Source organism: Pongo abelii, chromosome 9 (assembly GCF_028885655.2).
Source record: "Pongo abelii isolate AG06213 chromosome 9, NHGRI_mPonAbe1-v2.0_pri, whole genome shotgun sequence".
In the NCBI taxonomy this organism is placed as follows: domain Eukaryota; kingdom Metazoa; phylum Chordata; class Mammalia; order Primates; family Hominidae; genus Pongo; species Pongo abelii.
This window is the reverse complement of record NC_071994.2, coordinates 13,971,041-14,092,525: the sequence shown is the minus strand read 5'-3', so window position 1 is coordinate 14,092,525 and position 121,485 is coordinate 13,971,041. Positions and strand designations below refer to the sequence as shown.

At 49.5% G+C, this 121,485-nt stretch overlaps 3 protein-coding genes across 5 annotated transcripts in view; 2 read left to right on the top strand and 1 right to left on the bottom strand.

Annotated features, from left to right (window-relative positions):
- The first annotated feature begins 16,279 nt into the window (after positions 1 to 16,279).
- CD5 (CD5 molecule) lies at positions 16,280 to 43,608 on the top strand. The gene is made up of 11 exons (XM_024255229.3): positions 16,280 to 16,415; positions 29,366 to 29,404; positions 33,363 to 33,668; positions 34,102 to 34,164; positions 34,421 to 34,762; positions 36,789 to 37,082; positions 38,694 to 38,819; positions 39,671 to 39,724; positions 40,802 to 40,921; positions 41,521 to 41,611; positions 42,054 to 43,608. The coding sequence occupies exons 1-10, from the start codon at positions 16,361 to 16,363 to the stop codon at positions 41,607 to 41,609; spliced, it is 1,488 nt and encodes a 495-aa protein (XP_024110997.2). The 5' UTR covers positions 16,280 to 16,360; the 3' UTR covers positions 41,610 to 41,611; positions 42,054 to 43,608.
- A 2,427-nt stretch (positions 43,609 to 46,035) lies between these two features.
- On the bottom strand, positions 46,036 to 76,610 carry VPS37C (VPS37C subunit of ESCRT-I). 3 transcript variants are annotated; one of them, NM_001132398.1, is given in 5 exon segments: positions 46,036 to 48,316; positions 49,020 to 49,102; positions 49,813 to 49,984; positions 54,513 to 54,611; positions 76,550 to 76,610. In NM_001132398.1, coding segments are annotated over 4 exon segments (1,068 nt in total). In that variant the 5' UTR covers positions 54,606 to 54,611; positions 76,550 to 76,610; the 3' UTR covers positions 46,036 to 47,596.
- A 39,648-nt stretch (positions 76,611 to 116,258) lies between these two features.
- LOC112131841 (pepsin A-4) overlaps positions 116,259 to 121,485 on the top strand; it is a 9,831-nt gene continuing 4,604 nt past the window's right edge. Inside the window, exons 1-4 of the mRNA XM_054524287.1 lie at positions 116,259 to 116,841; positions 117,330 to 117,492; positions 119,746 to 119,863; positions 120,720 to 120,838. Of these exons, the coding sequence (XP_054380262.1) occupies positions 116,786 to 116,841; positions 117,330 to 117,492; positions 119,746 to 119,863; positions 120,720 to 120,838 (456 nt within the window). The 5' untranslated portion in view covers positions 116,259 to 116,785. The remainder of the gene's footprint in view (positions 116,842 to 117,329; positions 117,493 to 119,745; positions 119,864 to 120,719; positions 120,839 to 121,485) is intronic.

The following is a 121,485-nucleotide window of genomic DNA, read 5'->3' as shown; positions in this document are numbered from 1 at the left end:
GCAGGCACTGAAAGTGGCCTCCTGGAGGGCAGGATCCAGCCCCCGCAGAAACACACAGCCCAGTAAAGGGGCTCCCCTGCAGCCCGCTCCCTGCCGGGCAAGCCCACAGGCAGGGTGTGGCTTGTATGCCACGGGGCACGGTTTACTTTCCAGCCTGGTACACACGCGGCAGAGTGGTCTTGGTACAGAATCAAAGGGACGACACTCCAAGGTCTCAGATAACCCGGCTTGTGCCATCTGCTTCTAACAGTTGGATTGCGTTTTTCACAGTTACAAATCACGTCCCTTCAGGAATATCGGGAGGGGACCTGTGTTCGTAGGCACACACCCATCCCAAGCTGCCCTCCTTGGCAGACCATGGGGGGAAGCGGGTGAGTAGTGAATGTTCCTGCCAGATGCTGGCCTCTGCTCTACCTACCTCACGCCATTTAATCTTCATGACAATCCGATGAGGCAGGCACTAGTGTTATTCCCACCTTTCAGAGGAGCTTGCACAGCTGGTGATTGACAGAGACAAAAAGGGGGCTCTAGAAACCCATTTTAACCCCCTGTCCCTGCCAGGGAGGCTGCCCCAAGAACCAGTCTGTCCTGGGACCCCCTGCTGACCCTCATCACCCAGTCTCCCTGCCATCCCACCCTGTCCTGCAGAGAAGTTAGGATGCAGGAGCTGTGGGTTCCCACCAGCCCAACCCTTCTTGCTGAGCATCCTGGGGAAGCCCCCTAATGTTGCTGGACCTCCATGCCCCTGTGTGCAGGGCCTCACGGCCTCAGAGTGGGGTATGTCCTAACAGAAGGCCTCCCGTAGAGGACAACACCTGATCGAGCGGAGGGTATCCTCTCAGCGGGAGAATCAGGAGCCCTGGGTCCCTGTTGGTTCCTTAACTTGCTGTGTGATCATGGGCAGGGTGCTTCACCTCTCTGAAAGATGGGGCAAATGTCATCTTCGCTGTCTTCCTCCTCGGGTTGTTATGAAGATCAGGTCGATCTCGGTGATGAATGTGAAAGTGCCACGCTCAGTGAAGATGACTCGAGGCAGACACAGGCAGGGGTTGTTACTGACAATGGTGACCACAACCCTTGCCCTGCCCGGGAGCAGGGACCCTCCCCTGCTTTGCAGATGAAGTATAGTGAGGCTCTAGGGAAGGCAGGTTTCCACTCCAAAAACATCAGAGACTTGTTTTGCCTTTAAATCCTTCACAGAGGGGGACTCCAATCCCAGACTACAAGTTCCCTGCAAGGGGACAGAAAGGATCTCCAGGACCTCAGATCTCCCCTGGATTTACCAGGCAACTGGAACGAGGTATAAACAGCCAAGGACTTAGTATCCGGAGATGTAAGTGCAGGCTCTGCCTCTGTTTCTGTTTCACTGGGGGTGTCGTAGTCAGTTTCCTCGTTGATTGCGTGGGGACAGGGCACCTCCCTGCTTGACAGGGCTGTCAGGGACATGAAGTGCGATGCTTCTGTGCAAATGCTTTGTAAAGTGCAGTGCTCCAAGAGAGGCATTAAGAATGTCCAAACCATACACCACCCAGGCCACCTCGAGGCCACTCTACAATTGGGAAAGCACCTGCCTCTGTAATTGTGGCTTTGAGTGTTTCACACCCTCCTTGGTCTCCAGCTCTCTGAGAAAAAGTCCTGTTTACTCTGTGATATGCAGGTATCTGCGGGTGGCAGCAGAGCTTCAAGGTTAAAAGATGTAGACTTTGTATGACCAAATGCCTGTCGTGGTTGAATGTGCAAATAAATGGTGGTACAGTCACACAACAGAATACTATACAGCAATGAAAAAGAACAAGCTCCTATACACAATAACATGGATGAATCGTCCAAGTATAATGAGTGAAAAAAATTGAAACACAAAAGGTATAAACTTTGTGATACATTTAAAGTTCAAAGAAAAGGGCCAGGCACGGTGGCTCACACCTGTAATCCCAGCACTTTGGGAGGCTGAGGCAGATGGAGCACTTGAGGCCAGGAGTTCAAGACCGGCTTAGCCAATAAGACGAAACCCCGTCTCTACTAAAAAAATAAAAATTAGCCAGACGTGGTGGTGCACACCTGTAATCCCAGCTGCTCGGGAGGCTGATGCAGGAGACTCATTTGAACCTGGCAGGCAGAGGCTGCAGTGAGCCAAGATGGCACCACTGCACTCCAGCCTGGGTGACAGACCCTTGTCTCAAAAACATAAATAAATAAAATAAAGTTCAAAGAAAAGGCAAAGCCAATCTATGATGACAGAAGTCAGAACAGTGGATACCTGGGTAGGGAGCAGTGCGGGGCAGTGGGGAGCCTCCCAGGTGCTGGTTACACAAGCACGTGCAGTGTGTGAAGTTACATTTATAACACACTGCATGCACTGTGCTGTGTGCATCCTATATTTAAGTAAAAAGTTGTTGTTGTTTTAAATTAAGCATCTGGGTTCCAGCCCAGCTTTATCACCTGGATGGTGTATAATCTCAGGCTAATTAAACTCTCTGAGTATCTACTCACTCCTCTGCAAAACAGAATAAAAATGATATCTGCCCCAAATGCTTCCAATGTCAATGATTCAAAATTTCCGTTCACGTTTACCTTATCCAAGTACCAAGTATTATTTTTACTTAATATTTTTCCTTTAAATCAACTCACTAGTTAAGCTAAAAATGAAACGTATAAACCATGAATCTGGTGAGCTAGTTACCTATTTTCAGTATACAAATTAATATAAAGTAAAACAAACACATTATTAAGATAAAAATGTTCATCTGTGAGCCACCTCAAGTCATCCTCCATATCAGTGAAGGTGGTATGTATATATTCACTCTGTCACCCAGGTTGGAGTGCAGTGGCACGATCACAGCTCACTGCAGCCTCAACCTCCTGGGCTCAAGCAATCCTCCCATCTCTGCCTCCCAAGTGGCTGGGACTACAGGCACACAGCACCACGCCTGGCTAATTTTTTTAAAATTTTTTTTAAATTTTTTTATACAGACAGGGTTTCGCCATGTTGCCCAGGCTGGTCTTTAACTCCTGGGCTCAAGTGATCCTCCTGCCTTGGCCTCCCAAAGTGCTGGGATTACAGGCATGAGCCACTACGCCCGGCCAAGGTGGCATACTCACTCTGGGGAAAAAAAACAAGATAATGTAATTACATAGAGTCCCTAGCACTGTGTAAGCCCTGAGTAAATGGTAGCTATTATCACCATCATCATCATCATCATCATCATCATCATCATCACCACAATCTTCATCATCACCATCATCATCATTACTGCCATTATCATCATTCTCATCGACACGATCATCACTATCATCATTATCACCATGTATAACACCAATAAGTATTTGTTTCCAGATCATCCCACAGGGTCAACCCAGCATGGCCCTGGCCTCAGAAGAGCTTACAGAATTAGGAACATATAACCCATACTGAAGTGTTGGGGCTTGCTAGGACACATATCGAGGTGAGCGCTCCACACGGGTGTGGATGGGGTAGAAGTTGTTGAGCTATGCCCTCCCACCCTCCACACCAGACCAGAACCGACTCTCCCCAGATTGCCTTGGGGACCTGCCTCTTGCAGCAGGCCAAGGCTGACTGCACCTGGACCCATCCCCTCATCTCTCAGAACTTCAGTCTCCTCATCTCTGAAACAAGGCTGGTGACCTCGGCTCCTCCAAACCTCCCAGCAATGGGCAGAGGGAAGGACCCGCCATCAAAGACAAACAGAAGTCACTAGAGGAATGTCCTGGACATTCAGTAAATGATCACAAACATGTCTTACTCTTATATCAAATTTGTCCCCCAAGGTGGAGTCCTAGACACTCACTAATGATCACAAACACGTCTTATTCTTATATCAAATTTGTCCCCCGAGGTGGGCCTGGACCTCTTCCACACTGACGGTCACAGGGCACCTAGAGTGCCCATCATGGAACAGAAAAATCCTGATCCCTAAAGTAGTTATAAACCTACTCAAGTGTGTCCCTCTTTAAGTAAACTCAGCCAGTCAGTATTCAGATCTACTAGAACTAGGTTGGGATGGAGGTAACTAATTCAATTTTTATAGTGTGCTTTTAGTATTTAAAATGGTCCATAATCCTTGATTCAAATAATTCTAATTAAAAGAAATAAGGATATGATTGTGCAAAAATATTTATCACAGTTATTTTTAATAGCAAAAAAAAAAAAATGAGGAGCTGGGCAAAGTGGCTGACGCCTGTAATCCCAGCACTTTGTGGGGCTGAGGCAGGAGAATCGATTGAGCCTAGGAGTTTGAGACCAGCCTGAGCAACACAGTGAGACCCTATCTCTACAAAAAAATTTGTTTTTAAAAATTAACCAAGCGTGGTAGCTCATGCCTGTAGTCCCAGCTAAGGCCGAGGAAGGAGGGTCGCTTGAGCCCAGGAAGTCAAAGTAGCAGTGAGCTGTGATCGCACCACTGCACTCCAGCCTGTGCAACAGAGATACTGTCTCAAAAAAATAAAAACAAACAAAAAAAGAGTAAACAACACAAATGTCCAATAATAGGGATTGGTTAAGTAAACATCAGAACTTTTATTAGCTATTGTAGACCCATTTTTAAAAACCATGTTGGCCGGGCTCGGCGGCTCACGCCTGTAATCCCAGCACTTTGGGAGGCCGAGGTGGGCGGATCACGAGGTCAGGAGATCGAGACCATCCTGGCTAACATGGTGAAACCCCGTCTCTACTAAAAATACAAAAAAATTAGCCGGGCGTGGTGGCGGGCGCTTGTAGTCCCAGCTACTTGGGAGGCTGAGGCAGGAGAATGGCGTGAACCCGGGGAGGCAGAGCTCGCAGTGAGCTGAGATCGCGCCACTGGACTCCAGCCTGGGCGACAGAGCAAAACTCCGTCTCAAAAAAAAAAAAAAACCGTGTTATACAAGTCTATGACATGGCACGACACTCAAGATATCTTTAAGAAAAAAAGCAGGATACAAAGATATCTCTCTATATATATCTACATATAGATATCTTTGTGTATGTATATATCTTTTTAAGTATATTTATAAAAGATATATAATTTACATAAAATATATATACCTCATACATATAAACATGTATATCACAAATACATGATACTAATTTTGAAACAGTAGATTATCATAATTATAAATTGAAAAGAATAAAATATATAACATTAACAGTGGTCATAATGAATTGTAGGATTGTGAGTGGTTTTATTTTTCTTTATATTCTATAGTTTTGCTAATTTTTCACAAAAACATGCATTATTTTTATTATTAAAAATCATGTTATAAAAATGTTATATGTTATATATAATTATACAAACAAATACCAGGACTTTTTTCTTTAAAAGATTTTCTGCAGACCCCTTTTATGTGCATACAATAAAATCCCTACCCAACCTCACGCTACCATCTTGATCGAATCTCACCCCCACAATTAATTTCTGTAAATGTAGAAACTATTCAACTCATTCATATTTTTATTTTATGAAAATAAGATTGCAATATATAAATTGTTCTGAAATTTAATGTTTTCACTGAGCAAAAATATCGTGGACATTTCTCTGTGTCAGGATACGGGGATCTATGAGCCCTTTCTTGATGGCTGTATTCTCGACTATTCCAGAGTGTAGCTGGTTTGGAACTTATTTGCCCTTTGCCCTATCTTTCCGTGTTTTATTATCCATTGGTGGCTTCAGCACCCCTGTTCGTACTGCCTTGCACCCTGGTGAATATAGGCGGCTTCTCTAAAGGTAATAGTGTATATGAGATTTTTATTTTAAATGTGGCTTTTGACATTTTGTCCCTTAAAAATGGCTGTATCGATTTTCCAGCTTCTGGTAACTGATATTCTTCAAATGAGATTCCAAGCTTCAACTCACAGATTGAGGAATCTGGCAGACCATCTGGCGCAGCGCCTTTATTTCACAGATAAACTGAGACCCGGGGGAGAGACTCCACCCTAGGCACGGAGCCAGTGAGGGGCTGAGCCAGGATGCTGCCCACAGCGTCCCACTTCTGGACCCATCTAGAAGCCACTACTCTAGCAGGACTCAGAAGTCATTGTCCTCATGGTTCCCTCAGCCTGGAAAATTGATCCACCACCAAGCTGGAAAATCACTCATCCTTTGGGTCTTCATCTAGACGTCACCCCCTCCAGGAAGCCTTCCCTGATTTTCCCAGAGGCTGGATTGGACACGCGTCCCCATCTGTGCTCCCTCAGGCCTGGCCTTTCCATGCTGTATCCCAGTTGCCTGTCAGGTAGCCTCCCCACTGGGCTGGAAGCTCAGAGCGGTGGTGGGGGGTGCGGGGAGCAGAGTGTGCTTGTCAGTCTGTTTCATGTGTGCCTGCTGAAAGCTTCTCTGTCAATCATTCATTTGTTCAAGAAATAGCTTTGTGCCGGGTGCTAGGTGCGGGGGAGAGAAGGCAGGAGCGCTCCTGACCAGTGTCGGGCCTTCAGGAACGCTAAGCACTGCTCTAAGAAGCTGAGAGCCATGCTGAAGCTCTGCATGGTGACCGCCACGTGAGCCTTTTCCACAGGTGCGCCCGGCCAGCCTCCCAACATCCCTTCAAGGCAGGCTGTGTTCCACCCGTTTTACAGATGGGATCTGAGGCTCCAAGAGCCAAGGCTGCCACACCGAGGACACACAGTTGGGTCAGCCAGCCTCCTAGGCCCCCAAGATCTCTACTGTGATACAGCGAAACCCCTAAATGGCCAGGGGAAGCACCAGCCTGAGATGAGAGAGAGGCTGCGCCAGGGAAAGGGGTGCCTGTGGAAGAGGAGGCCTGGCAGTCCAGTCCAAAGCTCACTGTTGGTTATCTGTGCACCTTGGAGAATTCGCATAACCCCTCTGATCCTCAATTATTTCACGTGAACAACAGCCTTCATTAACACCTGTCGTACACTACTAGGAGGCCTTATTTTCTCAACCAAAGCCTATGGCTTATGGTCGAACAAGTCTAATCTCACAGTAGCAGCAGAAGAGTGAACATGAATGCTGAGTCCTCAGGGCCTCAGGCTGTGGGATGTGTGACTGGCACCCCAGGCTGTGCGCAGGCCTATAGCAGGCCTGGGTCGGGGGGCAGGTAGCAATGGAAAGGGGCTCCAGGAACACAGCCCCAGTGAGGGGAACTTGAGGAGGGCCCAGCAGAGGCGGGGGCGAATGCACCCTGAGCCAACCAGCCCGCCCACTCCAGGGTATCACTGATCACAGACCTTCCAGAAGCCACAGGTGGCTGTCTAGTGTTGTCCGTGAGGGGCTAGGAAAGTAGGGGGTCAGTGGGGGAGCCTTATCTGTCCCTCCAGGCAAGACGGCCTCCTCCCCAGCTACTCGACTCGCACCTGGACTTGGGGAAAGTACACACACTGAGACACCTTCCCAAGCCAGCGGGACCCTGTTCAGGCCACTTGGAATCCTCAGTCTTCTGCCCCTCCCCAAAGCCCTGACACTCACTCAACACTCAGCGCCCTCTCACACTAGCGAAAGAGGTAAACCTCCAGGCCCCACACAGAGAAATCCCCCACCTCCGACTGGACTCGGCACGCCAGTCGAACACTTTCATGCTGGGTTCCTAGGACAAGAGAGCTGGGCCTAGGGACCATCCAATCTCCGCATTTTACAGATGAGCCAACCTCGGCTCAGAGCATGACAGGGACTTGACTGGAAAGGTGACAAAGGTGGGAATCAAATGCAGGTGCCACCAGGCCAGCGTGTCTCCACCACACTGCACGCCACATGCGTGTCCAGACCTGGATCCTAGATCCTCCTTCTCCCCCTCCCCACCCCCCACCAACAGCCAAACTGGGTAGGAACGAAGCTGGGGGAGGAGAGCCACTTCCTGAGCTGGCGGGGAGGGGAGTGTTGCGAAGTCAGCTCCCTGGGTGCCCCCACCCCCACAGCAAAACAGAGGTTTCCAAGGATCCAGGTCACCGAGTCATCCACACACACTTGCAGGCCTCTTCCGCCCTTCTCATCTGGCCACCAGGCCATCCATTATCTTTGGGAATCATTCCATAGATTTCTTCCTTCGTTCATTCAACAAACCCTGAGGTCCTACTATGCACCGGTCACATTCCTCAGCCTCCTTCCCCTCCTCCCTCCCACCCTCAGCTCCTCCCCTTTCCCCACATCTTAGTGCCCCTTTGCCCCGGTGAAGAGGGCACACCTGGGGGCACTGAGGAGTCACCGAGTCCAGAGGGGTGACAGACACAGGCACACCCCACCCCAGGTTACCTGGTGTGGCCCAGGGCAGCACCGGCAGGCACCTCTCCGGTAGAGGCTGAGGAGGTTCTGACACCCGGCCCTGGGGGCTCAGCAACCCCTTCCGCCACCTTCAGCCTCTACTGGGCCGCGCTGCCTGGAAAACCCAGCCTGGGCTCAGCTGACTTCCTCTTGTGTCATGGAAAGTGCAGTGATAGGGACAGGAAACTCCCACCAGGGATCTGGGGTCTGAGCGGGGACAGGGGCCCAGAGGTTTCTGGACCTAGAGGCCCGGAGGGGTGAAAGGGGCAGGGGTAACTTATGGGGGTGGGCAGCAGGGAGGGAGCCTATAGGGCAGTGTTCTTAGAGGGCAGCGACCCCCTCCACTAGGGTCAAGGCAGTGCCAAGCCCTGGGTGCCTGGAAGACAGCAACCCGAGGCCCTGAGCTACTTTCAGTTTTCGAAAACCAAACTAACACACAAAAAGAGTAGAAATTGTACCGAGATGAAGACTCTGAGATCAAAGCAAAGCTCAAATGTTTGGTTTGTTTTCTTTTCTTTGGGTAAGGAGGTGGGGAGTGGTGGCAAGGGTGGCAGAGTGAGGAAAATGTGGGATCATACTTCAGCGTTGACCTCCTGGGGCTGAATACTTTACCTTCTGAGCCTCAGTTTCCTCTTCTGTGAAATGGAAAGCTGTGCCCACTCCCATGATAATTGGGAAGACTGAAGGAGCTGACGCCCCTGGCTAGAGGAAGGTGCTTAGTAAAACTTTCCTCGCTCTTTTGGGCTGCAATTATGTACACTGAGTGTGGGAACAGGGGCTGTGAAGGGCTGCTTACTGCACACAGCTGTGTGACCCACGAACAGAACTCATCAAGAAAAAACATCCCAGCAGAGTCTTTGGTGCTAAGAAAGGTGGAGCCATGTCTGTCTCTTTCATCTTCACATCCCTGGGCTTATTGATGTGGGGCAAATATTGATGAATGAATGAGTGAATGAATGAATGAATGAATGAATGAAAGAGGCTGGGATTTCCAGAGTCAAGGGACCAGGAAGGATGGATGTGAGGGCAGGGGGCAGGGAACTGGGCCAGGCCTGGCCAGGAGGGGCCGGGTGAGGTTTCCCCATCCCAGCCTGAGGGCACCTCTGGCGGGAGGAAGAGGCACCTCTGAAGGCTGGATGAGGGCTACCTTAGGAGTCCTCTTTCCTTGATCCTGGGGTGGGGGTCAAAGCTTCCCTCTGCTAAGGAGGTTCAAGCACGCAGCACCCTCCAGCCCTGAGTGAGCAGAAACCGGGGAGTGTCTAAGTGTGTCTAAGGGAGGATACCACCCCTCATATTGTCTTATGCCCAATTTCTGCCTCCAAAGAAAGAAGAAGTAAAAACTAAAAGGCAGAAATGAAATCCACAAGCAGATAGCCCAGCGCCGCACCCTGGGCCTGGTAGTTAAAGATCGACCCCTGACCTAATTGGTTATGTTATCTATAGATTACAGACATTGTATAGAAAAGCACTGTGAAAATCCCTGTCCTGTTCTGTTCTGTTCTAATTACTGGTGCATGCAGCCCCCAGTCACGTACCCCCTGCTTGCTCAATAGATCATGACCCTCTCAAGTGGACCCCCTTAGAGTTGTGAGCCCTTAAAAGGGACAGGAATTGCTCACTCAGGGAGCTCGGCTCTTGAGACAGGAGTCTTGCTGATGCTCCCGGCTGAATAAACCCCTTCCTTCTTTAACTCGGTATCTGAGGGGTTTTGTCTGTGGCTTGTCCTGCTACAGTTCTTGGTTCCCTGACCAGGAAGCAAGGTGATTAACGGACGGTCGAGGCAGCCCCTTAGGCAGCTTAGGCCTGCCCTGTGGAGCATCCCTGCGGGGGACTCTGGCCAGCTTGAGTGACGTGGATCCTGAGAGTGCTCCCAGGTAGGCAATTGCCCCAGTGGAATGCCTCGTCACAGCAGTGCACAGCAGGCCCCTGTGGAGGATCAACGCAGTGGCTGAACACCAGGAAGGAACTGGCACTTGGAGTCCGGACAACTGAAACTTGGTAAGACTAGTCCTTGGAACTTGCCCACTCCATTTGAGTGGAAGCGTGGCCCGATCACCCATGGCATGCCTTTATCGGCACTTTGGTTTTGGTTTTGGTTTTGACTTGGTTTGAATCGCTTGACAGGACTGGTCTTGGGAACTTGCCTACTCCATTTGAGTAGAAGTATGTCCTGATCACCCACAGTGTGCCTGTACCGGCACTTTGGTTTTTGTTTTTGACTTGACTTGGATTGCTTGATACTTTGGCTTTGGTTTTGACCTGGCTTGGATTTCTTGATACTCTGATTTTGGTTTTGATTCTGGTTTGGTGTAAACTGTAAAAGTGTGTGTGTGCCCTTTTTACCCGTTCTTTGTTTTGTGGTGTGAGCATGGTGTTTTGTCTTGAGGAAACATGGGTCAGGCACAAAGTAAGCCTACCCTACTAGGAACTATGTTGAAAAATTTCAAAAAGGGATTTAAGGGAGACTCTGGAGTCACTGTGACACCAGGAAAACTTAGAGCTTTGTGTGAGATAGACTGGCCAGCATTAGAGGTGGGTTGGCCATCAGAAGGAAGCCTGGACAGGTCCCTTGTCTCAAAGGTATGGCACAGGGTAACCTGTAAGCCAGGGCACCCAGATCAGTTCTCATATATAGATTCTTGTTTACAGCTAGTTTTGGACCCCCCACAGTGGTTAAGAGGACAGGCAGCAGCAATACTAGTAGCAAAGGGACAGTTAGTTAAGGAAGGTTCTCGCTCCCACCCACCGAGGGAAGTCAGCACCAAAAGTCCGACCCAACACCAGAAGAATCATGGCAGGAATTGGTACCAGCAGTACCCCCTCCTTATCAAGAGGAAGGGCTCCCCACTCCTGAGCCCACAACACCTACAACTCCACCAGATAACCACACCCCTAGACCACCCAGAGTAGACAAAAGAGGAAGTGAAACCACGGGAGAAACTCCTCCTTTGAAAGCTCGCTTACAGCCCAAGACTGGAATCCAAATGCCCCTGAGAGAGCAGTGATATACTAGGGTAGATGAGGATGGACACATGGTGGAAAGGCGTGCCTTTGTGTATCAACCTTTTACCTCTGCTGACCTCCTCAATTGGAAAAATAATACTCCCTCTTACACTGAAAAGCCTCAAGCTTTAATTGACTTGCTCCAAACTATTATACAGACTCATAATCCTACTTGGGCTGATTGCCACCAGCTGCTCATGTACCTCTTTAATACAGGTGAAAGGTGAAGGGTGCTCCAGGCGGCAACTAAGTGGCTAGAGAAGCACGTCCCAGCCGATTACCAAAACCCCCAAGAATACATAAGAATTCAGCTGCCAGGAACAGACCCCCAATGGGACCTGAACGAGGGACCAGACATGGAGAGACTAAGACGGTACCATGAGGCATTAATAGAAGGTCTAAGGAAAGGGGCTCAAAAGGCTACAAATGTAGATAAGGTCTCTGAGGTCATCCAAGGAAAAGAGGAGAGTCCAGCACAATTCTATGAAAGACTGTGTGAGGCTTACCATATGAACACTCCTTTTGATCCAGATAGCCCTGAGAATCAGCCCATGATTAACATGGCCTTAGTTAGTCAAAGCACGGAATATATCAGGAGAAAATTGCAGAAACAGGCTGGGTTTGTGGGTATGAATACCTCACAGTTACTGGAAATAGCCAATCAAGTGTTTGTGAGTACAACAAGCCACAGAGAAAGCCGTAAGGAAGGTGAACGCCAGGCTAGGCGAAACGCCGACTTACTGGCCACGGCTATTATGGGAATTCCACCGAAAGGAGAGGGAAAGGGGGGTTCCAGGAAGAATACCCAGTCTAATCGCCCACACTTGCAATGTAACCAATGCGCCTATTGTAAAAAAGTAGGACATTGGAAAGATAAGTGTCCCCAGCTGAAGGAAAAGCAAGGTGATTTGGAACAAAAGACCTCAGATAAAGATGAGGGAGCTTTGTTCAATCTGGCTGAAGGGCTATTGGACTGAAGGGGACCGGGCTCAAGCGCCCCCAAGGAGCCCAAGGTCAGGATTACAACTGGGGGCAAGGACATGAAGTTTTTGGTTGATAGTGGTGCTGAACCTTCAGTAGTGACCACCCCAGTCGCCCCCTCATCCAAGAAAACCATTGATATAATCAGAGCAACAGGAGTTTCCACTAAGCAGGCTTTCTGTCTACCACGGACCTGCTCAGTGGGCGGACATGAGATAGTTCACCAGTTCTTGTACATGCCTGACTGTCCCTTGCCCTTGCTGGGAAGAGACTTGCTTAGCAAGCTGAGAGCCACCATCTCCTTTACAAAGCAGGGCTCTTTACAGCTAAAGTTACTGGGAACACGAGTTATCATGGCCCTTACGGTCCCCCGGGAAGAAGAATGGAGACTTTTTCTAACCGAGCCAGGCCAAGAGATAAAACCAGCTCTAGCTAAGCGACGGCCCCGAGTATGGACAGAGGATAATCCTCCAGGACTGGCAGTCAACCAAACCCCCACACTCATAGAAGTTAAGCCTGGGGCCCAACCAATTAGACAAAAGCAGTATCCGGTTCCCAGAGAAGCTCTCGAAGAAATCCAGGTTCATCTCAGGTGCTTGAAAGCCTATGGAATTATAGTTCCTTGCCAGTCTCCGTGGAACACACCCCTCCTGCCTGTCCCTAAACCAGGGACCAAGGACTACTGGCCAGTACAGGACTTGGTCCAAGGAGAAGTTTACAAACGCTCTCCTGAGCCAGTGTTTCAAACTTCCTAAGATGAACTAAATGTGCCAGTACCAGAAATTCCAGGAAAAAGAAGAAATTTGTTTTTGCAATTAGCCGAGCATGTAGCCCAGTCTCTCAACGTCACTTCATGTTGTGTATGTGGAGGAACTGTAATGGGAGATCAATGGCCATGGGAAGCCCGAGAATTACTACCTACAGACCCAGTTCCTGATGAATTCTCGGCTCAAAAGAATCACCCTGATAATTTCTGGGTCCTAAAACCCTCAATTATTGGACAATATTGCATAGCTAGAGAAGGAAAAGAATTCACTCACCCTGCAGGACAACTTAGTTGTCTGGGACAGAAACTGTATAATGGTACCACAGAAACAGTCACTTGGTGGAGTTCAAATCACATAGAGAGGAATCCATTTAGTAAATTCCCAAAGTAGCAAACCGTGTGGACCCACCCGGAGTCCCACCAGGACTGGACAGCCCACACTGGATTATACTGGATATGTGGGCATAGAGCTTACACCAAATTACCTGACCACTGGGCAGGTAGTTGTGTTATTGGCACTATTAAACCATCTTTCTTTCAACTGCCCATAAAGACAGGTGAACTCCTGGGCTTCCCTGTCTATGCTTCCTGCAAAAAGAGAAGCATAGCTATAGAAAATTGGGAAGATGATGAACGGTCGCCCCCTGAGAGAATCATACAATATTATGGGCCTGTTACTTGGGCACAGGATGGCCTGTGGGGATACCAGATCCCCATTTATATGCTCAACCAAATCATACGGTTACAAGCTGTCTTAGAAATAATCACTAATAAAATCAGCAGAGCCTTGACTATTCTGGCCTGGCAAGAAACTCAGATGAGAAATGCTATCTCTCAAAATAGATTGGCTCTCAACTACTTGCTAGCAGCTGAAGGAGTGGTCTATAGCAAATTTAACCTTACTAATTGCTGTCTACACATAGATGATCAAGGACAAGTAGTTGAAGACACAGTTAGAGATAGGACAAAACTGGCACACGTGCCCGTGCAAGTGTGGCATGAATTTGATCCTGGGGCCATGTTTGGAAAATGGTTCCCAGCACTAGGAGGATTTAAAACTCTTATAATAGGAGCTTTAATAGTAATAGGAACCTACTTACTGCTCTCTTGTTTGCTACCTGTACTTCTTCAAATGATAAAAAGCTTCATCGCTACCTTAGTTCACCAAAATGCTTCAGCACAAGTGTACTATGTGAATCACTATTGATCCGTCTTGCAAGAAGACATGGGTAGTGAAAATGAAAGTGAGAACTCCCACTATTGAGTGAGATTTTCAAAGGGGGGGAATAATGGAGGAGACAACCCCTCACACTGTCTCATGCCCAATTTCTGCCTCCAAAGAAAGAAGAAGTAAAAACTAAAAGGCAGAAATGAAATCCACAAGCAGACAGCCCGGCGCCACACCTGGGCCTGGTAGTTAAAGATCAACCCCTGACATCATCTGTTATGTCATCTATAGATTACGGACATTTTATAGAAAAGCACTGTAAAAATCTCTGTCCTATTCTGTTCCGTTCTAATTATCAGTGCATGCAGCCCCCAGTCATGTACCCCCTGCTTGCTCAATCGATCACAACCCTCTCAAGCGGACCCCCTTAGAGTTGTGAGCCCTTAAAAGGGACAGGAATTGCTCACTCAGGGAGCTTGGCTCTTGAGACAGGAGTCTTGCTGATGCTCCTGGCTGAATAAACCCCTTCCTTCTTTAACTCGGTGTCTGAGCGGTTTTGTCTGTGGCTTGTCCTGCTACAGGTCTAAGTGGAATCTAAGTGAATCACTGAGCCAGCCTCTCCAGCCCAGGGAGGGGAGGCCCCAGGCCCTGGTGGACCTGGACCAGTGATCACGTCCTTGAACTGCTTCCTAACTGCCTGGGGTGGCCCAGAGTACAGGAAGCCCCAGGAGCCAGGAGCTTTCTCATCTGGGAGCACAAAGGATGTGAGGAAAAAACAGAACCCAGCCCAGCCCAAGGAAACACAGGGCCTTTCCCCTGCCCCAGGCTTCCCCATCTTCTTTGCAGAGACCCTGCCTCTTCTTCAAGGGGGTTGATTCCAGACCCTCCAAGAGCAATGGGGACATGGAGCTCACATACATACCCACACATCAACATGGAGATCACACACCTCAACACAGAGATCACACACATCAACATGGAAATCACACACACACATATCAAATGGGGATTACACACACATCAACATGGAGCTCATACATACACCCCAATATGGAGATCACACACACAACACAGAGATCACACAAGTCAACATGGAGATCACACACACACATCAACATGGAGATCACACACACACATCAACATGGAGATCACATTCACACAGCAACATGGAGATTACACTCACACACATCAACATGGAGATCATACACACACATCAACATGGAAATCACACACACACAACATGGAGATCACACACACATCAACATGGAAATCACACATACACATCAACATGGAGATCACACACACACACATCAACATGGAGATCACACACACACACATCAACATGGAGATCACACACACACATCAACGTGGAGATCACATTCACACACAGCAACATGGAGATCACATCCACACACATCAACATGGAGATCACACACACACATCAACATGGAGATTACACACACATCAACATGGAGATCACATTCACACATCTCAACATGGAGATCACACACACACATCAACATGGAGATCACACACACACATCAACATGGAGATCACACACACAACACAGAGATCACACAAGTCGACATGGAGATCTCTCTCTCTCTACACACACACACACGCACTGGCACAAGCCCAGCATTCATGGCGGAGCCATCTCTTGTACTTGCTAGCCAAACAACACCTGTGGAAAGTCAGCTCAAACTTCCAACCTCATCCCTCACAAAGGGGGAATGGAGGGTTTGGTTCTGGCTCTCACTGGAGTCTGCAGCAAGAACTGGCATCATGCTGCCCATTTCCCGCCTCTCCCCGCCCAGACCCCTGCCTCAGGGACACCTGTCCTCAGCCCAGCCCTCAGCTGCAGCTAGGCCTTCAGCCTCTGTAACCCCCGCTCAGGGTCCCCACCCCCTGCAGCCCTGTCCCTCCACGATGTGTGGCCTTGTCCTGTGTAGGGGTGGCCGAGAGCACTGCCCCAGCCCTGGGTACCTTGGGCAGGAAGCTGGCAGAGGCCAGGGCTGCCATTCAAACAGGGGCAGGTGGTTTTGCCAGGAGGAAGTTGACAGTTCAACTTCAAACATGGGTGACGCAGGCCCCACACTGCCTGCTCCCCGTCCCACCCCTCCCTGAGCACACCACCCCGCCCTCTCCCTCTCTGAGAGTGAGATACCGGGCCAGACACCCTCACCTGCGGTGCTGAGCTGCCCAGGCTGAGGCAAGAGAAGGTCAGAAACCATGCCCATGGGGTCTCCGCAACCGCTGGCCACCTTGTACCTGCTGGGGATGCTGGGTGAGTACCCCTTCCGGGTGTCCTGTGAACACCCGGGCTCGCTCCGGTGCAATGAAGGAGTTCCCAGTTTTACCTAAGGCTGACTCTGGGGTCCATATGTCACCCCTCTGGAGCGTTGTGGACATTTGGGGCCACTGGGATCCCTGCCTGCCCCCACTAAGCCGCAGCTTGGCCCTCTCTCCTGCATGTCCCACCCGCCAGGAGCACAACCTTGCCTCTCTCATGCGCTATTGAGAACCCTGCTTTACCCTTCCAGTGCAAGAGAGACTGCAGGGAGGACCCGCATCCGATGGGGCCCAGACAACTTGATTCCTAGGCTGAGTCGGATTTTAGCAGAGCACTCAGGCCTCCCTCTGCGGGGTCCCCCACTGACAGCCCAGCCTTTACTTGGTCACCTCCAGAGACATGGAAACTCGCCGTCTCCGAGGCAGCTCTGATGATGCTCTGGACAGACAGTGCGCCGAGGCAGGGTGGAGCCGCCTCTGAGGACGATGTCTGAGCAAATGTCAAGGACTCATAGCGGAAGTCCTAGGCCCTCTCACGCCCAGTCCTGGGTCAGTCCCAGAGGGGCCCAGCCAGGTTGGCTGGGATGAGTACACGCTGGGCCTGCTCTCACTCCAGCCCTGGGTTGTCTCACCCTGTGTGACCTCAGATAGGTCCCCAAGCCTCTCCAGGCCTTGATCTCCCCATTTATGAAATGTGGGGGTTGGGGATGTGAACTGGATGAGGCCTGACCACTTCCTGAGGATTTAGAAGGTCTGGCAGGGTGACAGAGGTGCGTGACTCTGGGCTGGAAACAGGAGGATGCGAGCAGCTTCCAGGCTGGCAGGGAGAGGGTCCGGAGGCCTTGCCTGCCTCAGCAGGGAGCCTCAGCAGCCTTCTAGTGAAACTGGGTGTGCAGGTGTGAGTGTGGGGGAATGCGTGTGTGTGCGTCTGTGTGCATGTGTATGAGAACTGTGTGTGGGGGAATGTGTGAGTCTGTGTGTGAGTCTGTGTGTGTGAGTCTGTGTGCATGTATGTGAGAATTGTGTTGGGGGGAATGTGTGACTGTGTGAGTCTGTGTGTGAGTCTGTGTTCATGTGTGTGAGAACTGTGTGGGGGGGGAATATGCGGGTCTGTGTGTGAGTCTGTGTGTGTGAGTCGGTGTTCATGTGTGTGAGAACTGTGGGGAGGGGAATGTGTGAGTCTGTGTGTGTGAGTCTGTGTGCATGTGTGTGAGAACTGTGTGGGGGGAATGTGTGTCTGTGTGTGAGTCTGTGTGTGAGTCTCTGGGCATGTGTGTGAGTACTATGTGTGGGGGAATGTGTGACTCTGTGTGTGTGAGTCTGTGTGTGAGTCTGTGTGTGAGTCTCTGGGCATGTGTGTGAGAACTGTGTGTGGAGGAATGTGTGACTCTGTGTGTGTGAGTCTGTGTGTGAGTCTATGTTCATGTGTGTGAGAACTGTGTGTGGGGGAATGTGTGACTCTGTGTGTGTGAGTCTGTGTGTGAGTCTGTGTTCATGTGTGTGAGAACTGTGTGTGGGGGAATGTGTGAGTCTGTGTGTGAGTCTGTGTGTGGGAGTCTGTGCGCATGTGTGTGAGAACTATGTGTGTGTGCTTTCATGAGCACAATGCGGCCTCCAAAGGCATGATTATTTCCCCAACACATGTGACAATGGCATCTTTGCACACATGTTCACATGGCTCTTCTCACATGTAACAACAACAGGTACAAAATGCCTTCTGTCCCAAAGTAAGAGGCCTGGGACAGACCTCTGGCTGGCTTCGGGGACCCTGCTGAGGAGGGACCAGGCCCTTAGACCCCCCACCTGCTCCTCACCTCTGGCCTCAGACTTCACTGAGATTGGGAGGCTCCCAGCTGAGTATGGCAGCCCGTGTCCTGCTCTAGGGCCCTCCCAACTGAATCCCATCATGGGTGAGGCTCCTGATGGCACCAGGCAAGTCCCCTGGCCCAACACAGGCCACAGTCAGGAAGACTTGGAGGTAGCCCCTTCACCCCCAGTATGGGGACCCCCTTGAACCCCAGGAATACTCAGTTCCCAGTGTCTGAGTGAGCCAGTGGGTACCAAGCATTCCCTTTGTTCAGTGGGTCACTGTTAATAAAGCACTTTTACAGCCATTTTCTGCTGCAAGCTTCACAACAGCCAATGAAGTAGGTGGGCCCATTGGCCCCATTTTACAGCGGGGAAAAGCGAGGCCCGGGAAGGCCGAGTGCAAACCCAGAGTGCAGCAGCTGGTGCACAGCCGAGCCGACCCCAGCCCAGCATTCCTGCCTTCGCAGAGGCCCCTCCCTTAGCTAAAAGGGAAGGCCACCAAAACCACTTCCGTGTGCAGGAAAATGGCCCTGGGACACAACCTCCACCAGCAGAGATACAGCCACCAGAGCTGGGGACACCAAGGGCCAGGGCTGGGGCTGGGGCTGGAGTCAAACAGTGCAGGCACCCTTTGAGCCACTCCTAGGAGAGATGAAGCAATGCCAGAGCCCTGGGGACACCATAGCCTCCTGGCTGGCGTCGGGGCTTGGGGACCTTTGGATCCTGAGGCATGAAGATGCCCCCAGCATGCCTGGGTGCTAGTGACCGGCCAGGGCTTCCCACAGCTGCTCCCCTCTCAGCCCCAGCCTGCCTGGACAGCTGCCGGCAGTGAGGCGGGGAAGCAGCTGTAACAACTGCACATCCCTGACTGGCCCAGCCGATGCGACTCTAAAAGCCAGCACTGGGACATGGGAAAGTCATGGACTCTGCAGTTTGAATTCCAGTCTGCCACTTACCAACTGGGCGACCTTGGACTAGTTCTGTAAGCCTCAGTTTCCTCATCTGTAAGCTGGGTGCAACAGTACCTCATAGAGGCTTACAAGGATTCAATGAATCAATGCACACAGAGCTTAAGTACAATCCTGGCATATAGTATAGTAAATACTCAATAAACAATAGTAACAGCAACAACTATGATTATTATTATTACCAGGGTCAGCAAGAAACAATGCGAGGTAGGAGCCTATGGGGAGGAGGGTCTTGCCCAAGGCCTGCACAGCCATCAATCTCTCTACCCCTCAATCCTCTTGCACAGGCTATTTATTCACTAATTCATTCATTTTTCATCTACAAATATTACTGAGCATCTCCTGTGCATCCAGCTCTGTGCAAAACACTGGGGATACAGGGACCAAGGCAGGAGTCCCTGCCCTCAAGGATCTGACCAGCTAACAGGAGACCTGTTAGAGAACACAAGTAAGCAAGCACCAAAGACTGGGCATGGTGGCTCATGCCTGTAATCCCAGCACTTCGAGAGGCCAAGATGGGTGGATCACCTGAGGTCAGAAGTTCAAGACCAGCCTGGCCAACATGGTGAAACCTCATCTCTACTAAAAATACAAAAATTAGCCAGGAGTGGTGGCACGCGCCTGTAATCCTAGCTACTCAGGAGGCTGAGGCAGGAGAATCGCTTGAACCTGGGAGGCGGAGGTTGCAGTGAGCCGAGATCGCGCTCCAGCCTGGGCAACAGAGCCAGACTCCATCTCAAAAAAAAAAAAAAAAAAAAAGGCACCCAAAATATTTACACATTTTGAAATAGTGAGTGTAATGCGGAGAACAGCAAGTTCCTCAGGCACAATACAGTCTGCACTAGGATAGGAGGACATCCCTTTGGCTGGGCAGGCAGGGAGGGCCTCTCTAAGGAGGCGAGGTCTCATCTGAGAATCTGAGACCTGAATGAGGGACGGAGCCAGCCAGACAGAGGAAAAAGGGAAGAGGGTCCCAGGCAGAGTGGATGGCAGGGCAAAGGCAAGGGGGAAGGACAGGCCTGAGAGGGTGGGGCTCCTACTGGGAGCAGGGCAGCAGGCCCACTGTCCCAGGCTGGGTGAGGCCCTGGTTGGATCATGCTCCTCGAAGACCCAAAGCTCCTCACCTCCAGGAGGGAATGAAGGGAGCTGGGGGCCCAGGGGCTGGCACTGGCCTTCCTGGTCACTCTGTCGCCACCAGTTCAGAGGGGTTTTCCCCGCAGTGCCCAGGCGGCAAATTCAGCTCAACCGGACAAAATTGATTGAACATCTACTCTGTGTGTGTGTGTGTGTGTGTGTGTGTGTGTGTGTGAAGTTGAACATGTACTGTGTGTGTGTGTGAAACTGAACATCTACTCTGTGTGTGTGTGTAATTGAACATCTACTGTGTGTGTGTGTGAAACTGAACATCTGTGTGTGTGTGTGTGTGTGTGTGTGAAACTGAACATCTATTCTGTGTGTGTGTGTGAAACTGAACATCTACTGTGTGTGTGTGTGAAACTGAACATCTACTGTGTGTGTGTGTGAAATTGAACATCTACTCTCTGTGTGTGTGTGAAACTGAACATCTACTGTGTGTGTGTGAAACTGAACATCTACTCAGTATGTGCGTGTGAAATTGAACAACTACTCTGTGTGTGTGTGTGAAATTGAACATCTACTCTGTGTGTGTGTGTGAAACTGAACATCTACTGTGTGTGTGTGAAACTGAACATCTACTCTGTATGTGTGTGTGAAATTGAACAACTACTCTGTGTGTGTGTGAAATTGAACATCTACTGTGTGTGTGTGAGAAATTGATTGAACCATCTACTGTGTGTGTGTCCATGTGCACATGTGCTGTGTGTGCATATGAACACGTATGTGCACAGCCCTGTGGAGGGGAGCTTTGGAGCAATGCAGACCTACTTTGATTTCTGCTTGGCCACCCACAAGTGAACATCTCTCAGGGTCTCATCTATAAAAATAGGGGTTCCTTGCTGTGTCTACCTCAAAATATCACTGCAATCATTACATCGGGTTTATTCAGAGACTAGGTATGGATTGAACACCTACTATGTGCCAGATGCTGTTCTAAGTGCTGAGGACACAGCAGTGAACAAAACAGTGGAAAATCCCTGCCCTGGTGGATCTGGCATAATAGTCAGGGTGTGATGGGGAGACAAACAAGAGACAAGCTAAGCTAGTGATTATGCGAATACTAGACGGTCATGAGAGGTGTGGAGACAGACAGATAGAGGAGGGCTGGGACCGGAAGCCTTGGCGGGGTGTGAGGTACCTGGGGAGGATTCAGCGGCTCTCATGAGAAGATGATATTTGAGTCAATATTTGAAAGAAGGGAGTGAGCCCACCGTGTGGGACCTGAGGAGGAGCGTTGCAGGCAGAGGGGCCTCCAGTCGCAGGTCAGTGGCGGGTCGATGAGGCAGCCCCCATGAGGACTTGGGCTTTTGCCCCCATGCACTGGACAGCCACACAGGAGCAGAGAGGTGAGCATAACTCTCACCTCTCCAGGTCCTCAAGTGCATCTTGAACCCCAGGCCAGATGCATTTGGAAATTCAGAAGGTTTCAGATTGTAGAAGGAAATACTGTGTACATACTGTGCGCTCTTAACACACGCAGTGAGGCCTGGGGCAGCACCTTGTGTTCAACACATTCCCATTTCTGCAGTGAAACATGAATTTGCACACTTAGAGGAATGTAAAGACAGCAAAAACCCTCCCACCAAATGCATTAGAACAAGACTGTTAGATTTTGGATTTTGAATTGCAGATAAGAGACTGTGGGCCTGGATCACTTCCTCTATAACTACCAGTATCACCATGACCGTCATCATCATCATCATCATGTACCTTTCAAGGCCTGAATTTCATGGTGTCCAGAGGGACCCTAATACTCCTCTCCGGGGGACAGATACGGTAGGAATAGCATAGGAAATGGGTGGTGGCAGTCTGCAGAGACGACAAGGGTCCCATGCACTGCCACAGATTCCCACAGAGGCATCCGGAATGAACCCCTCCCTCCTTCTGGCCCCAGTTTCCCCCATCTGTACTCCAGAGCAAGCAGGCTCTGGGGCCTCCCTGGGGTAGATTCCCACAGGCCCTGTCAGATGATGGAGACAGGGTTTCTCTCCTGACTCTACCACCAGCTAGCTGTGTGACCTTGGGCAAGTCACTCAGCCTCTCTGAACCTCAGTTTCCTGATCTGAAAATGGAGGTGAGCATGGTCCCTTCTTCACAGGGCTGTGGGTAGAAAGAACGAGCCTAGTGCATGAGAGAGCTTTGGGGTAGGTAAAGCTCTAAACAAAACCAAAGCCTTGTCTGTGTGACAGCAGAGACACCGTATATGGTGCGAAACTCACGCAACAGCAGACCACTAGCACCAGAGAGAAATAACAGTTCAAACAGCAAAGGTCATTCTGCCCGTGACCCACTGCCCGCTCACTGGGACAGGCCCTGGGTGAGCCAGGTTAGAGACCTGGATCTGCTGTTCCTTCCTGCAGACTCCATTCCCAGGCCTCTCCTGGTGTAAGCCCAGTGTGATTCTGTATGTGTTTTGCACATAAAAGCGGCCTAATCATAAACCAATCATTTCATCTGTGCTCAACCCAAGAAAGGGAATTTTGGTCCTTTATGACCTTCGTTTCCCTAAAGCCCCGATACGGCTCCAACTCTACAGATGACTGTCGTTTCAGAAAAGAGGGGCTTCTGACCTTTCAAGTCAGCCAACATAGAGGATTCGAGGAAGGAAAATCCAGAATCCTCCCCAAAACACAGGCAGATCTATTGTATTTCATGGACATCGATGGCTGTAGCTTATGGGGAGGTCTGTAGCTTATGGGGAGGCTGTAGCTTATGGGGAGGTCTGTTAGAAGGAATCACTGTTTACGGGAAAAAGGGAACACCTGACTTGCAAACTACACTAAATCAGTCGTAGGTTTTTTATCTGTGGAACAAAGTGGTGATAGCCCCCCGTCCTCTGAGGCTCCAGGAAGAAATGGGGTCTTCTGTGAAAAATCCTTGTCCTGGGGTCTGCACAGGGTAAGGATGCTGTCATTTTATTATCATCGGTCATTATCACAGACCTGTGAATCCGGGTGCCTGCCGAACCCTAAGCAGGCCACACCCTTGCCTCCATTTCCCAGGGCGGCGTCAGATGTAAATCCTGAAGGGTCCAGGCAGGACCTAGGAGTGAGCCAGAGGCAGGGGCCAGGAGTGCAGTTTACGAAGCCAGCTGCCCTGGGCTGAATCCTGGCTCTGCTGAGCTCTCACTCCCATGCACCACGACAGCCTCCTCCTCTGTAAACTGGGACCCATCATGCAAGTCAACAAATATTCATCTGTAATTCCAAAGCCCAAAAAACATTTGTAAGTTTGTGGCAAATGCATTTGGTGCAAATCCTGACCTGAACGAATGGGAGGCTATTTATAATCTTGACGCATCCCACTTAGTGTGAAACTGCATATATTTCGCTGCAGACACTGCCATGTGTTTGAAGCCAGGTCTCTCCAGACACATGGCGACCATAGGGTGCCAGCGAGGCGTTGACAAAACAGAAGGCAAGGGCCACCGCCACTGCCTGGGGCCGCCAGAGGCACAGCCAGTGGAGCCAGGATGTCCTATTTTTCAAAAACACCTGGATCTTGAAATGTGTTTAAAAAGCAAAACAAAATTAAAAGAAACCTTTTTTTTTTAATTTGGCTCAAAAAAATTTTAAACACTATGCAGAGCAAATACAACTCATAGGATGCCATAATGAGAGCCAAAATGAGAGGGACGGGGAGGAGGATATTAATGTCTTGGAGCTGCTTTCGGGAAGGCATCGAATCCTCACCAAGACCTCAGGGCAGGCAGGGCCAAAAATATTCTCTCTGCCAATGCAAAGACAAGAGACGGGGGCTCCGGGGGTGTGATAAGCCTTCTGACTTCTTTGGCCCTGAGTTTTGCCTGGGTTTGCCCAGTCCAGGCCCTAAATTGTGGGAGCTTCAAGGGGAGGTTGGCAGGAGAAGGAAGGGGTCTTCAGAGAATTCTCATCCGTAGTCCCAGTTGCTCGGGGTGAGGTGTGGCCGGCGGATAAGGAAACGGCATAGCATTTCCAGGCCTCGGGGGCCTCCTGGTCTCGAGTCTCAGGGATTCTGTCCGCAGCTTTGGCAACAGCAGGCGCCTCAGGCTTCATGAGGCTAGGAAGGATGGCGCAGGAGTAAGCTGTAGACCCCCCAGAGGGGGTCAGGGAGACCCTGAACACAGACCGCAGGGCTCAGGGGATGGAGGGTGCTGGTCTGACCCCTGTGAGAAGCAACTAAAAAATGGAAATAGGTTGTGGACCCTCAAAACCTCAATGTTCATTCTGCTCCCTGGATTATAAGTGAAAAACAAACAAGCAAATAAAAAAAAACCTGAACATATTCGTGGACAGGCAGAAAGAATATACATTACACACTCAGGAAGCTTCCAAGTCAGCTGTACATCTCACTGCCCTCCCTCCACCAGCTGCTGAAATCCATCAGGAGCTAAAGATTATAGATCGTAGGTGTTTGAACCAGGGGGAAGGTGAGGGATTAATCTTTATAGATTAAGAAACTGAGCCCAGAGAGGCTGAGTGGCTTGCCAAGGTCACACAGCACTTCATAGCTAAGTCTTCCCACTGCATGTTTTACTGACTGAATGGAATCACAAGTTCATTCCCTTTGATCAGGATTGCACACCAGGGTGGTGCAGGAATCAATGAAACCTGGGGCAGGCCATCATAGGCTTCCTGCTGGAGGGAAGGGAGGCAGTTTGGGCCTCACTGGCAAAAGCTCAAGCTTGACTCAGTGCCAGGCAGCTAGGTTTGAGTTCGGGCCCCAGCACTCATTAGCTGCTTGGACAAGTCATTTAACCCCTCTCAAGTTTCCTGGTCTGTAAAATTGGGACCAAAATAATAGTACCTACTTCATAGCATTGTCGTGAGGACGGGGAGAGTTAATGTGTAAAAGGCCCGGAAGAGTGAAAACTTTTAAAGTGTTGGTGATGGTGACAGTGATGGTGATGATGATGGTGACGGCGATGGTGATGATGATGGTGACGGTGATAGAGATGGAAGGAGAGGAGAGGAAATGCTGCTCATCTGGGGACCACACAGGCACCCGGAGGAAGGTTCCAGGGCGACGCTCTAGAACGCATTTGTTAGAGCATTTTTTAAAGAATTTCACTTGGTTCTCCAGCTTGTTCAGTCTTTCCCGAGAATGTTCTCTGAGCAAGACCCAGGCTGTTCTGTGTGAAATCTGCCAAGATTGTCAGGCCCAGTCCCTGTCCCCAGGCCTTCAGGGTCTGGCTGCACGAGCGCTTCCAGGTCAGATCCAGGTGGTGTTCATCTCTGCATCTCCAAACCTGGCACTCTGGAGGAGCAACTGGGTGGCTGGGAGCAGAGAGCATGGGTTTTGGAGTCAGAAACATGGTTCGACTCCACCTGCCAGCCATATTACACGGGACAGGGCATTTGCCCTCTCCTGACATTTATACCAGGAACGTACTCAACTCTCGTGATGGTGCTGTGTGAAAGATTAACAATATCTGTGATGAACCATACCAAGGGCTAAGTATGCAGCAGGTGCTCAATAGTTGGCAGCTGCTGTTAATAATGAACATTGTGTATGATGACTCGGGAAATAGAGATGCTCCTTGGCCTACAGTGGGGTTACTGATAAACCCATTATAAGCTGAAAACATCCTAAGTCAAAAATTCATTTAATACCCCAATAAACCCATTGAAACTTGAAAAGTCATAAGTTGAACCACCTTAACTCTGGACCGTCTGCGCGAAGTTTCCAAGTTAGGAGAAGGAAGTGGTGAGCCCCATGGCTTGGCTCTGTGTGCTCCTGGACAGGGAATCTTCCCACTGGGAAAGCTCCCCGAGGGTCTGCCGCCCTGGGCACAGCTTCCCCCAGCCCAGCCTACTCCACAGATCAGTAGCACCAGCTCTGAGCACTGAACACAGGCCAGGAAGCACTGGGCTAAGCCCTTTACACCGATTAGCTCATCTCATCTTCACAACAGCCCTAGAAAGCTAGTCCCATGCTCATCCTCATGCTATGAGTGAGGAAATCGTGGCTCGGAGGCACAGAGACAGGACAGACGTGCACCCCAGACTCTATAGGCAGGAAGTGGCAGAGCTGATACTCAGAACTGGAGCAGTAGAAAGTTATCGGTGACTGAAAACCCATCCTGAGCTGTGTAGCACTGAAGGGCAGATCTTCGGACTCCCACTCCCCACAGGCGGCACTTCAAGCTGCCTTAGCCCTCGAGACTTAGCCAGAGGGATGACTCCTTCAAGGCGGACTGCCCTGCTCCTGATGGGCCGCTGGGATGAGAGGGAGGTGGGAATGAGAGGTCAGGAGTGAGAGGCGAGGGCAGGGCAAAAGGGGCTCCTTCCTGATCTCTCGCTAGCTGGACATCTCCCCGATGGCCTCCTGAGGCTGCCCTGCCCATTGCAATAGATCAGATGATTGGCTGGGCGCGGTGGCTCATGCTGGTAATCCCAGCACTTTGGGAGGCTGAGGTGGGTGGATCACCTGAGGTCAGGAGTTCAAGACCAGCCTGGCCAACATGGTGAAACCTCATCTCTACTAAAAGTACAAAAACTAGTTGGGCGTGGTGGTGCATGTCTGTAATCCCAGCTACTCAGCAGGTTGAGGCAGGAGAATTGCTTGAACCAGGGAGGCAGAGGTTATAGCGAGCCAAGATCATGCCACTGCATTCCAGACCGGGCAAGAGAGCAAGACTCTGTCTCAAAAATAAAAAATAAAAAATTGATCAGATGATTGACAACTAGACCATCCCTTTCCACCCAGGCCAGAGCTCTGTACGCTTCCCTGTTTATGAGAATAACCTTCCCCTTCCAAGGCCCGTGACTCCTAGAGCAACAGCCACGAAAGTATCTTGCAGATTCAGAGGAAACTTATCACATGGCGATGATGACTTCATTACAAAGAGTCTTGATTCGGGGACGAGGATGAACTGTGGAGCACATCACCCCTTAAAATTCAACCACCAGCTTGAGAACACTCAAGCAAGAACAGCTTTTTCAAAGCACACATTTTTTTAAGAGATGGGGTCTTGCTATGTTGTCCAGGCTGGACTCAAACTCCTCGGCTCAAGTGATCCTCCTGCCTCAGCCTGCTGAGTAGCTGGGACTACAGCCTGGAGCCATTGGCCCAGCTAAACACACCTATTTTTTAACACCAAGCAACAATTTCTCACAAACAATTTGAACACAGCCTTTCACTATTAATATATAAAGCAGTCTCCTTGACCCAGTGCCGTAAATCCAAGAGTAAACCCAAGTCAGACAGATGGAAATTAAAATACTGTACCTGCACCCTAACTGATCATGCTAGGTGGTGAATACAGAGGTTAAGCTTTGAAGCCACGTGAGCTTGCTACTCCACCTCGTCCCCACCCAAATTAAACCTCTTCCCCAGCCACAGATGAGCTGCTCTGCTGAGAGCCCCGCAATGGGCCACTTTGCCCCCGCTCCACAGTGAGACAAGGCTACAAGGAGGCAGAGCTTCCACGTGGTCCACACAGGGGAAGGCTGATTCCCTGCAGACCCCTGTTCCCTGGGCCCGTCGCCTTGGCTCCCTTGCCAACTAGCTGGCTACACTACTGTGGGCAGGTCCTGCCATCTCTTTGAGCTTGGTCTTCTCCAGAAATGGGCAGCTGTTAAAGATAAGTGTCTGTCATTCTTACCCTGCCTTGGGAATGCTAGAAAGTAGCAAATGTTCTCTTGGTTCCCTTTCTTGCTCATTTCTTTCTTTCCTTTTTTTTTTTCTTGTAAAGACAGAATCTCACTCTCTCACCCAGGCTGGAGTGTAGTGGTGCAATCTCAGCTCACTGCAGCCTCCACCTCCCAGGTTCAAGCAATTCTCCTGCCTCAGCCTCCCGAGGAGCTGGGATTGCAGGCACGCACCACCACACCGAGCTAATTTTTGTTATTTTTAGTAGAGACAGGGTTTCACCATATTAGCTAGGCCAGTCTCAAACTCCTGACATCAAGTGATCCCTCCACCTCGGCCTCCCAAAGTGCTTGGATTATAGGATGAGCCACTGTGCCCGGCCCCTTTCTGGATCATTTCTCCATTCTCTAGAACTAAGGAGCTCAAACTTTTTTGAGTGGAAGTAACATGCGGGACATTTTTACATTGCAACCCCCAACACACAAAAAGTGATCAGTGCATTCTGACATTCTCTTTTTTATTTATTAAAAAAAAAAAAAAAAAAACAGGGTCTTACTCTGTTACCCAGCTAGAGTGCTGTGGCATGATCATAGCTCACTGCAGGGTACAACTTCTGGGCTCAAGCAGTTCTCCCACCTTGGCCCCCTTAAGTGCTGGGATTACAGTCATAAGCCACCGTGCACGGCCTCTCTATTCTACTCCATTTCATTTTTTTAAAAATTGATGGCCTGAGTGCCATGGCTCACACATGTAATCCCAGCACTTCAGGAAGCTGAGGCACAAGGATCACTTGAGCCCAGGAGTTCAAAACCAGCCTGGACAACATAGTGAGACCCCATCTCTACATATACATACATACATACATACATACATACATACATACATAGTAAAAAAAATTAGCCAGGCATGGTGGCTCATGCCTGTAATCCTAGCTACTCAAGAGGCTGAGGTAGGAGGATTCTTTGAGCCAGGGGGGTTGAGGCTGCAGTGAGCCGTGATCATGCCACTGCCTTCCAGCCTGGGTGAGGAGAGTGATATCCTGTCTCAAAAAGTAATAATAGTAATAATTGATGGTTACATTATTACAAAGGTTAGCATGAGGGAATTTGAGGTAGGGAGTAATGGAACTGGTGTATACCTTGATCGTGATGGCGGTCGCACACATCTATATATGTGACATTCACGGAATCATGCAGTAAAGAAAAATCAACTTCACGTATGTTCATTTTAAAAGTAACGTTTTTAAGAAGAAAAAAAACGGACAGTTGCAACCCACTAAATAGAATTCATATCACTCAGGGGTTCCAACCTGGAGTATGAAAATTCCTGTCTCTAAAACCCATGAGAGTGGATAGGGGGAGGCAGAAAGGGCCATTGCTCAGGCTGTGGGTGGGTGAGCTGGGGAGAAGGGAGAGGGTGGGAGGTTTCATTTCCTTACCCTCCTCTCTCCTTTCTGCAGTCGCTTCCTGCCTTGGACGGCTCAGCTGGTATGACCCAGGTAAGGAAGAGCCACGTGGAGAAAGGCCTGGGGCAGGGGGAAAGTGGGGCTGTGGTTTCATCAGGCCATCGGGGACCTCTCCATGAAGCCATCACTTCTGCCAGAGTGAACCCCACCCTGCAGAGAGAGTGAACCCCAGCATACACACAGGCACATAGATGCAGACACTGCACATCTAAGATGCTCACATGTAGGTGGGTGCCCTCGACAGCCGTAAATCACCCACAAATGCCAGATCTCATGATAATTATTATGACCCACTCACCATGCACAGAAAACACTCCAGCTCATAAATGTACCTTGCAAAGTCCTATTTCCTACCCAATCCTCCTGACAGACACTCCATGGTCAAAGATGTTTAGAGCAGAGTCTGCAGAGAGAGGCTGCAGACTGATGGTGAAGTGTGTGGAATGTCCAGCCTTAGAGGTTGGAGTTTAGTCATAGAGGCTGTTTCCCAAATAGGGTTCCATGGAACATGTTGGACAAAGGGCAGGCAACACAGCATCTCCCACTGAAGACTGACAGTGTACACCGGTCCAGTAAAGGATCTGAGAAATCCTGCAGCGAAGAAATACATGACACTTTTTAACCCAGCAGTTTGCACCCTTATTTCACCACAGACCTCTCCTTCACATTGACTGAGATAATATCGTGCTGAATGTACCTGGGGAGAATTGTGGCTGAAGGGTCTTGAGATGCCACTGTGCAGCCAGAGGGGGTGACAGGGGCCTTGGCAGGCCCTAAGCACGATCTGGACCCTGCACTGGCAACCTAGCTCCAAGCTTTGGCACACTGCTTGACCTCTTGAGCCCCAGTTTCCCCAGCTGTGAAATGGGAAGAAAATCTCTTGCCTGGTGAAGCTGCAACGAGCCAGCTCGCTGGGCGGACAGCCTGCAAAGCATCCCACCGATGTTAGGTGTTGAGACGCGCTCGTTCTGCCTCTAACTAGCCAAGTGCCCTTGGCAAGCCCTGGCCCTGAGCTTTGGCCCCAGAGTGTCCTCGTCGGAAGAAAAGGGCAGCTTGACCCACCGTGGTTCCCGACTAGAGAAAACCTCCCCCTCAGAATCACTTGGGAGAGACTTTCACATTTCTAAAAATTTCCTGAATCGCTGACACATTCATCCAGCTCAAAAATTTAAAAAAATATAAAAAGATCTGTAGTGAAGAGTCTCACTTCCATCTCTATTCCCGTCTATCCCAGTCGCCCCCGACGTTGACCCCAACACCCCAGGTAATGACCAGGTTTATTTGTTTTTTGCATATTCTTCAAGGAGCTCTTTATGCAAATACACACACATACCCCCCACACAGACCCCACACACACACACCACACATACACATAACCACACAACACACACACACCACCACACACACCACACACACACCGCACACCACACACACCCCATACACACCCCACACACACACCACATGCACACTACACACACCACACACACCACATACACCACACACACATGCACACTACACACACCACACACACACACCCCACACGCACCACATACACCACACACCACACACACATGCACACTACACACACCACATACACACCTCATACACACACACACCACACACACCACATGCACACTACACACACCACATACACCACCACACACACCACATACACCATAAACACACCACACACACACACGCACACTACACACACCACACACACCACATGCACACCACACACACCATACACACCTCACACACCACCACACACACCACATGCACATTAGACACACACCATACACACCACCACACACCAAACACACGCAACACACACACACAACAGACACACCACATGCACACTACACACAACACACACACAACACACACACACCACATGCACACCACATGCACACTACACACACCACAAACACATGCACACTACACACACCACATACGCACTACACACACCACCACACACCACATGCACACTACACACACCACATACACACCATAACCACACACAACACATGCACACCACACACCACATACACACCATAACCACACACAACACACACAACACATGCACACTACACACGCCACACACACCACACAACCACCTACACCACACACACACATGCACACTACACACACCACATACACCACCACACACACCACACACACCACAGAACCACATACACCACACACACCACACACACACGCACACTACACACACCACACACATCACCACACACCACACACACACCCCACACACACACCACACACATCACGCACCACCACACACACATGCACACTACACACACCAGACACACACACCACACACACCACACACCACATACACCACACACACCACACACGCACACTACACACACCACACACCACACACACCACATGCACACTACACACACCACACACACATGCACACTACACACACCAGACACACACACCACACACACCACACACCACATACACCACACACACCACACATGCACACTACACACACCACACACCACACACACCACATGCACACTACACACACCACACACACACCTCACACACACCACCACACACACACATGCACACTACACACACCACATACATACCCCACACACACACCACACACACCACCACACACACATCACAAACACACTACAAACACACCACACACACTACGCCACACAGACACACACCACACACACATATATTTTTCCCCTCATAGAGTTTGATAAAATCACACAAGACACATGTCTACCCATGACCCAGCAATTCCACTCCCAGGTATTTACCCAGGAGAAATGGAAACGCCCGCACAAAGACCTGTATGTGAATGTTCACAGCAGCTTTATTCATAGTAGGCAAAACCCGGAAACAAATCAAATGGTGAATGGAAAACAAATGTGGCATGTCCGTGTAGTGAACTATCATTCGGCAATAAAAAGGAATGAACTACTTATGCGTCCAACAACATAGCTAAATCTCAAATACATGCTAAGCGAAAAAAGCCAAACCAAACAAAAATAAAATATATGCTGTATATGAGTTCATGTCTATGACATTGTAGTGCAGGCAAAACTCATCTTTTGTGACAGAAAGCAGATCAGTGTTTGCCTGAGGCTAGATTCAGGGAAATTAACTATAAAGGGGCCTTAGGGAACTTTCTAGATGATGGAAATGTCCCATATCTAGATTATGGTGGTGGTTACATGCATGTATACGTTTGTCAAATTCCATCGAGAACAGTACCCTTAAAATGAGTGCATTTCACTGTATGTAAATTTACCTCAATAAATTTTTTTTTTTTTTTTGAGATGGAATCTTGATCTGTTACCCAGGCTGGAGTGCAGTGGCGCGATCTTGGCTCACTGCAACCTCTGCCTCCCAGGTTCAAGCAATTCTCCTGCCTCAGCCTCCCGAGTAGCCAGGATTACAGGCGCCTGCCACCACATCCAGCTAATTTTTGGTATTTTTTCTTTTTTTAGTAGAGACAGAGTTTCACCATGTTGGCCAGGCTGGTTTCAAACTCCTGACCTCAGGTGATCTGCCCGCCTCAGCTTCCCAAAGTGCTGGGATTACAGGCATGAGCCACCACACCTGGCCTAAAATTAATTTTTAAAGATCTCTTAAAAAGCAGACACCAGCCCCAATCTCAGACCCCTTGAGACAGAACTTCCAGGACAGGGGCCATCCTGCTGGACAGTGGATGCCGAGAACACCTTGCCCATTTATCTGAGCTCCCTTCTGGCTCTGAAATATGGAGCCCCACCCTCCTGGGTCTAGCTTCGGGGCTGCCTGGGTCAGGGCCCTCTGGGAAGCCCCTGCAGTGCCCCAGAAGGGACGAAGCTCACAAGGAGCGAGGCAGGCAGCCCACGGGGCAGGAGGGAGCTCGACTGGGCGTCCTAGGGAGAAGGCAGTGAGGGGTGCCAGTGGGGAACCCCTCCCAGCCTGACCCCCACCACATCTTTCTGACCCCCAGATTTCCAGGCAAGGCTCACCCGTTCCAACTCCAAGTGCCAGGGCCAGCTGGAGGTCTACATCAAGGACAGATGGCACATGGTTTGCAGCCAGAGCTGGGGCCGGAGCTCCAACCAGTGGGAGGACCCCAATCAAGCGTCAAAAGTCTGCCAGCGGCTGAACTGTGGGGTGCCCTTAAGCCTTGGCCCCTTCCTTGTCACCTACACACCTCAGAGCTCAATCATCTGCTACGGACAACTGGGCTCCTTCTCCAACTGCAGCCACAGCAGAAATGACATGTGTCACTCTCTGGGCCTGACCTGCTTAGGTGGGTAACTAGCCAGCCACACGGGCACCCTGGGCCTGGGCGCCAGCCCCAAGGAGACTGCCCAAGGCCTGTGATCTAGGGTCTGAGCAGGCTGGTGGAAGGGGTGGGGGGACCCCAGTTTATAACCACTCCCCAAGACACATACCAGGAGGGGGACTGGAAGGGGCCAGCACCCATCTGTAGGATGGCAATGGAGGACCTAGTTCTGCCAATCACTGACTTCATCGTCGCCTCTGAACCTCCATTTTCCCATCTGTGAAGTGGGGTGGTACTTCTCGCCTCGCAGGAGGCTTAGAGACAACATGTGGGTCAAGTGGACCTGGTGTGCCAAGCGGCACTCACGCCAGGAGCTCCTGGTCCTCTCAAGGCTGCCAGCTGCCCCCGGGCCTCCCCACACCACCCATTCCTCCCTCATCAGAGTGTCTCATTGCAGAGCCCCAGAAGACGACACCTCCAACCACAAGGCCCCCACCCACCACAACTCCAGAGCCCACAGGTAAGAGGATTCCGAACCCCCCATAGGGAGTCAGAGCTAGCAAATCAAAACCCAGGATGCCCAGTTACATTTGAATTTCTGATAAAGGTGGAAATGTTTAGTATTGGTGTGTTCTATGCAATATTTGGGACCCCATCACCTCCCAAGGCTAAGCGTTAGTCAGCAGTTGTCCACAAGTTGGGGCCAAACAGCAAGGAGTGCCCAGGAAGACCTTGGCGCTCAGGCTGGCTCCCCCTCCCACTCTCTCCTCTCCTAGCTCCTCCAAGGCTGCAGCTGGTGGCACAGTCTGGCAGCTGGCACTGTGCCGGCGTGGTGGAGTTCTACAGTGGCAGCCTGGGGGGTACCATCAGCTATGAGGCCCAGGACAAGACCCAGGACCTGGAGAACTTCCTCTGCAACAACCTCCAGTGTGGCTCCTTCTTGAAGCATCTGCCAGAGACCGAGGCAGCCACAGCCCAAGACCCAGGGGAGCCACGGGAACACCGGCCCTTGCCAATCCAATGGAAGATCCAGAACTCAAGCTGTACCTCCCTGGAGCATTGCTTCAGGAAAATCAAGCCCCAGAAAAGTGGCCGAGTTCTTGCCCTCCTCTGCTCAGGTAAGTGAGACCTGGCCAAGCCCCATGACGCCTTCTGCTGCCCTGGGTGGGGTCACAGAGCATCTCAGAAGGTCAGGGAACATGTGTGCAGCACAGGGCACTAAGGAGAATACAAGGGAAGTGGAGGCCTGGTCTTGACCTCTAAGAGGTAACAAGGGTTGGGGTGGGGAGGATGCATCCACACTCAATGCCTTGATAATCTCTGCAAAGCTACACACCCCACGCCCAAAGGAACCACTGGCTCAGCTGCCACATGGGGAAAGGGAGTCGGCAGGACTTCCAGGAAGAGGCAAGGTCTCTTCGTGGGTCTGGGGGAGAAAAAAAAAAATGTCTAGGTAGGAATTATGGCTTGTGCCAAAGATGGGGCACTTGGAAGGGTGGGCCTTGCAGGAAGGGCATTTGTAAATCCCAAGAGTTGACACTGCAGCAATGGTGAGAGGTGGGAGATCCCTGAGGCCCGGGGTCAGAGCACAGCAGGCAAAGAGAGAAACAGAGACAGCCCCCAAGAGGGCTCTGCAGAGGGTCCTGCGCCATGCGCTGACAAGGTAAAGAGAACGACGCCGCTGTGTGGTTGAGGGGAGGAGGCAGGTGAGACTGAGTCTGTGAGACCCCAGTGGGCCAAACCAGGATCAATGAAGAAAACTAAAGGAAAGAAACCGCAGCTGAAACGAAGGGAGAATCTTCGCAGCACGCCTCCCTCCGGAAGTAGTGGGTTCCCATGGCCGGAAGTGTTCTCAGTAAAGTCCGCACTGTACTTACCGAGAGCTTACTTCATGCAGGGACCATCCCTGGCCATTCTAAATTTTTCACATGGACTTAGGAGGTGGGTGTTATTATTATCATCCCTTTTCACAGTGAGGAGGCTGAGGTTTAGAGAGGCTAAACCTCTCGCCCAGTACTATAGAGCACTTGCTGGGATTTCTGTTCAAGCAAGGTCACTCTAGAGCCTGTTTTCTGAGTCTTGGTGACTCAGTGTGGTCCTGGACCAGCAGCAGCTGGTTAGAAATGCAGGTGCTCAGGCCCCAGCCCGGACCTTCCGAATCAGAATCCACTTTTCAGCAAGGTCCTCAGTGATTTATGTGCACAAATCTAGGAATCACTGCTCAGGGCCACCTGGCTGTCCTGCAAGCACGCTGGGTTCCTGGTGTAAATTAGTAAAATGCTGCCCCTCCCCCAGCAGAAGCAGCTCCCAAGGGACTCTTGGCCTGATGAGGGAAGCAGGGGCTGGCTCGCAGTCCCACCCGCCCCTCAGCTACTATCCTTCCTGCAGGCTACAACCTGTAAAACCATACCCAGGGTTCTTGGCTTGGAAGCTTCTTCTAAATAGATTTACTAGGGCTTTGAAGGTGGATGTTGCTATGGAAACTGGCCAAAGCTGGTGAGATCACAACTCTCTCTAAACTGAGCATGTGTGGGCCTCAGCTATGGACTCCCAGGCCCCACCCTGGCAGGCAGAAATAAATGCGTGCCTCTGTTGAGCCAGGCCCCACTTGCTGAAAGCCTGGCCCTCAGCGTTCAGTGCCTGGGCAGCAGGATCTGTCCCAACTGTGAACTGCCAGGACTCAGGGCAGTAGGTCTTTCCAACCCCCGGGCCTCAGTTTCCCTCTTCTGAAAAGTCCTCCTTCTTCCCAAAGTGCAGCGGGAGAATGACAGGATGTTTCCAAGTGAGAAGTGGACCTAGGTGGAGCCTATTTCCCACGCTCTTCTCTTATCTCCACCTGGCATGGAGCTGACTCCCTGCTTGTGGCTGCCAACAGCCTCCTTGCAGAAAGCGCCTATGCTGCTGTGTCTCAGGATGGTGCTGGCAGCTGCCCAGAGGCACCAGACAGTGCTGTGTCAGGGGAAGAGCCACAGAGGGTACCAGAAGGAAGGAAGGGCAGAAAGGAAGGCTGGCTCTCCTGGTGGTCCCACACAGTGCCTTCCCCTAGCCAGGGCTCTGATTTGCCAGTGGCATGGGGCCCCAGGAAGCAGCACACAGGCTCAGGGTCACACTTGCACCCTCCTTTCCCATTGCTTCCCCTCTCAGGTTTCCAGCCCAAGGTGCAGAGCCGTCTGGTGGGGGGCAGCAGCATCTGTGAAGGCACCGTGGAGGTGCGCCAGGGGGCTCAGTGGGCAGCCCTGTGCGACAGCTCTTCATTCAGGAGCTCACTGCGGTGGGAGGAGGTGTGCCGGGAGCAGCAGTGTGGCGGCGTCAACTCCTATCGAGTGCTGGACACTGGTGACCCAACATCCCGGGGGCTCTCCTGTCCCCATCAGAAGTTGTCCCAGTGCCATGAACTTTGCGAGAGAAATTCCTACTGCAAGAAGGTGTTTGTCACATGTGAGTTGGCCACAGCCCACAGTGGGTGGAAGCAGTTACAACTTTACCTCTAGGACCTGGTCAGGGTGCATGTCTCTAAAGGGCAGCCCTCGGGAGCTAGACAGAGAGTCCCAGAGACCCAGAAAGGATGGAGAGAGGGAAACTGGAGGGCCAGGGAGCAAGAGTACTCAGACAGCAATGGGCATGAACAATAACAGGAGACAGGGCAAGCAACAGGCAGATCACTGTCAGGCAGCTGATGAGTCATAGAACTTCTCCTTCTGCCTTCTACTTTTGCAAGGTGGAAGCCAGAAAATCAAATAGCACATATTTGCTACATGAATGGTAACTAAATGGCAAGTAAAAGAGAGAAATGGATGGATGGATGGATGGATGGATGGACGGATGGATGGATTGGTGGGTGGGTGGATGGATGGATGGATGGATGGATGGATGGATCAGTGGGTGGATGGATGATGGAGGGATGGATGGATGGATGGATGGATGGATGGATGGATGGATGGATGGATGGATCAGTGGGTGGGTGGATGGATGGATGGTTGGGTGGGTGGATGGATGGATGGTTGGATGGATGGATGAATGGATGGATGGATGGATGGATGGATTGGTGGGTGGGTGGATGGATGGATGGATGGATGGATGGATGGATGGATGGATGGATGGATCGGTGGGTGGGTGGATGGATGATGGATGGATGGATGGATGGATGGATGGATCAGTGGGTGGGTGGATGGATGGATGGTTGGGTGGGTGGATGGATGGATGGTTGGATGGATGGATGAATGGATGGATGGATGGATGGATGGATGGATTGGTGGGTGGGTGGATGGATGGATGGATGGATGGATGGATGGATCGGTGGGAGGGTGGATGGATGATGGATGGATGGATGGATGGATGGATGGATCAGTGGGTGGGTGGATGGATGGATGGTTGGATGGATGGATGGATGAGTGGATGGATGGATGGATGGATGGTGGGTGGGTGGGTGGATGGATGGATGGATGGATGGATGGATGGATGGATGGATGGATCAGTGGGTGGATGGAGGATGGATGGATGGATGGATGGATGAATGGATGGATGGATGGATGTATTGGTGGGTGGGTGGATGGGTGGATGGGTGGATGGGTGGATCGATGGATGGATGGATGGATGGATGGATGGATGGATGGTTGGATGGATGGATGGGTGAGTGGATGGATGGATGGATGGAGAGAAGGATGGATGGACAGATGGATGGATGGATCAAGAATAGAGGCCCAGCTGGCTATTGGTATATGATCATATATTGGTTTATGATGGTATATGATGGCAAGGTGATCACTAATAACTGGCAAATGGTAGAAAATTAAATAGCTTATAACAAGTGTGGCAAATGATAGCTAGATGATCAACTGTTAGATGATAAATGGTGGGTGGGTTAGTGGGTAGCAGGGAATTCTAGAGATAGACGGAGGGACAGCCAAATAGATCATTGCCTTCCGTGCATGCTGGTGAATTTCTCAGATGAGCGAGGATGACGGCGGAAGCCAGGCAGCCAGCAGCTTCCCTCCCACAGTTTTTCTCCCCCCAGGGCTGGGACTGACCTAACTCTTCCTCCTTCCCCAGGCCAGGATCCAAACCCCGCAGGCCTGGCCGCAGGCACAGTGGCAAGCATCATCCTGGCCCTGGTGCTCCTGGTGGTGCTGCTGGTCGTGTGCGGCCCCCTTGCCTACAAGAAGCTGGTGAAGAAATGTAGGTGTCATGGCCCTGAGTGGCTCTGTTCCCACGTGCAGAGACTGGACGGGCTGCACTAGATCCCCCGGAGGAAGGGTCGTGCCTCTAGAGAGCTGGGCGCGCAGGGCACCTCTGCTTCACCACCCAGCCTTCCCCCTCCTGCCCATTAGCCATTTTCTGCCCCAAGTAACAGAAACAGAAAGTAAACAAAATTGCAATTGCTCATTTGTCCATCTCTGGAGCCCAGCTGAGACCCACTCCAGGTCAGAGAGAAGGTGTGGCCATTCCCAAGGCTGTGGCAGGCCCAGAGGGTGTTCAGCACGGCCTCTGATGGCAGGAGACACACATCCCAGGCCTAGCCCCACCACTTACCACTGCCCAGGATGCTGATTGGGACACTTCCTCTCTCTGACCCTCAGTTTCTTCATCTACCAAATGGGCGATTGCACACTTTGTGAACGTGGGGGGTTGTTCTCCTTGCCTTGCAGAACTTAAGAGGAAATTATTCAGACAAAGAAGTGAGAGGGAAGAGATTGGGAACAGAGGGCCCAGCAGGACAGTGTTGGGTCCTAGTGCCTGCCCAGGTCTAGTTCCAAACGCCTGTGGTCTTTTCTCCTGGGGAGCCGGGCACCTCTACACCATCCTCAGCCTGCTCCTTTGGCACAGGATGGCTGCAATTCCCTTCCCGAGCAAGTTAGGAAACCAAGGCCTACGAGAGACTCCAGGGGGCAGAGCCCAACAGCCCTGCCCTCAGCTGCACCTGCCGCCACCATCTCCCTCCCAGGCCCAGCCCCGTCCCCACCCCTGCCTGTCCCCCCACACACTCCTGCCCCCACCACTCTGATGTGCCTTTCTTGTCTCTTGCCCAGTCCGCCAGAAGAAGCAGCGCCAGTGGATTGGCCCAACGGGAATGAACCAGAACAGTAAGTGTCCCCGGAGGCAGGAGCCTCCCTCAGGCCCTGGACAGAGGAGGCCATGGAGGCAGAGTCGAGGCTCTCTGCTGACCACAGACGGAGCCTGTGGCTGCTTGAAACCTCTGATCTCCACGGTGCTTGTCTGACGTGTAACTGTGGCCAACAGACGTCCCCACACCAGGGAGGGCGGAGGCTTCTTGATGGGCAGATGGCTGAGCGGTTTCTACCGCTGAAGCCTCAGAGTATAGAAACATCTCATGGTATCCTTTCTGTCCCTCGCCTCATCTCTAGGGTCCCCAGCAGCCCTCGCCTCCTCCAGCAGCATTCCCCAACACAGTGGCCAGTGGATGTTCACAGGCAGCACTCACAAAAGAGTCCTCCCTGATCAACAGATCTGGAAAACCATGAGTTAGGCACAGCTAAGCATGGCTATTTCAGGACTTATCAGAACCTTAATGGGCATTTTTGTATTGCCCATCTCCAAAGCAAGGATCCATTAAGAAGGGCTGTCCAAGCTATTTTCATCATGGAACAACTTACAAGGCCAGTATTAGGACATTTTGGTGCAGCCAGCCCAACACCATCCCTGGTCTTCATCCTCCCTCCTTCCAGCCACAGTCAGAGACACCCTAATGGATGGAGACATGGTGCTCTTCCTGCCGCCCATTCCACCTTCTTCCCTCTTCAAGTCCAGGGCCAAATCCTTCAAGAGGGCTCTGTGTTGCCCAGCCTTTCTTAATAACATACAGGCCCTCAGCTCCTGGAGGGCAGGGAGCAGATCTGTCCCGTCACCTGTGCTCCAGTCTCCTGCTTGGTAAATGCTTGATGACTGACTCACGGAAGGCCCCACCCCACCAGTCAGATTGCTGGGTTACCCAAACCTGCTCTAAAAGTCTGCTGCTGATACTGCTAGCATGAACCTCCCGGGAAGAGAGGAGAGGGGGATGCACTGAAGGCGCTGTGGGTGCCTTTGCCCTCTCCCCGCTAACATCATGGGAATAGATTAAAGTTCTGGGCACCTGCTGGGGAAGGAGGCGGAGGACACAGCCACAAGTCTAACGACACTGTCTCCTACCATCTGCCCAGTGTCTTTCCATCGCAACCACACGGTGACCGTCCGGTCCCATGCTGAGAACACCACAGCCTCCCACGTGGATAACGAATACAGCCAACCTCCCAGGAACTCCCGCCTGTCAGCTTATCCAGGTAAGCACCAGCGGGTGCTCCCAGGCACGCAGGCAGGGCTGCAGCAGGCCGCCAAGGCAGGTCACGTGATGCCCTTGAAGGTCGGGTGATGGCCCAAAGACAGGATGGAGACCCCAGGGTGCAGGGGGATCAAACGTCGCAGGATGCAGCAGGGGTGCGGAAGGGATGTAGCCTTTACGGGCCCCAGCTGTCCCGTTTGAGACCATGAAATACTCATCTGGAGAGAAGAATGCACTCAGAAAGCCATCAACCCCAGCCTTGCTGTGACCTAATGGGCCTGTTTCCCTGCAGGGCCTTGAGGGGCCTGGATGGTAAATGAGGCCCCTTGGATTCCTCCAGGCCAGAAGAGAGCCATTAAGTGGGCTGCAGGAGCGCTGTACTAAAGGCTCCCTGACTGGCACTACCAATTAAGCCCCAGGGAGCCTGGAGTTCAGCATCATTAGTGAACATTTGGCTGATTTGATCAAAACAGATATGGGGCTGTCACCGGCTCATAAAGCCCCTGTGATCTTCCAACCCACTGTGGGCAGCGGCTCTAGGATCCAAGGGGCTCTGTGGAGTCACAAACCCTCTGCAAACAGCGTCCTTTCTTTCCCCAGCTCTGGAAGGGGCTCTGCATCGCTCCTCCACGCAGCCTGACAACTCCTCCGACAGTGACTACGATCTGCACGGGGCTCAGAGGCTGTAAAGGTGAGCCCGTCTCCAGCCTGACCCCAGCACCCCGGGGTCCCCCACAGTCCTGGGGGTGAGCAGCAGCCACTCAGTGCCTCCCCTCGGTCCCACCCTGCCCATACATGAATAGGGGACCCCCCAGCATCTTGATTCTTGTAAAGGGAAAGACAAACGTCCGCTGCTTAGGTTATACGAGCTGGTTTGACAATTAGAGCAGAACAATCATGGACCTTAACAATCAACTCTTAAACTCCATTCGGAAGGCCACACAGGCAGAGTCCCTAAGAGCTCCGTGATGGAATCACACCCCTCTAGAGCTGCCAACCTGCCAGCGGGGAGAAGGAGCCCCTGGCTCAGGACAGCAGCCATCCCCAAGATGGAGCCCAGAGCATGGGTCCCTGACCTCCCTGCATCACCTCTGCGGTATCTTCCTCTAACACATTTCCTTCTTACCCCACAGAACTGGGATCCAGGAGCAAAGCCAAGAGCCAGACCTGTTTGTCCTGAGAAAACTGTCCGCTCTTCACTTGAAATCATGTCCCTATTTCTACCCCGGCCAGAACATGGACAGAGGCCAGAAGCCTTCCGGACAGGTGCTGCTGCCCCGAGTGGCAGGCCAGCTCACACTCTGCTGCGCAACAGCTCGGCTGCCCCTCCACTTGTGGAAGCTGTGGTGGGCAGAGCCCCAAAACAAGCAGCCTTCCAACTAGAGACTCGGGGGGTGTCTGAAGGGAGCCCCCTTTCCCTGCCCGCTGGGGAGTGGCTTCTGAGTGAAATCGGCTTTCTCCTCAGACTCTGTCCCTGGTAAGAAGTGACAAGGAAGCTCTCAGCGGGGCGAGTGCATTTTGAATAGTTCTTTGTAGGTAGTGCTTTTCCTCCTTCCCGACAAATCGAGCGCTTCGGCCTCTTCTGTGCAGCATCCACCCCTGCGGATCCCTCTGGGGAGGCACAAGAAGGGGACTCCCGGGGACCTCTGCAGCCATGGTGGTCAGAGGCTGCTCACCTGAGCACAAAGACAGCTCTGCGCGTTCACCGCAGCTGCCAGCCAGGGGTCTGGGTGGGCACCACCCTGACCCACAGCGTCACCCCACTCCCTGTCTTGTGACTCCCCTCCCCAACCCCCTCATCTAGACACTTCCTTTCCACTGACTGTCAAGCCCACAGGGCACCAGTGCCACCCAGGGCCCTGCACAAAGGGGCGCCTAGTAAATGTTAACCAACTTGGTTTTTTGCTTCAGCCAGCAATTAAAAGTCCCAAGCTGAGGTAGTTTCAGCCCATCACAGTTCATCTTCTAACCCAAGAGTCAGAGATGGGGCTGGTCATGTTCCTTTGGTTTAAATAACTCCCTTGACTAAAACAGACTCCTCTAGTACTTGGAGATCTTGGACATACACCTAATCCCGTGGGGCCTCGGCTTCCTTCACTGCAACTGAGAAGAGGAGGTCTACCCAGGAGCCTCGGGTCTGATCAAGGGAGAGGCCATGCGCAACTGCGGCGGCTCCCTAAGAAGGTGAAGCAACGTGGGAACACATCCTGGGATGGGGCCTTTCTCCACGCCATTGGATGCTGTATCTCCTGGGAGCACAGGCATCAATGGTCCAAGCCACAGAATCCAAGTCTGGAAGAGCAAAAGGGAGTTACTAGGATATGGGGTGGGGTGCTCCCAGAATCTGCTCAGCTTTCTGCCCCCACCAACACCCTCCAACCAGGCCTTGCCTTCTGAGAGCCCCGTGGCCAAGCCCAGGTCACAGATCTTCCCCTGACCATGCTGGGAATCCAGAAACAGGGACCCCATTTGTCTTCCCATATCTGGTGGAGGTGAGGGGGCTCCTCAAAAGGGAATTGAGAGGCTGCTCTTAGGGAGGGCAAAGGATCTGGGGCAGCCAGTGTCTCCCATCAGTGCCTTTTTAAATAAAAGCTCTTTCATCTATAGTTTGGCCACCATACGGTGGCCTCAAAGAAACCATGGCCTACTTAAAAACCAAACCAAAAATAAAGAGTTTAGTTGAGGAGACACGAGTCTTTAGAAAACTGTTTTTCAAGGGGTGGCTGACTTGGGTGATGCATTTCAAAAAGATGTTTGGTGATGCGATGGAATAGAAGCATTTTAGTCTTCAAGGTGCCATTGTCAAGTTCCTGCCTTGGCTGGTGAAGGCAACCCATTGCTCCCCCAGCCAGTGCTCAGGGGGCTAGTGTCCACGTCCCTTGGTAGAGGACGCGCTGCCGTGACCTGGACAACCTCCCTGTTCCTGCATCCCAGCAACCTGCTAGAGCAGGGCCACCCCTTCCACTCACCTGTGTGTCCCTCAAACCCTGCCCATTCCGTAAAGTAAATTATGTTCCTGGGCAAATCATGTGACCTGGCCAATGGGTGTTTGGGCATGCAACCCCTGATTCTAGCATATTAGGTCAAGGATATCAAGGACCAAACAAGTCTAGCTTTCACACTGTCATGTGCCCAGGCATGCTGGCTCGTGCCTGTAATCCCAGCACTTTGGGAGGCCAAGGTGGAAGGATTGCTTGAAGCCAGGAGTTCCAGACCAGCCTGGGCAACAAAATGAGACCCCATCTCTACCAAAAAAAAAAAGAGTTTTTTAATTAGCTGAGCATGGTGGCACATGCCTATAGTACGTTATTCATGAGGCTGGTGCAGGAGGATCACTTGAAGCCAGGAGTTTAAGGCTGCAGTGAGCCATGATCTTGCCATTGCACTCCAGCCTGGGCAACAGGCTTTTTTTTCCCCCCCAAAAAAAAAAACCACATATATACAAATAATTAGCCAGGCATGGTGGCACACACCTGTAATCCCAGCTACTCAAGAGGCTGAGGCAGGAGAATCACTTGAACCTGGGAGGCAGAGGTTGCAGTGAGCCGAGATGGCGCCAATACACTCCAGCCTGGGAGCCAGATGAGTGAGATTCTGTCTCAAAAAAAAAAAAAAAAAAAAAGTTATCATGCACCCAGGGATCTGGGAGTACAGAGCGGAACAGAGAGCTGTAAGGACATGACATTTATATGGCCTCACCACATCCAGCAGAGCAAAGTGTCCTAAGCTAGGAATCTCGAGACTCTAAATTTGATGCTCAGGGTCTGTCCCCCTGCAGCGGAAGGCCCACTGTAGTCTGGTGAAAAGCAGCCAGGGAACTCCCAGGGATGCAGGGAGGGAGGCATGAGGAGCGCCTGTGTGTGCTGCCCTCTGAAGTGAAGTGGCCCGAGAGAGGGGGAAGCAAAGAGCACAGGGTGGGACACGCAGGCTGACCAGCTGAGGCAGCTCGTGACGGTCCTTTCTTAGAAAGTCAGCCCCTCCGTGCCCCCTGCCACCACTCTGGCACCAACCCAAGGCAGGTGACCTGACTATGCGCCTAGAGGGAGATTTGCAGCCTCTTCCTACAAAGCCAAATTGCTTTCAGCTGTCCCTGATGTCCTGTGTCCTCAGCCTTGGACACCTGCAAGGCAAAGCCAGAGTTCAGCTGGGGGTGAAGGGCAGTAAACATTTGACCAGAGCCCAGCGACTCTGAGCTCTGTCCTCAGGAGGCACTTCTGGCACCACCAAGGCAGCGGGGAGGAGCCCCTGCAGCCTCTGAAATCCAACCGACCCAGTCGAAGTCCCACCTTCTCCTAAGGCTGTGCAACCTGCTCACCGAACCACCTGCCCTGTGGTTTCCTCTCATTTAAACTGGGAATGAAAGGGCTGTTGCGAGGACTCCAGGACATAATGCGCCTGAAAGCACAGCACAGCCTGCAGCCATAGCGACTCAGGGCATCTCTAGGCATCCTCCGCAGGCGGCCGCCCAGTCATCTTGCAGGGAAGAAGAGGCGGAGGGCTGACATGAGGGACTGATAGAAACCTGGTCTTCAGACTCCCTCCAAGCTGCCCTTCCTGCTGAGCTGAAGACGCCCTCCCCGGCCTCGGGATAGGCAGCTCAGCAGCAGAGCTCAGGGCGACGCTGGGGAGGGAGGCAGGCTGGGCCAAGGCCTAGAAGACTGTTGGTGCCGCCGCCAGTTTAGCGGCCTGCTGTCCCTCTGAGCCCAGGTTAGAATTAGATGGCTCACAGACAGGCCCACACGCCGACATCCCGCCAGCCCGGCAGGTGGCAGGAACACGGCACCTCCCGAGCAGGCTGAGGACCAGACGCCCCCTCGTGGCATCCTGTGGCCTTGCATGCCATTGCTCTCAGTCCAGGACCAGGACCAGGCAAACGCAGGCTCCAATAGGAAAACGGCTAAGAAAGAAAGCGGAAGAGCGGGAGAGGGGAGGTAAATACTCCCAGGGCCAGCCCTGGAGCGAGCGGGCAGGGGAGGGCTGACATCCAGACGGATGGCGCTTTGGGACGTGAATCACAGAGGCCCCTCCAGAGAGCACGATCTGAAGGCTGCAGAAGATTTCAAGGCACCCACGTGCAACCACGTCTGCACTCAAACCCACCAACAACACACCACATGTGACTCATCAAAGTTTATTATGGCAATTAATTACACAAACATACAGGCGGTCGGTCATCCAGCTCAGAAGCACTCAAACCAGTAGAGTCCATTAGTGATTTCTCTTTATAAATAACTTAAGAGAAGCAAGCACATTTGGTAAAGAACTGGCAGCGCTGACCTAGCGTCACGCGGATGGCACGTAGGCCGGGGAGGGGCAGGCACCAGAAGGTCAAGGTCCCTCCTTGGCCCCAGCAGCCCCGGGCCCACCAGATGCTGCGTCCTCAGGTAGTGGACATTTCAAGGCACGTACAACTTCCTAAGCAATAGCAGCTCCAGGCTCTTCCCTGAGACCTGGTTTACCTCTGAACAACCAAGTTAACACTCATCACACCCCCTTTGTCTATTGTATTCATTCTTATTACTGAACATGCCCCAAACCCCACAGTGCAGGGGGCTGCATATTAAACAGAGACATAATCCCCGCCCTTTACATTCTGAAGACAGGGAGGTGCGAAAACATTGCCCCTAATGTAGTGATGGTGTTTTTTCAAAAGCACCATTTGGGAAGTTAGGTTAGGGCCTCTTTTGATGCCTGTCTTAGGATGGACACTGGCGGTGGGAGGATTACATCAACGGAGTGAGGAGAAGGGGAGGGGAAGGGAGGGGCTGCTTGTGAATGAGATTCAAGGCACTAAAGGAGTGGATGGATGCGTGGGCCTCGGGTAAAGTCGCCCTAAAGTGGGGGGCCCCAGAGGAGACAAGGGTGGCTGGGGAGGTGACCTGGCCCTCCAGTCCTAAACGAGCCCCAATGTGACCACAATCTCCTGGGCTAGAGCTGCCTGCTTCCCTCTGGCCAGAGGGCCCAAGGCAGCCCCCTGGGTTCTCCAACCAGTGCAAGCAAGGTCTGGGGACAACCTTCACAACCCCCAGCCTTCTTGCTGGGCTGGCGCTGCTGCCACTCAAATAGGACATAGGACAAGCTTGTCTGACATCAGCTACTGGAGTTAAATTATGGCTTTATAGGACTCAAATCTGTTGTTTTTCCCAACTCTGTTCTCTCCCTCCAATCCAACCACTGCCACAGTGCATTGGCAGGCTAGCCTTGAATGGACTGGACAGACACCAACAGCTGCATCCCTTGGCATGGGGCTCCATGTCAAATACGCCAAACCCCAGGGGAGACGGAGTGGGCTGGAGACCCAGGGCCTCCTCATCGAGATAACTCTGCACTGGGTTCAAATGGCCCTGAGTGCAGCCGCAAGTAGATGCTCATAAATGCGCACATGCGCTCACTCACACAGACACCGGCGAGGGGTGCTGGACTCCAGCCTGGCTAGCACTGCTGCAGCCAGGCACTGAAAGGAGGGGCTTCCAAGAGGACCTCCGGCCAGAAGCCAGCAAGTGCCAATGACCAGTCACACCGCCCAGTGCCTTGTCCCTCCAAGGCCTCTGGGTGCCGACGCAAGTCCACAGGGAGCACCAACGCCACCTCCAGTTGATCCTCGAATCTTGGCGATGGCTGGGCCAAAGGTTGAGCGTGGGTGGGTCTAGGGAGGGGCCGAGGGCCAGGAGTGTGTCTAATACCCAGGCCAGGCAGGCCCCGGGGGTGGTGGGAACCCATAGGGAGGGGCGGGCCCGGGGGGATAAGGGGGCTGCAGGGGCACTGAGGGCTGGGGCTGGCCTGGGAAGCTGGGGAGCTGAGGCTGTATTGGGTAGGGAGGTTTCCCTCCTGTTGCGGGGTAGGGGGACTGTTGAGGATAACCAGGACTGAGGGCCCTGCCTCCCGCCAAGGGGTACCCAGGCCCAGAGGCACCAGTTGGGGTCCCAGGATAGCCCGGCCGGGGTGGCGTGCTCCTCTGTGGGGACCAGGAGTAACCAGCAGCACCCCTGGGTCCAGGCTGGGCTGCCGGGTAAGTGGGGCCCAGAGGCCCGCTGTAGAAGGAGGGCTGGGACACCACCGGGAAAGGGGCTGGTGGCAGGGCTCCATGGGCAGTGGAGCCCACAGGCAGGCTGGGGGACGGGCTGTAGGGCAAAGGGTAGGGAGGCATGGCTGATGGTGGCTGCGGCTGCTCTTCAACCACAGGGGGTGTTCCCTGGGGCACTGGGCGCACCGGGGGTGGTGGGCGGGGTGGAGGGGCATCGCCGGCCAGCTCCTGGGAAGCCCTGGGCTTCCTCACCACTTCCTGGAGCTTTTCCACACGAACCCGGCGCAGATGGGACAGCATCCTCATGAAGGAAAAATTCTCCAGGAACGTTTCCAGGGGCACCTCGCCCTCCAGGAACTTCTCAGCCATTGCCTGGAAAACATAAGGTCCAGTGACAACAGGGGCAGCTGGGATGAGTCTCTTGTTTTTCTCCAGGGTCTGAGTTCAGCTGCAGCCCTCCCACCTCACACCGCCTCGGGCACCCGCTCCTCTTCCCTGGCCATATGCCCCTTCTCACAGCTGATACATGGTACATGCACTGTCTCCCTCACTAGAATGTCAGTCCCTTGAGGGCGAGGACTGTCTCTGTCGTGGTCACCTGTCCTGGCACCCTGGCATCATGCCAGGCCCACAGTGGCCACTGCATATATGCGCTGAACACCTGGATGAGCACTAGCCCAGGGACTGGGAGGGCCTAGAAGCTTCTTCCACCCAGACACAGAGTGGACAGCACCAGTTTGCCCACAGAGGCTGAAGAGATGGCCAGAGGGAAGCAGGGAGAGTGGAGTAGGGAGCTGGCCTCAGCCCCTGGAGGCCTCCTGCTGTGCTCCCCTACCATTCGGGGCTGCGAGCTGCCCTTGTCCACTGCCACCCATTCTGCTTCAGCTAGTGGGACTGGGTTCCTGTTATTTATACCCAAAAGGCCTCCCCAGGACTAAAGATGTCCTTCACCTCTGCCATCTACGAAAGCTCCCTTGTTCCATGCTTTGCAGACATCTGCTCCTCCTTCCAAGGGCCCTTGCTGCAGGGACTGACACCCCGTCCAGGGAAGAGGGGTGTCGCCTCGCCCTCTCACCTCGGACTCTTCTTCAATCTTCATGCCTTCCACCTGCAGAAGGTCTAACAAGGTCCCCGGCTGCAATGCTGAAGAAAATTTCTCTGGAAGGGAGGGCAGAACGACTGACATTTGAAAAGTGCTTCCTGATTCGGTGTTAAAGGCACTTTGCATGCCCTCTGTGTGCATCCAGGCCCAGCCACCACCCCAGGGTCCACCAAAGGGTCCTTTCGGGTGGGCTTGATGAGCTCTTTTGGTCCAGTTCCTTAGACTACCTTCCTGAGCAGAGAAGGGCCCAAATGAACCCAGCCTAGACCTTGGCCAAGCCTCCCCTACACCATCCTGGGATGGGAAACGACTCGGGCTTCAGAGCCCAACTGACCCAGTTCTGCCTGCCAGCCAGGGGAGTTACCTAACCTGAGCGTCAAGCTCTCTCACCATCAAGACAAGGACCACCCTCCCACCTTCAAAGGTGTGACAGGTCCTGGGACACAGAGAGCCCAGAGCAGCTCAGGAGCAGCTCAGTAAAGCACAGAGCCTGAGCTGCCAGGGGTAACGGCAGCAGCAAAGGATGCAGGCTGTCTCGATTCAAATCCCAACTCCACCTATGTCTAAGCTGGGTGACCTTAGTCAAGTTCTTGAATCTCTCTGAGCCTCATTTTGCTTACCTATAAAATGGAGTAACAACAGTACCCACCCTTCTACGGCTGTTGTGAAAAAATGTACATACAGCACTTAGCACAGGGCTGGGAACACGGTGGGCCTCCGTCCAACCCTGAATGGGGACCCTGAGTTCACAGAGGAGCCACCCTACCCAGCTTTGCCTTCTGCTCCTGGCACCGCTCCACGAGCTTCCGGAGCTCCTGGTATTTATCCGAGAGGTTTGAGCGGCTGATCTCCAGGGGACCCTGGAACTCCAAGTTCCGCTCCGCCAGGCTCCGGTTGGTGGCCAGTGCCATCTCCCGTTCCAGCTGCAGGTCCTGGACCTAAAAGGGCAGGACAACAGAACCTAAGGAAAATGTCCATCACCCTTAACCTCCTGGCAGCCTGGGTCGGGGCCTCGGGGGCACATCGCTCCCCTTGGGGCGGAGAGGCTCATCCTTGGGGCAATACTCAGCCCTCAACTAGTCAGACAAAGCCAGGTTCAAACCCTGAATGAAGTACTCTGCACCTCACTTAATCCTTAACCCACAGCCCATGAGGTGGAGACGCATGGGAACCTGGCGCTGAAGGTGAAGAGCTCGCCCAAGGCCACGTGATTGATATCCACGATGGAATGTGCAGAGCCCCAAGGAGGGGGTGGACCAATTTACATGAGAAAAATCAGAGGCTTTCTAGGAGGGAAGGGATCAAAAGTCCCAATTACTTATCCCCAAGCTTCAGAGTCAAGAGACCTACCATGGTGGGCTCAGGTGGCCCTGGCCAGATGCACAGGCAAGACATATAATGATTCCCCAAATAAAGTTATTGTGAGGGTTGAGAGAGCCAGGTCCCTGGACCAGACCATGCCACTGACTTAGGAGAGACCTGGACCTGCCTCCTAGGCCGCACCTGTGTCCTGCAGAGAAGCTGCACAGATGAGCCAGAGGGGCCAGCCTGGATGTTCCCTGCTGCAAACACTTCCCCAAGCCAAGTGGCACTTTACCCCTCTGCCAGGCTCTTCGTCGCTGCCAGCCAGTGAGGCAGAAGCCAAGGCACCCTTCCCAGCTGTTGTGATGTGAGGCCCCATGCATCCGCCAAGGAGTCCTCTTCCTAAGAGGAGGGCTGAGGAGTCAGACCTGCATGCTGAGCCAGCGGTGATGGTACACTGACAGCACCATGGGGCACCAGAAGAGACGCCTCGGCACCCGCCACAGGGCACAGGGAACAGCTCAGCAAGACTGACTCTAAGTCAGGCCCTCACTGTGCAGCTTCTCTGTGCAGCTTCTCCACCATGGTCAGCATGTGACAGACCAAGCCAGACTGGCTCATGCCCCACGAGACATAGGAAGCCCGTGGGCATTCTGGAAGAGGCGGCTTCGGGGAAAGCCTACCCCTTCTGCTGTCCCAGCTACAGGGGCCGAGGCCCTGCACTCTGGGGCAGGCCCATAGCCTCTTCTTTGTGCTCCAGATTGGAAAGAGGGATGCCACAGCTCCCTGCCCTCCCTGAGCCCTCCAGACGAGGCTGCCAGGGTTCAGGGATGTAGGGCCCAGGGTCTGTCCAGCCTAGAGCCCACGCTGCTGCCTTCTACAGACATGGTCTCATTCTGTCGTCCAGAATGAGTGCAATGGCATGACCACAGGTCATTGCAGCCTCAAACTCCTGAGCTCGAGCAATCTTCCTGCCTCAGCCTTTCCAGTAGCTGGGACTACAGGCACGCACCACCACACTTGGCTAAGTTCTTTTATTTTCTGTAGAGATGGGGTTTCCCTACGTTGCCCAGGCTGGCCTCAAACAATCCTCCCATCCCATCCTTCCAACAGCTGGGACTACAGGCACAAACCACCATACGTGACTCTCAATCTAATTTGTATTAGCCATGGAAACTTTACTTACATGGCTGACCCAGAGTGAAAGGCCTAAAGCCCTCCTGCTCACCCATCCCTTGCAGGGCCCCATGGATCCTCTGGCCTTCCTATACGTCCACTGCCTTTTCCCTGCGTCTAAACCAACAAATCGACGCTGTATCATTTTCCCCTAAATCTTGCCCTACTTATTTCTGCGTCCTGTCCCCATAGCCTTCTCACATCTTTCTCCATGAAGTGGGTCAATGGGTAGAAACATACAGGTAGACAGAAGAAGTAAGTTCTAATGTTCAACAGCTGACTGAGTAGGGTGACTATGGTCAGCAACAATGTATTGTATATTTCAAAGTAGCAAGAAGCATAAAATGTTCCCAACACACAGAAACAACAAATACTCAAGGTGATGGAGACCCTAAATGCCCTGACCTTAATTACACATTCTTTTTTTTTTTTTTTTTTTTGAGACAGAGTTTTGCTCTGTTGCCCAGGCTGGAGTGCAATGGCGCGATCTCGGCTCACTGCAACCTCTGCCTCCTGGGTTCAAGCGATTCTCCTGCCTCAGCCTCCCTTGTAGCTGGGACTACAGGCATGTGCCACCACGCCTGGCTAATTTTTGTATTTTTAGTAGAGATGGGGTTTCACCATGTTGGCTAGGCTGCTCTCAAACTCCTGACCTCAGGTCATCCACCCACCTCGGCCTCCTAAAGTGCTGGGATTACAGGCGTGAGCCACCGTGCCCGGCCTGATCATCACACAATCTATGCATGCAACAAAGACTCTCATCTTCCCCATAAATATGCAAAATATGCATTGACTTAGAAAACTGCATATCTATGCATATTAGGGATTCAGTGTGAAGTCCTCCCAGTCACTGAAAAGAGGTCAGTAAGACTAAAAATAGGTAAATAAAAGATGTTTTCTCATGTTTTGCTGCTTCTGATTTCAATCTGCCCTAGTATATTACCTTTGATGGAATAAGCAGAAAGAATCTATACTCATACAGATATATAGCTCGAAAAGGAAGGAGTCGCTACTAATCTTTATAGATAATTATCAATTTTCTTTGAATCTACAGCAAAACTCAACAAGAAGTATCTAATAGTTCTCAAAAGTTGCTATGTAAAATTTAAAAATTAGCCAGGTGTGGTGGTGTGCGCCTGCAGTCCCAGCTACTCAGCAAGCTGGGGTGGGAGGATTGTTTGAGTTCAGAAGGTAGAGGCTGCAGTGAGCCATGATGGCGCCATTGCACTCCAGCCTGGGCGACAAAGTAAGACCCTGCCGAAAAAAATAAAAAATAAAAAAAGTTGCAAAGTGGGAGATAAAACCATTTTGACTACCTTTCCTTAATAAGTTACGGGGTTTCCTTTCTATATCTGGCCCCCAACCCAAAGCAGCTCCCCTCCACACACCCCTCCCTGCACACTCTTCTACATGGAGAGAGCCCCTGCCAACTCCCTTCTCTCCAAGCCATGTCCATGTCCCAAACTAAGAGAGAGCTCCTGTCTCTTCTCACAATCCCACCGTGACTCGATGACTGTCTTACAGCCCACGATAAAAAAGTCTGCCAATGGTCTGAAGTCTAAGTGGCTTGTCCTGCTTCATTTCCACCTGATCCATGAGTGTTTTTTTCCCTCAGAGAGTTCAGATCGATGGGACAGGTGTGGCTGCACACCACAAAATTCAAATGCCTTCTGCCCAAGAGGTCACTTCTGCTCACATTTTCCGTGATTCTCTGCTTTCTCACGATTCTGTCAGCCTGCTCAGCTCTGCACACTCTAGAAGCAGGCCTTGGGCTTCCCATGGCACCATGCTCACAGTGCTTAATATGTGACAAAGGAACGCAGGCAGAGCTGCACTGTGCCCAGCACCAGGCCGGGCAGGAGCAACGCCGTGGCAGAGCTCACAGCCTCACAAGCCATTTGAGTCGGCCCTGGGGCTTTGACAAGCAAGCTTTGCTCCACATCCTTGCTGAGGACTGAAAAAGCCCTAGGGTGGTAGGATGTGGCCCATAGTGTCCACCTCTCCTCACAATCTGCCCACCAGGAGGTCTTTTCAAACCAATGTTCAGTCACCTCCAACCCCAGTAAAGATTCCTCACTTAGGCAGTAGAGCAGGCAGCAGGCGGCAAGAGCACAAGCCAGAACAGGAGCAGGGGACTCACCAGCCTGGCGCCCCCCATGGCATGGAAGCACGGAGACACTGGATGGGGAGCATCATTATTTTTCTCAAAAATACAAGTTCACAGAAGAGACACACCATACCTGCTCATCCATGCAAGTAAACATGTACTCCAAATGCAAATCAAAGGAGGTGGCATTACTTGCGTTCGTGTCTCTCCCTCACATTAGGGACAGGAAGCGGGAGCTTCCAGAACAACGGATGAGCTGCAGCCACTCAATGGGTGACCGTGGGTATTTCTGGCTGTGTGGCCTGACCTCTCCCACCTCACAGGGGACATCCCAGGGTCACAGGAGATGCTAGCGGCAGGGAACGTCCTTTATTAAGTGTAAATCTCTGCAGAGGCAGGATTCTGTTTCTTTCCACAAGGACTCTGTGATTAAGAGCGAGAGGATTAGGGGCCAGTTATGAGGAGAAACAGGATCAAATGGGAGACGAGCTAGATCTCCGCCCAAGAATGGCTCCTAGAAGCCTTAGAGTCACCTGGAGATACGGGATCGCACAAGGCTCTTGGGGAAAATTGGGTACAAAACCATACCCGTGCTTTGAGTAGCTGCCTCCAGATTTGGGCTGGAACAACAGTGTGGGGACTCCCGGGGCATCTGGGTCCTGGAAAGGCACCAGGAGGCAGTGGACTCCCCAGCACTACCAAGAACTCCCAGGAACTGGTCTGAAGCTTCAGGGATTCCTCTGAGTCCAAACCAGGATGAAGTTCACAGAAAAGGGAGATGAATTTGGCCAAAACTTCCAATAAGCCAGCATCCTTAAAAAGCACCTCTTAACAAGCCTCTTCTGCTGGCCTTGTTGGGTCCCATACCAGCCTCCCTCTACCTCAGGGGACTCCAGGGCCAGCTGGTCAATCGCCTCCGAGTCATTCTGCAACTCCTCCAGCTCCTGCAGGGTCTTATCCTTCAGCGTCTCCATCCTTCCCTGTGAACACAGTGACACCAAAGTAACGAACGGGCAGCCCAAGACGAAGGGACGCCCCAGCCTGTACATGTGATTTATCAAAAACAAACTGGAGGTTTCCTGTGGTAATACCACTCCACCGGGAGGCTCGAGGAGGGGCAGAGATCTCTGAGAGCACATTCCTGCAGCTCAGCCCACCCCCTCCCCAGGGAGACCAAGGAGCTGCTCCCTCCACCCTCTCATGAGCAACAGGATATGTGAAAGTATTTGCAGCCAGAAGCAAAACCACAATCCTCGGGTGCTATATGGAGCTCCCCAAGGAGCAGAGAGGAAAAGGCAGGAGGAGAGGGCCAGGCAGCAGGGATGGAGACTAAGTTTGGCCCAAGGCTGCCCGCAAGCACTGATGCCATCATGCCCTCTGGCAGGTGTCTATTTCTGTCTGAACCAGAAATACACCAAGCTCCACACATGGGGGCTTTGCTGGCTTTGACATCACTGGTTCAACTATGTCACTGCTTGTTATATTTAGTGCTCCAGAAACCTTAGGTTTCCCTCCAGAATTCCCCTTAACTGCAGCCCTCTCCATGTGCCACCAAAATGGACTGTCATATGCGCATCCTCATAGGAGCAGGAAAACAAAAATCAGCCAGTTGGCCTCGCAGGCAATCAGGAAGGAAAGAAATTGACCAACCCAAAGAGGACATCTGCTTTGACGGAGAGCTGGTGTCAGCGGCCCTCTCCCTGTCACTCTGCCTAGAGGGCCATCGATAGTCTGTGTGGTAGATGGGTCACAGCCAGGCCCAGGAGGGAACCCCAGGGACTGAAGAGAGGAAGCACAAATACACCCGGCACCTGCTTCCTTTCTGTTGACAGGGTCCTCCATTTTCATCTGGTTTGTATCTTTTCCAGAGGTGCATTCCATAGCTTTTTTTTTTTTTTTTTTTTTTGAGACATGGTCTCGCTCTGTTGCCCAGACTGGAAAGCAATGGTGCAAACAGGGCTCCCTGCAGCCTTCATCTCCTGGGCTCAAATGATCCTCCCACCTCAACCTCCCGATAGCTGGCACTATAGGTGTGCGTTACCACCTCCAGCTAATTTTTAAATTTTTTGTAGAGACAGGGTCTCACTATTTTGCCCAGGCTGGTCTCAAACTACTAGGCTCAAATGATTCTCCTGCCTTGGCCTCCCAAGGTGCTGGGATTACAGGTGTGTGCCACCATGTCTGGCTCCATAGCTTTAATGTTGGTTTTTCTCATCACAAAGATTATGTTAGTTTTCAAAAGATTCCAGCACCACAGAAATCTAGGGTCCTCCACAGCCCACTTGCAGCAGCACTCAGCTAGGGTGAGCCAAGGCTGACAACCCAGCTGAGAAGGCATTCTAGAATCAAGGACCAAGGTTACAGCTGTGTGGTCAGATGCACCCTTCTCCAGGTCTCAGTTTCCCCATTTGCAGTAGGAAGCGAACGGCATCTCCTAGGGCCAGCAGAAAGGTAAGAGGAGGACTGAGAAACGACCACATGTTCCCATGTACCAGGAAGTCCCAGTGCACTCCTCAGGGGACCCCCCCCCCACCCGCTCAAGGGTGCCCTGGTTTAAACAACAAATCATATGGCCACTGATAAAGAGCTATCCATATAGGGACATGACCAGTATTTGTTATGTCTTGAGGGTTAAAAGTGGCCCCCAACCTCTAAGCAGGGATTGCCAAACTTCAGTGTGCACCTGAATTCCAGCAAAGCTCACTGACGATACAGGTGGCCAGCCCCTCCCACAGAGCTCTGCATTAGTAGGTCAGGGCAGGGCCCAGAAATCCGGAATCCCTCCTGGAGAGACTGACACAGTTGGTCCAGGGCCAGATTTTGAGAAGATGACAGCTCCATGCCAGTCCTATCACGGTGGAGACCCCTGGTTTCTGAGTTCAGGCAACGTCAGTTTTCCCTGAGCTGTTCTCCCCTTACAAGGAGAGGCAGCAGCAGCCATGTCATATGCAGGCAGGGTATCAGAAAGGTTAGAGTCACAGCCAGCAAACGGCAGAGCCAAAATTCAAACCTGCATTCTGTCCACACCTCATCTTACTGCTCCAAAACCCTTGGTCTAAAAGCCCCAGAGCCAGGTCGGACACGGTGGCTCACACCTGTAATCCCAACACTTTGGGAGACCAAGGTAGAAGGCTCATTTGTGGCCAGGAGGTCAAGACCAGCCTAGGCAATATAGCATCTGATTGTAAAAATTGTAAAATGAAATAAAATAATGAAAATAAGTAAAAGCTGGGCCAGGCGCAGTGGCTTATGCCTGTAATCCCAGCACTTTGGGAGGCCGAGGTAGACAGATCACCTGAGGTCAGGAGTTCGCGACCAGCCTGGCCAACATGGTGAAACTCTGTCTCTACTAAAAATACAAAATTAGCCCGGCGTGGTGGCATGCGCTTGTAATCCCAGTTACTCCAGGGGCCGAGGCACCAGAATCACTTGAACCCGGGAAGCGGAGGTTACAGTGAGCGGAGATCATGCCACTGCACTCCAGCCTGGGCAACCGAGCAAGACTCGGTCTCAAAAAAAAAAAAAAAAGAAAGAAAAGAAAAGAAAAAAAAAATAAGTAAAAGCTAGAGCTGGAGCAGGGGAAGAACAGCCTGCAGATGGCTTGGGCTGGAGCAGAACTCTGGGAGGAACACTGGCAGCACACCCCAAATCTAAACCCAAATGAGTTGGCCACAAGCAGGAGCAACATTGTGAAGATACCGAAACACATCGGGGTGCAGGCTCCAGCCAGCCAGAGACAGTTCGAGTCCAGGCCCTGCCCCTCGCACAGGTGGAACCTCCCTGAGCCTTGAATTCTTCACCTGTAAAATGAGACTCACAACAGCCCCTCCCTCACAGGGCAGATGCGAGGTTCAATGGGATAGCACAGGCAAAGTGCTGGCTCGGTGCCAGGCCTGGCCTGGAACAGAACTTGCAGGGCCACAGCAGCTGCACCCATATTGGCTCCACCCAAGAGGAGGCCCGCCACTGAGCATCTGCTCACTCCTGCAGTCAGGGCTGAGCACTGCAGGTGCAGCCAGGTGGAAGACAGAAGCTCTGTCTCGGGCAGCTAGCTGACCACACACAAACAGCACAGTCAGCACCGCCATCTGTGAAAGCGCCCAGCAGGTTCAGGACTCAGTCTCATACACGGAGGTCTCCACGCGTGGGGAGACCCCGAGAAGAGCCAAGATTCCCTGGGACAGGCACCAACTCCCCTCCAGCTGCTTACCACGGGAGGTGCCACCAGATGTTTGACAAGTATCACATTTAATAAGGTAACACAGCCTCCAACAACACATCGCAAACTTTTTGGCCTCAGGACCCCTTTTCATTCTCAATGTTAAGGAGGACACCAAAGAGTTTTGTTTATGTGGATTATAGCTATCAGTATTCACCATGTTAGAAATTAAAAGTAGAAGAAAAAATTTTTTCAAACAGGGTCTCGCTCTATCCTCAGGCTACAGTGCAATGGCATGATCTCAGCTCACTTCAGCCTTAATCTCCCAGACTCAAGCAATCCTCCCACCTCAGCCTCCTGAGTAACCGGGACTACAGGCATGTAGTCCCACCCAGCTAATTTTTTTAAATTTTTTGTAAAGATGGGGTCTCACTATTTGATCCAGGCTGGTCTCAAACTCCTGTACTCAAGTAATCCTCCTGCCTTGACCTCCCAAAGTGCTGGGACAGCAGGTGTCAGCTACCACACCCAGCCAAGAAATTTTTAAAATACAAGAATACACAAACACTACCTTCCATTAGCTGCCAGAACGACGACACGATCATGGGTCATGCAGCCTCTGAAAACTGCACTGTATACTCATGCAAGAAAAGAGGGTGAAGACAGAAAATAATGTCTCAGAATGATTATGAAAACCACTCTAACCTCATGGATGGTCTGAAAGGATCTCTGGAAACCTCCAGGAATCCCCCTGAAACACACTTTGAGAGCCACTAGTCTAGAGGTTAAGAGATAAGACTCTGGGGCCGGACTGCCTCGGTATGAACCCATCTCTGCCACTTACTGTGTCATCTAACCCCTTTGTGCCTCAGTTTCTCAATCTGTAAAACAGAGCAGCGTGCGGAACATAGTAAGCACCACTAAGCATTTGCTGCTATGAGGACCCTGGCAACCATCTTACACAGTGGGCATCAATATCACCCCAACCTCACAAGGGAGGCTGAGAGAGGTGACGTTACTTGCCCAAGGTCATGCAGTTTGGAATGACAATGCCTTTACTGGTCCAGGGATTCTCAACATGTGCCTCACGGAGTCCCTGAGTCCTAAGTCCTCCTCCAGACCTAGAACTGTAGAATCTCCAGGATTCTTAATATTTATTTATTTATTTATTTTTTTTTTTTTTTTTAGACGGAGTCTTGTTCTGTCGCCCAGGCTGGAGTGCAGTGGCACAATCTCAGCTGACTGTAACCTCTACCTACCTCCCGGGTTCAAGCAATTCTCCTGCCTCAGCCTCTCGAGGATTACAGGTGCCTGACACCAGCCTGGCTGATTTTTGTATTTTTAGTAGAGATGGGGGTTTCACCATGTTGGCCAGGCTGATCTTGAACTCCTGACCTCAAGTGATCCACCTGCCTCAGACTCCCAAAGTGCTGGGATTACAGGTGTGAGCCACCGCGCCCAGCCAACTCTTTTTTTTTTGAGATGGAGTTTCGCTCTTGTTGCCCAGGCTGGAGTGCAATGGCACAATCTTGGCTCACGGCAACCTCCGCTTCCCGGGTTCAAGTGATTCTCCGGCCTCAGCCTCCCCAGTAGCTGGGATTACAGGCATGCAACACCACGCCCAGCTAATTTTGTATTTTTAGTAGAGACAGGGTTTCTCCATGTTGGTCAGGCTGGTCTCGAACTCCTGACCTCAAGTGATCCACCTGCCTCAGCCTCCCAAAGTGCTGGGGTTACAGGTGTGAGCCACCGCGCCCGGCCGATTCTTAATTTTTAATGAAGTTTACATTTTAACTAGGCTACCTGGGTCTGACTATTTTGGCATCTATTATCTTATTTTCCCCTTTCCCCAACACTCTGAGGGAACTCAGGGGGAGGCAACCCCATCTGACAGAGGAAAAGCAAAGACCCCGGGGGAGGAAGGGCCTTGTCACCCAGTCACGGCAGAGGCAGGAGGAGAACACAGGCAGTGCTGTTTCTACAGAGTGAGTTCCCACCAGGACCCCAAGAGCACTTCCTAAGGCTTGGCTCTGTGTGGGCACGGTGGGACAGGTGACACCCAGGTGCACAAGACAGGGGTCTTCATGCCGGGATTTAGGCTTCAGATTTGCAGTGACGTGACAACGCACATCACAGAGGGAGGCAGCGTCACATGTGGTCAAGACCAAGAGGCGGAACGTCGCAGCCACAGCTCATGAGATGCGTGCCCAAGCTCTGGCCAGCTCCGCAGGGAAGATACATGTGAAAACGGTGCCTGCCACGATGTCAGGCTTCTAACAGGCCAGGAGTCCCCCCTACACAGAGGCTGAGTCTGGGGAGGGGACCAGGGGCCTCCACCAAGCTGCTACCTCCTCTGCTCATGGGGCTCCCATTTCAGAAGGCACGCTGGCATGTGCCAGACAAACATGTCCCAAATGAGGAGTGCTCAGCACCCTACTCCCAACTTTGCCAAATAGCTGGAGGCCAGATGTTCGTTTGGGGACTCAATTTTCCTTATCTGTAAAATGGGCAAACAAACCCTTACATGGCTCTTTTCTTCTGAAATCAAAGCCCTCTGTACTATCACACTGGTCTTTAATTCAAACAATAAATAAAGAGATTAAAGCCCTCTGTAAACTCTCCCGTTAATTTACATAACCTCTCCAGTATGTAAAGCCAGTATGAGCTTAAGTGCCTCCTATTTCAGAGATAAAATGCATCCCAGAAAGAAGCAGGAAGGATACTGCTCCCCTGTGCGGGTGTTTTCATTTCACCAACATCTTTGCCCCACCTGCTCGGCCCATCAGAGGGCTGCAGTGAGGATAAGGTGTTTAGCCATAAGGCCCGAGATCCAGATTAGGAGCCCACGCAAGCAAGCCGATTATCCCATCCCTCCCTGTCCCTGCCTCCAGGTTGGGGGGGGGCCCACCTCACCGCCCTCATACAGCATCTCAGGCTGGGCAGGCAAGTGCCACCTTGTGGGGTTTACCACAGCATCACCCACCCCTGGAAATTACAGGACCCTTTCTCTCACCAATGCCACAGCCATCACCTGCTCCTCAGAGCCACCAGCGAGGCTGGAAGCAGCAAGCACTTCCCTGGGTCCCTAACACGGAGAAGGGAGAACAGGAAACTCTTGTGCCCACAGCCCACAGAGCTGCTAAGAAGGTGCCCTTGAAGCTTGGCCATCCACTGCTGGTGGCGTCTGACTCCATCACCCAACGCAAGGGACAAGTCCAAAGTGACACTTCTCGGAGTGACCTCGGCCACCGCGGATGTCTCAAAGTAGAGAACTGGGGGGTTCCTGAGACGTCCTTTGGGGACCCAGAGTCTACGGGCTTTTGCTTCTGGAGGGTGTGACGAGTCCAACTATCTGAGCCCCTCAGTATCAGGGCCCTGGCCCAGAGCCCCTCCCACTGCCAGGATGCCCGGAAGGATGCAGCACTGCTCTAGTGACCCCCGGGGTTTGCTGCGCAGGAATGGGGAGTTGCTGAGGATGAGAATAAATCGACCCCTTGAAGACAAGGAGAATGTCTCACTCATCTTCATCAACCCAAGCCCAGCAGACTGGCTGTCAGATAGCTCACAATAACGTTTGCCCAAAAAGTGATGGAGACAGGAAGGAGAGAACAAGTTAGCAAAGATGTGGGGACAGAGAATGGGGCATTCTTCCCCTCACGCCCGCCTGCTCGCATTTCTCCACTCCCTTACTGAATCAATACTTAAGAAGCAATTGCATTTGCCAAGAATTCTGAGACCCCCATCAAGGGAGGAAGGATAAATGGGGGCAGCAGGATGTAAGCAAATATTTGGGGGGTTCTTACTATGAGCCAGACACGGCATTCACAGGTAAGAGCTGATCCTAACTCTCAAGTAACTTAGTTTCATTTTAAAAAGTCAAAAATACTCACAATAATTCATCATGAATACAGATGAGAGCCGCGTAACAGAGGCAGAGACCAATGGAGTGAGGAGGAGAGATGGGCCGCTCTGTGGTCCTGGAAAGCTTGGCCACAGGGGCCTGCGCGTGCCATGCCAGGAGCAGCACAGCCCAGGCGGGAGCCACTGCAGATCCAAGGGGCTGGGAGGGGAGGAGGAGGGAGGGCTGCGGGGCAGGTGGCTGCACAGGTTCACAGGTACAGCAGAAAACACCTTTTCTGGGGCGATATCATCAACTCGAAAGTGATCTGGCTGGGAGGGAACAAGGTGAGAAAGCTATGCATGAGCCAGTCTGCGTTCCTTGCACAGAGAAGAGGAACAGTGCCCCTGGTTCCTCACTACCAGCCCCTGAGAAGGAAGAACACTTGCTTTTGTTTTTTCCTTTTGCTTTTTAAAGTTGTCTCTCTGCAATTTTCACCCCCACCAGAGGTCCCAACCCCAGTGGCCTACAAAGGCCAGGCCGGTAGTAGGAGGCCAAGCATCAGGCAGGGAGTGTGTCTGGCTGGAAAGCAGCCCTGGTGATTCTAGGCCCCTCCTGCAGCCTTGCCAGCTTTCCCAGACCCATCAGCTCTCCAAAGGGAAGCCAGAAATCTACATCTAGGTACATCTTCTCATTTTTAAATTTCAACTCAAAGCTGTGAGAAACTGGGTGGGCCATCAAAACCCACAATTCAGGTGTGTGACCTGAATTGATGCCATATTCTCTATGGGAGATAAGTGCAAGGGTACAGATCACAGAAAAGGGGGTGGGGCAGAGGGGAGAGGCGACAAAGACATCCCACAAGAATCCTGGAGCCCCACCGTTTGCCACAATGCACTGAAAGGAGGTTGGGGTGGTGGCACAGGCTGAACTCGCTGGAGCTTTGCTATCAGAACCAAGGAAGCAGCATTTCTGGGTGCAGCCAGACCGGCCATCTGGCACCTGTTGCTTTGACCTCTGGTCTCAACTTCTTTCCATTACTTTATATCTTGACTAAATCGATCCCACAGGTCTTGAGCACAGGGTACACGATCCGGTAAAAGATAGCACAGGGCTGGTGGATTTACGCCAAAGGCAGCGCCACGTCCCCAGCAAGGGAGGCCACAGAACTTCCTAGCGGACCGGGGTGGAAGGGAGACTCTGGGGAGGGTTCAAACTTGGGGCAGCCTTCCAGATCTGTTTTTATCAGGGAAAAAAAAAGTCATGCACTGATGGTTTTGCTCAATGAGCTAATCAGCTCAAAAACAAATCGTTTCCACTGATCAGAGATCCTTTCCAAGCATAACCTTCAAAAAAAAAAAAAAGCTGGACTGCAAAATGCAGCATTTTCTAGACAGTGAGGGCACTGAGATGAGAGTGTGGCATGCCAGCCCTAAAGACAACTTGCACTGCCCCTCGCCCCTTGCCTCTAAGTGGTTCATGCCAACTCTCTCCCCAAATTCTGTGTCTGCACAGAATTCTGTCCTGTGCAGACATGGAATTTGAAAATAGATGCCTTGAGTTTGTGCTTTGGCTCCACGGCTCTTTAACTGTGTGACCTTAATCGAGTCCTTTAACCTCGGTTTCCTTAATGGGGCACCATGATGATAATCCCATCTTAGGGGTTGCTGTGTGGCTCAGATAAGTGAACAGCCCAAAAAGAGCTTTGCAAACTCCTGAGCACTGAACAAATATAAATTATTCCACCTCCTGGGGTTACTCCTGCAACCCCTGGGCTGCAATCTTGTGTCAAGTGAAATGGCTGCTGAGACTGGGCAGGAGGATTCCAGCCTCCACCGGTTCCAGCACCTGGGAGCTGAAGCACGGCTCCCACCACTCCCCTCGCCTTACCAGACAACACTTACTTGCCAGTGACCTCTAGCCCGAAATCACACTGCAAGAAGAGCTGTAACGTCCCTTGGTTTCTTACAAATTCCCCACATCCACCTATGGTACCAGAAGAAGCTATTACCAGGGCAACCTGCAAAGTCCAACCTGCACGTGTTAAAAAGGAACTGGCCCCATCTTACCCCGTATGTCAGAAACACCTGCTGTTGCCTTAGAAACCTTCCTAATCGTGCTGGTGAATGAGGAAATATTTGTGGGCCTGATCTGGTTTTCTTTTCCCGGAATGATTCCAGCTGTGCATCCAAGTACCAGACTGTTTTGTTTCCTGACTTCCCACAGGAGGTTAAAAAAAAAAAAAATCAAATCATCAAGTTCTTCTCACCTGACAAAGCAGCACTGAACTGAGCTTCCCCACAAGGGGAAAAGTTACAATGTAAACCATGGACAGTGAGGCGTTTTTAGTTTTCATTTTTTTGCGTTTTTAGATTTCTTTCTTTTTCTTTTAAGAGATGAAAGACTCGCTCTGTCACTCTGTTGCCCTGGCTAGAGTGCAGGGACGCAACAGTAGCTCACTTCATAGCCTCAAACTCTTGGGCTCAAGCAATCCACCTCACCTCCCAAGTAGCTGAGAGTCCAGGCCTGTGCCACTGCCCCCAGCTGGCTTTCATCCTTTCTAAGGAATTGCTGGGGTTGGGGCTGGGTTGGGGTTGGAGATTCCTCCCACCCACCAGGGATAAATAGTTAAGACTATGTGAAGAGGGGCCAGGCGCAGTGGCTCTTGCCTGTAATCCCAGCACTTTGGGAGGCCAAGGCGGGTGGACCACGAGATCAGGAGATCAAGACCATCCTGGCTAACATGGTGAAACCCCATATTTATGTACTAAAAATACAAAAAAATTAGCTGGGCATGGTGGCGCGCGCCTGTAGTCCCAGCTACTCGGGAGGCTGAGGCAGAAGAATGGCGTGAACCCGGGAGGCGGAGCTTGCAGTGAGCCGAGATCTTGCCACTGCGCCCCAGCCTGGGTGACAGAGTGAGATCCGTCTCAAAAGAAACAAACAAACAAAAAAGGCTACGTGAAGAGGCTTTGGAGACAAAAACTCCTAGATTTCAATCCCATCCTGACCTTTGACTAGCTATATCACCATGGGCACATTATTCAGCCTTTCTCATTCTGTTTCTCATTTGCAAAATGGGGCTAATACTATCAACATCATGGGGTTGTAAGGATTAAATGAGAATTAAACAAGACCACCAAGCAGCAGGTCTGGCGCCAGGTAGTATTAATTCCCACTCCCTCACGACTTATTGTTAGGAAATGCTGCCTGTCAACTGTGCCAGGCAGCCAGCTAGGTCTGGAACCAGAGGACTCTGAAAGAGCTGATCCTGGACGGAAGCAAAGGGTGTGGCTCCAAACAAACTCCAAACCAATCTAGACAAGAGTCCTCAAGCATAAGCATACATAGGGGGAATGTATAATCTCTCACAGGGAAATTGCTTCATGAAGGAAACTGTCATCTTTACATAAATATTTACATAACAACTGAATGCTCCTCAATCCACTGAAAAACTCCATCTGACCCCCCTTTGCCCAGAGGCAGGGCCGTCAAGTGAGAAGACTCAAGAATAATAAGCCCATTCACTGTGCCAAATGGTGGGAGGCACCCGGAGTGGCAGATGACTTCAGGAAATTAAGCCACTCGGCTGGCTGGGAGGCTCTATCAGCACGCAGCAGGCTGCAGAGCCCAGCACTCGCACCCCGCCCCCTAGGTCGCTGGCTTGGCTTTGCTGACCCAGTCCGTCCCCTAAAGGGACTCCTCCCAAACCTGCTAAACCTCCACACACACCAGCATTCCAGCATTCCTAGATCTCCACCCCTCTCACTCTTCAACCAGACTTTCCTCCCAGCCTCCGTTTCTATCTGTGACTTCAGCTCCTGGCCCTGACTTCCAGGCTTCCAGGTCAGCTCAGACATGTGGGTCCCCCCACCCATGATGTCCAATCACCAAGTTTTAGCTAGTCAGTGTTCCAAAGGCTCTCACACACACCCATCCCTGCCCTATGCAGGCTGCAAACTAGTCTTCCTGTCTCCAGGGTCTCTTTCTCACAACCATCCCACCAGGCTCCCTGGATGAACGTGTCCTATCACAATGCTTCCCTAAGGCTGGCTGTCTTGCCCCCCTCCTCCCCTCACCCCCCCACCTGTCAATGGGTGGCGGTGGGAGGGGTCGAGTAGCCTAACCAGTCTGGACAAGACACCTCCCTCCTCTGCCCATTTGCCTGGTTTGGCCTAATCCTGTCACTTTCAACCTTTTTCAAAGGATATATATATATATTTTTTTTTCCAAACAGAACATTTAATCCAAACCCTACTGCACAGAACACTTCACAACACATATGCTCTGGGCAAACAGGTCGGGGGGAGCCCTGTTCTCACAGCTCAGTTTCCCCCTTGACCTAGAGTTGGCCCCTGAGACCACCGCCCTAACCCCCTACCCCTGCTGCTCCCAACCCTCAGCAGCCCCTCCCCTGGTCCCCTGCTCCACTCCCCTTCAGCTGTGATGTCTTGCCAGCAGCGTAGAGTGTGGGGAGTCATCAAACCAGGCCTTACCACCTCCTGCCCAGTTACCCTCCAGAGCCTCACTGTCCCATCAGTGTCAGGAACTATGACGGGCCCTGCATCTGAGGTTTAGAGGCTGCTCACAGTCCGGAGGCTGGCCCGGGTGTTCTATACACAGCAACTCAGGTAACCCTCACCGTTTCTAAGCTGCTGTCCACCCTCAGGCTTTTCTCATTTTAAATAGGAGAAAACTGAAGTTCTGTGCCTGCTCACAGTTTCCCAGGGAGGAAACGCAGAGCTTGAACTGCAACGGAGCCGGTCCAGCTTCACGGCCCACGTGCCTCACTGTGCTCGGCTGCCTCGATCAAGTCTACATCCACAGAACACCAGGCCTGGCTCTGAGGACCAACTTCATCAATGGTCATTGGTACGGATATCTTCAACTAGACCCCTAAAGAGTAGGATCTGTTCTATTTTGTTCAGAACCCAGCATGATGCTGTCCTAACAAACACTAAAGTGGTAACTACTCTCCTTCACCAGCCCTCAGACTAAAGTCCAAACAGATGTACCGGCCCAGGAGCCCCGGCAGCACAGGAGCAGTGCCTCCTTTGAAACTCAGCTCTGCAGGGGAGACCCAGGGATTAAAGTCTCTGAATCTGTAAGGCAGACAGCCCTGCACTCTTGCTTACTGGCTGGGGAGACCTTGGGTGGGTAATTTAAAATCTCTGTGCCTCAGTGTCTTCTATAAGATGGAGCTTTTGTAAGGAGGAATTGAGTTTTATGCCTAGAAAGTCTAAAGTCTGGCTCTCAGGCAGGGATCAATAAACAGTCGCTCGTGATTTCTATCACTGTGGCTGAGGGCAGACACTCAGCCCATTCTTACCTCTGCAACTCAAGCACTTTCCGTGTCGACGCAGGACAGAGAATTTAAGATTCCTCCAGAGCTGGCATCAGTCAACAGAGGAACATAACTCCAAAGGCTGGATGTAATCAGACCAACAGCATTCAGCGTCAGTCAAAATGACGGCCAAGAAACAGGTGATTTAATAGGTAGCCGGTTTTTGAAACTTCCTGACAGTAAAGCCAAGCCACTTGGCAAGGCCTCTTCCTTCTTTGGCCCATGACTGACTTGAAAAGGAAAACGTACCAACTTCACACCAACTTCCACTTGTATCTCTTCTGTCCCTACTGTTCAGATGACTCAGAAAGGATTTCAATCTGCAGGTGTCCATCCTCCCCCAGCCCACTTCTCATCTGCACAGAGCAAGCTGAGCAAGTGGATTCAACTGTCCCTTTAAGGAGGGATCAAGAAGAAGGTCAAGGCAAAGGACAAACATCAAGGAGTGTGCACCGGTCATGCAAGTTGTGTCTGTTCAAAGCCCAAGATGACGACACTGCTGTTCTCACTGAGGTTTGGCCATCCTATGCTGACATAAAGTGGGGCAGCTGCAGACCCTACCCCTGCCAGTGATAAGCCAGACCCAGAACTTCCGGGTCCAGCGGAATCATCCACAGGCAGACAGGTATAGCCACAGAAAAAGAGAAATCAAGCCAGGGTCTTCTCAAATCAATTCTTGACTCAGGCAGGAATCCACAAAGGCCATTAGCAAACAAAGGGTGGCAAAGCTGTATCCATGACCACACTGAGCTCTGGACTCATTTTCATCCTTGTACAGAAAGTCTGCCCTAAGCCCGCCTCGGCCCTCTCCAGCCCTCTTCTACACCCCCCAGTAACCTCGAGAGAACACAGTCAGAGCTCCCATGGCCCTCCCATGGCTCCACAGCATTTGGTATTATGTTCCAAATCTTGTGCTCCTTAGCTTGGTATACAACGCCCTGTATCAGCTGACCCGAGCCTCTATTTCTCCATGGGTTGCTCACTCCATCCCAACTCTTTCTGTTCTACCTACTAGTCCCAGAACAAAAACCACACTTCCAGTCACTTGACATATATTGATCTCTAAACATCAGTGAGACAGGGATCCTGCCCGGCAAGGAATTCGCAGCACAAGCTTCTCTGCCTTTGCTCTTGCTCTCCACTCTGCCTGGAATACTCTTTCCTACACTTTCCCCATCTAGAAAATGCCTGCTCCATCCCTCAAAAGCCAGCAACTCTCTAAAGCTTTCCTTGCTTCTTCTTCCCAAAGAGTTCATCCTGCCTTCCATGGTACTCTGTACACAGCACATAGCATTTCTTATTTAGGAATCAGCATGCTTCTCCAGCAAGAGTGTGAGCCCCCAAAGGCACAGCCCATGTCATGTTTGTTTCTGCATCCCAGCGCCTAGGCCAACACTGGGCACACACAAGGTGATATGGTTTGGCTCGGTGCCCCTGCCCAAATCTCATCTTGAATTGTAATCCTCATAATTCCCACATGTGGACGGAGGGACCTAGTGGGAGCTGATTGGATCATGGGGGCAGTTTCCCCCATGCTGTTCTCGTGACAGTGAATGAGGTCTCATGAGCTATGATGGTTTTATAAGTGTTTGACAGTTTATCCTACAGACACTGTCTCACCTGCCGCCATTAAGACGAGCGCACTTCACCTTTCGCCACGATTGTAACTTTCCTGAGGCCTCCCAAACATGCAGAAGTGTGAGTCAATTAAACCTCTTTCCTTTATTAGTTACCCAGTCTTGGGCAGTTCTTTTTATTATAGCAGTGTGAAAAAACGGACTAAGGCATCCAAGGAATGCTGACTGGACAGGGACTTCCGCCTTTGGCTAATGTGGAGGGAGAGGCACTAGATTTACTCTCCTGCCTCAAAAAACTAAAAAACCAGACAAAGCCAAACAAAACACATAGAACGATAGTTTGTAAACACTGGACATCAGACTGCACAGAAGAGTGACCCCTGACAGTGGGAAACAACCAAGCTGAGTGCTATACTTGCTCCAAGTTACTCCTAGAGGGACTCCAGGCCCAAGACACAGGGAGTGGAGGAGAGGAATTCAAACTCCAAGGAGGCCAGGGTAGCCAGAGTTCACGGGCAGAGTACCAGAGAGGAAAGGGCCACACAGAGAACCCCAGACCTACAGAGGGTCCCCCTCCAGTTCTCAGCTGGTACTGATCTGTACTACTCCAAGGCAACAATCCTTGGACCTCAAACTGAAACAGAAATAGTCTTGCGTGGCCACCAGCCACAGTGGAAAAACCTCATGATTCACAGGACATTGGTAAAGTACTAAGGACAGTATTGCCTCGGTAGTGAGGAAAAATCAGGTCTGGGCCTAAGGCTGTTCTGATCCCAACTAACAAACCTTGAGAGCAGCTTTAAAGAATCAAACCGTTCCCAAGTAACTTAACAGTGTCCTAAAACAATGCCAGGAACATTTATAGAAATACAAAAATATCCAGCACCCCACAAGGTAAAATTTACAACATCTGATATACAATAAAAAATTACCAGACATACAAAGAAACAAGAAAATAAGACCCATAATGAGGGAAACAATAGAAACAGACCCAAAAAATACGCAGATAATGGAATTAGCAGGCAAGGACATTAAAACAGCTCCTAAAACTATATTCTGTATGTTCAAGAAGCTAAAGGAAAGATTAAGCATGTTAGAGACAGGGAAGATATTTAAAAGACCCAAACCAAGCTTCCAGAGATGAAAACTACAATGTCTGTGATAAAAAGTATACTGAAAGGGAATATCAGCAGATTAGACAATGCAGAAGAGACCAGTGAATTTGAAGAAAGAGCAATAGAAACTATCCAGAACAAACCACAGAGAGAAAAAAAAAGGGACTACTGGGAAAAATGAATGATCAGAGAGCTATGGAACAACCTCTAGCACCCTTACATACATGTAACTGGAGTCCCCGAAAGAGAGGAAAGAGAAAAGGGAATAAAAAAAATATTTGCAGAATTACTGAATGAAAAATTTCCAAATCTGATGAAAGCTATAAACCCACAAATCCAAAAAACTCAATGAACCCGAGCACAAAACACATGAAGAAAATTACACTACACAAAAGCGCATCATCATTACCTTGTTTAAACTCAGTTAGAAAAGCAGTTAGGGCCAGACACAGTGGCTCATGCCTGCAATCTCAGCACTTTGGAAGGCCAAGGAGGGAGGATCGCTTGAGCCCAGGAGTTTTCGACCCCCCTGGGCACCATAGCGAGACCCTGTCTCTACAAAAAATAAAAAATTTGCCTGGCATGGTGGCACACACCTGTGGTCCCAACTACTTGGGAGGCTGAAGTGGGAGGATCCCTCGAGCCCAGAAGTTTGAGGCTGTAGTGAGCTATGATCACGCCACTGCACTCTGGCCTTGATGATAGAGTGAGACTCTGTCTCTAAAATAAAAAAGGTAGGGGGTGGCAGGGAGAAAGAAAAGCAGTTGTAAGGAGAAAAGATACATGACAAACAGAAGAGCAAAAAATAAAAATAAACAGACCAGGTGTGGTGGCTCATGCCTGTAATCTCACCACTTTGGGAAGCTGATGCTGTAGGATCACTTGAGGCCAGGAAGTCAAGACCAGCCTGGGCAACATAGCAAGACCCTATCTCTACAAAAATAAAGAATAATCATTAAAAAACAACTACCCAGGCATGGTGATACACACTTGTAGTCTTAGCTACTAGGGACCCTGAGGTGGGAGGATCACTTGAGCCCAGAAGTTTGAGGCCACAGTGAGCTATGACCACGCCACTACACTCTGGCCTGGATGAGAGAGTGAGACTCTGCCTCTTAAAAAGCAAGAAGAAAAAAGGAAAGAAAAATAGCAGATTACTGATATGAAACAATGCAAGCAGAAGACACTAGAACATCTTTAAAGCACTGAAAACAAAAATAGTTAATCCAGAATTCTATACAGGGAAAATGCCTTCCAAAAACAAAGCCAAAATAAAGACTTCTCTAGACACCCAAAAGCTGAAAGAATCCATCACTAACAGACCAGCACCACAAGAAATGTTAAAAGGACGTCCTCAAGTCAAAAGGAACATGAAACAAGACAGAAATGTGGATCTACGTGGAGGAATAAAGAGCACCAAAAATGTTAAACGAATGAGTAAATATAAAAGAACTTTATATTTTAATCTCCTTAAAAAATAATTGACTATTTAAAGCAAAAATAACAACGTGTTATGGGATTTATGGCATGTGTAGAAGTAAAACAGGTGACAATACAAAATCCAGGGGGAAGGAAATGAAAGTAAACTATTGCAAGATTCTTACACTAAAGTGGTATAATACCGCTTTAAGATAGGCTGTGGCAAATTAAAGATGCATATTATATACCTTAAAGCGACCACTAAAAAAAGTGTTAGAATTAATAAACCAACAAGGAAACAAAATGGAATCATAAAAATTACTCGATCCCAAAGAAGTCATAAAAAAGGAAAAAGGGAACAAAGCACATGGGACAGATTGAAAACAAATATCAAGAAGGTAGATTTAAACTCAACCATATCAATAATCACATTAAATCTAAATAGTCTTAATGCCCCAATTAAAATGCAGCTTGTGAGATTGGATTAAAAAGCAACCCCTGGCCAGGTGCGGTTGTTCACGCCTGTAAACCCAGCACTTTGGGAGGGGTGGGCAGATAACTTAAGGTCAGGAGTTCAAGACCAGCCTAGCCAACATGGTGAAATCCTGTCTCTACTAAAAATACCAAAAAATTAGCTGGGCATGGTAGGCACATGCGTGTAATCCCAGCTCTCAGGAAGCTGAGGCATGAGAATCATTTGAACCCAGGAGGAGGCAGTTGCAGTGAGTCAAGATCACACCACTACACTCCAGCCTGGGCAACAGAAGGAGACTGTCTCAAAAAAAAAAAAAACAAAAAACACCACCCATCTATGTGCTGCCTACAAGAAACCCACTTTCAATATAAAGACACAAATTGTTTAGAAGTAAAAAAAACTTTTTAAGAGATATACCATAATTTTTAAATCCTCTATTTTTAAAAACTGTTTTATATGTAACAAAATTTAACCATTTTAATCATTTTTAAGTATACAGTTCTTTCACATGAAGTACCTTTACTTTGTTGTACAACCATCACCACCATTCCTCTCCAGAAGATTTTCAACACCCTAAACTGAAATTCTACACCCATTGAGCACTAACTTCCCATTCTCCCTTTCTCCCGTCTTCTGGCAACCACCATTCCACTTTCTGTCTCTACGAATTGGACTACTCTAGGAACCTCATGTAAGAGGAATCCAACAATATTTTTTCTTTTGTGACTGGCTGGTTTCACTTAGGATAATGTCTTCAAGGTTCACCCTTGAAGGGTGTATCAAATGTTCTTTCCTTTTCAAGACTGAATAATATTCTATCTAATACATATAACACATTTTGTTCATCCATTCACCTGTCCATGGACACTTGCATGGCTCCCAACTTTTTGGCTACTGTAAATAATGCTGCTACGAACACGGGTATACAAATACTTGTTCAAGCGTCTGCTTTCCCTTATTTTCATATATACCCAGAAGTGGAATTGCTAGATGATATGGCAATTCTATGTTTAATTTTTTGAGGAACTGCCATACTATTTTCCACTGGCTATACCATTTTACATTCCCACCAAAAAAGCACAAGGGTTTCAATTTCTCTACATCCTTGTCAACACTTATTATTCACTGGTTTTTTTTTTTTTAAATAATAGCCATCCTAATGGGTGAAGCGGTAGCTCACTGTGGTACTGATTTGCATTCCATAATAACTAGTGATGTTGAACATCTTTTCACGTGCTTATTGCCCATTTGTGTATCTTCTTTGAAGAAATATCTATTCAAGTCCTTCACCCATTTTTGAATCAGGTTGTTTTTTGTTGTCAGGTAGTAGAAGTTCTTTACATACTCTGGAAATCAATTCCTAACACTATTTTTTTAAAGCTGAATTAGCTATACTAATATCAGACAAAGTAGATTGCAGAGCAAAGACTATTTCCAGGGGCTAAAAGGGTCATTTCATGATCAATGACACAGCTTGGATATTTGTCTCCTCCAAATCCGTTAAAATTTGATTTCCAATGTTGGAGGTAGGGCCTAGTGAGACATGTTTAGGTCACAGGACAGATCCCTCATGAACGGCTTGGTGCCCTCTCACAGTAATGAGTTCTTGCTCTCTTAGTTCACATGAGAGCTGGTTGCTTAAAAGGGCCTGGCATCTCTCTTGCTCCCTCTGTGGCGGTGACACACCTGTTTCCCTTTCACCTTCTGAGACGAGTAAAAGCTTCCTGAGTCCTCACCAGAAGCAGATGCTGGTGCTATGCTTCTTGTACAGCCTGCAGAACCGTGAGCCAAATGAATCTCTTTTCTTTATAAATTATCCAGCTTCAAGTATTCCTTTATAACAATGCAAAACAGACTAATGCAATACAATAAAGAACGTCAATTCATACACGGAATATAATACTCATAAAGGTTTATGCAATTAACAACAGGGCTTCAAAACATGTGAAACACAAACTGATAAAACCACAAGGGGAAATGGACAAATCCACAATTACAATCAGAAGTGTCAATGTCCCTCTCTCAATAACTGAAAGAACGGAAGACCAAAAATCAGTAAGGACACAGAAGACTTGAACGTTACAAGCCAACCTGCCTGAATTAAAGTTATAGAACACTTCACCCGGCAATAGCAGAAGATGTGATCTTCTCAAGTGCTCACAGAACATTTACCAAGACAGACCACAGAACAAGTCTCAGCAAATTTAATGGAGAAGTATGTTCTCTATTTAAAAGAAAATAAATTAGAAATCAATGTTTACCAGATAGGAGAATAAAGTAATCCTACAATGCTGACTTTATCCATGACTAGTTGTAATCCTGCTTGAGGTGGAACCAGATAAATCAGTAGCGGAACTAAAAATACTAACAGGTCTTCAAAGGTAAGGCCTACCTGCCTGAGCTATCTGTTTGAGGTTCACTGGGGAGACTCTCTCTCCTCTCCAGCCCATCCTAAGCCCCAGGGGTCCTACTTGTCAGCCCTAGCTAAATCAAGACAAACCTGTTTGATATTTGCTTAAATCTTTCACATAAACCAGTAAAGGAAGATAAAGAGGTAAGATATGAATTGGAAGGAGCACCTCCTAAGTAAACATGCCTTTAAAGCCAGCAAAACCTCAGACAGGGCTGCCATTAGACACCTCTCTGCCATTCGGTAAGCACCTGGGAACAGACCAAAACCTTGTGGAAATGCCACATCCTTCAAGGACACTTCTAACAGAATTTCCACACAACAGAGATCCAGCTGGATTAAAAGAGCTAAATCCATTAAATCAGGTCTTGAGTGATCTGATTTTGTCAGCCTGGAAAACCCCTACTATTACTGGCCAAGTGTCCAGAAATGATTCACATGGCTAGTTAACCCAAAGGCCTTTTAAGGGCAAATTAACAAATTTCAAAGCAATAAAACAAAAAGAAAACAAGAATCCTCAGGAATAATCTCACTTCCAAGCTACCAGTGGTCCAGCAAATCTACAAATTTCTTAAAGGCGGTGTTTCCCAAACTTGCCTTACCGTAAGAATCACCTAGTGCATTTGTTAAAAATAGATTTCTGGGCCCTCCTCCAGACAATAGCCCAAGAATCTCTAGAGGTGGAGCTCTGTATTTTTAACAAGCATCAGAAATTATTCTTAAGGTCCAGCACCTTTGGGAAACTAAAGAGTCTGAGAGGCAGTATCACAGAGTTAAAAGCACATTAACTTCGAAATGAGACTGATGGGTTAGAAATCTCACCTGCAGCCAGACGCAGTGGCTCACGCCTGTAATCCTAGCACTTTGGGAGGCCAAAGCGGGTGGATAACCTGAGGTCAGGAGTTCGAGACCAGCCTGGCCAACATGGTGAAACCCCGTCTCTACTAAAAAATACAAAAATTGGCCGGGCGTGCTGGTGGGCACCTATAATCCCAGCTACTTGGGAGGCTGAGGCAGGAGAATCGCTTGAACCGGGGGGTGGAGGTTGCAGTGAGCTGAGATCACACCACTTCACTCCAGCCTGGGCGACAGATCAAGACTCCGTCTCAAAAAAAAAAAAAAAATCCAAACTTGGCCACTTACTGGCTGTGTGACGCTAGCCAGGTTATCTAACATCTCTGCAACTCACTTCATCTGTAAAATGGGATCATCACCTATTTGGACATGTTTGCAAAATTCGGTATGTTCAGAAAGCCCTAGAACAGTGCCCAGCATATGAAGCCAAGCAACAAATCACAGCTATTGCTACCTGCAAAACAGCGGCCAGAAACTGCTCAGAAAGTCTACAATGAAAATGTTCTACTTAATGGAAATTACAAAGGCACAGGACCACATTTCCAAGATAATCTAGGAAAAAGCCTTTTCTGGGCACTATCACCGCAAAGAACAAAGACTCAGTTTAGCGTCCCGTATTTTCATTGCAACAGTCCCCAATCCCACCAGGAACTACAGAGTTCAGGTGTCTGCAGGGTTGCAGCTTTGGACAACAAAGAAAGAGTCTTTCTTTCCCCAGTTCCTCAGTCACCACCACCTCCAGCTCTAAGGCCAAAAGTCACAGAACTGAGAGTCTGGTGGCAGCATCTTGGTGCATTAGTAGGAAATGGGACTCCTGGAGCCAATAAAGAGGGTGGAAAAGGACTTAGGCAACAAGAGAACTGAGGTACTGCTGGAGCGAAGGGAAATGAGTCTGGGAAGTTTCTGGAGCTGAAGACTGACATTCCCAGGGTAAGTGAGCCTAGACAAGGTGTAGCTGGGAAAGCACTGCCTCAGCTCAGCGACTAAAACCCCAGGTTGTAGAGTCAACTCTGCCAGTAACTCACAAAACACCTTCAGGTAACTCCTTCTCCCATCCGTAAAGTGGGAAATCGCCTCATCAGCTGAGGAGGAAATGGAGAGGAACCAGGCATATAATGGGTATGTAGACATCACTGCCCTTTGCGCCCAGAGGGTCCCGGGGTAAGAAATGGTCAGTGATGCTGGGAGGTCCAAGTCTGAGTCCTGAACAAAGCCAAAGCTGAAAGTCCCATCTCTCAATGCCCTGGAGAAAGGGCACAAGCCAGTAAGTCAAAGACCAAAGTCCCTTCAACCTCCACTCTGCCACTCGTCTCCCGCGTGCCCTCTGGCAAGTCGGACCCTATTCTTAGGCCTCAGCTTGACCATCTATACAGTGGGCTAATTGGCTCTAAAGTCATCAGAATTGTGACCGCAATATGCTCACATATGGGACGAGGGCCTGCGGAGAAAGGAGGGTGGCGGTGAGGGGTGGGGCGGAACTGGAGGTGCGACCCGCAGGGGAGCCGGGGTGGCGCCTCGCGCTCTCCCTTCCTCCCTCCCACCGCGAGGGGCAAGGGCGCCGGCCCCCGGCGCGAGTCACGCGCCCCTCGTGCCCAATCACCGGCCTCTGCCAGGATGAGGCGGGCAGGCGGGGGCGCTCCGGGAGCCACCGCCGGCGCCGCCCCCACCGTCGTCCTCTGCCCCGCCCGCCTGCGGCAGAGCCGGGACCCTCCCCAGTCCCGCTCACCTGCCAGGGCCGCCGTCGCCGCCGCCACCGCGGGTTAAACCGCAGCCGCGCCCACACTTCCGGGGTCCGCCAGGCCCGCCCCCTACCGGATGTGACCCCCTTGCAACGTCCGGCGCCCCAGTGGCGCGCGTGCTCGACCCACGACCCCGTTGGGCGCCCCGCCTTGCGCGCCTCTGAGTTACCACGACATCGTGCCACACACACACGCTCGCGGCCTCCCGGGCCACAACCACGGGAGCGCCCACGAGACCCCTCCCGCGCGCGCCGCACGCCCTGGCCCCGCCTCCGGTAAGAGGCCCCGCCCACTGGGCAGAGACCAGGCCGCTCTGGGCTAGTGCGCCGGCGCGCACGTCCGCCTCCTTCCGAGTGGCCAGCGAGGACTCGCCCTGTACACAGCTCGATCTTGGGAGGCTGCTCAGAGGGACCCAAAAGGAAGGGGAAGCAGATGGAAGCCCAGAACCTAGGAGGAGCCCCAGATGGGCTGAGCTCAGACTGAGGAGCCCCAAGGCCACCACACACTCATTTCCATTTACTAGTTAATCTCTTTCCCCCACCCATTCATTCTGCAGAATTACCGATATTCCCCATCTCCTCCCTTACCCCCTGGAAACAGGAGATTCCAGTATAATAAGGAAGCCCCCTCTGCTCTAACCCTTAAAAAAAGGAACCTGAAGTGACCTGATGTTAACTAATCAGGTTTTTTTTTTTTTTTTTCTGTTTCCTTTCCCACCTATGAAACCCACTGCTCTGCTATTTCCCAGCGGGATTTGAGACCAAATAAGTCTATTTACAATGGTAACTGATGTCAATGTCTAAAGTTTCCAACCTCTCAAAATCAAGAGGTTGACCAAAAGGAGAGAAGTGTTCAGTTTAGCCTAAAGTTGTCTCCTGGCATATTTTAAGTTTGTCCTAAAGCTTTCTCCGTACATAGTGAACTGGAACCTACTCATACCAATCACAGAGTTTCAGCCAATCACAGGCAGCCACCTGTTCAAACCTTGTTCCAATAAGGCAAATGTCAATCTGTCATTGGTAGGGAACCAAACTGGATCCCTTTGCCCTCAGCCAAACACCGAAATATCAGGTTTTTGTAGAGGGAAAGATTTGTTGCAAGTCAACTGGCAAGGAGACATGTTCAAATCTGTCTCCCCAAGCCAGGGGCTGTGGCGGGTGTTATAGGCAGAGGGTAATGAGCCGTGATCTGATTGAATCTTGCAATGAGCAATGATCTGACTGGATCTTGCCATGGGATGATGCCATGGCTCAATCTGATTAGCCATGGCTTATACCATGTATCTACTTCTTAATTCTGTTCCCGTTCTTTGGTCTGAGCATTTAGGTTGCGCCTGTTGTTGCATGCTTGGTTCTTCTGGGCACGCTCAGGTTACATAACTTGCAACCTGGGATCATGGCAACTGAAAAAACAACTCACCACTTTATTACACAAAGTTGAACCAGATGGGGCTGGTTCTGCGCTTACATAACTGGTCCAACTGTTTCTGTACCTCGCTTCTGTTTTCTGGACATCTCTTTCCTTTTTCTTTTCTTATTTTTAAATTTTAATGATTGTTATTTTTTAATAGAAATGGAGATTCGCTATGTTGCCCAGGCTGGTCTGGAACTCCTGGACTCAAGCAATCCTTCAGCCTCGGCTTCCCAAAGTGTTGGAATTGCAGGCATGAGCCGCCACGCCCAACCTACTTTCCGTTTTCTATCCGTAAATGTTATCCAACCACTTGGCAACCTCAGAGTCACTCTGAACCTATTCTGGTTCTGGGGGCTGACTGATTCTCAAATCGTTACTTGCTCAATTAAACTCTGTCAAACTGAATTTGTCAAAACTCCTTCTTATAACAGAAGGGGTCCATGAAGAAGGCAGTCTCAGCTGCTGACCCTTCTGAGACACTGGTGACTCCTTTGAGCGGGGGCATGTTGGTTTTGCAAACGTTTCACTTGGTACATAATGTCAGAGTGACTCCCATTGACAACACCTGTTTGAAAGCTAGGTTGAAATTGTTTCTGAGGGTTAGGGAGGGCCAGGGCAGATGACCTTAATTTTTTGTCATAAGCCTTTTTGTGCTATGTGATTTTTTTTTTTTTTTTTTTTTTTTTTTTTTTTGAGACGGAGTTTCACTCTTGTTGCCCAGGCTGGAGTGCAATGGTGTGGTGTGATCTCTGCTCACTGCAACCTCCGCCTCCCGGGTTCAGGTGACTGTCCTGCCTGAGCCTCCCGAGTAGCTGGGATTACAGGCGCCTACCACCACACCCGGCTAGTCTTTGTATTTTTAGTAGAGACAGGGTTTCACCATGTTGCCAGGCTGATCTCGAACTCCTGACCTCAGGTGATCCACCCACCTCGGCCTCCCAAAGTGCTGGGATTACAGGCGTGAGCCACCGCGCCCAGCTGCTGTGTGATTTTTAACTCTGCATGTGTTTCATTTCTGAAGGAAAATAATTAGGAAACACTATTGATGGATTAGCTTGAGTTTATATCCAGCAATCTCTTCACTGATTGGTACCATGTTGGAGGGTGGGACATGGACATGATGGCTGGAGCAAGTGTAGTCATCTTGAACCATGAGGCGACCATAGGAATACAGGCCACACTAGTGGCACAACAAAATAGGAGGAACCTGAGCCCTGATTCCATAAAGGACCATGACACCGCTGGATGGCTGCCTCTGGGCTCTGTGTGAGAGGAAAATAAACCACTTCGTGTCACTGTTGTTTTGGGTTTTCTGTCACTTGTGCCCTTTAAATCTTAGACTCTACTTCTGGAAAGCCCCTATACCCCAAGACTAGGTAAGTTCCCCCCTTGTGTGTTATTCAAACACCCCACCCTTCAACTCTTTCTTAGCATTCTCTACACTTTTCTGTAGTTGACCTTTCACTCCCCCTAGATAGTAACTTCTCTAAGGACAGGCAGAGACTCTATTTTATACATCATTTTATGCAGATGCTAGAAACTGATAACGCTAAAAAAAAAAAAAAAAAAAAAAAAAAGAAGAAGAAGAAGAAGAACTTGTGAATGTGACAGACACGATGTTTGTACCAAGGGTATTGAGGGGAAATGACACACTGCTGCCTACGCTCTCTCTGCGTGTCCTGAGTCGTTGCCACATTATCTTCTGGGGCCAGAGGGTGCTGGCCCTCCTGAATAACCAAAGATAGAGAATTAGGACGAAGGAGGGAGGAAGAGAAAATTGCAGGAAATTCAGGACGTGGGAGGGAAGTGGCATTGGGAAAAGGGGTGCTCTTTTTATTTGGTTCCTGCTGTTGTCTATTTTGGGCCTTTTGCAACTTCCCTTGGCTCTAGCCCCTCCTCCAGTCCTGGTCTCCTATCACATACACCTATGTTCCCACGTTCTGTACCTCAATTACACCCAATTTCATTCATAAGTGGAGTGGCCCTGATTAATGCAAAATTTTAAAAAAGTTATAAACACAAACAACCCCAGTTACAGAAGGCGGTACCTTACTCTGTTTCTCACATTCACTTCATTCCTTTGTTCATTCCACATGCGTTCACTGAATACCTACACTGCTAAGACCTGCGGATACACAGATGAACAGATACCCTCGCCAGCCTCAAGGAAGTCACATTTTTGGTTGAGATTGGAGAGAAAACAAGGTATCCCTAGCCCGAGATACCTCAGTCCTTCAAATGACCCTGATCAGGAACAAAAAAATATGACATTACGTTGAAGTATACATTACATTGCCTCTCTACCGCCTTCTAAAAAGTGAGGGTTTGGTTTTGCTTCTTTGCTTGCTTGTTTGCTCAGCTGCTCAGCCCTGGACCTTGTCATACTGGTTGAATGGACAGACAAGTGACGTAAACAAGGAAGACAAGACAAGGAAGTTAAGAGTTCAAGGTAACAAGACATTTGAGAAGCTGAGGTATTGCGAGAGATTTGGGAACTGGGTTGGAAGAGCAGTTTTGTTGTTGTTTTTGGGTTTTTTGTTTGTTTGTTTGTCTGTTTTTGAGATGGAGTCTCACTCTGTCACCCAGGCTGGAGTACAGTGGCACGATCTCAGCTCACTGCAACCTCTGCCTCCTGGGTTCAAGTGATTCTCCTGCCTCAGCCTCCCAAGTGTTGGGACTATAGGCGCGTACCACCACTCCTGACTAATTTTTTATATTTTTAGTACAGATGGGATTTCACCGTGTTAGCCAGGATGGTCTCGATCTCCTGACCTCAAGATCCGCCCGCCTCAGCCTCTCGAAATGCTAGGATTACAGGTGTGAGCCACTGTGCCCGGCCAGAAGAGCAGTTTTTAAAGGAAGTTTTGCTATGTGGCATGTAGAATCTCTAGTTTGGTCTTCAGAAGATCGCCAGTGAAGAGTTACTTTATCTTTTTATTTCTAGAGTTGGGAGTCAGATCTGTCTGGCTGGTTTCTCACTTCTGCTTCCTCCATGTGGCTCCCACGCTGTGCCGAGCCATTCAGACTGCACAATCCAGACAACGGATTTGCCTCTGAGGTAGGGGCTGGCAGCTGCCTACAGAATTATCCGTTCTCTGTTTCTCCTTAAAAACAGTACATTTTATTCAGGATAGCAATGTGCCCAGTCAGCTAGAAGACTGCATTTCCCAGCCTCCTTTGCTGTTAGTTGTGACTAGCTGACTGTGATATAAGCAGGATTGTTGAGGGGGATTTCCTGGAAGGCTGCTTTAAAGGAGCTGATTTAGCTGGGCTGTGAGTCTTTTTGCCTTCCCCCGCCTTCTAAGTGCTCGCTAGATTTCAGATGTGCTGGCTGGAACTCCTGCAGCCCTATTGGACTACGAGGTGACTTTGGAAATGGAAAGCATTCAAACTCTGAACAGCCTATCTGCAGATTTATTTAAGGGAGAAAAAATAAGTTTTATCTTTTTAAAGTTGTGGTTATTTCAGGTTTTCTATAATGTGCACCTAAACTTAAACCTGATACTACTACACAGTTACTGTGTGTCTTAGTCTGCTCAGGCTGCCAAAAAAAAAAAAAAAAAAAAAAAAAAAGCACAGACTATTACAGGCTCACGCCTGTAATTCCAGCACTTTGGGAGGCCGAGGCGAGTGGATTGCCTGAGGTCAGGAGTTTGAGACCAGCCTGGCCGACATGATGAGACCCCCATCTGTACTAAAAATACAAAAAAGTACCCGGGCATGGTGGCGGGGGCCTATAATCCCAGCTGCTCCAGAGGCTGAGGCATGAGAATTGCTTGAACTCAGGAGGCGGAGGTTGCAGTGAGCCAAGATCGAGCCACCGCACTCCAGCCTGGGCAACAGAGCAAGACTCTGTCTCAAAAAAAAAAAAAAAAAAAAAAAATGCATATATACATAATCATGCATAAATGCAAATTGTGGTTATAAACATGGTTAAGCATAGTTTGGGGATGTTTTATTTTCCTTTTTTTCTTTGGTTGTTTGGTTGGTTCCCCTGCTATTGACAGCGTGCATGTCCTCCTGTATAATCTCATCCAAATCTGCGTATGTTGGCCAAAAGAGGCTTAGGGCGGGGATGGGGAGAACCAAAGGTGAGTAAGGCATGAGCACATCGATGAAGGGTGTGGCCATTGTTGCTGTTCATAACCACAGCAGCAGAACCACACTTCCCCTCCCTCTTCCAAACCGCCATCCCCCTCCCACCTCAACCCCCCGCCACCCAATCCCATTGGTCAAATTTACTTTGACCAGTGGAATGTGAGCAGAGGTGGTGATGTGTGTCACTTCCAGGTGGAAGCCTTTAGGAACCAGAGTCCCATTTCTCACCCATCCCCTTCCCCTGCATCAGGACAGAGCATCCGTCAGCCTGAGTCCCTGCGTGGCTGCGAGGAGCAGAGCTCCCTGCCAACCCAGGTCGGCTGTGAGTGAGAAATCAACCTTAGTTGTGTTGATCCTCTGAGATTTGGAGGGTGGAAACAAGCTTTTCACTGAAGCAGGAGGGTATAACAGGAACTGCTCATCATCTACTTCCTCCAGTAATCAAACTCCAACTTTCACCCTAGTCTATGGCCACGTAGCTAAAGACTACATTTCCCAGCCTCTCTTTCACCTAGAAGTGCCCCTGTTAACTTCATTATGGCCAGTGACATATGAGCAGAAGTAATCTTTGCAACTTCTGGATTATGCCTTTTAAGGAAAGGGGCATATCCCACTTCCCTTTCTCTATTTCCCGCTGGCTGGAATGCAGATGTAATGACAGGAGCTGAAGCAGCTATAATAGACCAAGAGATGAATATCACGTGTTGAGGATGGCAAGGCAACAAGAAGGAATTTGGGTTTCAATCACTGGAGAGCCACCTGGACTATTATCTATTATATGAAAGATAATGAAATTTTTGTTTGTTTGTTTGTTTGTTGAGATGGAGTCTCGCTCTGTCACCAGGCTGGAATGCAGTGGCTCAGACTCGGCTCACTGCAACCTCTACCTCCCAGGTTCAAGTGATTCTCCTGCCTCAGCCTCCCGAGTAGCTGGGACTACAGGTGCGCACCACCACGCCCAGCTAAATTTTTTGTATTTTTTTTAGTAGACACGGGGTTTCACCATGTTGGCCAGGAGGGTCTTGATCTCTTGACCTTGTGATCCGCCTAGGCCTCGCAAAGTGCTGGGATTACAGGTGTGAGTTACCGCACCCAGCCATGAAATTGTATTTTACTTAAACCTCTGTTATTTGGGCTTTGGTTACAGCAGTTGAACCTGCAGCCTAATTCCTGGATGTTAGCCTGGTTTGACAATCAGAGTTACGGCAGGTAGAGACCATGGACTTATGAACAAGTCAAGTGAGATCCCTGCCCTCGAGAACATGTGGTCCAGCCGGGGGTTCAGAAAATCAGGCCAGGGCAAAGCCACATGGCAGGGAAAGCTTCCAGGTGCTCTAGGAACTCATAGCTGGGGTCTCAGTGGCTGCCTGAAGGAAACTGTCTCAGGTCAAGCTCCCCAGAAGTAACCAGTGAGATGAGGTTTCATGTACAAGTGATTTATTTCAAAGGTGGTTCAGGAAACCAATGAGGGAGGGAGCAGGGAAGCAGGACTGGGAAGGGGATGAAGCCAAGCCAAACTGATTTTACTCAAGTCCTGCAGAGGGAAGCTCCAGCCTGATCCCACAGGGGAGCCCTGGAATGTAAGTCATGCCTCAAAATTGCCCCAACCTAAGGCAAGCAAGCTGGGTTTTCACACTCCCACCTGCACCCCTCAGTCATTGGCTAAGGGCCACCCGGCGCCTGTGGGCCAATGTATTCTATTCTCCAAAGACAAGTCATATGTGCCATGAGAAGCAAAAGCACCTCAAACCCGGTGAAAGTGCAAGCTCAGGTGATGCTGGGATGTTCCACACCTCTTCTACTCCCATCAACATTATATCAGGAATCCTGAAAAGGCTTTAAGGGAGAGCCTTTCTGGTTCCCAGTGGCCAAAACCCCCTCAATGGAACAGAAAAGACATAAAGAGATTCCCTTTTTTTTAATTTTGTTTTTTGTTTTTAGAGATGGAATTTTGCTATGTTGCCCAGGCTGGTTCTCAAACTCCTGGCATCAAGTGATCCTCCTGCCTCAGCCTCCCCAGTAGCTAGGATTATAGGTGTGTCCCACTGCGCCTGTGATCTGTGGAGAAGCCAGCAGCTGGAGGAAGAATGCACTCACCCAGTGGCACCCATGGCATTTAAATCCCTGCCCCCCAACACAAGCTCTTTAAGAGCAAGATGCAGGGAGTGGCGTGATTGTTATAGAGCTTTCGGCCGTGACCAGCCAGGCTCCGTCCCATTAGATTGAGCCCCCAGGAACTCTGAGCTTGGCGGCCACTGCAGCTCCCTACACTTGGATCCGTATTGGTCTCTGAGCAAGGACCTGCCCAGGAACGTTGCGAAGGTTCTCAAGTCTTTGGAAACGACATGCTATCAGCTGATAAGGCCACAGGGAGTCAAACAAATCCCCCCAACCCCTAAGGCTAGCTGGACATCAGAATGAAAGGGCAGCCTCTCTTCTGGGCAGCATCCCAGAAGAGCCCTCGGACCAGCTGGAGGTCAGACAGCCTCTGCTTGATCCTCATGCAGGCCTGGAGACTCCCAAAGCAGCTCGTTCATTCCTTCCTCCCACTCCGTAGAATCCTGTGAGATTTCCAGACCAAGACAGTGTCAGAAAAACTAGGGGGAAGCAGGGTGCAGTGGCTCACGCCATAATCCCAGCACATTGGGAGGCCAAGGCGGGCAGATCACTTGAGGTCAGGAGTTCAAGACCAGCCTGGCCAACATGGTGAAACCTCGTCTCTACTAAAAATACAAAAGTTAGCCAGGCATGCCAGCAGGCACTTGTAGTCCCACCTACTCAGGAGGCTGAGGCAGGGGAATTGCTTGAACCCGAGAGGCGGAAGTTGCAGTGAGCCAAGATTGTGCCACTGCACTCCACCCTAGGCAACAGAGCGAGACTCCATCTCAAAAAAAAAAAAAAGAAAAAGAAAAGAAAGAAAAGGAAAACTAGGGGGAATGGGGGCTGAGTTTAGACACCATGGTGATCACCCTCTTAGCCACAGCCTCCTCTGCTGCCGGGTAACATGGCAATGCCTTCTGTCACTGGGCAGGTCACGGAGATGCCACTCCAAGGGCCCAAGCCAGGGCAAGGACCATTCCTAGGGTATCCTTCCAGCTCCTCCCAAAGCCACATGCTCAGAAATGAGACTCTGGCATTTACCTACCTAGGATCATAAGTTCTGCCTCTTTCTGTGGCCCAGAATTGGGAGCATAACCAGCCTCAGCTGTGTAAGGAAGCCATCACCCCTCTTTCCCCCAGAGAAGGCTTCCTCCTTCTTTCATTTCTGGGGGGATTTTTTGTTTCCTTTTTTTAGATATGGAGTCACACTCTGTCTTCCAGGCTGGAGTGCAGTGGTGAGATCACGGCTCACTGAAGCCTCCAATTCCTGGACCCAAGTAATCCTCCTGCCTCAGCCTCCCAAGTAGCTGGGACTACAGGTGTGTGCCACCACACCCAGCTTTTTCCTCTTCCTTTCTAACATGGCATTTACCCCTCTATTTACCTCCCCATTCTCATTTAACTTCATCTTTGAAACACTGGCTTGGGTGGGGGTTTTCTTCAGTACAGTCCTAGAATACCACAAAGCCATTAACTGTCACCTCTCACCCTCAAAGAACAGTCCTAGCCTGCAGTATTAAATATTCATTCATTCTTTCCTTCAGCCATGAGAACAGGAAGGAAATTAACATTTCAAAACATTACACGCCTCTTCAACCCTGCAAGGTGCTTGTACATAGTTCAAATAACAAGCTTAAGTTGATAACAGAAGTTGTTATCAAATAAAAGTTAAATCCGCCTCCCTATAATTCCCAGGCTTTGTCCCTATGCTACTCTGAATATTTGCCATCGAATAAGTCTAGTCCCTCGTTTTTGCAAAAAACTTTTAGATATTTGTAGTTGGCCCTCAAGCTCCACCAAAGTTGATTTTCTAGTCTAAGCAGCCCCTCAAAATGTCTGTCTGGTCTCCGTCTTCCCCACCTGCTCCCTCCATCCCTTTCTCCCCAGTCTCTCTCTTTCCAATGAAAGGGAGGGTAGGAGGCCAGAGGGCCTGACTTTCACTCACTGTCCAGTGCTTCCCCAACCCGTTTCTCTGGCTTCCCTCTCTGTTTGATGTTTCGTACTTACTTCCTCTTCCCTTGGCTCTGGCGCCCTTCGCATGTTTAAACCTCACTTTCCTCTCTTCTGCTCCCTTTGCAGGCTCACACCTCATCCACCCACCCAAAGCTCCTCATTGCCTACAGGAAACATTCCAAGTGCCTAACCATGGCACTCAAAGCCTACCGTGGTGTGGTCCTTGCTCTCCTTCCCCATGTTAAGCCGTATATCATTAGCACTGTTCTCCAGATTTTCCTAGTCCTCATTCTAAAACCATGTTGAATTATACTTCCATAATCCCTTGAAATTCGGCGTCGCTTGGGCCAATGAAATGCAAATAGTAGTGACCCATTTCACTCCTGCAGACACTTCTGGCGTGGCCGGTGCATGAGTTGGCATGTGCCTCTCCCCCTGCTGTGGCCACCAGTGACACCATAGGTGGTGAAGTCTCCATCAGTCTGCACCCCTGAGTGAAGACGTCTCAAACCAGAGCCCTAGATGACCTGTAATGCATAAATAGGGAAAGCAAAAGAGAAACCTTCTTATTGTGAAATTGGGTGTTGCTTGTTACTGCAGCACATACTGCCCATGCTGACTAACATCATGCATCCGTTGGGCCCATGACCCTTGCCATCTAACTTTACCAGGTGACTTACAATCCTTTAGGTCTATTATCATGCCGGTGCTGCCCTCTTTGGTGTTCCCTCCTCCCCATGCCCACTTGGTAAAGTTCGCTCATCCACTGAGACTCGGCTCAGTTGCCACCTCCACTAGGGAGGCTTCCTAACTTTCCACCTAAGGCAGCACTGAGCATCCTCTTTGCAGGATGCCCAGGGCATGCCTCTATTGCAGTGCTGCCACATTACCTTTCTAAATGTTTTGTTTCCTGGACTTCAGGGCCACTGCTAGCCCATTTGGAGCCTTCGCTGGATTCAGAAAAAGCTGGCGTCCTCCAGGTGGCTGCAGCTGCCCAGGTGCATGGCTCAGCAGTGAATCATGACCTGACTTCAGGTCTCCTTCCCCCCTGGCCTGACACCTGTGTTCTGGGCACAATTTGTACACTGTCCTCCATGGCCCTGTCTGCAAGGCTATTCATAAACAGCGAGCAATTTATGAACTTGGCTTCGAGCACCCTCAAGTGTTCACTGAAAGAATGAATATTTCCTAATAGATGAGACCTGTCCTCAGTTATCCCCTCCTCCTCCCACCCGTCCTCTCCTCCTTTTGTTCTGCCTCATTTCCTGATCTCCCAAGCCCAGTACTAATGAGCTGCAGAGTGGCCAAGAGCCTAGAATTTGTAGTCAGACAGACCTAGTTCAAATCTTGACGCTACCACTTACTTGCCATAAATCCTTGAGGAAGTTACTTAGCTCCTTTAAGCCTCAGATTCCTCATCTATAAATTGGAGACATTATCAGCCTCACAAGGCGCCCACGAAGAGCACATGGGAAAAGGAGTTCAGTAGGTGTCTCCAGGGCTCCTCCAAGTCAGGCTCTACAGCTGGGAGACCAGAGTGGCCACGGAAGGCATCACTGAGGAGGGAACATTGAGATGATGGCTGAATAGCCATCCAAGCAGAAAGCTGGGAGAAGAACCTTCTAGACAGGGGGAACAGGAATTGCCAAGGCCCAAGGTAACCAAGTTCAATAAATGGCAACTTTTCCATCTCCAGTCTTCTGTCTGCACCCGAACACACCATCGTCAACCAGGCCATCGAGACCACAAGTTACACACCATGACCTCATCACACACTTGATTTGTTGACTCGGAGCAAGTTACCAGCAATGAGTTATCAACCCCTTTCCCAGAATGGCAAGCCCTGGGGCTATGTGCACACTGAGGTGGGAAAATAAGAGGTGTCAATAGAGCTGAGTTTGCTCTGGGCCCAGGGCCATGTAGATAAGCTGGTTATCATCAGCAGCTCCAGCTCCAAGAGGCACAGTGGGTGCCACTGCCACCACCAGGAACGCTGGGGTTTGCTTGTCCTCCTGGGTGGAACCCCCAGCACACCCATAGGGCCAGAAGGAAAGTAAACGCTCTTGTCTAATCTCCCCCAGTGAGATCACAGGGCCCCCCTGAAGGTGGCTGCTCCTTTGGCAGGGTCTGGTTCTTCCATTCCTTCTTGGAAGATGGCCATGGGGCATCAGCACCTGACCATGATGTCTGGTGGCTAGAATTCAACTTGAAATCAGTTGAGACCCAAGTAATGCCCAGGCTTTCCCAGTGGGTTTTCCTTGATCCATTCTTTGTCTCCATACAGGGAAGCCCCCAGAAAGCATGAGCTGTTCATCCCTCATCAGGGCCTTCAAAGTTCCAAGGTCTTTCTTGAGCATCAGAGAGGCAACAAGTCCTTGAATGTACCCTTGTCTGACCCTCCCAACTCAGCCAAGAATCCCCTAAAGACGAAATAGAACACTGGGTTTCAATTGTCGAAGTCTGACCAGAAGATGCTCCTTACTCTAAATACAGGCCAGTGCCACACCAACTTACAAGGGTCAGTGTGGTATGAACAAGGAGGGGAAGCTGTGGGGCTGCCAAGCTGGGCACAAGTCAAGCACTAACTGGCACCACTGCCTCCTGCTTCCTGGTGCCACTCCAGCCGGGGCTGCCCCCACTGTGTCTGGCAGCTTCCAATATTGCTTTCCTGCTGCCATGAGACGGCAGGTCTGGCCACAGAAGTGGAGCCAGACTTAAGGAGAAAGAAGAAAGAACTTCAGCTCTGGCACCCTCAGACCCCCGAAAGTGACCTACAGAAGCTGGCAGCAGGGACTGCAATTGAGCATTCTCTCACCTTTCCCTTCTCGGAGCTCCCCAAGCCTATGCCCTGGTGGGAAGAGGATTACCTGAGAGCCAGAAGCCCTGGGTCCCAGCACTTCACTAACCTACCTTGCATCCCTTCTGTAAATTATACTTCCCAGCTCTCAGTTTCCCCATCTCCAGGATAACAGACTGGACTTGTCCAAGAATAGCAATCATTCCCGATCCAGTGCCGACGCTGGTTGCTAGAACACGTGGCTGAAGGGATTGTATGTTGCTCAGGATTCTGGGGCCACATCCAGTGGTCGGGGGTGCTGTGGTTCGCTGGCAATATCTGCCTTGGACTCAGAATGGAGCATGGTAGACCAGGTGCCACGTCACTGACATGCAAGAGCTAAAGGACCTTTGCACCCCTGCCCGATGGAACATTCCAACACTTGGATTCTGTGGGATGAGCTCTGACAGCCATAAGGCAGAAGTCACCAACTGGGAAGCTCGTGGATTCTTCAACGGAAACTTGAGTCAGGCTGATGAATCACCTTTACTAAAGGAATGAATAACAATAAAAAAATTCTAGGTCCAAGACGTGCCAACAAAGGTTAGATATATTAGGCAATATTTTAAAAGGAGAGATGTGTTGGGTGACCTGCTGTTTTGCTGTCCAGCTGGAGATGATGCCAATGGCCCACAGAGTAATAAAAGGGCCCCTGAATGTGACCTCGTTCCCATGGCTCACCAGCAGCAAGCATCTCTACCACCTCCATGTCTGGAGCAGGAATTCCAGCAGGAAGGACGCAGCCCCCAGCACCATTTGACCAGAAGATCCAAGTGCGACTGGACTGCTGGTAGGTACTACAGAAATCCCAGCTGTCTCCTCCCCACAGCCGGCTGTTCTCTGTTTAAACTTGACTCACTGCATATGTCCCGCTGCCAGAGGAGGCCCTTTTCCAACATCTTGTTCCGCTCTGCAGACCCTCTGTTCACGCCCCTGAGCTTCTCTCCCATCCCAGTCTGTCTTGCATCGTGTGCAAGCTGCCCTCCTCTCTGTTATTTAGTTATGAATCCCTCCTCCCTTCCCTTCAAAACACCTCCACTGCTTCAGTCTTTGGCTCCCTCCCTATCCGGGCCCCTGCCCCTTCCCTGCAGATGATGCTAAAGCAGACAAAGCCAGGGAGGGAGACCCCCATTTTGTTGTTTCTAAAAATGTTCTCATCCTTTCCACTTCCAGGCCCTGATACGGCTCCTCAAAGTCTCAAGCTGATGGTCAGACAACCTCGAGGGGTAGTGGTGGCAGACAGCAGGACGAGGGCCGGAGCCGTGGGCAGGGCAGGCTCAGGAGCAACTCGGCCAGTGTGGGGCCCACCCAAGTCGGCCTTGCTTGGGACCCTCGGGATACCACTAAAGACAGAAACTTCAAAATGGAAATGTTTTCAACTTATTACAAAAAAGGGTCAAACATAAAAGTAAAAACGAATAGTGTCATGGACGTCATATTCCATCACTCAGCATCAAGAATTACACTGTTCTGCAAATCTTTGTTTTATATACACCTCCTTTTTTTTTCTCTTTTGTCTCACTTTGTCGCCCAGGCTGGAGTGGACTGGCGCGATCCCGGCTCGCTGCAGCCTCCGCCTCCCAGGTTCAAGCGATTCTCATGCCTCAGCCTCCTGAGTAGCTGGGATTACAGGCATGCACCAACACACCCAGATAATTTTTGTATTTTTAGTAGAGACAGAGTTTCGCCATGTTGGCCAGGCTGGTCTCAAACTCCTGGCCTCAAGCAATCTACCTGCCTCAGCCTCCCAAAGTGCTGGGATTATAGGCATGAGCTACCGCACCTGGCGACACTCTTACTTTTTTTAAATTTTATTCTTTATATATTTATATTTGCTGTAATATTTTAAGGCATACAGCTTACCATTTCACTGTAAATACTTTATTGTACATTTCTAGGAGATAAGGGTCATATTATATATATATATACACAGCTGTAATTAATATATATATTCAAATATATATATTTATAGCGGCAATGCTCTTTTATTCCAAACAAAATTACCAACTTTTTTTTAATTACCAACTTTAATATCACCTAATAACCAGTCCATGTTCAAATTTCTTTGATTCTCTCAAAAATGCCTTTTAACAGTTGATATATTCAGATCCGGGATCAAGATCTTGAGATTATCTGCATGTGTTGCATTTGGTGGCTATTTCTTAAGACTTTTAATGGGCTGGGCACGGTGGCTCACACCTGTAATCCAAGCACTTTGGGAGACTGAGGCAGGCAGATCACCTGAGGTCAGGAGTTTGAGACCAGCCTGGCCAATGTGGTAAAACCCGTCTCTACTGAAAATACAAACATTAGCCAGGCGTGGTGGCGGGCACCAGTAATCCCAGCTACTCGGGAGGCTGAGGCAGGAGAATCACTTGAGCCCAGGAGGCAGAGGTTGCAGGAAGCCAAGATTGCACCACTGCACTCCAGCCTGGGCAACAAGAGCGAAACTCCATCTCAAAAAAAAAAAAAAAAAAAGACTTTTAGTAGATAGCAGTCCCCCTTTATATGCCATTAATTTATAAAGTAAGTGTATGGGCCTGTTAGAATGGCCAAAATCCAGAACACTGAGAACACCAAATGCTGATGAAGATGTGGAGCAACAGAAACTCTCATTCGTTGCTGGTAGGAATGCAAAATGGCACAGGCACTTTAAAAGACAGCTTGGCAGTTTGTTATAAAATTAAACATACTCTTGCCATATTACCCATCAGTCACACTGCTTGGGTTTACTCAAAGGAGTTGAAAATTTATATCCATACGAAAACCTGCATATGACTATTTATAACAGCTTTATAATTGTCAAAGCTTGGAAGAAACTAAGATGCCCTTCAGTAAGTGAATAAGTAGATAAACTGTACTCCATCCAGACAATGGATTATTATTAAGCACTAAAAAGAAATGAGCAATCAACTGGGCACTGGCTCACACCTGTAATCCCTGCACTTTGGGAGGCCGAGTCAGGTGGATCCATTAAGCTCAGGAGTTCGAGACCAGCCTGGGCAACATGGCGAAACCCCATCTCTACAAAAAATATAGAGAGAGAAAAATTAGCCAGGCATACTGGTGTGCACCTGTAGTCCCAGCTACTTGGGAGACTGAAGTGGGAGGATGGCTTGAGCCTTGGAGGCAGAGGTTGCAGTGAGCCAAGATGGTACCATTGCACTCCAGCCTGGGCAACAGAATGAGACCCTGTCTCAAAAACTAAAAATGAAAATAAAAATTAAAAAAAGAAAGAAATGAGCTATCAAGTCATGAAAATGAGGAACCTTAAGTGCATATCACTAAGTGAAAAAAGCCAGTCTTAAAAATGTATATGTGAATACATAATTGTTGTACACATTTATGGGGTACGTGGGATATTTTGATTTCAAGTATACAGTGTGTAATGATCAAATCTGGGTAATTAGTATATCTAGCTTGGCTGCTGTGAATAGTGCTGCAATAAAAACAGGAGTGCAAATATCTCATCAATAGACTAATTTCCTTTCTTTTTCTTTTTCTTTTTTTTTTAGACAGAGTTTTGCTCTTGTTGCCTAGGCTGGAGTGCAATGGCACGATCTCGGCTCACAGCAACCTCCACCTCCTGGGTTTAAGCAATTCTCCTGCCTCAGCCTCCTGAGCAGCTGGGACTACAGGCATGCGCCACCATGCCCAGCTAATTTTTTTTGTATTTTTAGTAGAGACAGGGTTTCTCCATGTTGGTCAGGCTGATCTCGAACTCCCGACCTCAGGTGATCCGCCCACCTCAGCCTCCCAAAGTGCTGGGATTACAGGCGTGAGCCACCGTGGCCGGCTGACTAATTTCCTTTCTTTTGGATATATACCCAGCAGTGGGATTGCTGGATCATATGATAGTTCTATCTTTAGTTTTTTGAAGAATCTGCATTCTGTTTTCCATACAGGCTGTACTCATTTAAATTTCCACCGACAGTGAATGAGCGTTCCCCTTTCTTGGTCTCCTCACCAGCATCTGTTATCTTCTGTCTTTTTGATCACAGCTATTTAACTGGGATGAAATGATAACTCACTGTGATTTTAATTGGCATTTCCCTGATCATTACGAATGTTGAGTCTTTTTTTCTCTACCTGTTGGCCATTTGTATCCTCCTTTGAGAAGTGTCTATTGAGATCTTTTGCCCATTTTTAATCAAATTATTTGTTTCTTTGCTATTGAGTTTTTTGAGTTCTTTATATATTCCTAGTTGTTAATCCCTTGTTGGATGAATAGTTTGCAAGTATTTTCTCCCATTCTGTGGGTTGTCTCTTCACCTTGTTGATTGTTTTCTTTGCTGTGCAGAACCTTTTGGCTTGATTTACATCCCATTTGTTAATTTTGGCTTTGTTTGCCTGTGTTTTTAAGGTCTTATCCAAGAAATCTTTGCCCAGATCAATGTCCTGAAGCATTTCCCCAATGTTTTCTTCTAGTAGTTTCATAGTTTCAGGTCTTACATTTAAGTATTTAATCCATTTTGATTTGAACTTTTTGCATGATCTAGTTTCATCATTGTTCTGCATAGCATACCCAGTTTTCCCAGACCTGCAGTGCAATGGTGCAAGCTCGGCTCACTGCAACCTCCGCCTCCTGGGTTCAAGCGAGCCTCCTGCCTCAGCCTCCCGAGTAGCTGGGATTACAGGTGTCTGCCACCACACCTGGCTAACTTTTATATTTTTAGTAAAGACAGGGTTTCACCATGTTGGCCAGGCTGGTCTCAAACTCCTTATCTCAGGTAATCCCAGCACTCGGCCTCTCAAAGTGCTGGGATTGCAGGAGTAAGCTACCGTGCCAGGCCATTTTTTTTTTTAAGACAGAGTCTTTCTCTGTCACCCAGGCTGGAGTGCAATGGCATGACTGATCTCAGCTCACTGCAACCTCCACCTCCTGAGTTCAAGCAATTCATGTGCCTCAGTCTCCCAAGTAGTAGAGAAGGGTTTTTGCCATGTTGGCCAGGTTGGTCTTGAACTCCTGGCCTCATGTGATCTGCCCGCCTCAGCCTCCCAAAGTGCTGGGACTACAGGCATGAGCCACTGCACCCAGCACCCCTAGTAGCATTTACTGAAGAGACTATCCTTTCCCCATTGTATGTTCTTGGTGCCTTTGCTGGAAATGAATTGGCTAAGAAGCCCATCTTAAAAGGCCATATACTGTATGATTTCAACTATATGACATTCTGGAAAAGACAAAATATGGAGACAGTAAAACAGTCAGTGGTAACCAGGGGCTGGGGAGAGGGAAGGATGAATAGGCAGAGCACAGAGTAGTGAAGCTGTTCTGTATGATTTTTTTGTGTGTGTGAGATGGAGTTTTACTCTTGTTGCCCAGGCTGGAGTGCAATGGCACAGTCTTGGCTCACTGCAAACTCTGGCTCTCCAATTCAAGCGATTCTCATGCCTCAGCCTCCCGAGTAGCTGGGATTACAGGCATCCACCACGATGCATGGCTAATTTTTGTATTTTTAGGAGAGATGCGGTTTCACCATGTTGGTCAGGCTGGTCTCGAACTCCTGACCTCAGGTGATCCACCTGCCTCGGCCTCCCAAAGTGCTGGGATTACAGGCATGAGCCACCATGGCTGGACTTCTGTATAATATCACAATGGTGGGTACCTATCACACATTTGTCCAAACCCATAGAATGTACAATGCCAAGAGTGAATCTTAACGTAAACCATGGGCTTGGGGTAATAATGAAGCATCATCGTAGGTTAATCAGTTGTAACAAATGTACCACTCTGGGGCAAGATATTAATAATGGAGAGGCTGTGCATGTGAGGTGGGGTGGCAGGGATATATGGGAAATCTCTGTACCTTCTGCTCAATTTTGCAGCGAAGCTAAAACTGCTCTAAAAAGTAAAGTCTGTTTTTTTAAGTAGGGGGAGCATGGAGAGGTCATTTGTCCTACAGGATGTCCCACATATGGGATTTGAATGATGGCTTTTTGTTCCTTTACCTACATTATTTCCTGTGCCTGGTCATGAGATCTACACTTGAATTCAAAATTTTAATTAAAATACTTCTTAGGTAGTTCCATATATTCCCTATTGTATCACATAAAGAAGCACATAATTTCTGACTGTCTCACTCTTACAGATGCTAGATTAATCCGTGGATCCTGGTGTTATCAACCTAATCCATCCAATCCTGAACTTACCCTTCAACCTTCCACCTTATGGTTTTGGCATCTGTTGATGATTTTTGCCCGGATCCATTGTTTCATTAGAAGTTGCAAAACAATGAGTTCCATATTCTAGCATTCCTTCTGAATTTAATCATTGGAATTTATTATGTATTTATTTATTTATTTATTTTGAGACAGGGCCTCACTCTGTCACACAGGCTGAAGTGCAGTGGCACCATCATAGCTCACTGCATCCTCAACCTTCTGGGTTCAAGCCATCCTCTTGCCTTGACTTCCCAAAGTGTTGGGATTACAGGTGTGAGTCATCATGCCTGGCCAGGATTATTGGGTTTTTAATAGAAGAGTAGCCTCTGTTAACCTTGTAACCTTTGCAGAGAGGCAGAGAGGAACCAGTTAGAGCAAGAGTTGCCATCTCTATAGGTTCCCCCCCCTTTTTTTTTTTTTGAGAAAAAGTCTTGGTCTGTCACCCAGGCTGGAATGCAATGGCGCAATCTTGGCTCACTGTAACCTCTGCCTCCCGGCCTCAAGCGATTCTCCAGCCTCAGCCTCCAGAGTAGCTGGGATTACTGGCATGCGCCACCACGCCCAGCTAATTTTTGTATTTTTAGTACAGACAGGGTTTTGCCATATTGGCCACGCTGGTCTCGAGCTCCTGGCCTCAAGTGATTCACCCACTTCAGCCTTCCAAAGTGCTGGGATTACAGGTGTGAGCCACCACACGCAGCCAGGAATTTTTTAATAAAACAACTTTTTCTCCTTATTCCCTAAACTGATGTTAAAAAAAAAACTTTTTAGTCAACTATTTGTGATTACCCAAAATATAGTTCATATAGAAAAAATTAACATAAGTATTGATTATAATTTCCCTAAGTCTACTAATAAGCTGATGCCCTATAATATCCCATGGTGACAAATTTGGGCAGTAGGGGTAAAACTGACACAGAACTCCAGCCAGGCACCATGGCTTATCCCTGTAATCCCAGCACTTCGGGAGGCCGAGGCGGGAGGATAACTTGAGCCCAGTTCGAGACCAGCCTGAACAACATGGCAAAAGCCTGTCTCTACAAAAAAAAATGCAAAAATTAGCTGGGCATGGTGGCACATGCCTGTAGTCCCAGTTACGAGGAAGGTTGAGGTGGGAGGAGTGCTTGAGCCAAGGAGGCAGAGGTTGCAGTGAGCAAAGATTGATTGTGCCACTGCACTCCAGCCTGAGTGACAGAGCTAGACCCTGTGTCAGAAAAAAAAAAAAAAAGATGCAGAGCCCCCAAGTCACTTGCAACCCAACCCTGGGGATCAGATCAGCCTTGGCATTGCTCTACCCAAGATGGGCACAGACTGGATCTGGATCTTGTATGGGAACATGAGGGCCCTGGAAGTCCCAGAAGGAGCCACACCATTCCATTTTTTTTACTTCGCCTGGAATAATGCCAGTTTAAGAAGGTAGCTCTTCTCATCTCAGGCAAGCAGAAGCTCCTGGTGGTCTTTTTTTTGTCTTTTTTGATTGGCAATACACTTTAATTATTTCTTTTTATTTGGCAGACAAAATGTTTCCAGCCTGGATCCTATCAGGGGAATTACAGCGGGTGCTCATCAAGTGGGAGCTCTCAGTAAGTCAGTTGGTTTATCTGACCCTGGTAGTTGTTCTTTACAAGTGGAAGGAAAATCAATGCATTCCATGTGTTATTCATTCAACAAACATGAATTGAACACCCTCCCTTTCTACCCCTTTTCTACCCTCCCCTTCTAGCCCTCTACACCCTCGCTTTCTAGCCCCCTTTCTACTCCCACGTCTAGGCCAGATATAAAAACCTACACATCCCAGAGTTGCTTGAGTTTTGGCCCACACTATGTTTCTTGAAAAACAAATTAATCAGCTGCTAACATCTAAAGATCAGGGATTTCACATAAATATCCAGACTTTTGACTTTTTATTTTATGTGTATATATATATAAAATGTGTGTTTGTATATATATGTATAAACACACATCAGTTTTCATCCACAGTTCCTGGCTCATAATCCGCATAGCCCTTGTTACAGTCTTTTGTTATAAGGTTGGAGTGTGTTAGGCCTCTAACCAGGCCCCAGAAAACAGAGTCTTTCTCCCTGACCTCCTTCGGCCTTCTTTTCACCTGCTCCTTTTTCTCTCTAAGGCAGGCCTTAGCACCTAAAAATATATTCTAATCTTCCCCTGCCTCTGTTCATAAAGAAATTCTCTGACTGGCCTTGCACGACTGCAGGTCATAAAACTCCACTTCAGAGGGGTCCTGCCCGCTACCCTGGAGGAAGGAGTGCTGCACGGAGAGACCAAGAAGAATCTCAACAGACGGGCATTGCTGGGTTTCCCCACTCAGTCTATCAACACTAGATCATTCCCTTTTTGTTCAATCACACTTTTTTTTTTTTTGAGACAGAGTCTTGCCCAGGCTGGAGTGCAATGGCGTGATCTCAGCTCACTGCAACCTCCACCTCCCAGATTCAAGTGATTCCCCTGCCTCAGCCTCTCGAGTAACTGGGATTACAGGTGTGCACTACCACGCCTGGCTAATTTTTGTATTATTGAGAGGTGATAGCGTGGTGGTCAGGGTTTGCACCCTTAAATGTCTGTCTTTGTCTTCGGGGAGCCAGGGGAAGGTTTCCATGGCACAGGCTGGAGCTGGTGTCTATTAATGATTCAAACTATTTTTTTTAAGACTCATCAAGTGCAGCAGTGAGAAGGAGGGAGTTAAACTCTTTTTGAGGCAGGGCTCATGCCTGTAATCCCAGCACTGTTGGAGGCCAAGGCAGGTGAATCACTTGAGGCCAGCCTGACCAACACATTGAAACCCAGTCCCTACTAAATATACAAAAAATCAGCTGGGCATGGTAGCGCACACCTGTAATCCAGCTACTTGGGAGGCTGAGGCATGAGAGTCGCTTGAACCCAGAAAGCGGAGGTTGCGGTAAGCCGAGATCCCACCACTGGGAGACAGAGTGAGACCCTGTCTCAAAAAATAATAATAATAAAATAAATAAATAAATAAAACTCTTTTTGAGGTTCTATATTTGTAACCTGTGCCAACAGCATGAGGATGAATTCTGATCTTCAAGGCAAAACCCTGGCCAGGCATGGTGGTACATGCCTGTATTTGGGGAGGCGGAGGTGGGAGGGATCCTAGCATTTGGGGAGGCGGAGGTGGGAGGGATCGCTTGAGCCCAGGAGATTGAGGCTGCAGTGAGCTATGATCATTCCACTGCACTCCAGCCTGGGCAACACAGCGAGACCCTGTCTCTAAGAAAAATAAAATAAAATAAATGTAAATAACAAAGCAAAAATCTGCCCCCTCCACTTTTATCCTTTACCAACTGCAGACCAAAGAGATTCATAACCTTTGTTGAGAATGTGGAGAAAAAGATGGCTCTGATCAAAATTAAAATTTCTCTCTTTAAAACGTTTTTGGATTGTAGGATCTCTGTGTTGTATGGAACCTCAAAAAGATAACTGAGTATATCATTCCCAATTCTGGTTTTGCATCAGAGTCCTTAAGCTTGGGAGGCTTTTTATTATTCATGCACATTGCCTGGGATTCATTTCTAATCTTCTGAAAAGAATCTCAGCCTATTCTTCTCATTATTTTTATGCTGTTTCCTAAGAAGTGAGAAGAAATTAGAGCGAGTGACTATAACGTCTATCAGTAGATTGTGTTGAGTAAATGTCCTTAGTTCTAGGTGGTGTTGTTAGCCTACAGTTTATAATTTGGGGAAAGTGAAAAAAGCATTAAAGCACATTAAGAAATAAAGCACTTTTTTTTTTTAAAGACAGCTCTTGGACACTTCTTGTGAGTGTAAATTGATACAGTCTTTTTGGAGATGATTTGTCCTTAATATGTGTAGCCAGGCTGGGCACGGTGGCTCACACCTGTAATCCCAGCACTATGGGAGGCCAAAGCGGGTGGATCACCTGAGGTGGGGAGTTCAAGACCAGCCTGACCAACGTCGAGAAACCCCGTCTCTACTAAAAATACAAAATTAGCCAGGCGTGGGTGGTGCATGCCTGTAATCTCAGCTACTCGGGAGGCTGAGGCGGGAGAATCGCTTGAACCCGGGAGGCGGAGGTTGTGGTGAGCCGAGGTCGCACCACTGCACTCCAGCCTGGACAACAAGAACAAAACTCCGTCTCAAAAAAATTAAAAAAAAAAAAAAGTATGGTCTTTGTCCCAGCAATTTTGCTTTCAGGATTTAGGCTAATTCAACGGTCAGAAATGCCCAGAAACATATATGAGCAGGGATGTAATCTTCAGAGTCTCTTACACAAGGGAAAATCTGGAGCCTCCCAGTGTCTGTTAAGCAGAGTGCCCCCAGCATAGGTAGACAATCATGCCATCTTTTTGGTTTTTTATCGTTTTTGTTTCTTCTTTTCTTTTTTTAACTTTTTTTTTTTTAGAGTGACAGAGTCTCAATATGTTGCCAAGGCTGGTCTCAAACTCCTGAGCTCAAGTTATCCTCCTGCCTTGGCCTCCGAAAGTGCTGGGATTACAGGCGTGAGCCACTACACCCGGCCTTTTTTTTAATTTTTCTTTTATTTATGTTTTTATTTTTTTGAGACATGGTCTCACTCTGTTGCCCAGGCTGAAACGCAGTGGCATGATCACAGCACACTGCAGCATCAATCTCCCAGGTTCAAGCAATTCTATCTCACCCTCCCGAGTAGCTGGGCCTACAGGCACACGCCACCACATCTGGCTAATTTTTTGGTAATTTTTTTTGTAGAGACAATGACTCATCATGTTGCCCAAGCTGGTCTTGAACTCATAGGCTCAAGCAATCGTTCTGCCTCAGCCTCCCAAAGTGCTGGGATTACAAGTGTGAGTCACCACACCTGACCTTTTTAAAAAAATATTTTAAATTTGTTTTTTACTGCAGCCATCTTTAGTCACATGACCCCAGTCTTGCCGAGAGCACATCAATGTTAGACTTTCTGCATGTGAACAGTGTGACATTGCCCATGTAAGCAAATGTCGTTGGAGACACACACTAAAGATTTAGGAGCAAAGGATCGTGATGTCTGCAAGCAGCCAGGCATGCGGGGCCTAGAGCCTTTCTGCTGGAGTTCAAACCCCAGCACTGATATGTACGAGTCACGTGACCTTGGAAAAGTTTGTTTCTGTGCCTCAGTGTCCTAATCTGTAAATTTGGGATAAGAATAGTCCCTTCTAATCATGGGTAAGGGCAAGAATAGGTATCTAACGTGTGTGGGTTTCTTCCTGGGGTATTGGAAATGTTCTGAGATTAAATCATGGTGATGCTTTTACAACTCCATAAACATGAAAAAGACCACTGAACTGTACACCTTAGATGGGCAAATCTATGATATGCGAAACACACCTCAATAAAGCTGTTAAAGTTTATAAACAACAACAAAAAATCACAGGGAAGAACAGTTTCTACCTTCTAGGACTACAGTGAGGACTCAATGAATTTATCATATAAAACATTTAGAACATGCCTGTCACCTCGTAGCATGAGCTATTTCTATTTTATTTTATTTTATTTATTTTTTTTTTTTTTGAGGCGGAGTCTCACTCTGTCGCCCAGGCTGGAGTGTGGTGGCGCGATCTCGGCTCACTGCAAGCTCCGCCTCCCAGGTTCACGCCATTCTCCTGCCTCAGCCTCCGGAGTAGCTGGGACTACAGGCGGCCACCACCACGCCCGGCTAATTTTTTTGTATTTTTTAGTAGAGACGGGGTTTCACCGTGTTAGCCAGGATGGTCTCGATCTCCTGACCTCGTGATTCGCCCAGGAGGGCCTCCCAAAGTGCTGGGATTTCAGGCGTGAGCCACCGCGCCCGGCCGAGCTATTTCTATTTTAAAAAACACCAGACAAAGACCAAAAGGTTAACAGCCAAAAGATTTAACACTCATTCTATCCAAAAGGCAACTGTATGGACAATTTTTTCTCTCCTTATACTTTTCTGAGTTTTTTCCGTTATTGCTTTTAAGATCGTGGGAAAGCTAAGCATTATTCTATAAAAGAGAGGGAAAGAACCCCAATAGAGAGGAGGCTATGTCTTTGCTGGGGTTGCCTGGGTTCCTGCTGGAGTGAATTGTTCCCCAGAGAAAAAAGGACATCAGGAAGCCTACTGTCAGTGGAGGACTGACGCCTAGTGGCCAAGGCGGATATTACATGCATACATTCACTGGCACACACTCCGCGTCGTGGTGGGTGGTCTTAGACCCGCCCATTGGTTCCATCTACTTGAACGGTTACTTAGCGACATGAAACCACTGTAATATAAACCCTTCTACCTTTAGACCTGCGAATCCCACTTTGAGAAATACATCTCACATACGTAAATATATATTTATTATTATTAGTTATAAAATATGTATTAGCTACAAAGATTTTCCCAGGGAATCTATTACCAGTGAAAGATGGAAGACACTCCAGATTCTAAGAGCAGGGAAATTATCAATAGGAAAGAATCTGCTCCTGGCTCTTTTTCTTTTATTTATTTATTTTTTTTTTTTGAGACAGGGTCTTGCTGTATCACCCAAGCCGGAGTGCAGTCCACGATCTTGGCTCACTGCAACCTCTGGCTCCCGTGTTCAAGAGATTCTTTTGCCTCAGCCTGCTGAGTAGCTGGGACTACAGGCACGCACCACCATGCCTGGCTAATTTTTGTTTTGTTTTGTTTTGTTTTGTTTTTTTGAGTCGGAGTCTTGCACTGTCGCCTGGGCTGGAGTGCAGTGGCGTGATCCCCATCTCAGCTCATTGCAACCTCTGCCTCCCAGGTTTAAGTGATTCTCCTGCCTCAGCCTCCCAAGTAGCTGGGATTACAGGTGCCCACCACCATGCCCAGCTAATTTTTTGTATTTTTAGTAGAGATGGGGTTTCACTATGTAGGCCAGGTTGGTCTCAAACTCCTGACCTCGTGATCCGCCTGCCTTGGCCTCCCAAAGTGCTGGGATTTACAGGTATCAGCCACCATGCCCGGCCTGCTCCTTGCTCTTAAAGTGATGAGCGTGGACTACACCTGCCCATTCGTCTAAAGAAAAGCACAGACCATTTTTATAAATACACAATTTTGATATATTGCAAAAATGTTTTGTGTAGAACAGAATGCAGTGAAAAATTAGCTGCCTGAGTTTTTATTACAAAGGTTATATGAACTATAGAATACAGTTTTACAATAAATATCATATTTCCTAAAGAAAGTCTACAATTAATATTATCTTTTAAATAAATATTATGACTTTTAAATGTTTCCAATGGTTAGATGCTTATATATTTTGCTATTTAAAAATATTTCCCAGGTAGACAATGTTTTACTTTAAGGCCTGTTCATTTACTTTTTAAAGTTTTTAAATTTGTTTCTTGTTGAGACAGGGTCTCACTTGCTGCCCAGGCTGCGGTGCAGTTGCACAATCACGGTTCACTGCAGCCACAACCTCCTGGGTTCAAGCCATCCTTCCACCTCAGCCTCCCAAGAACCTGGAACTACAGGCACACACCACCATGCCCCATTAATTTTTAAATTTTTTGTAGAGATGGGGGTCTTGCTATGTTTCCCAAGTTGGTCTAGAACTCCTGGGCTTGAGCAGTCCTCCCACCTTGGCCTCTCAAAGTGCCAGGATTACAGGAGTGAGCCACTGCACCCAGCAAGATCTAATAATAAGAATGTAGCCGGGTGCAGTGGCTCACGCCTGTAATCCCGGCACTTTGGGAGGCCAAGGCGGCTGGATTGCCTGAGGTCAGGAGTTCGAGACCAGCCTGGCCAACATGGCAAAACCCCGTCTCTACTAATAATACAAAAATTAGCTGGGTATGGTGGCGGAAGCCTGTAATCCCAGCTACTCCGGAGGCTGAGGCAGGAGAATTGCTTGAACCCAGGAGGTGGAGATTGCAGTGAGCTGAGATCACACCATTGCACTCCAGCCTAGGCGACAAGAGTAAAACTCCGTCTCAAAAAAAAAAAAAAAAAAAAAAAGTATGTAGACACGTAATGGATAAACAATGGAAAGGATAAAATGCAAACTAAAAAAATAGTCAAAAAAATAAAAAATAAGAATGTAGATACATAATGGATAAACAACAGAAAAGATAAAATGCAAACTAAAAAGATAAAGTTGACTTGCCTATAAAAAGAAAGAAAAGAAAAGCACAGCTCATATCATGAGTAACAAGAACTCTCCCTCCCTCACCTCCTTCCAGTCTCCACTCACACGCCCCCTCCAGGGTGGGGCCCTCTGTGGTCCCTCTGTCTAAAGTGTTAACCCTCCTGACACTCCCCGTCTTCTTCCTTACTGTAGTTTCTTTCTGGCTTCACAGAATCACACCCTATAATTTGCTTATTTATCTTGTTGGTTATCTGTCTCCTTCCCTGGTGTGTAAACTCATGAGGGCAAAGATTTGGGTCTGTCCTGTTTCTTGATGAATCCTCTGTGCCTAAAATAATAGCTGTTCAATAAATACTTTTGGAATGAACATCAGGTGAACTCAATGTTAAGAAAACCCAACATCATAGGTGCACACTGAGCAACTCCGCAAAAGCAGGAAGCGTAAACATTGCCGCCTGGATGAGTTTGCTCAGGCTGCCACAACAAATGCTACAGACGCGGTGGCTTAAACAACAGAAATCGCTGGGCATGGTGGCTCATGCCTGTAATCCCAGCACTGGGAGGCTGAGGCAGGAGGACTGCTTGCATCCAGGAGTTCGAGACCAGCCTGGGCAACATAGTGAGACCCCATCTGTACAGAAAATCAAAAATTAGCCAAGCATGTTGGTGCATGCCTGTAGTCCCAGCTACTCGGGTGGCTGAGGCGAGAGGGTCGTTTGAGCCTGGGAGGCTGAGGCTACTGTGAGCCATGATTGCACCACTGCACTCAGCCTGGGCGACAGAGTAAGACTCTGTCTCAAACAAAACAAAACACAACACCAAAAAAAAAAAACCCCAGAAATCTGTGTTCTCACAATTCTGGGGTCTAGAAACCCAAGCTCAAGGTGTTGGTAGGGTTGTTCCTTCCAAGGCTTCCTTCCTTGATAGTAAATGGCCGTCTTCTTCCAGTGTCTTCACAAGATCTTTGTGTGTTTGTCTTAATCTCCTCCTCTTATAAGGACACCACTTATATTGGATTAGGGCCCACCCTGATGACCTCATTTAACCTGTTTATTTTATTTATTTATTTATTTTGAGATGGAGTCTTGCTCTGTTACCCAGGCTGGAGTGCAGTGCTGTGATCTCAGCTCACTGCAACCTCCACCTCCCAGGTTCAAGTGATTCTCCTGCCTCAGCCTCCCCAGTAGCTGGGATTACAGGTACCCGCCACTGTGCCCGCCACCACGGCTGACTAATTTTTGTATTTTTAGTAGAGACAGGGTTTCACCATGTTGGCCGGACTGGTCTTGAATTCCTGACCTCAGGTGATCTGCCTGCCTCGGCCTCCCAAAGTTCTGGGATTACAGGCGTGAGCCACCACACCCGACCCTCATTTAACCTTGATCACCTCTTTAAAGGCCCTGTCTCCAAATACAGTCACATTCTGAGGTACCAGGGGTCAGGGCTGTTATATGTAAAAAATGCTTATTTAGAAACAGAATGCTTGTTCCCTGGTGCTGCAAAAAAATGGTACTTGAACATAAATTTAATTCTCTCAGCAAGGCCATTTTTACTTTCTGCAGAAAGGGTGCTCATTACAGATGCAACAATGGCGAGAGCACACCTGAACAAAGGAGGGAAGTAATTTTTATCCATTACGCAGTTTGTCCCTGCTACTGTGTCCTGTCTTCATTGGCTGGAGCCAGACCTCACAATCTAAACTAAAACTCGATTGGCTAACAGTTTAAAACTTTTCTAAATAGGTAAAAGTAATGGAAAAATAAAGGAAAAGAGGAAGTTGCTTATGCCAAATAGGGAAGGGGCATAGGCTGTGAGCTGGAACGTGACCATGAGCACATCCAGCACAAATATATTGGTTAGGGTACAAGGACGTAGAAGGTACTACAAGCCTATGAGCATGTTTAACAGCTACATAGAATAGGGCCCAACAAAGTTATTTGCATAAAGTAAGGAGGCTTGAAGGAAGTTAGTTTTTAAAAGAAACTGTTATTTTTAACACGATTTATTCTTTAACAAGAAGGGAAACTTTGAAGAGGAACTTTTTACTTTCTACAAGGACTTCAGCGTATGAATTTTAGTGGGGGACACAGTTCAGCCCATAACACCAAGAAACACAAAGAATGCTGGAATGTGTTTAAAGAATACTGGGCAATTTAAGCATGAAAATAAATGGCAATAATGGATTAGAACTCACTGACCAAAGCAGGAATCTATGACACCACACTGATCAAGAAATACAAACAGATAGGTAAATAAATAGGAAGAAGAAAAGCTCTTCCTTACCATAGAATGCCAATTAAAAATGTAAAATGTAAAAGAAATGATAGAATTAGAAAGTCACCCCTAGGCCGGGCGCGGTGGCTCACGCCCATAATCCCAAACTTTGGGAGGCCGAGGCAGGCAGATCACTTGAGGTCAAGAGTTTGAGACCAGCCTGACCAACATGGAGAAACTCTGGCTGTGCTAAAAATACAAAAATTAGACTGGGTGTGGTGGCTCACACCTATAATCCCAGCACTTTGGGAGGCCGAGGCGGGCAGATCACCTGAGGTCAGGAGTTCGAGACCAGCCTGGTCAACATGGTGAAACTCCGTCTCTACTAAAAATACAAAAATTAGCTGCTTAAACCTGGGTGGTGGAGGTTGCAGTGAGCCGAGATCATGCCATTGCACTCCAGCCTGGGCGACAATAGTGAAACTCCATCTCAATAAATAAATAAATAAATAAATAAATAAAAATAAAAAAATTAGCCGGGCGTGGTGGTGTGCACCTGTAATCCCAGTGACGGGGGTCGCTGAGGCATGAGAATTGCTTGAACTGGGGAGGCGGAGGTTGCAGTGAGCCAAGATTGCGCCATTACACTCCAGCCTGGGCAACAGAGCGAGACTCAGTCTCAAAAAATAATGATAATAAAGAAAGAATACATCAAACGAACCCTAGTTGAAGGACATTCTGCAAAACAACTGGCCTATACTCTTCAAAAGTGTCAACATGATGAATGAAAAAGGCAGAGGGAGGGACTGTTCAAGATCAAAGGACACCCGAGAGACCTGGAACCCAAAAGAACGTGTGATCCTGGATTGAGTTGTGGATCAGAAAATTAAAAATCACAAAAAAGAACAATTTTAGGACAACTGGTGAAATCTGAATATGTGCTGTGTATTAGATAATAGTATCGTATCAATGTTAGACTTACTGCCTGTGGTCATTTTGACATTGTCCACGTAAGCAAATGTCTTTAGAAACACATACTAAAGATTTAGGAGCAAAGGATCATGATGTCTGCAATTGACTCAAATCATTCAGCCAAAATAATAATAATACGCATGTATGCATGTGTATGGAGAGAGAGACAAAGAGAGTAAATTCAGTAAAATGTCAATACGTGAATCTAAAAGCAATTATAATAATAATAATGAATCTGAGTGAAATATATATGGGAATCTGTGGGAGGTGTTTGTTTGTTTGTTTGTTTGTTTTGGAGAGGGAGTTTCGCTCAGTCACCCAGGCTGGAGTGCAGTGGTGCCATCTTGGCTCACTGCCACCTCCGCCTCCCAGGTTCAAGCCATTCTCCCACCTCAGCCTCCCTAGTAGCTGGGATCACAAGCATGCACCACCACGCCCGGCTAATTTTTTGTATTTTTGGTAGAGATGGGGTTTTGCCATGTTGGCCAGGCTGGTGTCTAACTCCTGACCTCAGGTCATCTGCCCTCCTCAGCCTCCCAAATATATGGGAATTTGTTGCACTATTCTGGCACTTTTTCTGTAGATTTAAAATATTTTCTGTTGTTGTTGTTGTTGTTGAAACAGGGTTTCACTCGGGTCGCCCAGGCTGGAGTGCGATGACACAGTTATGGCTCACTGCAGTCTCAACTTTCTGGGCTCAGGTGATTCTCCACCTCAGCCTTCTGAGTAGTTGGGACTACAGGCATGAACCACCATGCCCAGCTAACTTTTTCTATTTTTAGTAGAAACAGAGTTTCACCATGTTGGCCAGGGTTGTCTCAAACTCCTGGACTCAAGCAATCCACCCACCTTGGCCTCCCAAAGTGCTGGGATTACAGGAGTGAGCCTCCGCGCCTGGCTCTCCTTGCCATTTTTACATACTGGTATCTCTGGGCTCTGTGCCAGACTGGGGTGGGTGCCAGAGGAAAAGGATAAGACCCTGCCCCTGCCCTCGAGCACAGGGTCCACTGCAGGTGGTCACGCACCATCTGCTGGGTGCTGGGGTGCAAGGCGGCCACAGGACATGGGAGGAAGGTACGGGGGAGCAGGGTCTGAAGGAGAGCATTAGCGGGGTCCCTCCTCCTCCTCCTGTCTCCTGCCTTCCACCGGGATCTGCCTTGCTCTGAGGCCGAGAGACTGACCCCCAGGCTCCAGTACCCTCCACCTTCAGCCCCAGCTCGAGCTGGGTCCTGGCAGTGCTAGTCCCTCCCTGCGCTCCTTTTGATTTTCCACTGCTGCTGGCTCCTGGTGCCTCCACATCGCTTTTGGGGTCCTTTACCCTTGTCCACCCCTTCACTAAATCTCTTCAAACCTCTAGGTGGGCCACGTGTTTCCACAAGGACTCTTACACTCCAGGTAATGACAGAGAAACGCTTTCAAAGGGAACAGCCTGTGCCAAGGCTCAGAGGCAGCGGAGGATGTGGCCCAGTGGGAGAATTCAGACCGCCCAGGGCAGGAGGACAGGAAGGCAAGCTGTTCCAGCCCAGCTCTCAGCATTGAAATTGGGAACTGTGACACCTCCCACCTGAGCCCCACATTCCCCAACCCCGGAGGACCCATTGGCCGGGGCCTGCCTACAGCCTTACCTGAGCCCATCCTGGAGCATGGACTGGGACACAGGAGCAGGCTCTAGGCTCCACCGTGGATGACACAGGCACACCCCTTGCTGAGGTCGAAAGCAGGAGGCTTGTGTTCCTCCTCCACAGTGGTGTGGTTTTGGAGCCTCCAGCCAGGCCCAGAAGCCTCCTCTACCTTTTCTTTTTTTTTTTTTCTTTCTTTCTTTTTTTTTTTTTTTTTAGACAAAGTCTCGCTCTGTCGCCCAGGCTGAAGTGCAATGCTGCAATCTCGGCTCACTGCAACCTCTGCCTTCCGAGTTCAAGCGATTCTCCTGCCTCAACCCTCTGAGTAGCTGGGATTACAGGCACGTGCCACCATGCCTGGATAATTTTTGTATTTTTAGTAGAGACAGGGTTTTACCGTGTTGGTCAGACTGGTCTTGAACTCCTGACCTCATGATCTGCCCACCTCAGCCTCCCAAAGTGCTGGGATTACAGGCATGAGCCACCATGCCCAGCCCTCCTCTACCTTTTCTAGCAATGAAAACTTCATACCTGACAGTCAGCCTGGATGCTTAATGCTCAACCATTCACTCAACATCTACACTGCCCCAGGTCCAGATCCTTGTAAAAATGAGATGTTCCCCTGGGAAGATGGAACACACTCCTGGGCTGATTTCAGCCTCCAGATACTAAGACAGTTTAAATGCCTCCTCCTCCACGATGGCCTCCCATATGTCCCTTGGAAGTGAGCTCCTTTTCTTGAATGACCCATAGCACTCTGTCCCTTTTATACCCTTCTTACTGTCTGCCCTAGTTAATAATTTCTACTGTTTTCTGCTTTTCATTACAGTGACTGAGGTATGGGTCTTACTTCTCCCACTCAGATGTAAACCCACTGAGGGCAAAACTCATGACTGATTCATCTCTATCAAGCCTACTGCCTGGCATGTGGAATGAATGAATGAGAAGATGAACAAGGCAAAGGGCTCATAAGCCTGGCCAGTTTGGCCAGGGAGTAGGCTGTAAGAAGACGGCAGAGCCTTCTGCTTGAATCTGCTGCCTTGCCGCCCACCCCAGGCTAAGGCACAAAGACCCTCAAAGCTGCTGCTGCAGGTCCTTTGGAGGAGCAGGCAGCTGGGCTCCCTGGCTCTCCCATCTGGAGCAGGAGGCCCAGGACAGGTGCTTTAAATACCCTCTGGCCACACCCCAAGCCTACTGCCCCTGGAACCAATGGTGGCAGAGTCACAGGTCAGAAACCAGGATTCAGGTCACCCCTTAGAAGGAACAGGGCATAGATGGGGTCAGATTGGATCAGAAAAGGCTGAGGAGGCCGGGTCCAGAGCTGTGCACACCTGGGAGTAACATGGTGTTTGAGATACTGAGGACAAAACAGCTGCGGCCGTGGGGGACAGGACGCACTATCAGGGGACTTTAACCTCTGTCCCCAAGAGGAGTTCACACCCCAGGCCACCAGCTTCAGTGGGTTTACACTGGGGCTCTGGGCAGGTGCAGCTCAAGGCAGGTGCTCTGAGGGAGAGCAGGGCTGTGAGGGGCTGGGGAGGCTGGCCCAGAATCTCCCCGTGCCCGCCTGGAGACTGCAGGCCAACTTCCTGGTCATGCCCCAGTTCCCAGGAATTTTCTAGCTCCTGCTTAATAGCTCCGTCCTCCCTCCATCTGCCCCCAGCCCACTCCCAGTTTCCAAATATTTTCTTTTCTGCTTTCAGTTAACCCTTGCTCTGCCCAGTACCGAATTTCTGTCACTGCCTCCTCCAAGACCTTCTCTTGTATTTTGCCCAAAGCAGATGTCAGAACCCTTTCTGAGGGCCGAGCAGCTTGGTGTTGGGAGGCTGTGGTTGAGATTCCCGGTTCTCCTACTCCCTTCCCAGGGCTTGGGCACATTCTTGCCCCCAGTGCCTCCTCTCTGCGTCCTGACTCTCCCTTGAGAGCTTGGACAATAGACCCCAGCACCCTTCCTGCTCAAGGACACACTCCACTCTGAGTATACACCCAACAGAAACACATACATATGTTCTCTAAAAGATGGGTATTAGAAGCCGGGCACAGTGGCTCACGCCTGTAATCCCAGGACCTTGGGAGGCCAAGGCAGGTGGATCACTTGAGCCCAGGAGTTTGAGACCAGCCTGGGCAACATAGGGAGACCCCATCTATACAAAATTAAAAAATTAGCCAGGCATGGTGGCACACGCCTGTGGTCCCAGCTACTTGAGAGGCTGAGGTGGGAGGATTGCTTGAGCCTGGGAGGTCAAGGCTGTGGTGAGCCATAATTGTGCTTCTACACTCTAGCCTGGGTGACAGAGCAAGACCCTGTCTCACAAAAAAAAAAAAAAAAAAAAGAATGTGTATTAGGATGACTGTAATTAGCAATAGTACGTTCTATAGTTTGAAATATCTAGAGGGAGGATATTGAATGCTCCCAAAACAAAGGAATGATAAGGCCAGGCAAGGTGGCTCACACTTGTAATCCCAGCACTTTGGGAGGCCGAGGGGGGTGGATCACCTGGGAACAGTTCAGGAGTTCGAGACCAGCCTGGCAACATGGTGAAACCCCGTCTCTACTAAAAATACAAAAATTAGCCAGGCTTGGTGGCAGGGGCCTGTAATCCCAGCTACTCGGGAGGCTGTGTCAGGAGAATCTCTTGAACCCGGGAGGCGGAGGTTGCAGTGAGCCGAGATGGCGCCACTGCACTTCAACCTGGGCAACAGAGCAAGATTCTGTCTCCAAAAAAAACAAAGGAATGATAAATGTTCAAGATGATAAATATGCTAATTACTTGGATCTGATCACTAAACATTATATGTACGGAAACATCCCTATGTACCCATAAATATGTACAATTATTACATGTCAATTCAAAAGAAAAGAGCTAGGCACAGTAGCTCATGGTGTAAATCCAGCACTTGGGAAGGCCAAGGCAGGAGGACTGCTTCAGGCCAAGAGTTCAGGACCAGCCTGAGCAACATAGCAAGACTTCATTTCTATTGTTTTTGATAAATAAATCAAAGGAGAAAAAAGAAGATGTGTATATAAGAGAACGTTCATAGAGCACTGTTTCTAAGAACTCCACACTGGAAGCTACCCAAATGCCTATGAACTGAAAAAGAGATAAGTAATGGGTATATTGATGCAGTGGAATAATACACAGCAATGAAAATGACTGAGTAACAACTCCACACGACACCATTCATGGATGCCTCTCCTAAACATGATTTTGAGCAAAGAAGCTCAACCCAAACAAAAGTGCTTGTTATATGGTACTGCTTATCAAAAGTACAAAAACAGGTGAAATGAATCTTTGCTGTTTGGAAATTAGAGTAGCGATACGCTTGGTTTGGCACTGGGATAGTGACTGGGAAGAGGCTGGGGTGGGGTGCAGGTGTACCTGAAATGCTCTTTTGCTGGGTCTGGGTTGTGGTTACATGTGTGTGCTTGGTTTGTGAAAATTCATCAAGCTGTTTCTTATGATATGCACCTTTCTGTATGCATACCATATTTTGAGAAAAGTTTTAAAATGATAATGTAGATTTCTAAAAAAATCACCTGTAAAATACAGGACCATGATTTTTCTTTTAACAGCGGGTTCAGGTTGCAAATAAAGTAGTGCAGCAGAAGCGAGCTGGGTCCATCACAGCAGGTTGGTTGCAAAACGACATGTGCCATATCTTGTGGTCCTATATTTGTAAGTAAATCAATATATTCATTTACTACGCCAATGGTGGTTAGTTCTGGGTAGTGGGGTTAAAAGCCATTTTAAAAATTTTATTTACCTATAAAAAATCTACAATGATAATGTATTACTTCTCTACATGAGCCAAAAAAGTTATCATAAATTTAACTTTTAAAACCTGCAGGCATCTCTGGAGAAGCAGCCCAGGTCTGGGACTGGGGAGTGGAAAACACAATATTCTCTTTGGTGTTGGAAGATCATGTCCCTGGGGCGAGACATTCATTGAAAGCTGCTAGGGGACCAGCTGCCCCAATGCCTATCAGACCAGCTCGATAACACTTATCGTGCTTAAGTGCTCTGTCTCAGGCTTGCCATGATTGGGTTCCTTAGATCTCATTCCATTGCTTGATTTGATTCGTTCATGGAACATTTCTGAACACCTGTGCCCTTGGCACGGGCTGCCCTGCATTGGACACACTGCTACCAGTGCCCCTGAAAGCCAGGCACTACCATACTGAGTGCCAGGCAGAGCTAATGGCAAAGCAAATGTTGTTGTCTAATCTTTCGGGCAGGCCAGTCTGGTACAATGAGATGATGTGGCTTCCTTGCTGGCAGCCACGGATCAGCCCTGGCTGAAAATCAGATCTCATGGGAGCATGTGGTTGCAGAATCAGGATTCCCTTTTCCATCCCAAGGGTTCTTCTGGTCAAGGGGGCTGAGTGGAATGGCTTCTCCAAGTGCCCCTGGGATGGAGGCTGCAGCCTTCATGGAATGTTCACGTCACACACTAACCCATGAACAGAAACCAGGTGGATGTACGTGGTCACATAGTCTGGCCAGGGACCAGAGCCTCCTGAGACCCAGGTTCAGGTCCCATCTGTGTCATTACTTAGTTATATGAACTTGAACTGATCACTTAAACCCTCTGAGCTAATGTCCATTGGGAAAAAGTGAGAGTAATAGTATAATAATTCTTTTTAAAATAATTCAAAGCATTCAGAAAAGCACAAATAGGCACAGAAATGTAAGCACTGCTATGTTGAGGGAGGTTTGCAGATGACCTGACCAACAATGTCACCTTCTCCCTTTTCAGATCACTCACATTGCCTGAGCAGAAAACCACCTAGCAGAGCACTGAAATGGTCCCAAAAGAGGGAAGAGCAAGAGGCAATCAGGTGGATCTTTTTGGAGTTTTCAACAAGGTTTCCAGTCCTGTTTTCTATTGCTGATGACAAGTTAACACACATTGAATGATTTACAACAACTCACATTGACTGACTATCTCACAGTTTCTGTGGGTCAGGAATCCAGGCTCAGTTCAGCTGAGGCCTCTGTCAGTCAGGGATGTCAGCCTGGTCTGTGGTCTCATCTGAGGCTCAACTGGAGAAGAATCTGCTTCCATGCTCACATGCTTGCTGGCAGGATTTAGTTACTTGTAGATTGTCACACTGAAGGCCTGAGTTCCTTGCTGGCTGTCAGCTGGAGGCCACCCTTTGTTCCTTCCCCCTGGGCCTCTTTATAGGGCAGCTTTCTTTATCAGAGCCAGCAAGGGGAAGAGTCTATACAGAGAGTGTGCTAGCAAGACACAAGCTATGAGCCTATATAATGTCATCACAAAAGTGACTTGCTGTATCCTATTGGTTAGAAGCAAGTCCTGCCTACACAAAAGGGGAGGGGATTATACAGGGGTATGAATACCAGCAGCATGAATAATTGGGGGCCATCCTAGAGTCTCTCTGCCATACCCCTGAATTGGTGTCAGCAAGCATGCCAGCGTCCCTCAGTGTGCTAAAATCTCTAATGTGGAGAAACATTATCATCTTCACCAATCCGAGATTTTCCCCTCAATGTGATCCTAATATCCATCCAGGTGGAAAGAAAGAGCCCCTTCCACACCAGCTTTCCCTTCAACTGAACACAAATGTGCCAAAGGCACGACCTAGTCCTACCATGCTCAGGGATGTACCCTCAGCAGCTAGAGCATCCCTGCACGGTACACAGCAAGTACACAATAAGGCATTTGAATGAATGTGTAAAGGGGCTTGCAGGTTTCTGCCTGGGGAATCTTCCTTCTGCTTCCCAAATATACTTCTCCTCTACTCAAAATTCCCATGTGGGCCCCAGACAAGCTGTGCCCCAAAATCAGTGCTCATACTTGGGATCCAAGCTCCCTCCCTTCCATCTGGTGGCAGCCTTGAGTGAGGGGATTCCATCTGGTGCCCCCAGAACTTAGGCAGCATCTTCAGGACCATCAGGTTCTTCACATGAGTGCTAGGATCAACCCATACTTAGGTGATGGATACTCCAAATACCCTGACTTCATCATTACTCTTTCTATGCATGTAACAGAATATCACATGTACCCAAAAATATGTAAAATATTATGTATCCATAAAGAGAGAGAGGGCCAGGTGCAGTGTGGTTCACCTTAATCCCAGCACTTTGAGAAGCTGAGGCAGGAAGATCACTTGAGCCCAGGAGTTCCAAACCACCCTGGGCCACATAGTGAAGCCCTGTCTCTACAGAAAATACAAAAGTTAGCTGGGTATAGTGGCTCATGTCTTTCGTCCCAGCTACTCGGAGCCTGAGGCCAGAGGACTGATTGAGCGTGGGAGGTTGACGCTGCAGTAAGCCATGATCACGCCACTACACTCCATCCTGAGTGACAGAATAAGACCCTGTCTCAAGAAAGAGAGAGAGAGAGAGAGGCTTGAGAGGGAGGAAAGAGAGAGGAAGAGAAGGAGGCACCAGAAGACATGAACGTGGAAAATGCAAGGGTTAGTCATACTGGAGTGAGATTCACAGTTAAAAAAAGAAAAGAAAACAAAAGAAAATGGGCCCAGGATTCACATTTCGGGCACAAAGATGTCAACTAACAGGGGAGTCTGAAATGTCAATGTATTTTCTACTAACCACCACTGTCCCTGAACTTATCCACACTGCCCACTCCTGAATACTCACCTGGAGGCACTGGGGGAAACTTGGAGCTGTTTTAGAACCTGTGGCTCTCACGGCTGGACAGTGTGAGGATGCCTCATGGGATCTGATTTCAGAACAAGACCCTGAGACAGGGCTTCCTATCCACATCATGACCTCCCCCCTCCCCTGTCTTCCTCCCCAGCAATTTCTGCACCAGAGTTTTCACTCTACTTTGTGCACTGAATCAAAGCTCACAAAGTGGAGGATCCATTGGGTTGGTAAGCATCCTCTTTCTTTGTTGTTTGTTTGTTTGTTTGTGACAGAGTCTAGCTCTGTCGCCCAGGTTGGAGTGCAGTGGCACGATCTCAGGTCACTGCAACTGTGTCCCGAATTGGTTCCTTCCAGTGGATTGTTGGTTTTGCTGACTTCAAGAATGAAGCCGCGGACCCTCGCGGTGAGTGTTACAGTTCTTCAAGATGGTGTGTCCAGAGTTTGTTCCTTCAGATGTTCAGATGTGTCCGGAGTTTCTTTCTTCCAGTGGGTTCGTGATCTGGCTGGCTTCAGGAGTGAAGCTGCAGACCTTCGCAGTGAGTGTAACAGCTGGTGTTTACTGGTGCGTTTACAAACCCTTCAGCTAGACACAGAGTGCTGATTGGTCCATTTACAAGCCTTTATCTAGACACAGAATGCTGATTGCTGCATTTACAATCCTTTAGCTAACACAAAAGTTCTCCAAGTCCCTACCCGACTCAGAAGCCCAGACGGCTTCACCTCTCACAATCTCTGCCTCCTGGGTTCAAGCGATTCTCCTGCCTTAGCCTCCCCAGTAGCTGGGATTACAGGCGCCCACCACCATGCCCAGCTAACTTTTCTACTTTTAGTAGAGATGGGGTTTCACTATGCTGGCCAGGCTAGTCTTGAAGTCCTGACCTCAGGTGATTCACCTGCCTCACCCTCCCAAAGTACTGGGATTACAAGCGTGAGCCTGGCCAAGCATCCTCTTTCTAAGTCACTCACCCACGAGTATGAATTGTATGCCCAGATTGCTTTGCTCTGTTGTAGCTGATTTCAACCTAGTTGTAAGCCTGCAGCACCTGGAGAAATCAGACCCAGGTGGGATCTCAAAGGTGGAGAGGGTGGGAAAGGAGCAAAAGAAAGAGAAGGCATGCAGAAAGGGAGGGACACAGATTCCAAAGACATACCTGGCCTGTCTGAAGTTTGCCTCCTCCAGGAAGGGAAGGCAGCATTCTCCCGGTGCTCTCTCCCTCCTCCCCTGTGTACTGCGCACATCTCCTTCCCAGACTCAGCCCAGTTGCAACAAAAGAAAGCCACAAGTCCCATAGGCTAGTCAGACGCCCAACAACCCCACACAATGACACTTATGTGGGGAATTGTGTCCTGAGTCCCAAACGACCGACCCCCCAATGTGCTGTGGATAAGCAGTGACCACAACCAATACCACCTATGACTGAGTCGGGGGCTGCTCTCTAAGAATCCCAGCTGCGTGCCCACTGGGACAAATCAGGCTACCTGGGGCTCCTTCACATCTGTCCAATGCTGTGTTAAACGCGCTTTTAACCAATTTTGTCGAAATGCTCAGCCTGTAAAATTTTAATGTCGGCCCTTGTCGATGCTTCAGAAATAAGCCTGTGGCAGTGGGATAGAGCAAAACTCCATCAGTAAAGAAAGGAAAGAAAGGGAGAAAGGGAGAAAGAGAGAAAGACAGAGAGAAAGAGAGAAAGAGAAAGAAAGAAAGAAAAAGAAAGAAAGAAAGAAAGAGAAAGCAAGAGAAAGAAGGAAAGGAAGGAAAGAAAAGAAAGGAAACAAGGGAAAAGAAAACAAATGAGCCTCCAGGTCATTGCTTAGAAAGAAAAAGAAAGAAAACAAAGAAAAAAAGAAAAGAAAAAAGCCTCCAGGTCATTGCTCCTCTCTCTCTCTGTGGGTCCACCCCCATGGCACCCTTCCCCCTCCCCATGGCACAAGGTTACAATGGAAAGTGCCTCAGCTGGAAAGGTCTCAGAATGTGGCTCAGGGCAGCGACAATCTTATCAGGAGCTTTTCTGTTTGGGATCAAGGGAACCGGTGACCTTCCGAGGCCGATAAGGTGGGACCCGAGTTGTATATAAGGGGCAGCTCATGCTGCTGCTCTGCACCTTCCTCCCGTCTTGCCTTCTCCCTGGAGTTGGAATCCGGGAACAACCATGAAGTGGCTGCTGCTGCTCGGTCTGGTGGCGCTCTCTGAGTGCATCATGTACAAGTGAGTCCAGGTGGTGTGGGTGTGAAGACGCTGCCTCTCACATCACCTTTCTTTCCTCCCGTGTCTTCCTTCTTCCCTTTTTTCTCTCTCTCTCTCTACGGCTGTCTCCAGCCCCCTTTTCTGCCTCTCTGTCTGCCCTTTTGGGAGGCAGCCCTGCAGACATGGTTAAAACTCGGGCCTAGCCTGACTCTGGCTCCCAGCTCCACCACTAGTCAGCTTAACTTCTTTGCATTATTGTGCAGAAGTGGGAGCTTCTCCCTTCCTTCCATCTTCCTCTCTTAGATCAGCTGGTTAAGAGTCCAGCCTGGGTTTGGTTCCCAGCTCCACCACTAGTCAGCTTAACTTCTTTGCATTATTGGGCAGAAGTGGGGGCGTCTCCCTTCCTTCCTTCTTCCTCTCTTAGACCAGCTTCCCTTCCCTTCTGGGGCTGCCACAGCACCCGCTGTGCAGAATCCTTGCCTAATTCCTCTTCCTTCTCCAAACCACAGAGTCCCCCTCATCAGAAAGAAGTCCTTGAGGCGCACCCTGTCTGAGCATGGCCTGCTGAAGGACTTCCTGAAGAAGCACAACCTCAACCCAGCCAGAAAGTACTTCCCCCAGTGGGAGGCTCCCACCCTGGTAGATGAACAGCCCCTGGAGAACTACCTGGATGTGAGTGTGTGGGCAAGTGGTGGGGTCAACTCTACGGACTTGGCCGGCAGGAAAGAGGGTGTCCCAGGGGTCTTAGAGGACGGGCCTGGGCTCTGAGGCTCCAGGCAGTGACCCAGGTTCTGCCCCCTAGATGTCAGGGGCCCAGGGCAGGCAGGAAAGCTCACAGTCAAAGCTGTTGTTCTTTTGTTCATTCATTCGTTCACTCCTTCATGCAATGTTAATTTCTTCTGAGCGCCTCCTTATATGTCAGGGCCTGTGCTGGGCTCAGGGGGAGACAGCGGTGACCAAACTCATAGCCTAGGAGACAAACACAGTAATCAAGGAATCTCGCAAACCAATGAAAAGAACAGGCAGCAGGAGGACTACAGAGTGAAGGTGTCACACTGCGAGAGTCTGCCACTTGGGCAGGCAGCCTCCCTGGAGCCATGCAGGAAGAGCGGGAGTTTCCAAGAGAACAAGACAGAACTCCGCAGAGCCTGATCCCTTGTGCCAAACCCTGTAGCAGGCAGGAGCACAGTGCGTTTGAAGGGGAGCCGAGAGGGAGGGAAGAAGGGTGCTGCAGACTGAGGCCCGAGGAGCCGAGGGGTGGACTGAGAGAGGCTCCATCCTAACTGCCTCTGGTATATCTTAAACAGGGGGGTGACAAGATCAGATCCGAGTTTCAGAAAGATCACCCTGACTTTCTTATTTGAGACCGAATAACAAACACCCTGCCCTCCCACAGATATTGTATGTCCCCTCTGTGCCTGGCACAGGGCACAGGGCACAAAGCAGTGATGCCCGTGGTTCAGAGACTGGCCTCTGCCGTCCAACAGACCTGGTGCAAATGTGGGTCCTAGTGCCTCTAAGCCACAGGACCTTGGACAAGTCATTTAAATACTCTGAGCCTGTTTCTTGGTCTGGAAAACAGAACCACTAATATCTAGCATCAGAGATTATTGCCAGGAATTAACACAATCATGTTTTCTGGAGTACTTAGCATGGGGTCTGGGGGGCCCTTGGTAAGAGGCTTGGTTAGCGCATTTATTTAGTTCACAAATATTTAACAAATATTGGCACCTCTCTATGTGCCAGAGGCTATGCAAGTTGCCAAAATGATGGTGAATAACCAAAGTTCCTGGAGCTTATACTCTAAAGGGGATGACAAATAAACAACCATGTAAGATAATTTCAGGTAATGATGAGGGCCATGACAAATTAATTAATTGGACTATGGGGAAAAAGAAGATAGAGAGGGGGCAAATTTAGATAAAGTGGTCACGGAAGGCCTGTTGGCAGAGGGGACATTTGACTAGAGATTCAAATGATTGATTTTTGAAAAAAGGATCAGCCAAGGAAAGTTCTAGAATAAACATTTTCCTGGCATAAGAATAGCTTGTGCAAAGGCCCTAGGGCAGGAGTGACTAGTCATCACCAAAGAACAGCAAGCAGACCAGTGTGGCGGGAACAGAGCCGGCAAGGCAGGCAAATGCTGCCACTAAGAAAATACTGTTTGGTTGGCTGAGGCGGGTGGATAACTTGAGGTCACGAGTTCGAGACCAGCCTGACAACATGGTGAAACCCCGTCTCTACTAAAAATACAAAAATTAGCCGGGCGTGATGGCACACACCTGTAATCTCAGCTATTTGGGAGGCTGAGGCAGGAGAATCACTGGAACCCAGGAGGCGGAGGATGCAGTCAGCCAAAATTGTACCACTGTACTCCGGTCTGGACAACAGAGCGAGACCTGTCTCAAAAAAAAAAAAAAGAATAAAAATACTGGCAATGCCCTTTCTTACAACCTGCTGTACACATCTAGATGTAGAAATAAGAAAACTGGACACGTTTCCATCTTTAGGTGGTTTGCTTAGCTTCTGATACACGATTTAAGGCACAAGCACTTAAGCTGTCACTTGCCCAGTGCTAGAAGTTTCCACCCCCATTCTCCGAGAACATGCGCTGTAAGGATGGGAAGACTGTGACAGACAAGACAACAGCTGAAGAGGGAACAGCAGATTGTTAGGTGCTTGTAGTGCTTAGCAGAGAGCAGAGGGTAAATTGGGGAAGCAATCAGGGAAGACTTGAAGGAGGAAGGGACGCCACGGCTGGGCTTTGAAGGATGAAGGCAGTGGCTGGGAAGAGAAACACAAGAACTGTGAGGAACGAAAGAAAAGATGGAGAGGCGGACTGAGGAGATGACCCAGAAACAGCCCCTAGGGAGGTCCCAAAACAGAGTCCCCGGTCCATGAACTGCCCTGTCCTTGCCTGGACAGATGGAGTACTTCGGCACTATCGGCATCGGAACTCCTGCCCAGGATTTCACGGTCATCTTTGACACCGGCTCCTCCAACCTGTGGGTGCCCTCAGTCTACTGCTCCAGTCTCGCCTGCAGTAAGTGCCCAGCCCGCCCTACCCCACTCTCGCTCCCCAGCACCAGCCGACCCTGTGGAACCCTGGACACCCACGGGCTTCAGACAGCTCCCACCTCAAGCCTGCTGGAGCCACTCAACAGGCATTTATTGAGCACCTACTATGGGCCAAGCACTGGGCTCAGGGGGTAAAGGGATGAGTGATATGATCCCTGAGGTCAAAGACTTCACATTCTGAGGGCAGAGAGAAGCTCTCCTAAATAACCACAGCCTGGGAGAGGAAGTATGGGGGACCCAAAGCAAGACGGGGCCAAAGGGCTGTAGAATAGCCCACCAGGAAAGAGTCCAGTGCGTGTGAGAAAATGGCTCCAAAGCCTGGCTAGAACATGCCGGAGGTCAGTGCTGAGCTCGTTTAAAAAAAAAAATCATAGGTTTGCTAATGAAAGAGAGTTTGTCTTTGGAAGTCATGAACAATGTGTGTTGCAGGTTCCTTCCTCTTCTAGTGTTTTCACCTGAGTTTTAATGAAGATAAGGTGTCTGGCATCATCCACATCATAACGGGAGCACTGGCCGGGGGCTAGACGGTGAAAGTGCTCATCACTGGGCAGCTACAGGCCTGCTCCCCTCAATGTTGGCCTGGAGGGGTCCCCAGGAGGCCCTTGGGGTTGGCTGGGGACCTGTCATCAGTGAATGGTCCCAGTAGTTCAAAGAGACAGGACAGGACCTGGGGTCTCTTGGGCTCCGAGGGTCTAGGGGGAAAGGTCACTGCTCACCTCGAGAGCCCCTCCCAGGGCCAGGACACCCCATCCCAGGAAGACATCCAGGCCATGACCTTCACCCAGCTCTGACAGACTGACAATCACCGCTTGTCTTTGCAGCCAACCACAACCTCTTCAACCCTGAGGATTCCTCCACCTACCAATCCACCAGCGAGACAGTCTCCATCGCCTATGGCACCGGCAGCATGACAGGCATCCTTGGATATGACACTGTCCAGGTGGGCACCTGCAGGCTGCCGCTGCATCCCCCCCATCAGGCACACCCAAAATAAGCTTATTCCAGCAAGATGAGTCTTGGTGATCACAAAAGTAACCTGATTGGGGGTGCAGGGTGGGGGAGAAGCAGCAGAGATGTCACAGACATTGCTAGCTTGGGTGGCAGTCAGTAAAAGGGTGGGATGTCAGGAGCCATAAGCCAGCCTCAGCTCCACACAAGCAGAAACTTATGGAGTGTGGGGAGTCTCAATAAAGGCTCAATTCTCTACTAGCACCTCCTCTTCTTCCTTCTTCTCACGACATGCAGCACCCCAAGTCATGAAGTCTCCACAAGCCCTCCCTGCTACTTGCAGGGCATGGCAGGGGTCAAACGCCTGGGGTCTGGGGTCTGCTTTGCATTTGTTCATCAGAAACACAAACACCCAGTGACCATCTGTTCTCCAGCAAAATCTCACCCTGAGTCATAGACTGTGGCCATCTGGAGAGCAGCTGCCATGGTAACCTCCAGCAGAGGAATGAGCATTCCAGGAGACAGTCCCTCTCCCCTCCTTCCGGGCTGATACCCTGGAAGCCAAGTCCTGCATGAGATGAACCAGGGTGGCTCTGGGCCTAAGGCTGGCACCCAGAGCTCAGTGAACATGACCTGATG

Bases quoted from the DNA above. Each gene is read 5' to 3' on its own strand.
- CD5 (XM_024255229.3), top strand. From the start codon at position 16,361: ATGCCCATGGGGTCTCCGCAACCGCTGGCCACCTTGTACCTGCTGGGG. The intron at 38,820-39,670 runs GTAGGTGTCATG...TCTCTTGCCCAG, and splicing joins CAAGAAGCTGGTGAAGAAAT to TCCGCCAGAAGAAGCAGCGC. The intron at 40,922-41,520 runs GTAAGCACCAGC...TTCTTTCCCCAG, and splicing joins CCGCCTGTCAGCTTATCCAG to CTCTGGAAGGGGCTCTGCAT.
- VPS37C (XM_054523745.2), bottom strand. From the start codon at position 54,605: ATGGAGACGCTGAAGGATAAGACCCTGCAGGAGCTGGAGGAGTTGCAG. The intron at 49,985-54,512 runs GTAGAGGGAGGC...CTGCCCTTTTAG, and splicing joins TGGCCCTGGAGTCCCCTGAG to GTCCAGGACCTGCAGCTGGA. The intron at 49,103-49,812 runs GTAGGGTGGCTC...CCTCCCTTCCAG, and splicing joins GGAGCAGAAGGCAAAGCTGG to AGAAATTTTCTTCAGCATTG.